The sequence below is a fragment of the Corvus moneduloides genome, chromosome 25, assembly GCF_009650955.1.
Source record: "Corvus moneduloides isolate bCorMon1 chromosome 25, bCorMon1.pri, whole genome shotgun sequence".
Classification (NCBI taxonomy): domain Eukaryota; kingdom Metazoa; phylum Chordata; class Aves; order Passeriformes; family Corvidae; genus Corvus; species Corvus moneduloides.
In genome coordinates this window covers 5,213,942-5,347,467 of record NC_045500.1, presented here as the reverse complement: position 1 = coordinate 5,347,467, position 133,526 = coordinate 5,213,942, and the positions used below count along the sequence as shown (strand labels likewise).

At 50.6% G+C, this 133,526-nt stretch overlaps 13 protein-coding genes and 2 long non-coding RNA genes across 25 annotated transcripts; 5 read left to right on the top strand and 10 right to left on the bottom strand.

Moving 5' to 3' along the window:
* Positions 1–1,149: 1,149 nt before the first annotated feature.
* On the bottom strand, positions 1,150–4,767 carry PTS (6-pyruvoyltetrahydropterin synthase). The gene is made up of 6 exons (XM_032133948.1): positions 4,666–4,767; positions 3,611–3,690; positions 2,917–2,939; positions 2,560–2,616; positions 2,183–2,253; positions 1,150–1,857 (listed from the first exon to the last, which is right to left on the bottom strand). Exons 1-6 carry the CDS (start codon positions 4,737–4,739, stop codon positions 1,719–1,721), a joined length of 444 nt encoding a protein of 147 aa, XP_031989839.1. The 5' UTR covers positions 4,740–4,767; the 3' UTR covers positions 1,150–1,718.
* A 1,720-nt stretch (positions 4,768–6,487) lies between these two features.
* On the bottom strand, positions 6,488–21,027 carry BCO2 (beta-carotene oxygenase 2). 2 transcript variants are annotated; one of them, XM_032133677.1, is made up of 13 exons: positions 20,568–21,027; positions 19,680–19,772; positions 16,154–16,358; positions 14,987–15,198; positions 13,943–14,058; positions 12,459–12,561; positions 11,270–11,398; positions 10,982–11,142; positions 10,298–10,465; positions 8,289–8,426; positions 7,954–8,136; positions 7,476–7,586; positions 6,488–7,171 (listed from the first exon to the last, which is right to left on the bottom strand). In XM_032133677.1, exons 1-13 carry the CDS (start codon positions 20,674–20,676, stop codon positions 7,058–7,060), a joined length of 1,842 nt encoding a protein of 613 aa, XP_031989568.1. In that variant the 5' UTR covers positions 20,677–21,027; the 3' UTR covers positions 6,488–7,057. The 2 variants fall into 2 exon arrangements, with proteins under 2 accessions (XP_031989568.1, XP_031989569.1); XM_032133678.1 differs by lacking the exon at positions 19,680–19,772 and having other exon boundaries at positions 20,568–20,773.
* Positions 21,028–21,556: 529 nt separating this feature from the next.
* Positions 21,557–36,025, top strand: IL18 (interleukin 18). Of its 4 annotated transcripts, XM_032133682.1 has the most exons (7): positions 21,623–21,710; positions 28,041–31,251; positions 32,145–32,218; positions 32,841–32,849; positions 33,334–33,471; positions 34,215–34,360; positions 34,485–36,025. In XM_032133682.1, the coding sequence occupies exons 3-7, from the start codon at positions 32,152–32,154 to the stop codon at positions 34,728–34,730; spliced, it is 606 nt and encodes a 201-aa protein (XP_031989573.1). In that variant the 5' UTR covers positions 21,623–21,710; positions 28,041–31,251; positions 32,145–32,151; the 3' UTR covers positions 34,731–36,025. The 4 variants fall into 4 exon arrangements, with proteins under 4 accessions (XP_031989570.1, XP_031989572.1, XP_031989574.1 ...); XM_032133679.1 differs by lacking the exon at positions 28,041–31,251 and having other exon boundaries at positions 21,557–21,710; XM_032133683.1 differs by lacking the exon at positions 32,841–32,849 and having other exon boundaries at positions 21,621–21,710.
* Positions 25,333–27,359, bottom strand: TEX12 (testis expressed 12). The gene is made up of 4 exons (XM_032133685.1): positions 27,131–27,359; positions 26,528–26,633; positions 26,375–26,426; positions 25,333–26,111 (listed from the first exon to the last, which is right to left on the bottom strand). The coding sequence occupies exons 1-4, from the start codon at positions 27,185–27,187 to the stop codon at positions 25,967–25,969; spliced, it is 360 nt and encodes a 119-aa protein (XP_031989576.1). The 5' UTR covers positions 27,188–27,359; the 3' UTR covers positions 25,333–25,966.
* Positions 35,875–39,291, bottom strand: SDHD (succinate dehydrogenase complex subunit D). The gene is made up of 4 exons (XM_032133684.1): positions 39,213–39,291; positions 38,915–39,019; positions 37,707–37,851; positions 35,875–36,514 (listed from the first exon to the last, which is right to left on the bottom strand). Exons 1-4 carry the CDS (start codon positions 39,256–39,258, stop codon positions 36,349–36,351), a joined length of 462 nt encoding a protein of 153 aa, XP_031989575.1. The 5' UTR covers positions 39,259–39,291; the 3' UTR covers positions 35,875–36,348.
* A 645-nt stretch (positions 39,292–39,936) lies between these two features.
* NKAPD1 (NKAP domain containing 1) lies at positions 39,937–43,664 on the bottom strand. The gene is made up of 5 exons (XM_032133961.1): positions 43,485–43,664; positions 42,385–42,485; positions 42,032–42,187; positions 41,608–41,661; positions 39,937–41,197 (listed from the first exon to the last, which is right to left on the bottom strand). Exons 1-5 carry the CDS (start codon positions 43,551–43,553, stop codon positions 40,672–40,674), a joined length of 906 nt encoding a protein of 301 aa, XP_031989852.1. The 5' UTR covers positions 43,554–43,664; the 3' UTR covers positions 39,937–40,671.
* A 70-nt stretch (positions 43,665–43,734) lies between these two features.
* LOC116455670 lies at positions 43,735–45,786 on the top strand. Of its 2 annotated transcripts, XR_004244444.1 has the most exons (3): positions 43,735–43,997; positions 44,215–44,448; positions 44,543–45,786. It is a non-coding gene; the product is annotated as an uncharacterized LOC116455670 (long non-coding RNA). The 2 variants fall into 2 exon arrangements; XR_004244443.1 differs by having other exon boundaries at positions 43,735–44,448.
* On the bottom strand, positions 45,465–54,698 carry DLAT (dihydrolipoamide S-acetyltransferase). The gene is made up of 14 exons (XM_032133793.1): positions 54,402–54,698; positions 53,535–53,636; positions 53,157–53,281; positions 52,884–53,040; positions 51,756–51,882; positions 50,788–50,978; positions 50,227–50,389; positions 49,940–50,007; positions 49,180–49,266; positions 48,983–49,090; positions 48,438–48,553; positions 48,008–48,170; positions 47,396–47,532; positions 45,465–46,904 (listed from the first exon to the last, which is right to left on the bottom strand). Exons 1-14 carry the CDS (start codon positions 54,618–54,620, stop codon positions 46,775–46,777), a joined length of 1,893 nt encoding a protein of 630 aa, XP_031989684.1. The 5' UTR covers positions 54,621–54,698; the 3' UTR covers positions 45,465–46,774.
* Positions 54,699–56,404: 1,706 nt separating this feature from the next.
* DIXDC1 (DIX domain containing 1) lies at positions 56,405–84,192 on the bottom strand. 3 transcript variants are annotated; one of them, XM_032133711.1, is made up of 20 exons: positions 83,933–84,192; positions 73,104–73,233; positions 72,219–72,344; positions 71,109–71,349; positions 69,972–70,079; positions 65,609–65,721; positions 65,106–65,254; positions 64,088–64,177; positions 63,937–63,990; positions 63,462–63,512; positions 62,401–62,505; positions 61,915–61,968; positions 61,312–61,404; positions 61,163–61,234; positions 60,440–60,526; positions 60,137–60,298; positions 59,966–60,032; positions 59,259–59,367; positions 58,962–59,070; positions 56,405–58,111 (listed from the first exon to the last, which is right to left on the bottom strand). In XM_032133711.1, the coding sequence occupies exons 1-20, from the start codon at positions 83,987–83,989 to the stop codon at positions 58,031–58,033; spliced, it is 2,058 nt and encodes a 685-aa protein (XP_031989602.1). In that variant the 5' UTR covers positions 83,990–84,192; the 3' UTR covers positions 56,405–58,030. The 3 variants fall into 3 exon arrangements, with proteins under 3 accessions (XP_031989602.1, XP_031989601.1, XP_031989603.1); XM_032133710.1 differs by lacking the exon at positions 83,933–84,192 and adding an exon at positions 81,483–81,732; XM_032133712.1 differs by lacking the exons at positions 69,972–70,079; positions 71,109–71,349; positions 72,219–72,344; positions 73,104–73,233; positions 83,933–84,192 and adding an exon at positions 67,769–69,964.
* A 391-nt stretch (positions 84,193–84,583) lies between these two features.
* On the bottom strand, positions 84,584–90,600 carry C25H11orf52 (chromosome 25 C11orf52 homolog). The gene is made up of 4 exons (XM_032133713.1): positions 90,301–90,600; positions 87,413–87,453; positions 86,769–86,815; positions 84,584–86,480 (listed from the first exon to the last, which is right to left on the bottom strand). Exons 1-4 carry the CDS (start codon positions 90,330–90,332, stop codon positions 86,244–86,246), a joined length of 357 nt encoding a protein of 118 aa, XP_031989604.1. The 5' UTR covers positions 90,333–90,600; the 3' UTR covers positions 84,584–86,243.
* Positions 90,601–93,878: 3,278 nt separating this feature from the next.
* On the bottom strand, positions 93,879–95,843 carry HSPB2 (heat shock protein family B (small) member 2). The gene is made up of 2 exons (XM_032134007.1): positions 95,648–95,843; positions 93,879–94,785 (listed from the first exon to the last, which is right to left on the bottom strand). Exons 1-2 carry the CDS (start codon positions 95,739–95,741, stop codon positions 94,334–94,336), a joined length of 546 nt encoding a protein of 181 aa, XP_031989898.1. The 5' UTR covers positions 95,742–95,843; the 3' UTR covers positions 93,879–94,333.
* Positions 95,844–97,457: 1,614 nt separating this feature from the next.
* Positions 97,458–100,174, top strand: CRYAB (crystallin alpha B). The gene is made up of 3 exons (XM_032134009.1): positions 97,458–97,864; positions 98,734–98,856; positions 99,834–100,174. The coding sequence occupies exons 1-3, from the start codon at positions 97,667–97,669 to the stop codon at positions 100,035–100,037; spliced, it is 525 nt and encodes a 174-aa protein (XP_031989900.1). The 5' UTR covers positions 97,458–97,666; the 3' UTR covers positions 100,038–100,174.
* On the bottom strand, positions 100,169–108,353 carry LOC116455759. 2 transcript variants are annotated; one of them, XR_004244466.1, is made up of 3 exons: positions 108,267–108,353; positions 101,640–101,831; positions 100,169–101,394 (listed from the first exon to the last, which is right to left on the bottom strand). It is a non-coding gene; the product is annotated as an uncharacterized LOC116455759 (long non-coding RNA). The 2 variants fall into 2 exon arrangements; XR_004244467.1 differs by lacking the exon at positions 108,267–108,353 and adding an exon at positions 102,721–102,867.
* FDXACB1 (ferredoxin-fold anticodon binding domain containing 1) lies at positions 103,079–106,589 on the top strand. Its single transcript, XM_032134002.1, has 5 exons — positions 103,079–103,352; positions 103,800–103,956; positions 104,096–104,299; positions 104,723–104,881; positions 105,181–106,589. The coding sequence occupies exons 1-5, from the start codon at positions 103,094–103,096 to the stop codon at positions 106,337–106,339; spliced, it is 1,938 nt and encodes a 645-aa protein (XP_031989893.1). The 5' UTR covers positions 103,079–103,093; the 3' UTR covers positions 106,340–106,589.
* Positions 108,257–128,149, top strand: ALG9 (ALG9 alpha-1,2-mannosyltransferase). Of its 3 annotated transcripts, none has more exons than XM_032134005.1 (15): positions 108,257–108,459; positions 108,763–108,901; positions 109,142–109,276; positions 109,508–109,578; positions 110,405–110,493; positions 110,918–111,053; positions 111,362–111,449; positions 111,563–111,668; positions 115,208–115,330; positions 116,827–116,981; positions 118,592–118,697; positions 119,340–119,487; positions 119,795–119,924; positions 122,401–122,531; positions 126,312–128,149. In XM_032134005.1, the coding sequence occupies exons 1-15, from the start codon at positions 108,272–108,274 to the stop codon at positions 126,430–126,432; spliced, it is 1,866 nt and encodes a 621-aa protein (XP_031989896.1). In that variant the 5' UTR covers positions 108,257–108,271; the 3' UTR covers positions 126,433–128,149. The 3 variants fall into 3 exon arrangements, with proteins under 3 accessions (XP_031989896.1, XP_031989895.1, XP_031989897.1); XM_032134004.1 differs by having other exon boundaries at positions 118,568–118,697; XM_032134006.1 differs by lacking the exons at positions 108,257–108,459; positions 108,763–108,901; positions 109,142–109,276; positions 110,405–110,493 and having other exon boundaries at positions 109,529–109,578; positions 118,568–118,697.
* Positions 128,150–133,526: the final 5,377 nt, after the last annotated feature.

Here is a 133,526-nt window from a genome sequence, read left to right as displayed (position 1 = left end):
AATGAATTCCTGCTCTGATAAAGACACCACATGATGTGTTTGAGTGGCCATGACTCACTGAAGACACCGAATGCTCTGTGAATCACCAGCACGATTTTACCTCATTTTAGCAGTGACACAGCCACAGAGCAGCAGGAGGGGCCAGAGGAGCTGCAGAACCTCCCCGGACAGAGCCCACGCTGAAAAAAAAAATGACTGGTTCCACATCTGAGGAGGGAAAAAGTGGGGGAAAAGGGCAAATGTGTCAGCATTTTTATCTGAGGCACTGAGCACTCTCTGCCTGGGTGACACTGCAAGGAACCTGCAGCCAAATATTCCCCAAAGCACCAGCCTTAGGAAGGAAAACAATCCCCAAAGCTGGAGCTGCCACGGCAGAGGTTTTGGGAAGGTTGGAATACCCCTCGCTTTCCTCACTCTTCCCTTTTTGAAGCTCTCCCAGGGAGTTTGAGCGAAGCTGAGTCAGGGCAGGGGGTGGCACAGAAGTGTCCTCAGGCAAAGCAGTCCCCGTTTTAAATTCAAAAGCAGTTTTGAAGCCATCACAGGTATTTTTTGGCAGTGTAAACCCCACTTCCCAGCAGAAGGGGTGGCTGCAGGAGGACACTTTACCCTCAGCCTGGAGCAGAGAGGCCACGGTTAACAATTACGCAAGCTTCATTAAACCTCCCTAAATGAGGCTGTTTGCTCCCATTATTCAAACACCCCATTTCCTTGTCAAGCAAGGGAATTACTGCCCTGCTTATCACTTCCTTTTTAAGTTATGTGCATTAAGTTATTCTTGATGGCCATTGCTAATTACTCCTCAGGACATTGCTCATGTGACAAAGGGAATCACACACAGCACAGCCACTTCTGCCTCTGGACAGACACCAGGACTTGATGGTCAGGAATTGTCCAATAACCATTCCCTCACTGCTTTTCCTCAGCTTTCACAGCGTGCCTCCAGCTCCAGGAATATCCAGGACAATTAGGGTAGTGCCCATTTAAACTCCTCTCACAGCCTCATCCTGCTAAAACAACCTCCACTGAATTTTGGGGTTGATTTAAGGGTTTATTCTTGCACTCCCTCCCCAGGGCTCTGTCCCCACTGGGGCTGTGACATTCCCTGTGTCATTCAGTTTCCTCAGTTTTCCATTCTCACCAACACCCTGCTCCCTTTGGCTCTCCAGTTTGGAGCAAAAGTGGGTTTTTTTATTGCCCACTGCACCAGTTCCACGCACAGAGAAAGATCTGCTGGCCACAGGAAGAGACGTGCCTGCAGCACAAGAAATAAACAGATAATAAGCAGAAAAAAAGACAGTGTAGTTCTCACTCTCAAAAAATGCTTCTCTGCTTGATCAAGAAGCAAAACAACACCAAAGCTCACATTATTAAATATCATAAATTAATTCAATGTTTAATTAGAAATCAAAACCTTTTGTGATTTTGCCAGGCCTCCTCCTCTCTCCAAATCACCTCTATTTACCAGGGCCCAATTCTAAATTTCACATCAGCTCAGTGGCTCGGCTTTGCAAAACAGGAAGGTCTTGAGGAAAAGCAGAGAAACCAACCCATTCTGAGAACCCCAATGGACACATTGCTGCAAGGGTCTTGTGAAACATCTGCACTGGTCCTGACCTGACACAGAACCCAGCGCTGGGGCAGGAAATGCCGAGCGGGGCTGGGCTAAACCACTGAGCTGATCATGGAGCCTTTCCCCTGAGCATGAACCGAGGCTGATTTCACTTCACAATTGTTTGTTCTCCCTTGTAAACGACGACGTTCTGCTCTGTCTCGTGCACTTCCACTTTGTAAAGGATTCCCTGGGGCAGGAGCTTCTGGAGGTTGTCCCAGATGAACACGGCGACGTTCTCTGTGGTGCTGGGGGGGGAACAGCAGCCGGGTCAGAGCTGGCTGAAATGGCAGAAACGACACCAGTATTTGAGGGAGCTGCACTCAGGAAGGGCTGGGGGGATGCTGAAGGGCAGCTGATGACACCTGAATTAAGCGGGGTTTGTGCCACGCCAGCAGATCTGGGTGAAATGGGGCGGAACGGACAGGTCCTGTGTGTCCAGGCTGATCAGGGGACAAGGGGCGGCAGGGCTGGACACAGGTGTGGTCAGCCCACAGGTAAAGGCTGCTCGTTCCCTGGTAGGATCAGGCCCTGAAAACCGTTCCAGTCCCTCCAGGAGCCCCCATCGCTCACCTCACCACCTCAGAGAAGTAGGGCACATCCTTGTCCAGGTTCTTGTGGTCGAGCGGCTCCATGATCGCCTCCTGCCAAGAGGGGACGGTGACAACCCTGTCCCTGCCTGGCCTGAGGTTCAGATAACCACACACAGCCAGGCAGCAGGGTGGGAAAAAAGGGAAAGAGCCCTAAATCCAGCTGTGAAATTCCCAGCTGGAGACGTGGTACTGCCTCATGTAACAGAGCTGAAGCATTTTAGTCTGCAATTATTCCTTAATTTCTTTTTTATGTCCTGCCATCATCACCTCACCACATCTCCGTGCTGCTACCAGACAAACTGCTGAGCTCTGATCAGTTCTCCCAGGGGATTAGAAGGAAAACTGGGCTATTTTTACCTGCATGTATTCCTTCAGGTCTGTCAGGTTCATCACCATCCCCGAGACCGGGTCAATCTGCAGGGGAAGCACAAGGTGGCAACACAAATCAGAGGGGAATATCTGTGCTCAGGTCATCTGAGCCACAAGGAAAATATCTTTCCACTGTCAGAGAGTTCCAGCTCCACTCCTGTGATGTTCCAAGGGCTTGATACAGCCTGGAAACCATCCCAGAGGTTCCACTCTCTCCTGAAAGCTGATACCAGGTGAGAACAACTCCCTGGAGGAGCCTTCAAGCATGATGATGAAAGCAGGGAAACAGCATTAAACTGCAAATCCACATTGAGGAACAGAAAAAAACTCGCTGGTTGCACTCACCTCTCCACGCACTGTGACTATAACTGAAAAAAAGAAAAGATCAGGTCACTGTGATGTCCAGGAACCCAAAACCAAATCTGCTGCTGCTGAGGACACACAGCCCATTCCCTGCCCACCCACGGGATGCACTCAGGAGTGGGACTGTTTTTATAAAATGAGGGGATGCTCCATAAAAACAACGACTCAGAGTCACAAAAGCCCTTGCCCAAGGTCTGATGGCCCAGGTAGGTGGAGATAAGCCTGTCTTCCCTGATAAAGCAGCTCCTTAGCAGAGTGCCAGCAGCACAGGGAGCCACTCCAGGAACTGGAGAGATCTAATTCTGCGTGCCCAGAGTGTAGAAATAGGAGAACTTGTGAAAAAAACATTCAAATAATGTTTACAGGCTGTTTAATTTGCATGCCTTTTGCTTAGAGAAATCTCCATTCAAATCACAATGATGCTGCAGAGTGTAAACAAGCAGATTTGATTCAAGAAGTGGAATTTGAAGATAAATATTTATTATCTATTCAACTGAATATGCTGTGGTCCAACCCCCTGCTGCTGAAATTTCCTTCAAATTCTTAATAAAAACACAAACCCAGCCACTGAAGCTGTATCAGGCTGCTGAGAACAAGTGGCCCAGCCCTCCTGGGGGTTATCCCCACCCTGAGAGCAGCACCACTCCACGAGCAAGGATGGAAGTCACCTCCCTACCTTTGTAGTTGTGTCCGTGGCCATTGGGGTTGTTGCACTTCCCGAACAGCTTCAGGTTCTCCTCATCGCTCAGGGATTTGCTGTGGGAGAGGCAGACACGGCATGGCAGGATCTGCTCCAGATGTTCACAGCCTCACTTCACTCTGCTTTCCAGCTCTCCATCTATTCCCTCTCCCACACTGAACCCCCCAGCTCAGGAGGCACGAACAGAGACAGAAGAGTGTTTGGTCCATGAAAAGATGCTGTTGACAACAGTGAATCTTTTTTGCCGTGGTTTTGTGTCTGTTTCAGAGCATCTGCCTGACACCACAGCTGGATAAATGTTCAACATCTGGGCCCAAAATCACTTAGGCCTGGAGCAAGCTGCACATTCGGGTTTATTATTAATTAACAAAGCTTAGGGAGCCTCTCCAAGAAGTACAAAGGAATTCCCTCTGAATCTTCCCTTTGAAGCAATCCAAGTGCCTGTTCCGAGTGTTTTAAGTCAAGGCACATTTTGGGAATATCACAGAATCCCAGGATCACGGAGGTTGGAAAAGAACTCCAGGACCTGTGACTGATCCCCACCTCGTCCCCAGCCCAGAGCACTGAGCGCCACGTCCAGGAGTTCCTTGGGCACCTCCAGGGATGGGCACTCCCTGGGCAGCCCCTTCCAAAGCCTGACCACTCCTCCATGGACAAATTCCTGCTGATGTCCAACCTGACCCTCCCCTGGCACAGCCTGAGGCCGTTTCCCCTTGTCCTATCGCTCGTAGCCTGAGAGAAGAGACCAAGCCTAAAAACCTCCTTTGAGTTTCAGGTCAAGACACTCTTTAGGAACGTATCATTTTCGGGGGCAAAAGCAGCAGATCGGGGGGGCACAGGGCGATGTTTAGAAACCGAAAGCGCCATCGGCTCTGTTGAAACACGGAACTGCAGCCGGGCACTGATGGATGGCTGCGGGAAGGGGCTGAGCCAGGGAGAACCGGGAAGGACAGGGAGGGATCGGAGCCTCCTCCCGGCAGCGAGGGGCCTCTCCCCTGTGCGGGGCCGCTCACCTGTGCGGGGCCGCTCACCTGTGCAGGCGGTGGCAGGCGCTGAAGGTGACGGAGCGCGACAGCCGCGCCAGGCGGGCGGAGCGCGGCGGCATCGCGGGGCCGGAGCGGCGGGGCCGGAGCGGGGCGGCTCCAGCCCGGCCCGGGGGAGGCTCCAGCCCGGCCCCGCACAGAGGTGGCTCCAGCCCGGCCCCGGGGGCGGCTCCAGCCCGCGGGATCCGCCCGCCGAGAACCGGGAACGCTCCGATCCTCCCGTGCCGGTGTCGGACCCGGGGATGCTCCAATTCCCCTCCTGTGCTCGGCCCCGGGATGCTTCGATCCCCCCGTGCTGGTGTCGGCCCCGGGATGCTCCAATTCCCCTCCCGTGCTCGGCCCCGGGATGCTCCAATTCCCCTCCCGTGCTCGGCCCCGGGATGCTCCAATTCCCCTGCCGTGCTCAGCCCCGGGATGCTCCAATTCCCCTGCCGTGCTCAGCCCCGGGATGCTCCAATTCCCCTGCCGTGCTCGGCCCCGGGATGCTCCAATTCCCCTCCCGTGCTCGGCCCCGGGATGCTCCAATTCCCCTGCCGTGCTCAGCCCCGGGATGCTCCAATTCCCCTCCCGTGCTCGGCCCCGGGATGCTCCAATTCCCCTCCCGTGCTCGGCCCCGGGATGCTCCGATCCTCCCGTGCCGGTGTCGGACCCGGGCATGGTTATGGACATACCTAAAGGAGTGCACCCCGGTAATAACATTCATGGAGTCCAAGCACAGGAATCCTTAAGGTGTGGTGATTTTCAGAAAGCTTTGGGAGAGGGAGGAGGACCTCGATTTCTCAGTGCTGCAAGGGTTTGAATGTATATTCCTTTAATTCCTGGGAATTCCTGGGAATTCCTGGGGATAACGGAGTGACTCTGTCAGTTTGTCAGGGTGGGAGAACTCCGAGCTGCGGGGCAGGATCTCTGTGTGAGAGGAACAGGATCAAAAGGAGCTGTGGTGGAGCACCGCCCGTGTGCCCAGCCCAGGCAGGGTTGTGTGCTGCTGAAGCACGGCTTTAAAAACTGCAGCTTTAGGGACAGCACTGCAGGACCTCCCTCCTCCCCTGCCCTTCTGCTGAGCAGCGCTGCCCTGGCTGCTGTAATTCACACAAGGCTGCCCGTGAGCCTCTGACTCCTTTTCGCTTCCCACCTCAACGAGAAAAGAAAAAAAAAAAAAAAAAGGCATTTTAAAAAGAGAACCAATGATGCCTGAACTCTGTTAAACCCTTCTTAGCATCATTCTGTGGCAGGTCCTGGGGACGAGGCCTCGCTGGGGCTGTTCCCCCGGGGGACAGGCTCCCGGAGGGCAGGAGGTGGCCGTGACCCAGAGGAGGCTGCAGGGCACTCCTGGAGCGGCAGGAACGGGAGCTGTTTGCCATCTAGTGGCTTCCACCAGCTCTGGCCTGAGCCTCCTCTGCCCCTCCCAGAGCAGCAGCCCCTGGGGTAAAATCCTCCTCCTTTTCCCAAGACTTGTATTAAGGTGAAGGAAGGTCAGCGGATGTAAAGCCCCGATGGCAAAATGGCTCGTTTATTACTTAAGGAAATTATTCAAGTAATTATTTAGGCTTCTCACAATGAACAGAACTCCTGCAAGTCTTCACTTTTCACCCACCCACCTGCACCCCCGAGCTCAGCAGCTGGAGAAGCCTGGATGACACGGGGCTGGAGTTTGTTCTGCTCTGCTTAAACCCACAGTGGAGCGCTCCGTGTTTCCTACTGGTGTTCCCTACTGGTTGAACTGGGAGGAGAGCAGGAACTGTCAGCCAGCAGAGCTGTATCCTGCTCTGGAGATGTGTCTCCCACATCTATGAGACTGTGCAAGGGCAGGGAAAGAAAGGAAAAACTTCCCAAGGCTTTATTTGAGAGCACTGCTATTGTACAGAGAACAGCACAAGCACAGCTTCTGGGAGTGTCTGCACCTACCCTCTGCAGTCCACTGAAGGCAACCTTGATGCAGTGCGGGGGGATTTACACCCCTTCACTGGGCCCACCTGTTGGGTTTTACTCCTCTCTTCTGCTTTACATATTTCAGGCAAAGTCACAGCCCCAAGCACCGATTTTCTCTTCCCCTCAAAGCACACTGCTGCCAAAGGAAGGGGTTGATCATCTCAGTTTCCATTTTCTCCCTTGCAAGCCTGAACCTGGCATTCTTTGTGAACTGCTGCTATAGCTGGTCTAGCAAGATAGTAAGAAAAATGGAGATAAAGCAATGGGCTGTGGGAGTGAAGGGGCTTCTGCCTTCCTTGGTTGTATTTTGTTAGGAAAACAGGAGGTTATGGTAGAGAAAAAGCAGTTCCTCCATCCCAGACATGATGGAAAGGTGAGAGGCGAAAGTAGAAGAGGTTTTTTCTGAGCCTGGCTCGGCCCTGAGTCCCAGGAGGTGCCCAGGTGGTCCCCATCAGTGGGCAGTGAAGATACCGTGGAATCCGTAAGGCATTGGCACCCCAACTTCTGCTCGCCCCAGCTCTTGGAAGGTCTCTGCATCCAGGACGAGCAGGAAAGCACTTTGGTTCTGCAGGAGGAAGAGAAAGGCAGAGTGAGTGTCCAGGCTGAACTACTGTGCTTGCACACAAAGGTACAAGCAGGCCATGGAGACCAAACCTGTGGGACAGGAGCACTGCGACTCACAGGTTCCACTTGGCAAACACAGACATTCCAAGGACAACCCCCACTTGCACTGCCTGTGCTTGGGCATGGCAGAGCAATACCCCTTGGGGAGCAAGGAGCTGTCTGCCAGGGAGCCTCAAAGCCAGTTCTGGGGTTTAAAAAGTGTATTAATGCTGTGTGACTTTGACAAACTACTGACAGCAAGTTACCTCAGCAGGGCAGACCACCACAGACAGGATGACTCCGCTGTCCTCCGCCGTGGCATCAGGCACTGGCACAAAGACAGGCTCTGACGGGTAGGATCCCTCCTCCTGCCAAATCTAGCAAGCACAGGAGCATATGGATGAGCTTCAGGAACACATGGATGAGCTTCATTTCATTAGTACTTGTCTACTACAGGGAACAGAGTTACAACTTAGAGTGCTCCCCACAAAGGCACCTGGAAATATTCTGTGCCCCAAGAAACTTAAAGAGTTCAACTTTTAATTAATTCTTTTCATTCCAGGAGTGTGATGGTGCCATCCTCTCCTGTTTGGTGACTGTGCCATATTCGTAAGGTGCCAGGTGAGGGATGAAATTGGGAATCTCATCCCAGACCCATCTGGACAAAGCCCTAAAGCCCCCAGTAAATGACACATCTTCAAATCCAGTTCAGTGGAAGGACTCGATAAGCTGACTTCACCTCACCTTGAAATTCTTGGTCTCCACATCAACCTTGATCAAGGAATTTCCAACCAAGTGCCCAAATCCACACCCGTAGAAGTACCGGTACCTCCTGCCGTTGTACCGAGCGTAATTGATCTGGGGGAACTCCAGGCCCCCAACTTTCTCAAAGCCCTCAGGGTGGAGATTTTCGTGTGTGCACCAGACCTGGAGAAATGTGCGTTACAGCAGGGTTGGTTCAGCTTGGACAGGGCAGGAGAGCTCAGTGGTCCCATCAACCACTGCACAACGAGGAGGTGGTTAAAGCTCTGAGGCACGGGGCAGCATCTGCTGCGTAAATGTGCATTATTTATACACACCTTGCCATCTGCATCCTTCACAGCCCTTGCCAGGGTATAAGGCAGTGGGTTCAGGTTTTTCCCCACGGGTGTGTCTGAATCCACGTGCAGAGGGAGAACAAAGCGGCGAGGGAAAGCTCTGGGGATTGAGGCATAAACCTGTTACAGAGACAGAAAGAGATGGTGATGGAGAGAGGAGAGACATTCCAGGCTAAATGCACTTTTGGGGAACAATTCTGAAATTTTAGACACCCTTGAATTCTTCTTCTTCTTTTCCTGATGTGTTTGACCAAGTTCTGGTAAGGTAAAGCACATAATGGAAAGAAGAAGTTCTCTGCACGTTCCAGTAATTTACAGTAGGAACCAAAAAGACAAGAATTTAAAAGGGTCAGCATTGTTCTCACAGTAATAAACGCTGAGTTGGGTATGCAAATGAGTCCATTATCTCCAAATCCAGCAGTAGGACAGACACTGCACTAAATTTTATTTAGTTAGAACAGGCTTATGTTGCTCTACATCCCCCTCTGAAGAAGCAGGAGAGCACTGTGCCTCAGTTCAGTGCCTGAAGGTACCCTGCAGGATTCCCTCTTCCGTGCTCAGGTACACATGGATTCCTGTTTGAAGTCCAGGGGAAGGATGGATTTACTTGGGGAGCAAAGTGCAGCCCCCAGTGTGGCAGACACCCAGCACACTGCACGAGAGGGATAATTCCACCACTGCCACTAAAGCTCAGTTCAAGCCAAGTTTAGAACTGATCATATTCCCATATATTAAACCTTCTCAATAAAATAAATGACAACAACCCTATTTTGGTGTCTTTCAGTTACTTCAGTCTGCAGCTCACCAGCTCAGTTGTGAAACTTCACTTTAACCACATGTGTTCATCCTGAAACCCTGAAAAAAGTTTTCAAAACTTTTCTGGTTCATGTAACCTGGCTGACAAAATACGGGTTAGTGAGCAAGCAAAAGCACTGAACATGATGTGGGGAAAGGAGACAAGTCATGCCCAGACATGCCTGAGGCTTTTGATGCAGTGAAGGTCGAAGATTCTGTTCTGAAATGACTCCCTCCCGTGTGTGGGTAAAGTTTGGTGGTGATGCCACTTGTCAGTTGAAGAATGTGGGTGTTGGAAACAGGCCCAGCATTGGAAACAGGCCCAGGACCCCTTCAGCCACATCAAATTCCATCAGAGAAGGATGAGAAAGATGTGGGATTAATGGGATTAACATTCTGCTGTACTTGAATATGCTCAAAAAATACTTGAAAAAAAACCCAAAATAAATGCCGAAAGAAAGCAGAACCTGTTAGGACACAGCTGTGGTCCTTTCAGGTCGGAGCTGAGTTGGTTCCAGACAGCTCAGGACACAGACAGAGGAAGTTCAGTCCTGTCTGAACATGCAGCAGCCCCCCCAGCACGCTGGGTTTCCAATAAACACATCTGCAGCGTGAGAAACTGAAAACAACCCCACTTTTTCCATGTGTGACCTATGCAAAATAATGCCCCTCACAGGGCCTGAAATGGGGCTTTTTCACAGAGCTGGACACAATAAATAATTTATTCGAACGTGCTGTGGGTGAGGTGACTGTGGGGAACAAGGCAGGGGTTTCCGTGGTATTTGTGCTTCTGTGATTTTCGTAAAAACTGCTCCTTTTCTGAAGTAATGCCTTAAAGAACAGGGTTCCTTTTTCTTTTTCCATTTTTAAGTAATGCTACAACGTATTTTGCGTAATTTCTTGGGGGAAAATTGTATTACGCAGGGAGAAGGAAAACAAATGTCATTAAAACCAAGGTTTTAAACCAGAAATAAATTCTGCCGGGCTATGGAGCTCTGTGCCACACACCAGCTTGAAAAGTTTTGAGGGAATGCTCCATGGAGAGAGATTTAAAAGGGAAGAAAGCATCGAGAGATGATCATTTCAGTTTTTGTCCCCATGGTGTTCTCCATTCCACCAACCTGAGCCTTGCTGCAGAAAAGCCACTCAACCGCGGGGCCTCAGCAGATCCTGGGAAGCAAAGGCAGGGATCTTACCTGGTCCAGCCCTTCCCCACTCCTCCTCAAGTTCTGCAGCGTGTACAGAGCCAGGCTGGTGCCGTCGTCCTGGCAGCACAGGTCCAGCACCACGCAGCCCTGCTCCTCGAAGGCGTTGATCTGGTGGAAGGTCACGAAGGGCTTGGAGCACCATTGCCCTGCCAGCACCTGCAGGGACCAGGGGACAGCTGCACCTCCTCTCCAGAGCTCCCAGCCTCACCTCAGAGAGCTTCATCCTCTCTCTCTCCCATTTCGTCCCCCACTCATTCTTTGGGATTTGCCTTCTGTCGCTGTGTTGGCACAAAAGGGCTGCTTTAAGGCAGTAAGGAGCAAAACCAGAAGAAAAACCAAAATATCAAGCAGCCCCTTGCTGTGCATCTTTCACAGATTCTGACCTTTTTATACCCTGGAGTACCTGGGACCTGCATTTCAGTCCCTGTGCTGAAGTCTCATGAACCCCAAACTGCTTCTTTCCACCTTTCTGTCCTTTTAGGGCTGGCAAAGAAATGAATGGAGAGGAAAACACATGGAGAAATCCCATTTTTAACAGATCTACACCCCTGCTTTAAAGCCTGTATTGCAGTAATTTCTGGATTGATTCATAAACTCCCCATGGCTGCAACGTAGCATTTTTGGGATCTAAGGTTCCAGACCAGCTGCTGCAGGGGCCAAAGACCCACCTACCTCCCCAGTGTGCTTGTTCACCACGTAGAAGTAGGTGTTGTGCTGAGGCTCCCAGCTTATCCCATCCAAAATGGTTTTCCCACGGAGCTTGGAGGTGATGATCTTCAACAGGTTCAGCTTGAGGGGTTGCTCGATGAAAATGATGTAGTTTTCAGTCATTCCTGAGGAGGCAAGGAAGGAGTATCACCCAAATATGAGGCCAGAAAACATCTCAAGGGCAGAGAGAACTGGACAGCCCTTTCTGCCTCCCATTTGCCCAAATTCCCAGAGTTTGGGGTGGAATCTTACCAAAGCTGTGGTAGTAGGATGGCTTTGCCCTGTCCATGGGACGGATGGAGCACAGCACTTTGGCTCCCTCCAAAGTGTCCCCATGGCCTGACTCCTGTGGGGGGATCCTGATGATGTTATAGCTGGACCCTGGAAAGCACAAAAGGTGTTCAAACCAAACTCAGGCTCTGCTCCTTCCTGTTCCCCAGGAATACTTTGAACCACCTCTCCTAAACTGAGCAGAAAACCAGCAGGCAGTAAAGCGTTCTACGGAGGATTTATCTACCAAAAGAAAAACAAAGAAAAGGAAGCTTGAAAGGAAGTAGAAGGATCTTCTCAGTCTGGGAGAATGCCAGCTCTGCCTGCAGTGCTCTCCTATAATAACAGGAGCAGGATAGAAACCAAGCTCATAGGAAATGAAAACTTTGAGCCTTGGTGATGCTCATTTAATAAACCTGAGCCTATGAGCGGGAAAGAGCAGCATGTTTGAATAATAATAGTCCAGAGTTTGGTGTGTCCAGCTGAAAAAATCATGTGGTACAAAGCTGGACATTGCTGAGGCAAAAAGGAAATGAAAGCAGCAAGAATGAAAAATGATCAAAACTGGGACAAGGTGGAGTGAGCCTGAGGGATCGCAGTAAAGGGCAGCAGCTGTTTTCAGAGGCCTCTGGAAAAGAGGGATTTCACACAGCTCACAGTGACTGATGGCTCTGAGCAGCCACATGGATGCAACAGGATCCTATCAAGATGCTCACAGTTCTGAGAAGAAGAAAAATATCCCACAAAATTCAGCTTTGCTGTAAGATATCCAGGCTACTGGAATAAATTCCATCTCTTCTCCTGCATAAACACTTCTGGTGCTCATCAAAAGCCAATTATTGTAAGTGAAAAACACGAGGCTAATTGTTCAATTTCTTCAGATGAGGTTTCAATACTGGATGGGACCTAAAAAAAAAATCATTCTCCTTTTTCCAGCAAAGCTTGGGAGAGGAAGAGGAGAATCTGCTGGATATTCACAGGCCAAAGTCAGAAGCATCTGAAACAATGCTGAGAGGAGCCAATTTTATGGGACAGACTGCCATTGACATTTTGACTCAGGAACAGCAATTTCAAGGTCTCTTTGGGTGTTTCTTCAACAGGAGAAGAAGCAGTACCAGGAGGTATCCTGTACACCCTGCCCAAAAAATCAGCCTGGCCATGCCCTTCTTACCATGCTTCCCAAAGGAATTGCCCATGTTGTAGGTTGTCCCATCCGCCTCGTAGTGGGGATGAGCTGTGGCCCCATTCACTGCAATAAATTTGCTCCAGTCCACCTGGAAAAGCCAAAGATTTTTCAGTCAGCGCAGAACTTTCCTCAGGGTCAGTTCTGTGGAAGTCTGAGGAACAGGGGCAGACTTTATTCATTATTAATAATGTGGGATCTGGACTCCAGCCTTCATTCTGCCTGCAGTCTTCCTGAAATCCTTGAAAATTAAGGATGTTTCTCTATCAGTAAAGCAGGACTGATAGCACTGACCATTCCTTGGAAGACATAAATATTCCTGATGGCACAAGTGCTGACACAGTGGGAATGTTGCCCATAATAAGCACAAGCAGATGTGTGAAGGGACAGTCACTGCCCCAAAAATCACCAAGAGTTTTGCCACTGGAAGCTCAGAAAACCGGGTCCTATTAAGACATCCCAAACTGGAGAGTTTAAATGTACAATCATGCCTTCCATTTCTTCACTTAGCCAAAAAAAGCAGCTTGAGGGGATTTTTTTTTATGACGATTTGGTTCAACAGAGCTGAACCTAAAAATCCCCACGTGTCTTTTCATCACTGCACTCTGGTTTACAAACCAGATCAGGTGGCAAACCACCCAGCTCTCCAGGAGACATCAGTAGCTGTGCTTTGTACACAGTTTATTTGTGTCACTACTGATCTTGCAGGGAGGGAGGGACTCCTGGAACAGCTCCCTCAAGGCCTGAGGACACTCTGAGCTGGCATTTTGTGGTGTCAAACAGGCCAAACAGTAAACACTGATTCAGGAAGGGCAGAATCCTCCCTCAGCCCTTCTCACGGCTGTCCAGCCCAAATCCCCTCTAAGGGCACAGGCAGGGGGACACGTGGCTTATGCTGTCCTGTCCCAGGTCACATCCTTCTGTCACATCCAGCCACGCTCCTGGGAGAGGATGCTCAGGACAGAGGGAGAAGATTCTCTGATGTTTTAGTCATTTTCTAGCAGAGGAGAAAATCGAGTGGCAGCTGAAGCACCCCTTTGCAACAGAGGGCTTGATCAAGGCTTTGAAGGGCAGCTTTGGAGAGTGCAAAGCTTGAGGTGTAACAAGCAGATAAAGGGAAGAGATATGAAAGCAAAGCACCAGGGAAAAGGCAGGTGTGAGATCAGCAATGTTGACTTTTTCTTGTACACAGGAAAAAGTTGTTTCCTGCTCTGCTCAGAGGTGCAGACAAGCCCAGGCAAGCAGGGAGAGCAGAGGAGAAATGCCAGCTGTGCCCAGCTGGGCAGTGACAGCACCTCCACCCCTGAGAGCGCTGCCTTGCTGCTGCACACATCGTTCAGGGACTCAGAAAAGAGATGCGGCTGGTCCAGACAAATTCCTTTGAAACTGGATTCCCCCTTGCTGCTCCTAGAAACAGCAAGGTGTGATTGTGCACCATCTGTAGCCCAGCTCCCTCATTCCACTGCCCACACCTTTTCCTTCGTTTCCAGCGTCTCTGGGTCCACCTTGTGCATGAAGACATTCTCATTGCTGACGTAATAATCCCCTTGGTACAGCACATAGTTCACACTGGCATTGTCACTGGGCTCTGAAACAGAAATCCTGGAGTTGTGCACAGCTCTGTGCAGCTCATGGCACATTATGGCAAGTTAGACATATTTAAACAAATAAACCCATTTGCAGTGACATTAATCCCTGTGTGATTGATTGGAAATATCTCGCTAATCTACAAAGGGAAACTGCACAGGTGAAGCCAGGTCAAAGGGACAAGGACAGGGATGGAAATCACTGCTGGAGCTGGGGAAAGGCAGATGGGGGACGTGGATAGGTCTGGAATGTCTTGAGGGAGCTGGCGTGGGGATGTGGGGAGAGTCACCATGAGTGAAGGTGTGAGCACCTTGGGAAAGGACAGAGGACATGGCAGCAGGGGAGAGAAGGAACAGAGGATGGTCACAGCATGAGCAACAAGTTGCAAACTTCGGGCCTGCTCTGGTTTTAGTGGGGAGCACTTTGCTCGCATTTAAGCCTCTTTCTTCCCTGACATACACAGAATCCTAAAGGTACTGGAACTTCCATTCCTGTGCAACGCCATCCCTCACCCTACTCAATAATCTCCTGCCCCTTAGTCCAGGAAGGGAGGGATTAGCCCACTTACCCTACAAGCTTAGCAAGGCAAGGTGTTTTAAGGGCAAAGCTGTGTCTCAGGTAGAACATCAGGGTGTAATGCTCATTATCAGCACTGCACAGGATGTTCTCTCGGGGAGAGATTTCTGTGGAAAATTTGCAACAAGATCCGGGATTGAGCGAGCTGAAGTGGCACTAAAACATTAAACTCTGCCTCCCCCAGCTAAGGCTGACACCAATTTGCATAATTTGGGGGTTTGGGTCATATTCTAAGAAAACCATGGGCTCACAGAAAGTCTGTCAGACTTCCTCACACCTCCCTTTCCACCTAACCACAAGTTCCTCCAACAAAATCTCAGAACACTTCTCATTTTTTACAGAACCACTCTTACGTGGCAGCTCGAAGCGGGACAGGAAGCGCCCAAAGACGCTCTTGCATGGGTCTGGCATGGCCAAGGTGCCGAAATCCGAGGCCACGATGCGGTTGTGCTGGCTGTTCCTCAGGTAGGAGCTGCTCTGCAGGAACCTGCTCCTGTAGGTCACCGTGCCATGGGCCAGCTGGAACTGGTGCAGCAGGGCCATGCCATCAAACCAGTGGTTAAACCTTCCAGGAGAGAGAAAAAAAGAGATTAAGAAGAGGAGTTGGGCATTATATGATGCTCTGTGGTACCCTCCTGCTTTTAGGTTTATTGTTGTTTGTAAAAGCTGATTCCCAGATCCCCTGAACAATTAACCAGGCACAGCTTTGTCTGGGAAAATGCCTGAATCAAATCAAACAAAACAAAACAAGTGTATTCACAGCTGTGGGATGTGAAGACTCAAAATGCTGTGTGTAAGGTTTTTTGGGAGGTAAAGCACCCCCTCCTGCACAGGGAATAGAGTTAGTGCTGTACTGTACAACAATAGAAATTATTACTGCAAACCCAGAGGCCTTTAGCTCTCAGATTCTTGCAGGATGTTATTCTCTCCAAACCAAGGAATCGGCGAGACTCTCAGAACACCTGAGGGTCTAACTCTGGGAATAGGATAAGGAGATCAGCTTTGGCCATTTGCTGCCATCAGCTTAATTGTCAATTATCTAGAATGGCACATGCCAAGCCACAGGCAGTAGGCGCCTGCTGGAAATATTTTAATGTATTCTTTTTAAAATGGGATGGATTTGCTTCTAAAGCAGCTCACACCACTCAGTGCAACCAACTCTCCAAGTTCCTGCCCTGAATTTCAGAGTGCTCAGGGATGGATTTTCGCTCAGGACAGAGGACCAGAGCTGGGGATGTTTTATTCCCCAGCCCAGCTGCCTCATCCCACCCCTCTGAGTGGTGAGAGCCTCTCTGTGACTCAGCTTCTCCAGCCTGGGTGACTTCACCATTCAGCTCCTCCTTGCAGGAAATGGGAGTTTCCAAATAAGGGAGCAACTGTTCTCAAAAGATCGATATTTCTTCCTTCCCTTACTTAAAAAGAAACTAAAAGATGCTCCAAATAGTGGTGAGGGGGGTCCCCTTTAGCTTTAGGCAGAGCTCAGGCCAGATCATTTAAAAAGTCAGTTAAAGGAGACTTACTTATCATTGCCAAACTCGAACTTGCCAGGGCCATTCCTCAGCAGATTTCCATTAATCCACCTGGGAATATGTCCTTTGATCTTGGCTGGGATGGGCTCGGGGGTCTCCTCCACGCTCTGCACTAGGGGGCAGATGCACTGCAGCCCCCTGGGTCTGTGGCAGGGGATTTGCTCCTTGGGTGGGCTGGGCAGGTAATTCTTGAAACCTGCAAAGAGAGCAGGGAGAACAAAGAGCAGGGAATTGAGATTTTCACTGGAATGAAGTGACAACTGTAGAGCTTGAGACTGGATGTCAGGGAGAAGAGCATTCAGCATCTGCAAGCAGCCGAGTTGTGGTGGATACCCAAGGTAAAGCCACAAAACCCAACACATCCACAGGAGCTGAAAATCCAGTGGATTTTCCTCTTCTGTAGTTAATCCACAAGAGACACCAGTTCTGCAGCCCAAAGGAGGTAATAGAATATAGGATGATAGAAGAGATGATAACTTTTCTTTTAATCAAAGAAATGTATATTTGGATTTTATTTCATAAAGGAGAGAAGAAAAAAATAGTAACTGCAATCCCCAAAAAAGGGAAGAACACAAATGAAACAGAGCCGAAACACGTTTACAGGACAAAACAGATCTACAAGTTTTATTTGGCAAGGAAATAAGCAGAGAAGGATGATTTCTGATGGAGCCTCGGGTTTGACTGCAATAACCCCTTTTTAGTTCCAGCTGGCAGGACAAAAGCCCCAGGAGAGCATGAAGTGATTGGAATGCTGCGAGCAAACAGTGATGTCAGTGATTGGCTCCCATAGCCTGGTTTGCAAAGCCTCATCAACACAGGGATTGTTTTAGCAATCCATTTAGCTGCAGAGGTGGATTTACCCAGGGGTGCTTCCCTCCCCGGGCTGGCACCGGCCCATCCTGCCCTCAGTGCGGCCGCTCCGCTGCTCTCCCCGAGACCACGGAGCACAGAACCAGCCTGGAACGCTGAACACTGAGGTGGGAGTGAAAGACTGATCCAAAAGGGCACGTGGCAGAGAGAAGTCCATCACCCAGCGCTGGTGCAGACACCACACACTAAATGGACTCCAGGCTGTCACTGAATTCACTCTGATTTTTTGTTCTTTCACCACTGCTGCTTCTGGCCTACATCCGGTAATCCACGGTAGCTGCTGCCAAATTTCCCTGTGAGCCTCTGAAACTCTTTGCTCAACATCTCCAGAGGAAATTCACTATTTCAGCCAGAATACCTGCAAAGGAGCTGAGCTGGCAGGCAGAATTTTTCTAAGCTTGTTTCTGTAGCGCAGCCACAAGCAGGTTGGGTGTTAGGCACGCAGGAAGGTAGAATGCAAGATTCCAGTGTAGTTCTCCAACGTGCCAATCCCCAAATCCTCCTTCAGATCTCTTAAGTGTTTGCAGAAATGCATATTTGGTTTGCAAAGGTGCAAAATATGTATTAAAGAATGAGAGGAACACGTCCATAAGGAGATATTTTGCATCCAAGCAGAAGCAAAGCTGGGATGACTCAAGATGGCACTACATCAAAACTTTCTGGAAAGCACTGTAAATAGAAATTTTTGGAAGATACATTCCACAAAAGAGCCTGACCAGGGCTGGGAAAGACCTCCCAAGTCTACCCCTCCCAACTGCTGTCCCAGAAATTCATATATAAGAACTCTGTCTTAAAAGTTACTACGTCTACAGGCACTTACTCCCTCTGTGGATAACTGCTCCTTGTCCAGATCAGGAAGATGCTTTGAAATTACCAAAGGACATTATTTTTGTTTTTCTGGCAGTGCTGTTACGTGGCTTTGGTAGTTTTCCCTTTCTTGCATTGTTTTTAGGGTGAAGAACCTATCACTTCCTAAGCTAAGTAAGCAAAGTTCTTTTTGTTCTCCTTGTCCTGCGATAACCATGCACGTGATCATCTCAGTAATCCCTCTTGAAATCTGATCTAGTTAGAAGTCATCTACTTAGAACTCATTCCAAAGCATCCCCTACAAAGTGGAGTTTTAATAGAATGGACTCTAAACAACAAGAACATTTAAGGGAATGTCCCAACTCCAGACCAGAGAGGGAGAAAGAAGCAGAGCAAGAGAATGAATTACTTTTTCCCTCTGGGAATCGCTCACATGAGCTGAAGATCCTGGCAGAGGTGCATGCAAAATGGGATCAAATCCTAACACCCACATGAGCCAAACCAGAAGTTTCCAGAAAGAAGACAAGTTATTGTAGAACAATTCTGAATAGGTAGGAGGAGAGCAGGGGTACAAGAAGAAAAAAAATCCTACATGTCTTCCCCCTTAAACAAAAAAAAATCTGAATAACTGTTGCATTTAACTGCACTTTCAACACACTGAGGAACATGAACAGGGAACATGAACAACTCCTCCTTGAACACTGTTCCTGAGTAACTGCAAAAAGGGTGTTCCACCCTCAGGGGAAAGCTCAGTCATAAATTCAAACTTTCTGTAACATGCAGCTCCCCAGGAAGGGACCAATGTCTCTCTGCAGAAGCCAGATGACAGATTGGTTTTTAATGTCACACAACATGCAAATAAAATTACTCCTGCTTCTGTTCTGGCCACACTGCGAGGTGGAAGAACTTGAATCCACAATAAAAGCTCTACAGTCCCAGTGGGGCTCTCTGTGTGTGCTTGAATATCTGAAAATCTGCACAAGATCACAACCTGCCCTCTCAGAACCCTCATTTCTCCACTGTAGTTTCCATCCTACATCAGACCTTTAAAAACAAGCTTAAGGTCTTTGGAATATCCGAGCAGAGGCAGTACCAAACACGGAGCTGGAACGCTCCTCCAGCCTCTTCCAAACACAGCAGGCAATCACTCCAGAGTGATCCTGGCCTAGCACTTCGTTCAGCTCCTGTTTCCCTGCACAGTGTGTGCTATGATTTCTCCGTCCAGCACAAAGTGACAGCCCAGCATTGATTATTTATTGTTTATATCCAGAAATGGTGGGATGAAGGACCAGGCTCTCCAAGAGAAAGCTGCTGCGGGTGGAGTCATCAGGAATCAGACATTAAATTGTACTTCAACACCAGTGAGCGGGACATGAAATCTGTAATGGTGGGTGGAGGAACTATGGGAGCCATTTGCTAACACTGGGATCACACGGGAGAGGCCAAATCCATTTTGATTTTAACCTACAGCTTCAAATCCAAGGCTCAGGAAGCACCTCCCACACACAGCCTAATTGCTTGACTCAGAAGGGCATCCAGGACCACCAGAATTAGAGGCAGAATTTAGCAAATAGAATGCTCATGATATTCATCAAGCAGGGACAGTGACTCAAGAATTCTGTTTTCCCTAAGGACCCTTCAAATTGGGAATAATCCTCTGGCACCGGCAATGTTTTGTTTCCTGTAAAACACAGGTTGCCACAAGACAGAAACAAACCAGTTTTTCCATCCCCCAGCCTGAAGCGGAGCTGAGGATTTGTGCCCTACAGACTCCAGCCTTCCCCAGGGCTGGGCCCCTGAGCTCCCACAGGGATTTCCAAAAGGAAGGCGCAGCACTTGCCTTGGGAGCGCTGGGAAGTGTCCAAGCTGGGCTCCTTGTTCCATGAAGCTGCTCGGTTCCCCATGGCCAGGGGCTCAGCCACCCACTTCCTCGCTAACAGCCAGAGGAGCAACGAAAAACAGAAAAGAAAAGACAAAAAGCACGGGGAAAAAATAAACTGAGAAAAGGAGCAGGGGAAGGCTCAAAGGGAGGAAAGGAGAAAGGCGACAGTGAACTCGTGCACATGAAATAGCTGTTGATCTCCCAGCAGAAATAGATTCGACACTTTGGGGTCTTCTGGTGGTACAACAAGGCAGATTTGAGAGTTTTTCAGCTCTTTGGACACCCCAGAAGCAATGGTTTGAATTATAAAGGCAGAAAACCACCACCACCATCAAAAAGCAGAAATTCCTGTGAATTAAGCCATGATCTTTGTTGGTTCCTAATTTCTGAAAACAGGCCAACAAATAAACAAAACAAAACAAAAGAATAAAAATCCCAAACAAAAAGCAGCTCAAGTTGTGCAATCATGCTACAAATTGCAGAGTCAGGTTGTGAAACAGAATCCTCTGGGGTAGTTCCCCATTTGCACGTACACATTAAAGCCTCTACAGCCATGCAGCTCCAAAGAACCCTCTCCCTGCCCACTTCCAGCTGGCTCCCTTGCACAGAGAATCTGCTCTGTGATGCTTTCCCAGCTCTGAACCATCTGTATCTGCTGTAATCCCTACCACTCCCGTTTATCTATTCAATAAATAACACACATTTTCTGCCATCTAACAAAGACTTCAGACCGCTCCGCTTAGAATTTCTCACAGTAGGAATCGCTCTCCCGACCCGCGTCAGCAGCAGCAGCAACCCTCTTTCCAAGGGGATGGGATGAAAGGGGTTGTTTTTAATGCATTTTACCTGGAATGAATTGCCTCAAAGAACAAAGGAAATGCAGCAGATGAGCGAGCAGGAGGCTGGCGGCGGACAAAAGGATTTGGGCTAACATATTCCGGCGGGCAGAAGGCATCGGCTCGGAGTGGCCGGGCAGAGCTAGCGGTGCCAGGGCAGGGAGCAGCAGGCAGGGATGGTCGGGAGGTGAGCGCTGCCTCGCATCATCCTTTCACAATAAGAGCCGTGCCCGCAGCAGCGCGGGCCGGGGCGCGTCCTGCCGCCGGCGCTGCGCTCAGCGGCCCCAAACGCGCTCTGCACCTGGGCCAGGTGAGCCGCGACAGCCAGGGCATTGCCGTGACAGCCAGGGCACTGCCGCGACAGCCAGGGCATTGCCGCGACACCCAGGGCACTGCCGCGACTGCCAGGGCATTGCCGCGCCTGCCAGGGCACTGCCGCGCCTGCCTGGGCATTGCCGCGCCTGCCTGGGCACTGCCGCGCCTGCCAGGGCATTGCCGCAACTACCTGGGCATTGCCGTGACACCCAGGGCACTGCCGCGCCTGCCTGGGCACTGCCGCGCCTGCCAGGGCACTGCCGCGCCTGCCAGGGCATTGCCGCGCCTGCCAGGGCATTGCCGCGCCTGCCTGGGCACTGCCGCGCCTGCCAGGGCATTGCCGCAACTACCTGGGCACTGCCGCGCCTGCCTGGGCATTGCCGCGCCTGCCTGGGCATTGCCGCGCCTGCCTGGGCACTGCCGCGCCTGCCAGGGCATTGCCGCAACTACCTGGGCACTGCCGCGCCTGCCTGGGCACTGCCGCAACTACCTGGGCACTGCCGCGCCTGCCTGGGCATTGCCGCGCCTGCCAGGGCACTGCCGCGCCTGCCTGGGCATTGCCGCAACTACCTGGGCATTGCCGCGCCTGCGAGGGCATTGCCGCAGCTACCTGGGCATTGCCGCGCCTGCCTGGGCATTGCCGCGCCTGCCTGGGCATTGCCGCAGCTACCTGGGCACTGCCGCGCCTGCCAGGGCATTGCCGCGCCTGCCTGGGCACTGCCGCGCCTGCCTGGGCATTGCCGCGCCTGGGAAAATCTGCTCGAGGTGTAGCCGGGGAGACGGGAAGACAGGGAAGAATGGCATGTGGATCTGTGTATCAGAGCAGCCGGGCTCCCAGGTAATTCCTTCAGAAATTCTCGTCTTGAAATTAGCTCAGTTTGCCTTCTTGTTCACCTCCCGAAAATACTTGGGATACAAAATGCTTTTGTTTCTAAACCTGAGTAGCCATTTTGCACCGTACTGAACCTCAAGGTTTCAGGAATATTGGTTGCCACGCCAGATTCCCCCACCAAATCCAGCAGAATGGGCCGTGCTCTGCTGTTCCCAGCTGAGCCGGCCCTAGGACAGGCCCTTTCCCTCGGGATGCCAGGAGGAAGCTGCCAGCGCTTTGGAAATGTGATGAAACATTTATTTCACGTCATTATGAAGCTCTTAAAAGCTGCCCTGTGCCTGGAGAGGGAGCAGGGCAGCAGGCACAGCACTCCAGGGACCCCATTCCACAGACAGATTAATTCTCATCCTAAATCTGCTGCAAATTAATCTGATTTCTTCCTGTCCTTCCTGCAAGACCCAACGAACCCTTGACTGCTGTATTTTCTATAACTCATAATGCCCTCCCTTAAATTGTGCTTTCTCTCAACAAACCCAACTGCTTCAACCTTTTCCCCCAGATCACGTTTTCTCAGCTCTTTATTACTTCTGGTTTCAGAAATCTTGATTTCCCCTCGACCCTTCATCTTCTTGAGGTTACAATCAATTTTTAATGTACATTATTGATGCATTTGTGACTTCTAGTTTGCCGCTCTTTTAAAAATAGACTGTATTCTCTAAAGTCCTGCTTCTAAATCATTTGGGATAAGCAAAGCTGGAAGCAGATCACTATGCAATACCACATAGGCTGATCCAGCAGAAAAAAAAGAGTATTAATCGACTTTTTAACTCATTTGTTTGTCCCTACTTACTGATTGCTCTTGTTTTATGTAATATCACACAGGATGGTGTCAATGAGCTTACACCAAGCTGTACCCACTGGTAATTTTTCCAAATAAAGCCAGCTCTTCTGATAAAGGATTTTTTTTTTTAATGTATTGTTATCCAAGTCATAGCTAAGAAATTTTCTCCAGACTCTCTCCAGGATGGGATTTAGGCTCACTGAGCTATGGATCTTTGCCCCCTCCTTTTTCTTCTGGCTGTTCCCCCTGATGATGCAGAACACCCACTGTGTTCTTTTCCAGTGCCACTTTCAAAGACAATTCAAAGGTCAAACAGTCTACCATTAACAAAACTGAGTTCTGCATAGAATATCCTGAGCCTAAAACACCTCTGTTACCTACTAGATTTGGTCTTTTTCTATTCTGACCCACACTTATGCTAAAAGGCAGTTTCATTTTAAGCAAACAGTCAAAATTAGCCTTTTCTCAGGGAAAAATTCTCACCACTGATTATCTAAACTCTCTGCATTATCTGCTATTTCCCATTTTTAGCTTTTAGATAATAGAAGAGCAATGAGAGGAACTGAGTTTTTCATCACTTACACTTTCCAGCCTGTGGAGGAATTCACAGCAAGCTCAGAAATGTAAAGACTCAGTGTCAAGATCCCCTTGACTCCAAGAGGGTTGAAACTTCATCTAAAGTGCTTCCAGGTTTAAAAAAAAAATCCATTTATATTCTGTTACTGATCTGTCATCTTAGACATTCTTGTTAATTTACAGGCTGGAGCTTAAACAAGGAAGGGAGAAGCTTAAAAGAAAACGTAGTTATTGGCTGAGCTTTGCTGATCAGATTTGGCAGCTTTAAAGCCAATTAATTTTCTGTCCAAACCTCCTGCAGTAAAACTGGAAAGCGGATAGGGATGGCACCGGTGCCAGATGGGTTTCAGGAGGAGCTCACTCCTCAAGGAGAGCATGACTGAGCCTGTAGTGTCAGATCAGAAGAGAAAATTTGTTTTGTTTCTCCCAATAAACACTGAAGTCCATGAGAGAGGCAATCAGCAGCATTATTTGCGGGGTGGATGAGTTGTAGACAAATGGGAAACTAGTAAAATTTTGTTCCTTAATGTTTTAGAAGGAAAACTGTATGTAATGAGTGTGTCCATATATTAAGTGGAACACAAGCTCTTAACAAGATATTAAGTGGAACGCTAAAGACCAGCCAACAGAAAAGTGCTCCATATTTCTGGCCAGCACAATAATTATGGGAAGCTCTCTTTAAACAGGGAGAGATAAATGTATGATTAATGTATTTCCATTGCTGAAATATTATTTAACTTCACAAGAGGAGAGGCTGCTTTATTTTCAATGGGTGTTTTAAACATTCTGAACTTACCCTTTAAAGCCACAACTTTATGAAAGTACGTATTTTATTCATTTTACTTAGTTTATTTATATATATATATCCTCACCTATATTTGTGCAGCAAAACCAGAAGCTTTGTTGCTCTTAGTAATTTAAAAAATTTAATAACTACACTGTTCATAAGCTCACCTGGGTTACTGTGGCCATACTCAGTGGCTTTACTTTCAATATTTCCTCAGATTTTAAACTTCCCTTATTACCCCAGAGATCCCACTCTATTAAATGTTATTAAACGGAATGACAACCAACTGTATAAGAAATCACTGTAGAAAAACATGAGTCATTATTCTGAAGATATATCTTGGATTGAACTGCACTAAGCAGTCCTTAATTGTTCTAAAGTGGAGTTTTACTAATTTTTGTTGGATTTTATGACGTTTTTAAATAGAGCAAACTGCTGCAACAGGAACACTTGATCCCCTAAGAGAAAAACTTACACAGTTATTGTATCCCAAAATCTAAGTTCTAGTGCTTAATAATAGTTGGATATATTTGCCATACAAACTAAATCTAGATGATCCAAATCCAGATGATGTAAAAAGGCTGCACGATTTCCCCAAGCACAAACAGCTAAAATGCAGGTAACAGGCAGATATTCCTCAGTAAATAAATTTGTGTAACTCTTCTTTAGAGCCTTGCATAAATAACTGTGGGCGAATGTCTGAGTTCAGACCCTTGGCAGACGTCATTTTGAAACTCTGGGTTGTGTCATCACTACAGATGAGCGTGGATTTTTGAAACACCCAGCACAATACTTTAGAAAATGTCACTTCCTAAATCTTTTCTTTTTCTTCCACATTTCTCTGTATAAACAGTATTACCAAGAGTGAGAATATCAGGGAAAAAATAGGAGACTGCTAAATATGATGCAAACCAGTGGTGAGACTTTGGAAAGCCTTTAGATGCTAAAGATGCAGATAGGCACCTTATGGGATTTTCCAAAATTCCTAAGTGTGTAAGGCGCTTACACCATGCTTAGGCGCTTTGAAAATCCTGCTAAGGACATATCTGCATCTTTAGGTATCTAAATCTCACCCTACATGTCCAGTTCCTCTCATTCTTTGGTTTAAATCATGTCGCTGTGACACGTAGCACATTTGGCTTTGAGCTGAGGCAAGGGGGAAAGGAGGGTGGATTAGGTCTGAGAGGATTTAAAGAGGAAATCACTGCATACTACTGGGGTAAAGATGTAAATATATCTTATTCCAGTACTTTTCTTTATTATGTAAGCCCCACACTTCGTACAAGTGATCCTTTGTACATTCCATGTATCATTTTTTTTTTTACAGAGTCAAATTATAAGAAAGAAAAAGGGCTCAGTGTTCTCAGACAAAGTATCAGCAAACAACTCACGTAGCCAAATAACAAAAGAACAGAACACTGTAATTCCAGATCATGTTATCTGTTTATTTATTGACATCAACAAAGCTCTGATTATGTTTTATATCAGCAGGCCTTGAAGTGTAACACATGTACCAGTATTACAATGAGTTTTAAATTAAGACTTTATGCTTTCTCAAAGTTCTTTATAGAACTCTCTTATTTCTAAGCTGATCTTTTCAACCTGTTTACATTCTGCGGCACAATGGGAATAACATTGCAAGTATATTCTACTAAGATTTTAGCACAAAAACATTTTTTAAAGTAGAAAAGAAAAAAAAAACCCAACAAATGATAACCAGGAAATGGTTTACATTCAACCATCTGAGGTCATTTTCCACTTACATCATAAAATTCTGTTTCACAGAAATGTTTTTTACTATGTTAAATGGGTTAACCAGTAAAAACCAGATGGCTTAATGTCTTAATCCCTTGAGTCACAGGATTTAAAACAGATATTCAGATTTGTTTTTACTACCACTACACTATGTACTGAAACACTAAGTAGCCGCTTAACTTGTTGGAAGTTTCCTGAACTGACAGAAATATTTATACAAGAAACAGACATCACAACACTCATCACAGTTTGTTTGAATACACAAACACAACTTTGGTTCTGCATTTCTGCCATAAACTCCATTTAGCTTTGCAGAGTACTGGCAATGACAGTGACTCTCTTTTTCAGCCTCTCCCTTTTCTGCTCTAAGTGGTTTTCTATGGCCCTGGCTTGTGTTAAGGTCTCATCAAGTTCCTGGACATAAGAAGAGTCCACTGCTGCTCTTGCACTAAAGCGAAGAGATCTGTAGTTAAAATAAATGCTAATGCCATTAACTTTCTCACTACTTTTATGTTTTTCTTAAAAATCGATTTTCTATGAATACCCGATTTCTGACCAAATTAATTCTCTGTTGTAACATAAAACAGCATTTTTCTTTCAAGATCTGTGTTTGACAGTTTTCAGTGCTAATTTCCCTAAACTGCAGCCACCCATCCATCTTATCTAGACAATTAAAAAATTCCTGTGCGAATAGAACAAAGTTTAACTTGCCTTATAATGTCAGCATATTTTGATAACAAGCTATTAATTTCTTTGCCCATCTCTGTTGAGAGAGAGAAAAAAAAAATTATTTAAGCATTTGGATGAATCTCAACATCAAATTAGGTCATTCCATACTTACTTTCAGTAAATTTAATACATCACCATGTAAAACCTTTTCCAGTGGTTCAGTGTTGGAAAGGGACTGCGAGTCCTCAGAAGGAGCCAAATCTGTTTTGTCAGAGAACTGAGGAATTTCTGAAGCTTCATTCTAACAACAGAGCACATTAGAAAAACACAGGTTCTAGGACTTAAAACAAGCTTAGCACAGAGTTTAGCTGAGTGAAAGAAGAGGCTTAAAAAGATCTTGAGGGTGTTTTTGGAGAAGATGCAAGTGGCATTTGGGTTCACAGCCTCATGAGCGTCTTGGGAAGTGGGTGGAAAGTACCAGATTGAGATCTCTGTATATACACCCACATTTTTATTTATATATACACACACATTTATATAGATATACTGATTCATGTAGTGTTTATACCAGTAAAAGCTGGTGTACTTCATAAGCTTGCCCTCAAGAAGTTCTACATAAATATGTCCCAGTGCTTACCAGTTTTGTTGGGCTTCAAGCCCTCAGAGAAACTGCGGTTTCCCCACACGAAAAAGTCATTTGTGTTCCCCCAAACCTCCCTAAAGTGCCGTGGATCTCTGTGCCTTCAGTCCAGAAGAGGACATGGGAAGGGAGGTCCTCCCTCACACAGCACCGCTCACCTCCGTCTTTTTGCGTCTATTTCTATTTTTATCCGCTTTTTGCGCGTCGCTCGCCATGGCTGCCTCACGAAAAGCACGCGGTGTTTGCTGAGCGGTCACGCTGGGGAGGATGTTTAAATAAAAACGTGTAAAACCTGTAATTTGTTCCTCCGCAAGGGCGTTCTCCTCGCGGCGCAGGCAGCACCTCAGACGGGCTGGAGACGGCGGGGGAACGGCGGGGAGTCCCGGGCCAGCCTAAAGGCTCATCCGAGGGGATTTATCCCTTTCTGATCTCCCCAGACCCTGAGAGCACCGAGGTCTGCAGGAGAGACCCCGACCCCGCGGTTTCCCCTCAGGCGGGCGGGCGGGCCCGGGGCGGGCAATGGCCGTGAGGGGCTGCGACTGTGGGGACAAGGGAAAAGGGACAAGGAAAAAAGGACGAGGGAAAAGGGACAAGGGAAAAGGGACAAGGAAAAAAGGACGAGGGAAAAGGGACAAGGGACGAGAAACAAGGGACACCCGCTCCCCTCAGGGCTGGCAGCACCCCCGGAGCCCTGCCCGAGATCGGTGGCAGCACCAGGACCGGCCCCCGGTGCCCCCTGAGGGCCGAGGGAGCGGCTCCGGTCCGGGCGGTTCTGTTAAAGCTTTAAACAGTTCCTCAAACCTTTCCCGTCAATTTCACTTTCTAAGCGAAATCCTTGGAATTTCACGCTCCACCTCAAAATACGAGCCATAAATAAGTGCAATCTGAGAGAGCAGGCGCTAAAATGAGTAACAGCCCTAAAATGAGTAACATCACCAAAATGAGTAACATCACCAAAATGAGTAACATCACCAAAATGCTCAACTACCAAGACCTTTTTTTCCTTTCTCTCTCTAAAGAATGGAGAATAAAATGGTATTTTCCTGAGGCTGTGTTTCACTTCTGTAGGTAAAAATGGTATTTGGTTTCACCAAGAAGCGACTGAGTCACCCCTCGGCTCCTTTGCAAGAGAAACGAACAGGGCACAACAATTCAGGAGAGAACTTTCAGCATCCAAAGAGATTAAACACCATTTCAAGGTACTGCTTTCCTAAATCCTGGCATTGTCCCCTACGGTGAAATAAGTAATTGCAAGATCTGAAGTTATGTTAATGTTGTGCTACGTTATGTTAAGGATTCATGTTAGGATATGTTATTTTATTGTATGTGATTTATGTTAGGGTATGTGATGTATGTTAGGGTATATAAATCTTGTCACTGGTCTGGTTTAGTTTCTTTTTTTCCCCCTTTTATCTTTTTTTTTTTGTTTTTAAGAGTAGAAGGGATCTTAATCTCATGTCTATTATCCGAATAGACTCTGAAATTTAAAACCTCAGCATGAGAAATCAAACTGCTGAAAGAACAAGAACTAAATACTTCCCCAAAATAGAAACAACTTTTAATAAGCTGCCATGGCCCACTTCATTTAGTTCTCAAATATTTATTTTATAGATATTTATGTTATTAGCAATATGATTTAAACATTAAGAAACAGATATGACAGAATATGTTAGGAAAATGTTCTTAAGGTGTTTACTTAATTGGGTCACCATTAGTAGGTTAAGATATTTTTATTAACAGACCACCTGAATTAGAACAAATTAAACATCTGAATTTTCATTTCCATTATCTTACGGAGATGCTAGTCTATGGATAAAGCTCAGACTAAAAATAACATTAAAAGAAAATTATCCAAGGGGTGAGAGTTTACTCTTACTGGAGTTCCAGTTCCTTTAAAATCGGAGCAAAGTTATCTAAGCCATTACTCTAAAAGCAGTTGCAGTTCCTTTGAGATTGAAGATACTAAATTCCAGGAGAAATGAAAATTTAACCTCTAGCACAAAAGCTATTGTATGTGTTAGAGTCTGGTTCAGAAAAATGCAAATATGTGCACAAAAGAGAAGGAAATGCCTTTTTTTCAATGTGTTCAATGAACTAATTGAATCTTAAGGCTCTCAAAAGGCTGACATGAAAGACCAAGTCCTCCTTCCTGTTAGTTTTTGTATGGAATAGGCCAAAAATATTCGTGCCAACAGCTAATACAAAATAAATAATGATCTGAATGTATATTTACACTTAAATGATAAATTATTCGTACAGCATTAATTTTTTTTAAAGAATTTTTTCTTGGCAGTGAAATGCAAAGAATCTGGGAACAAGAATCACCCAGATGGGGAACTCTCCTGAACAAAGCTCTGGTGCCCAAATTAAAAGATTTTAGAAGTCAGTTGGAGTGATGAAAAGAGATGTGAATATTATTTTGAAGCTGAAGAAATTTATTCAGAGGTAAAAACTTAAAAGGCTGAAGCTGATTATTTGAGCTGGAAAAGACCAAGGGGCATTTTGATCCTGCTTGCAGGAGGAACTATTTGTTACAAAATGGATACTGGGAAAATACATAGAAATGGATGGCCAGGAACAGAAGTCAGCTCAATTTAGAAAGCTACAAATATATTTTTTATGTCCTGCTGGAATTCAGTCAGTGAGTCTATAAATAGGGATATATATTCTTATCTGAAAACATGTTACAAAAACTGTGTTTTTCTTTGTTTGTTGGAAACAGGAGGGCTTAGTCTGCTGCTGAATTCTTCTGCTTTTTAGGTTTCTTTTGAATCGATTTTGTTAGTTCCTTTCAAAAACTTTAAAGCAAGCAGCTAAATTTCTGTAGCACACCCATAGTTTTTGTTTGCTTGAAATACACTGGTCCCAAGGCTAAACCAGCCAAAATCCAGGCTTATGAGTAAAAGAGACAGTGTTTTTATCTGTATTATTTCAAATAAGGTTGAAAGATGTGCTTTTAACCTCAAAATCATATCCTTATGTTTATCATACAGATATTAAAGCATTACCTATGAAATTTGGGTGCTTTTTTTTATCTCGAAGAGCAGTAACAAGCATGTGAACAGGTTAGGGAATGTCTCAGAGACGTGGGTTTGGGTTTGACTTGGGGGTTTGGGGTGTTTTTAGCATCCCCACAACTTGGGGCTCCTCAGTTGTCCCACGGAGCTGCAGAGCTGAACGCCGTAATTCTGATGAGCGTTAGAAACAGCAAATCAAGGCGTGGAGAGACAAATTGGTAAATGATTCATTCCCAAGCTCGCTTCCCTGGTTTTTAAGGGCCTGTCCCATCACTGAGTTCAGCGTTTGCTGCTTTAAACACTCCCCAAAGGCAGCGCGGAACGGAGGGATGGGGCGTTGTCCCAAAACAGGAGCTGAACTCCTGCCATGAAGCTGCTTCTGCACAAACGGCTGGCAGGGCAGATTTCCTACCCCATGCCCGCATTCCTTGGCACTGCTGCCTTCAAGAACCAACACGCGCAAGGGAGCGAGCAATAGAACCGGATGGGCACGGGCAGCACCTGCCTCAAAACTGCCGTGGAGGCGGCGTGGACCGGGAGGAGATGTTGGAGGAGCAACAGGACGAGCCCGCTGACATCGGCGTGACACCGAGCGCCACAAATCCACCCTCGCAACCCCAGATTTGCATAGGCGCTATCCTCTGCAGCGAGGACGGGAAGTGCCGCGCCAGAAGTGCGGACGTAGGCAGAGATCTTGGGAAAGCGTCCCGAGTTCGGCCGCCGCCAGCCGCCAAAAAGCCCCTCCCGGCAGCGCCGCGGCAGCGCTCGCTTCCCTCGGGCTGGGGCATCCCCGGCAGCGGCGGGGCAGTGACCCCGGGTGGCCTTGGGACAGCCCCGACCCTCACCCCGCCACTCCACAGCTGCGCTTCTCCCGGCTGCCAGCGCCCGGCTGCAGCTCCCGAGGAGCCACAAAGGACTCCCGTGAGCCACAAAGGACCACCGTGAGCCACAAAGGACCACCGTGAGCCAGCTCTGCTCCCACCCACCCATCCTGCGCTTCTCCCGGCTGCCAGCGCCCGGCTGCCAGCGCCCGGCTGCAGCTCCCGAGGAGCCACAAAGGACTCCCGTGAGCCACAAAGGACCACCGTGAGCCACAAAGGACCACCGTGAGCCAGCTCTGCTCCCACCCACCCATCCTGCGCTTCTCCCGGCTGCCAGCGCCGGCTGCAGCTCCCGAGGAGCCACAAAGGACTCCCGAGGAGCCACAAGGCACCACCGTGAGCCACCTCTGCTCCCGCCCCGCATCCCTGCGGCTCCCCAGGGTGAGTCATTCCACGTCCGGCAGTAAGCTAAAAACTCCTTTGAGCTTGTGCCGTTCCTTTCAGACGTCCTTGGTAAAAGGTCTAATAACCATCTTTTACTGCTCAAGGTTGGGCTTGATCATCCTGGAGGTCTTTCCCAACCTTTTCGATCCTATGATTCTATGATCAAGGGAAGAAGCACAGTCATTTTACGTTTTACCCATGAAAACAAGGGCCATTTTTTCCTTTAATCCTCTGTCAAACGTCCTGCCTGTGCTTGTCCCTGGGCTTTAAAATAACAGAGGAGTCCTTGACTTCGTGGTTAACGTGCAGCGGATGAGGCTTTCACAGTTTGGGTGTTGTGATGCCTCATTTCTAAGGCTTGGGTGTGCGTGTTTGTGAACAAAGATGTTGCTAGGAGCCTGCTGTCTCTTCTGCACAGCTACAACTAGATAAAAACCATATAAAATACAAATAGAGAAAAATCACTCTCAAATACATTCCTCGAGATGCTTTGCTAGAGGGACAAGGAAGCCACAGCAATTCCACACCCTAATTCCTCTGGATGTGTGTGTTTACTTATGTTGATATTGCTCAGTTGTTTTGTATAAATTGCTTTTGACTGGTGAAAAAGCTGTGGAAGTGAGTCAGGTATTTTGATTGAACAATAAAATCCCAGTGCAAGAGCCAGATCTTCCCATTGTTCACCTGGTTTTAAGACATACATTATCTTTAGTGCAAGGGATGACCTTTCTAGAGGCAGTCAGAATGGGTTCTAACGTGGGTATTTCGGAAGCTCATGCTGTTCTAGGGGGCACCTTGTAAGATCAGTCTGTGTAGACTTAACTTTTATCCCTTTATGGGGTAAGGAGCATCGAGGTTAACTCTGATTTCTCTCCCTGTGCTTTGGGCAGGGTGAAGATGAGTGCTGAAGAGATTCTGGTGTATGCAGTAGAACTTGGAAAAAACTCCTGCCTCTATTTTGACGGTAATTAGAGCATTTAATAACCTTTTCTGTTTGAATCCTGATTTAACACAATTCCTTTGCCTGTCTGATTTCACCTCATTTTCCCATAAGCTTCAGTTTTAAGTGTTGTTAGCCAAGTATTTGAGTCACGGGAATATTCCGGGAAAGGACACTCAGAAGAGTTGGAATACTGGAGGGTGGACTTGGAGTGAGTAATTTCTGATCTGGAATAAAGTCAGTTGGAAAACAGTTTCTTCTTTAAATGCAATTTGTAATGACTGCTTCTTGTCCTTTTGCTCACTTAAAGGCACTGATAAAACCAAAAATTTGCATCCAATTATTCCTTTGTTTTAGGCTTAGAGTGACCTTCTCACCCTTAAATAACCCTAAAAAAGCATTTTGCATACCTCTGGTTTGGTGGTGACTCCAGTTCTCAAATGACTGGGGTTTCATCTGTTTTGTTCACAAATAAACCCTGTCTGCAGTGACAGCAGCTCGGCCTTGGTGGCACTGGGCTGTGGGAACACGTAGGTGGCTGCCTGGCTTCCAGCCTTGCCTGGGTAAAAGCCCTTTCTTTTGTGGGGGCAGAGCTTAATGTTGTTTTTTCTTTCCTTTTTTTTTCCACTGCTCACTTGGAACCAAGATGATGATGGTAAGCTGAGAGCTCATCTTTTACTACTTTGTTACCCATTTCACATGAACATGGCCACACTCACTAACCCAGAGAGGACAAGTTTCAAACTGAGAGTGGCTGCAAAAAACCAGAGCTACAGCTCACCTGCTCCTTCTGATGCTGCTGTTGCTTTAATTCCTCCCAAGGTACGCGGTACTGGCTTCCCTGACAGCACCTTTCAATGCAATTTAATTGTTGGGCAAAAGAGAACTGATGCTTCTGAATTCTCACTAACAAACACAGCAGCTTCTCTTGCTTATAGAAATAAATTTCCATATTCTGGAAAATCTGCTTCAAGCAGAGGTGTAAAAGATGATTTGGCCTTCCTTTTGTTTGATGTCATTCTAAGAACTCCTTTCACGTGACATCTGCAATGACAAGATTAAGCTGGCAGCAAACTATCAAGAGCTGAGGAGACAACAGCTAAAATAGTCAGATTTATTTTTTACTCTTATTCCTGCAGAGCTGGAGTGTGATGCCCTCTGCAAGGAAAAGATTCTGCACCGAGTGCTGAGGAATGTGAACAGCCAACTGCTCGTGGTGCGCCCAGACCTGAACGTGGCAGCCTTTGAGGATGTGACAGACCAGGAGATGCAATCTGGTAATTTCCAGATATAAACCATCACCACTGCTCTGCTGCTTTATCCTAGAGGTGGTTTTGTTCTTTGTAATCATCCACTCTCAGATGGGACTGAGAGTAATGACTCAAAACTTCATTTTCAAGAATAAAACTAAGCTAACAGAGTGAAATTCTGTGTCTTGGGCATTGGTGATGGAGATTTCTGGGTTAGATCAAAGCCTGCAGGATGTCCCGTAAAGAAAAAGGGCTGTTAAGATTTTTGCTTGGCTCTGATCACAAAATTCCTAATTCACCTTTTTTTTTAATGTCAGATTACAAAAATACCCCTAAAATTTAAACAATGCATTGACACTGAAAGGTCTTACTTTCTTCTAATAGTATTAGCTATAAACTTACAGTTTTGGCTTTGACTTTTTGCTTCAGCAATTTATTTACAGCTCTATTTATTGACCATATTTATTTCCGGATCGCCTATATCCAGCCATGATCTGACTTACAGATGGCCACTTCCACATCCCAGTCTCACTTTCTGCATGCACACAGAAGGATGTGACACCCTCCCCACACTGCCTGGTGACCTCACCTGCTTTAGTATTGCCTGACTGCACAAAGTAGAACCAGAAGCCATAAAAATTCTGGCTCTTCTGCCAGGAAGAATATCCTGGAAAGACAGCCAGTTGCCAGTGGAATGGTAAAACATCACTGAGCTCAGTTGTTGCAGCTCCCTTTAAGCAGATTGTCAATAATAATCAATTTATTTCCAGGCAAAGGGATGCACTTCAGCATCCACTGCTACAAAACCACCACGCCCTTAGCAGGGATGCCCGTGGCCTTCAGTGTCCAAGTGGAAGACAAAAGTTACTACATGTGTTGTGAGAGGGAATGTGGGGAAATGATTGTTAGATTCAAGGTAAGGATCTGCTTCCCTCTCCTCATCTGTACAAAACCAACAGGCAGAATTAACAACTCAGAGCTGGAATAAAACTGGTCAGGGCTTGTGCTGGGATTAACCTGTTCCCTTTTTTCTTCCTCAGGAAGGAGACGTTCCCAAAGAAATTCCCGGTGAAAGCAACATCATCTTCTTCAAAAAGACCTTTACATCTTGCTCCTCCAAAGCTTTTAAGTTTGAATACTCAATGGAAAAAGGAATGTTCTTGGCCTTTGAGGAAGAAGGCTGCTTGAGAAAATTAACCCTAAAGAAACTGTCAAAAGATGAAGTGGATGAAACCATGAAGATAAGTTTATGTAACTTCAGTCAGAATGAAAATCACAACCTATGATGGAGCACTTCCAACAGTTTTAAAATACAGCTTGTTTTTTTATACAAGAAACTTCAGTCTTTCTTTATCTAAAACAAGTCAGTTTTAACTACTGTCAGTACTTACTAAAAAAATAAATGCAATTTCTTGGCAAAAAGAAGCAGAAGAATGTTTTCCAGTCAGATAGAAGAGAACTACACATGGAAGAAATGAGAATGTCCATATCTATACAGTCCTGTAGAATTTGATCCCTAAAATCTTTAATGCCTGTTGACCAAACAGCTTTTGAATTAGGTTTGGACTTTTACATTCCCAGAACTCTTAGGTAATTAACTTCTCACGCAAGTAGCTTAAACACCACCTACAGCTGCATCTCGTGTGAGGAAATCTCAGACACTTTCCATGAGAGACCCTTAGCCCGCCCAGAGGGACTTTCTCATGACTCACCCATCTGCACCCTCCTCCTCCCTGGGAGAAAATAACAAATGTTGGTGTTTAAACCACACCACAGCTCCATTCTGACCACAAAACTAACAAAAAATTGGCCAGCTACCTGCTTTTGCTAATAAATAAATAAAATTTCCAATCCATATTAAAAAAAAACCAAACCAGAAAGTCTTTTAGAATCCAAACAGCGACTTGGTCATTCTGGTCATTGCATAATCACTGATGGTAACACAAATTCTTTTCCTCTATTAATAGTGCCACAAAAGTACCATTAGAATGTGGAAAGAGTTAATCCACTCCTTAGCACTGTGAAAGTCAGACAGGATGAAGCAGAAAGTTAAAAACCACAATCTCAGTTCCCCTCTAAAATACCCTAAAAGAACAGAACGTTACCTCAGCCTCATGTTTGTTGTCTCTTCAGTCACACAAGACAACACACACCAGAGTATTTAGAAAATAAACCTCAAAAAAGTGTTCCAGATGAACATAAAACCCTTGAAAGTCAAATGCTCCTAAAAGTCAATCTGCAGAAGTATTTTTATTCTAGGTCAATTCTTGTTGTATTTTCTCATGGACATTAATTATTCTTGTATTAAGTCTAAGTCAGCTTTAAGGATTTGTTTTATAATAGCCAAATGAAGTAAGGCAGAGCAAACCTATCTGCAGAGAAAGCATTTTAGGCAACCCAAAAGCAGTAAAAATGGTTCAGAAGCACACACACAATTTCTGTAAATTCTTTATTGCATGGATTAAGAAAAAAAGTATTCCCTTTTCTACATCAACTCCCAGGGTCCAAAGAGTTGCAGGGTCTGCCTTACACACTGACGTCAGAAGCAGCAGTTCAGTTTTCCACAAGCCAAGCTTGTTTTACAGAAAAGGAAACCAACCAACAGAAAAAAACACTCATTAAAGCTGGTATTACAAGGAGAGTTCCCTTTAGCTATGCCAGTCTGTCACTGATGTAATTACTTCACCCCAATTTACAGTGCAGCTTGAATCCACTCACTCTCACTGGACATCTCCCAGTTAAATCTGTTTTTTCTCTCTATATATTCTAAACTAGCTCTGAGCCCGCTGCAGGCTGCTCTCACTAGGGACCCTTGGCTATTCCTTTGTTGTGCATTATGCTGGTCACAAGCTGATGAAGCAGAGGCAGCAGAGGACAATCGTGTGTGTCAGGGCTGGGGACACGTCAGAGGCTCCAGAGCATGGCCACAGCCTTGCAGATCCCCACGTCCTGGTAGTTGAAGTGGCAGAGGCCAGCGAAGGTGAGGGCGGACAGAATGTACAGCCCCGTGTTGGCCACTTTAATGGGGATGTCTCCATGCACATAATCAGTTATTACCTGGCCCAGACCCCTAAACAAGAGAGAAAAGCTCAAATCAGTAAAGATCATGCACTGAAATCCATCCACTTTGTGGCACCGTTCTACCAAGATGCCACAAACGTTGCTTTTTTTCACCTGCTGCCATCAGCCTTTCCTGAAGAATGCTCAGTTCCCACTCAGGGTGCATCCATTTCAAAAACAAAAACATTCCACACATTCTATTAAAAATACCCTGATTGGCTCCGAGTTTTCTTGAGGAAACCAAGGGCTGACCACAGCTCCCCAGACAACAGAATCCTTGGAATCTGCCTCCTTATCTGACTTCCAAGGACTGAAAGAAGAGGAAAACCCAAGGAAGTACCTGGAACCAGCCGTTGTCACAAAGACACAGAAGGCTCCTGGGTATGCATTTAGATTAGAAGAGTGGCAACCAAAAAAAATAGCGTATTTTGGGTTTTTTCTACATCTGGAAGTGAAGTCCTGTCCAGATTTGAACTATCCAGCAACACAAGACACAGGATGCTTGTCAGAGCAAGGCACAAATTTCTAAGGGCAAAACTGAGGTTTAAGAAAGCCTGGCACCCCCACAGTACCACAAAAACCTGATTTTCCCTTGTGGCAAGGAACTCCCAAACCAGGATCACCTCAAGAAGGTGGATGCTGCCAGTCTGGCCAACCATGCAGCTGGATCCACTCCTAATTAGCCCTGTCCCTGCTCTCATTAAGGATCATAGCAGAACAACACTGAGCAAAGATCCACTTCCCAGGAACCAAGGAAATAATCATCCAGGTCTCCTTAGTGAAATCTTTGCTGTGAGCTCTTTATTATGCAGAACCTCACCAGCACTGAGATGCACAAAGCCAGTGCACAGAGCTTTAGAGGAAGAGTATTTCTGTAGTATTTTTATACAGATCTGTCCTCTTCCTGTTCCCTCTGTTCGCACACCACTGGCTCTTCCACAGGTTAAAAACATCCAGGATTCTGCACATCCAGGGGCAAGGAAGTACTCCCAACGTTAAGATTCCAGAGAGTTTTTATGGATTCCTCTTCTGACTGGGAGAACAGTGTGAGAAAGGAAGACCAAAGTACGACCACTCTAAAGATCACAATTGTCACAGAACTTGGAGACCAAGGACTTTTTCCAGGTGTTTTACAGTAGATCAGGATGGGGTTCGGAGCCACCAAACCTTTTTTCCTTTGAGTTCAGCCCTGCTGTGCTTACCAGTGGCCATGCAGGGTAAGGGCTGCAGCCAGGGAATAGTCCACGGCTGGTCCGGGACACAGGTAGGCGGCAGGAAGCAGCCCCAGCAGCAGCACACTGACTGCTCTCTCCCCTGTCCAGTGCAAAGACGCAGCCTTGGAAGTGCCTGCAGGAGAAACATTCTCAGGGAAAAGCCCCTCTGCCAAGGGCTGGAGGAATGGCTTTGAGATGTGGGCAGTCTGCAAACCAAAACCCAGCAGAGGCAATACTTGGAAACACAATGTGAGCATCAGCCCAGGCTGAAAACATCAAGAACTGGCTCTGTGAAGTTATCAATGCAGCACCCCCAAAGTGCTCAGCTAACACACAGATACCACCTGAACCAAAATGCAAATGTTTTCCTTTTTTTTGGCAAGGAGAAAAGAAATTTAAGAAGTGACAGGATAAGGAAAGCAAAAGACCTGAAGTTTGGACTTGGTCAAAGTGCAAATTGAAGTGCTATTACCTGGTAACAGTGCTGCTGAAGGTGAGGGTGCACACACTCCTCACAGCCTGAGGCACCATGACAGCAGGATTATTTATCACAAGTAACATCTCTGCACAGTTACTGCCCTATCCAACAACGCTCAGCATTTCACAACTTTTCCCTTAAAAATTTGGGGGCATTTGGGATTATTTTTTCCTTGGCTGGTAACACCTGTAATGCTACATCACCCAAGAGGACACCAAGAAAAACCACTGTACCATGTGTACATCTTTTCTGCTCTTTGTTACAGCTGCTGCTTAAAATCTCCTAAGTGGCCCAAAAAAATGATAGACTCACAGCCTGGTTTGGGATAGGAGAGACCTTAAAGTTCATCTTGTTCTCAAGTCCCTCTATGGCCATTGGGTTCCACCTCCATCACCTCTGTCCTTTATCCCGGCACCGCTGTTGGTCCCTTGAAGGACCCAAGCCAAAATCTGCTCCTTTACGACTCATTCATGAAAGAATCACGGAGTATTTAGGAGTTGGAGCACACCTTAAAGATCATCTAATCCCAACCCCCTGCCAAGGGCAGGATGCCTTGCAGTAGACCCGGGTGCTCGGAACTCCATCCAGCGTGGCCTTGAGCAGTTCCAGGGATGGGAAAAGCGGTTTGCCTGGGCGGAGGAGTTCTCCCGACCCTGGGAAAACGAGACCCACGCACACAAACACACAGGCACACAGACTGACACAGACAAGGCCGTACCGTGTCCCTGGCGGGGCGGGCCGTGGCTGTCGCGGGCCGGAGCGCAGCGAGCGACGGCGGCACCGAGCGCGGCGGGGCGGCGGAGCAGGGCCGAGCCGAGGAGAGCTGCGGGGACACCGGCGGCGCGGCGTGAGCGCGGGGGGCCCGCACCCTCCGGGAGTCCCGGAGTCACCGGGACCCCGCACCCTCCGGGAGTCCCGCAGTCACCGGGACCCCGCACTCTCCGGGAGTCCCGCAGTCACCGGAGCCCCGCACCCTCCGAGGTCCCGGCCCGCCCCGCGCTCCCGGTCTCACTCACCCAGGGCGGCCCCGCGGGGCCGCGCCCGCAGCAGCGCCAGCGCCATCTCAGCTCCAAGGGCACCGCGGCGGACGCGGAAACGCCGCCCGAGCTTCCGCCTCCGGGACCGCGGCCCGGCGCGGGGACAGCGGCCGCAAAGCTTCCCGGGGCAGCTGTGACCTGCCGGAGACAGCGTTAGATGGGATTTTGGGAAGGCATCCTTCCCTGTGAGCGTGGGCAGGCCCTGGCACGCGTTGCCCAGAGAAGCTGTGGCTGCTTGGAAGTGCCCGCGGCCAGGTTGGAGCAGCCTGGTGGAAGGTGTCCTGCCCGTGGAACTGGAATATCTCTCAATTCCCTTCCAGCCCAAACATTCTGTAGTTCTATAATTCTGCCTTAAAACCCACAACACCCGCAGCAGACCCAGGTGCTCCACACCTGTGTGTTCACTAATAAAACACATTTGTACACACAATAAACACCTCCGTGAACATCCTGTTTTTCTTTCCACTTGAAGTGTAAAAAGGACCAGCACTCAGGGCTTGGAGTGAGGATTTATGGCCGCTGACATTGTTTTGTGCTTGTCCAGCACACAACAATCACCCCACACATTTCCCCAGTGCCTTGATTTCATCTCCTGCAAGTCAGGCCAGGCACAAACACAGCAGAGAACACAGGCACCACCCAGACTCCCAGTCCTGTGCTCTGTCCCCGGGCTTTGCTCCAGAACAATGACAAAAGCATCAAACACATCTGGATTTATTTATTTTATTAAAAGGCTTGGCTGTTCGCTGCAGGGAGAACGGCCTGGTACCAGTTTCTCCAGTAACACACTGGGCAGAGCAGAGACAGGACACAACACCCACCAAGGCCTCTCTGTCAGCACAAATGGTTTCAGCATCCCCAAAGAGAACGAAGGAAGGTAGACACGGTGGCCAGCCCACAGCAGGCTCCGGACAGGAGTCTAAACCAAGCAAATGCACTGGTGGCTTTTTTCACCATTAAAGAAGTCACTGCATGTTCAGCTGGAATGAGAATATTCCCTCAGCTCCCCTCCGTGTCCAGCTGACCTTGTGCCTTCCCCCACAGCTCTGCTTTTGCTGGAGGATGGGAAGACAAAGCTACCGTGAGGTTACAGTGACATTTGCTCTGTTATCAGCCTGATTTATCAGCCTGTCCTCTCTCCTACTGGCCATTGTTTTGGTGAGCCGAAAGAGCAATCTGTTCAAACATAATTTAAGAAAAAAACAACCTGATCACAGCCAAAGAATCTGAGGCTGGCAGGACGAGCCCACCTGTGGGACAGGTAGGTGCTGTCCTGCACTGCTGCCTGGTGAGTCCACGGGCAGCCAGGCTGCCCAGGCTCAGTGCTCCCCGTGGGCTGGCAGGGTGTGTGTAAACCAGTGTTGGAGCAGTGGGGCAGTGCTGAGTGACGAAGACCTGCCTCTGATCTCCCTCCTGGTCTGAGCTGCACCCAGACCCCTCAGTCCTCATCAGAGCTGTCCTCAGATTTTTCATCCCCCGCCACCTTCCAGTTCTTCCTCTTGCTCCTCTTCTCCGGCACTTCACTCTGCCTCTCCGGCACGGAGCTGGGACACTTCTTTCTCTTCCTTGGGGGCCGCTTCTCCTTCTTCCCCTCGGATTCAGTGTCCTCAGAGCTGCTGGTGCTGGAGCTGCTTGCATGGGAAAAGTCACTCTCCTGCCCAGAAGAAGAGGTAGGTTCCTTGGCAGGCACTTTCCTGGGCTTTTTCTTGCGCTTGTGTTTTCCTTTCCAGGTGCTCGGAGTCTCCTCTCCCGAGCCCTCGCTCTCCACCCGGGAGGAATCTGTGGAAGTTCTCCCCTGCTCCTTTTTCTTTTTCTTCCTCTTTTTGTGAGAGCGCTTTTTTTGCTTCTTCTTGTGGGATTTCTTGGTTTTTTTCCTTTTGTGGGACTCACGGGCTGTTTGCTTCCCCAGGTGGGATCTCTTCTTCCCATTGACAACATTTTTCTCATCTCCTTCTTGCTGATCACTGGAAAAAAAACAGGAGGAGGTGAACTGATAGCCACTGAGTGATGAAACTCATTTATATCCAATCTGTAAGCCTGAAAAATATTGATGATTCTGCTGGGTGTAGGTTAAAAATAATTAATTCTGTCTTAAAATCTTATTTTTCCACTCTCCAGGATACTGCAAGAATTTATTTACCTCCCAGATTCACAGATTTTGGCAACTGCAGCTAAACCTGAGTATCTTAATTACTACAAAAGATTCTCCTAAGACTCACACCACATTAATGGATTTGACCTTTTTTCATGTAACAGTAAGGCTTTGCATTCAAGGCTGATCTCTATTCAAAATTTGAAACTCAGTTTGTAAAATTCCCTGCAGAACTTGTCGGAAGGCAGGTTCTGGATCCATCAGCAAGTCTGTCTGCCTTACCTGTCTGTGTCAAATTCTTCAGGGTACAACTCTTTATATCCACTGTGCCCCCACCTGTAAGAAAGCAGAAGCATCCATTAAAAACAGACAATGTGTTTGAGGACAAAAATCCATCTCTGAAAAGCCAGAGCCACAGAATGAATCTGAGTTCAGACAGGGAGGAAGGAAATAGGACTGATTTGGCTGGAACTATTTAAATACACCTTATGCTCTCAGACTACAACGCAGATTTCTTTAAAACAACCCTGGACTTGTGTTTCTTGAGATTTTTTAAGCTTAGGGGGCAGAGTAATAAATATTAAGCTTAGGGCTGGGCTTTGGCTGCTTAGTGAAACTCCACTGAACAGAAATGTGTAGTTTTTTGGTACAAGGCTCCAAAAAGATGTTTTAATTACAACCACAGCACATGAATTCCCCCACAGACCTGTCTGGCATGTTGGCTTCACATTCGTACAGCTTTTTATTCCAGGATCTGGCCCTGAGGAGATCATCTTCCACCAGGTCAAGGAACTGTGGGTTCCTGGTTTTCCAGTCTGCCCTGTGTCCCTCCTCGTCGAAGCCATCGCTGCGCATCCGGCTGCTGCAGAGAGGGAACAGCTCCTTCAGATGGGAAAACACCTTCCACCCCCAGAGCCCCACTGAGCCCGACCTAATTAACGGGTACCTTGGAGATTTTACACCGAAATGAACACGTAAATGGTCAGGCTTAAGCAGAGGCCTGAGCTCTTTCCTGGGACTCACTGAGGAGAAAATAAGTATTTCTGTGATGTGTCTCACCTGGAGGTGTCTGACAGCATTCTGCTCTGCCTTTTCCAGTAAGTCTCTTCTGTCTGCTTCTCCCACTCCCTTATTTTCCACATTTCTGTCTCTTCCTGAAGCTGAAAGTCACAGAAGGGAAACAACTTTAGCATCAGGGAAAATTCACAGTCATGTGGCACATGAGCTCCAGTCTCAACACTCCTGCTAGGAAAACTCACAGCCACCTTTCCATCCCCAAATAGAGGATTATTTACACATATCTGTGTCCAAAAGGAGAACCTCCTGGCGGTGGTTAGACCTGCTGAATTATATCAGGGATTCAGGAAGTAGTTTCCAAAACTTAACGGAGTTGCTTAATCTTTCACTAAAATCCTGCCTGTGCACATAAAGTTCAAACTGTTCCATGCAATTAAAAGCATATACGCAGTGCAACAAATAAATTAAAACCTATTAAAGATTTATTACTTTTAAAGTAAATATAGACACATTCCCTCACCCTCACCGCGGTGAGAACCCAAGAAAAACGAGGTTAAGCTGAAACTCGGGGAAACCGGAACGAGGTTAAACTGAAGTCGACACAAACAGCGTTAAACCGAAAGTGACACTGAGGATGTCGATGTGGCCGATTCACCAAACTCCTTCTATTTCTGCCAAACACTCCCGCTCTCCTCTCCCGCATCAGCAGCGGGGCACGAAGCCTGTCCCGCACCCCCGGGATGTCCCCGCACACCGGGATGAACCAGGACCACCACCGGCACATCCCCGCACCCCAGGGTGTGCTGTAGCCTCGGGATGTCCCCGCACCACCGGGATGTTCCCCCATGGCTGTGTGGCACCACCGGGCTGTCCCAGCGCCCTCACGATCTCCCTGCACCCCGGCATGTCCCCGCGCCCCGGGGATGTCCCTGCACCCGAGGATGTCCCCGCGCCCCCACAACGTCCCCGCACCCGGGGATGCCCCCGCATCCCGGGGATGTCCCCACACCCGGGGATGTCCCCTACACTCGGGGATGTCCCCGCACCCAGGGATGTCCCCACACTCCCAGAATATCCCCGCACCCGGGGCCGCCCCGCTCCGCCCCGCAGGCCCCGCGAGGCGCGGGCGGCGCGGGCCTCACCTTGTTGTGCGCTCCGGTGTGGCGGATGACGTTGCGCAGCAGCACCTTCCCCACGGGCACCCGGGACATGCTGCGGGCGCTGCAGCGGGCCCGGGCCGGGCGCGGTGCTGGCGCTGCTGGCGGTGCTGGCCGTGTTTGTTTGGCGGCGGCGGGGCCGGGCCGGGCCGGGCCGGGCCGGGCGAGGGACGCGGAAACGCGCGGGGCCGCGCGCGCGCCGCTTCCGGCGCCGTCTCCCGGGCAACGGGGCCGCCATGGCCGCCAGCGCCGTGAGGGCCGCGGGGCTCCGGGAGGCCTCGACTGACCCGAACCGAGCCGGTACCGCCGGGCCCGGCACCGCATCCAGCCCCGGCCTCTGCCCGCGCTGCCCCCGCGCCGCTCCCCGTCACTGGGACCGCCGGGGCTCCGCTGCGGGACACCGCGATGGGCCGGGGACAGCAGGTGGCAGCTCTGAAGGAGTCCTGGTTTTTGGGGGAAAAAAATCCCCAAACGGGAAAAATTCCCAGAAACATTGAGGTTGGGTAATGCTGGAAACTACATAACTTGTTAATAGTTTGAATCAATTACTTAACTAACAAAATTTTAAGTAATGGTTTAAATCCAATTTTAACTGTTTCAATAGAACCTTACATAATAAGTATTAATTAAATTTTAAGTCTTATTTAAAATTTAATTAATTGTTTTAATTACCTTTTAATTAATTGTTTTCCTTAATCATGGATACTGTTCTTAGCCAGTATTTAGCAAAGTTACCATGAGCCACTTCTGCAGAAACACAGCTTGGGGAAAATGAGTGAAACTTCTTGAAGTTTTGGACCAGAGGGGCCCCTGCTAGAGGAGATTTCCAGTAGGGACAGCAGCCCTGTGCAGGGAGGGGTCACTGCGAAGGATGCAAACAAGAGACCGCTCTGAACTGAGCTCAGAACTGAACTGCCCAAGGGCAGCTCTGCTTCTGAGGATTTCAAAGGTAAGGCAGCAGAAAGAACCTTGTGTTTTGTGTCCCCAGAAATGCTCACTGCTAATTCCCCGTCAGTTAATCATGGATTTTAATTGTGGTTTAGGACATCATCATTGAGGGTCCTGAGAAATACAAATTCCAGCTAGACTTGCCAGACTGAAGAAACAGCCACAGCAGCGTTGGACAAAGCCAAAGGGGCATTGTTTATCACAGCAGCAGCTGCCAAGGCAGGTCCTCAACTCCTGCATCCTGCCCAGTACCTGGGCACAGATTGCACAACAAAAGCCCAGAGTGAGAATCTTTGGTGGTGATGGGGTTTAGGGTGTTTTTAATTCACTTTTTAATCACTGGGGTGAGTATCTCAAATGCCTTTAGAAGGTGCAAGTAGGAAATTAAGGCTGGAGGAACAGTAGCACCAGCAAACTTAGGAAAAAAAATGAGCAAATATTGTAAATATTCAAAGAATACTTGAATATTTAGTTACAGTACTTGTTATCTGCAATTAAGAGCTGTAGTAAAGAACCACCAATGCCCACATGCTTTACTACGCCATTCAAGGGACAGCAGTAACAGTGGTGATGTGTTTTTGTTAAATAAATGGACAGGATTCAGATGGTTAGAGCAGCTCTCTTTAAGTATTTAACACTGGAACAACCTGTCACACATGGCCCCACAGGTGCCCAGGTGAACAGTGCAGAGAGGAAGCTGCAGACAGCAAAAAGCAAATGTCTGGGAAGATCTGTGATGGAAGTTCAGGTTAATAGGGTGAGTTTCACTGGGAGACCGAAAGGCTGCAGAGCACTGACCCAGAGCAGTGAAGCCACACACAACTGAAGAGAAAAGCACTGGGACATGGTTTAGTAGTTGTCAATTCCAAACATTTAATGGAACATGGGTTCACTAGAGCCAGTCTAGAATCAGGGCATTTCAGGTCATTCAAGAAAATCCAAAACCTTAATGCACTTTTTTGGTTTTTTGCTTAAGCAAGGCATGAAAACCAGGTATCACAGCAACCAGACACTAAATAGTTCCCACAAAAATATTTAATTTCCACAGTATTTTCTTTCAATATCTTTAGTGAATTCTGTAGAACTTTACAGGAGACAGTACTTAATGCAATATACAGAATAACAGGATCAGCCTGAACAACTTCTTTTTTTTTTTCCCCCAACTCTGCCCCCCTGTTTAATTCTCCTGGTCACTCTGTCATTACTGCACGGTTGTCCTTTTTCACATGAACATTTCCATGTGGAAAGTGGAATTTCAGAATGTTCAGCACTGCACCCTCACAGTATACAATGCCTGGGGTAACTGAACATGAGTCCAACAGACTAGAGAAGCACCTTACATACAATATGTACATGGAGAGCACATTCTGCAGCTTTACCGAGGCTGGACAACACAGACAACCCAGGGAAGGTCTGCAGTTCCAGTGGCTTAAGTCAGAGCTTCCTATGGTAGAATGCCTGAAATGAAAAATTCCAAACATCCGAGTCCTCACATGATTAACATCCCCTGGATTATCAGCACGTGTGATTTGTCTACATTGGCTTCCAACACACATTGAACATTCTGCGAGTTACTTCCATGGCATCAGAGCCTGGGCTTAACTTAGCCAGAGGAACAGCAGCTACAGAGTTTCCATACAAAAGCAGATGTCAGTGAGAGTCCATGAGAAGACAGCACATTCCCTGTGGTACCGAGAGCTGTGACCCCACAGACAGCAGTGCTCTTTCACCTTAAAGTGCTCAAAAGGGATCACGTAGCTGAGAAGGTCCCAGCCAGTGCCAGGTTCCAAAAAGGCTTTGAACAGCAGCACTTGGCCTTTGAGACTCTATCCCCAGGCACTTCAGTCCCTCAGTGCATGTGCCATCTCCCCTGCCCCAGGGACAGGACAAATGGGAATTCCCCTCCTGCTGGTACCTTTCTGTGACCATCTCATCTGTGCTCCTGTGAAATGTTTGAAATTCCAGTCTCTCACAACACTGAGGTCATGAAACTGTTGGTATGCACCCCCTGGGCACCCGAGTTTAGAAGCAGCTGGCACAATGCCAGGATAATTTTTTTTTTTTTAAATCTGGGATGCTTAACTCTGTTTTGGAAGAGTTTGCAAGTTAACTAACTGTATAAAAATACAGTGTAGCTGTAATATTGCTCTGAAAAGCACTTTTGCAAACTTTTTTTCTGTACAGACTGGTAAATAACATTACCAGATAATATAATACATATTTTAAATAAAAAAAGGAACTCTCTCAAAGTCTGAACACTAAAGTCTAAATAGCTTGTTTAAAACACAACAGTGTGACCCAGGAAAACTCTGCTTTGCATGGTTAAATTATAGCAGCATGGTTACTGGCTTTTCAAGGAAATTCTTGAACTCAGCCAGCCACTGTGCTCCAACTGCTCCATCCACAACACGGTGGTCACAGCTCAGGGTGACAGACATCATGCTGGCCACATCAAAGCTGGGAGAAAAACAAAAGGAAAGGTTAACACACTCCCCTGCGAGGCAGTGCCACTTACACAGCAGAAAGGCTTCTCCTGGAGAGCCAGGAATAGCAGCTGGCACTTGGTGACAGATGTTTCTCCCAATTGCACCAGAGAGCAGATCATGTTCATTCCTTCTCTGAGGAAAACTAAGGAAGTAACTTCTCTGAGGCACTAAAAACACCTCTGTATGTTCCCCTTAGGGCAGGGAGCTCAGCTTTCCTTGCAGCACAAGGACAGCCTCACACAAAGAAAAAGAAGCATTTTAGTTCCAAGCAAGGGGATATTACACAGAGGACACCTGAATTATAATCCATCCTTTAGGTTTTCTTTAAATGCACATTGAAGCAAGTACTGAAAACACTGTGTAAACAATACATTTTAGGGTTTTTTAAATTGTTATCTAATGTAGGTGTTAGGAAACTAGGCATGATTTAAGAGTTTGAGTTCAGGATCAGACGAAACTCACCCTTTCTCATTATCAGCTGGCACTAGCGTTTCTTTTGAGGAACCCACTGCCAGGATGCAGGCTTGAGGTGGATTGATTATGGCAGAGAAATTCTTAATCCCATACATTCCTAAATTGGAAATTGTGAAAGTACCACCCTAGAAGAAAACAAACATTCATGGTCAAACTCACAAAAACTGGTTTATGTGGGAATATGAGGAGGAGACGACCTCATCCCAGCCTGCAGCTTCCTGATGAGGGGAGGCTCTTTGGTGACCAGGGACAGGACCCAGGAAGTGGCTGGAGCTGTGCCAAGGGAGGTTTGGGCTGGAGATCAGGGAAAGGTTCTTCCCCCAGAGGGTGCTGGGCACTGCCCAGGCTGCCCAGGGAATGGGCACGGCCCCAAGGCTGCCAGAGCTCCAGGAGCATTTGGACAGCGCTGCCAGGGATGCCCAGGGTGGGATTTGGGGGTGTCTGTGCAGGGCCAGGAGCTGGATTCAGTGATCCCTTGGGTCCCTTCCCACTCAGGATATTCTGTGATTACTGAACAAAGCTCAAACATCACAGAACAGCCTTTGCTCCTTTTAAACAAGTCAAGAGCTGCAGAGTTGAACAGCAACCCAAGTTTCTCACCTGGAATTCATGAGGCTGGAGCTTCCCTTCCCGGGCTTTGGCTGCCAGGGAAGCCACGTCCTTGCTGATGGCAGCCAGGCCCTTGATGTGAGCGTTGAAGACGATGGGGGTGATGAGCCCTGCGGGAGTGCTGACGGCCACACTCACATCCACCACGTGATTCCTGCAACACACACAGCAGATGAAATCACTCCAGCAAGAGAACAAACATGAAAAATTCCAAAAAACAGTCCAGACAACCCAAAATTGCCATTAATTTGCAACAATTGTTTCACCTTGCACACCAGCCTTAGACTCAAAGATTTTACCAGTTTAACAAAACCTCTCATCTTTGCATTATACTTTTTCCCTCCCTCAAATCCCAGAAGAAGTTCTGCCGTTTTGCCATGAACAAAGGAAGTTTCTGGCTCTGACCATGCCATAAACTTACTGCCTAATAACTGTGTCCATCCATGAAGAATTTGCCTCAGGCACCTTCAAGCATGCCAAAGCAGAAGCTTTAATTATGAAATCATTGACAGAAAGTTTAATGTTATCCGAGACCTCCTGCAAATAAAGAGATTCCAGGTGTCAGTTTGTCCCCTGCACATCACCCCAGCTAACAAGGGCAGTCACTGCAGTTCCCAGGAAATGTTAGAAAACAATCACACCACTTGCAAGCATTAATATTCAAAGACAATTTAGGAGGTGAAAGCATCTCCTTCATAATTTAAGAAAGTTTTTTTAATGTTTAGTTTTCTGGAAACTTGGCTTAGAATTATTATTCTAATTTTTTTAATGTTTCTAACTATTAAAAAGCTTTCTATCCTTTTATTTTCCATCTGAAATAAAGAATCACCACCAAGCAGACTCAGAGCAGCCCCTTAGGGAAGCCAGGAATCAGCAGACATGAGAAAAATGACAGACAGTCCAGAACTGACCCACAAAAGGCACTGAAAAGAGTGGTTTTTTCCTAGCCAAGAGGCCAGAACTCACCTGATTGAGTTCTTTCCTTAGCACCAGGACTTTTCCCATGTTGACATCAATGGACAGGTAGTAGTGAGGTATTGTTTGTTTGGACTGCATCAGCCTCTGAGCAATGACCTGGGGGTGTGCAGAGCAAGGAACACAGATCAGCCTGGAAAATTCCTGGCTGAAAATAATGATCTTGGAAAAGACTGACATCTTCTTACCCTGCGAATGTTGCTGATGGGGATGTCCGTGAAGGTCCCCTCGGGTGCTGCTGCCACTGCAGCAGGAACTGCCTCCAGAGCTGCAGCCTGCAGGGAACACCAGCATCACCCCCAGAAACACCCAAAGAGCAACTGCAACTCATGGCTGAGACCAAGCTGCCTCTTGGTCCGAGCAGCAGCTATTTCTCCTCAGCCTCTCCTCTCCAGTACCCACAAGGTTCCTTCTAACCCCAGTATTTTTATTAAATGCAGTATTGAGTGATTTAGCAATACAGCACCGACAGACGTTGCTGTGAAGCTCCCTGAGCAGCCAGTCCTGCTCTGGTTGTTTTACAGGAGGGCTCTCCCAAACTGCAGCACACACAGCAACACCTCCAGCGGCTCAGGGAAAACACAAACCACGGGATCAGAACAGTTTTGGGCTAACAGCAACAGGCTGGTGGTTCCTAGGTCTGGCTTTCCTTCTGATCTGCTCTGTTCAGCAGTGCTGGACCAGCTGGGACTGGGCTGACCTCAGCCCATGAAGATTTAGCAACCAAAGGAAGGGTTGGGAGCACACTGGTTTCTTCCTCAGTGGAATATCAAAGGGATAAATAAAGGGATAAAGCTTCATCTGTGTTTCTGACAGGTTAAATGTCACAATTTTACAGTCACCACAGCCCACAAAATCCAGCAATGCCAGTTCCATGTAGGAGCTGCCCTTCCACAGAGCCTTTCCATCCCTGTAACATCCATTCCCACAGGTTTCCAGCCTACTCACTGGAGCAGCCTTTGATGGCACAAATGACTCCACATCTTTTTTGGTGATTCTGCCATCTGGTCCAGTACCTGAAAGGGGCAAAGGAAAATGGGAGAGGATTTTGATTATTTCCAACATGGCTTTGCTTCTAAAGGTACCAGTTTTATTCAACAGAGAGAAATCATTGAACACAACTCCTGGTTGACAGCTGCACAGTCAGGGTGTTCCTGCCAGGAAGAAGAGGGAAATACAGATCTACAGGGACAGAAGATTGATAGTGAGAGCAAGGAGGTGGAAAGGAAAGGTACCTTTCACTTGGGTAAGGTCGATTCCTTTCTCTGCTGCCAATTTCTTTGCCAGGGGACTGACCACGACCCTTCCTTTGTGGGGTGGCCCCGCCGTGGGGGCTGCTGGGGCAGGAGCAGCAGCAGGCTGGGGAGGAGGAGGAGCAGCTGCAGGAGTTGCCATCACCTTAACAAAGAATCAAAGTCATCAGTGGAAGGCACAGCAAGAGAATTGGCCCATCTAATTATCAATCAACAGATAATCACTAATCTGCACAAAGGCTGCCAGTGGCAGAAACTAAATCAGAAACTCACTGGAAGGAGGTCAGCTGAGCTGCTGGGCTATACATCAAATAAAATAAAGGACTTATGCTCCCCGTTTGCAAGGAATCAGAACTGGCACAAGCAACAGGCTGGGAAAAAGACCATAATGAAGAAAACCTGCTGTAGGTTGTGGTGATCACTTCTCAACACATGGATCAGCCATGCACTCACAAATCAGAACACTCCTGTTGAAGCCAGGGCTTCACACTGCAACAACAGCTCAGCTCAAACTCCTAAGTGGTGCCCATGAGGTCTCCTTACCGGTGGAGGAGGAGGAGGAGGAGGAGCTGGGGCCTTCATGTCAGTGGCTGCAGCAGCCTGGTAGTCAGCAAAGGCTGGAATATCAGCCTCCTTCTCCACAATGATGCACAGAGCAGTTCCTAAGGGCACATCTCTTGTTCCTTCAGGCACCAAGATCTTTGCCAGGTAGCCTTCCTCCTGCACTTCAAACCCTGCAAGGGAGAGAAACAACACTGAGGAGCTGAAGAGCTGCTCTAAATGCTGCTGCTGGAGACTCTGGCAGCTGAAGCCCTGTCCTGCAGGAGAACCCTCTCCAGCAGGGAAACCTCTCCATGCACTTGCCAAGAAGGATTAATGAGGAAACAGAAGTGTTCCTAGGAGCTCCAGCGTTTAGCTCTCCAATGGAATGAGATGTTAACAAAACTTGTCCCACAGCATCATCCCCTGTGATTCTAGGACCTTTTCCCTGGTCCTAGAATCAAAAGCCAGACATGGTTAAGGGATAAAAGGGTTTTTAATAAGGATCCTTGTGGTGCAACAATCCGTCAGGGTGGAACATGCCAAAATGCACACACACATCGCGTGTACAATTTACAGACCTTGCCAATTAGCATCTCTGACAGAGACGTCCCAATGAATGGTGTGACATCTCCCTGTTCTAAAGTATTCCCCCCAGATGGGACTAATCCTAGTTTACAGGATGTGTTCTAGAGGGGCCTTGGTTTCTCAAGACAGGGTAAGGCTTTCCAGCCTCCTGTGAGGCCTTTAGGAGTCTTCTGGCCTAGAAGAATACCAGGACTATGCTAAGATATCAGGCTCAAAGAATTACAAGTATCTCTGCTAAGGGTACTGAGAATACATAAAAGGTGTATAAAAACAAAAGGCAAAAATCATCATGGCATCACCTGAGCAGCCCAGCCAGAGGAGCGGGCAGAGGCTGCTGGGGATCCTGCCAAGGGCACCTCACCCACTCTGGGCTGTGGACTCACCTATTGTGGCTTTATCTGTCTCAATTTCGGCCAGTAAGTCTCCCTCATTCAGCTTCTCCCCAACCTTCTTCTCCCACCTCTGCACTGTGCCCATCGTCATGGTTGGTGACAGAGCAGGGAGAGTGATCTGGGAAGCCAGAGAACACAACACAATCAGATCCTGCTCATCCAGAAGGCTCAGGAACACAGTCTGAACTCCTGAGAAATGATGCCAACCTAAAGAAGCAGCTTTAATGCACTCCTAGGCCTGGCTCCATGACGGCCAAGCACAGAGCTGTCCCACAGTGCTGCTCTGGCTTCTTTTAGCAAGGTCTGAGCAGGAGAGCAAGCAAGAGCAGAGGGCAAGAAATGGATAAGTCAAAATAATCATCACTGCTATCATCTTAGAGCTGCCACCTGCAAGGCTAAGGAAGGCTGGAGCAAGTCACTTTGTCACTGTGACACACACATGTGGAGCAAAACTGGGCAGGGGGGCAAGCAGAGGGAAGGAAGCAACTTTAGTAGCCAAAACACAGATTAAGAAGCTATTCACTAATTCTTTTATTACTGACTTTGAGTAACACCTCAGACAAATCAGTTCCCACATGTTTTATCTGTGGGATTTGGTTTAGTATTCCAGATTTTCTTTTCCAAAGGAATGTCAAAGCAACCCCCTGTACAAAGTGCTCAGATCCATCAGTGGAGGTACACTTCATTATCTAAACAAGGCAAAAAGATCATCCACAAACACAACTCGTTATTAGTGACCCACAGACACACCCGGTGTGTTCACCAGAGCATCACAGACGAGCTCTGCTCTGCAATATGAGCAGATCTTATTCACACTAAGCACAAGGTCTTGTTATACCACAACTGTCCAAGTAATACAGATTTAGCATGTTTTTCAAGACAACAACCCTGGAGAAACAAGTCTCTCCTCCACCAGCAGCTCAAATGCTGAAATAAATTTATTAAAAAAGCTTTCTGGGATGTTCCCCAACACCTGCTTTAAGCACACAACAACTGAAGTGGCACTGTTAATAAATTCCCATTCCAGACAGTTTTTCTGACAAAATCCCCCACAGGTAGCAATGCCAGGGGCAGAAAAAGAGTGCAGCAAGCCTTAAAGCAGGAGCAGTGCTCTCTTACCTGCATGTGAGGAGGGTAAGAGCTGCCAGGGGCCTGAGGAGAAGGCTGAGATGGTGGGGAGGGGGCTGCAGCTGGAGGGGGAGGCACTGAGGCTGCGGGGGGAGCAGCTGCTGCAGAATCCAGGGTGTAGTTTTTGAAGGCATCAATATATTCAGGCCTAAAAGAAAACACAGAGCCCCAAATCCCATCAGGTGATGGTCTCAGCCTTTCACAAAAAGCACCCCAGAAGCCCCGAAAGGGAAAATTCAAGTCAAGGGTTAGGAAAATACATACTTGTCTACTGTGATACATATTATGGCCCCAATAGGAACATCCCTTGTTCCTTCTGGCACCAGGATCTTGGCCAGGTAACATTCCTCTAGGCTCTCAAAGCCAACTGTAGCTTTGTCTGTCTCCACCTTTGAGAGAGAACAGGAAATGGTGAGCCCAGAGCCTCCCAGTCTGTGGTAGGGTCACAGTTCTGGAAAAATCACCCTGAGGCGGCAGCTCTAGAGAAGTTTGCCCTCAAACCAGCTCTGAGAGGCTGACAGCCACTTCCTCCCACCGACATCCCTTGGGATCTGTCATCCAAAATCTGTCTTCGGCCAGGGACAGCCCCCAGGCCACACGTGCAGCTCGTGAGAGACCAGCCCAGCCTCATCCCCAGGATACCTCTGCTATGAGATCCCCTTCATTGATCTTGTCCCCCTCCTTCTTCTCCCAGCGCGCGATGGTGCCCATTTGCATCGTGGGGGACAGCGCTGGCAGTGCCACCTGTGAGGGACAGGACAGTGTCACCAACCCTGACAGATCCAGCAGCAGGAGTCACACACAGGACAGAGACAAATCCTCAGCTCAGCCTGGGATGGGGGGCACAAAGCTGCTGCAAATCCACAGGACTGCCCCAAGATGCTGGTGAAGAACCCTGGGCAAACCCACACTGGGTGCTGAGGGGAGAGGCTGTGATTGCCCCATCCCTGGAATTATTCCAGGTCAGGCTGGATGGAGCTTGGAGAAATCTGGGATAGTGGAGGGTGTCCCTGCACATGGCTTTAAGGTCCATTCCAACCCCGTAACACTCTACGATTCTACCAAGAAAGGGTTACAGAGAGCCAGGTCTTGGCCTGGGTCTGCCAAGGGACCAACAGTGGGGCTGAGATAAAAGACAGAGATGATGGAAGTAGTACCCAACCGCCATCCAGGGACTTGAGGCAGGGTGGTGCCAAAGGCACAAAAACCGCCGATTTTTTCCCTGTTTGTGCGGTCAGGCGCTGGAATAGGTTTCCCCACGGAGGTGGTGGAGTCCCCATCCCCGGAGGTGTCCGAGAGCCGTGTGGGCGCTGTGGTGTGGGGGCTCCATCAGCAGTGCTGGGTTGCTGATCCTAAAGGTCTTTTCCAGCCTTGATGATCCCAAAGTTCTGTCCCTGGGGCAAACTGAGCCGCACGGGGAGGGGACGGAAAACCCGGAGGGGGAAAGCGAAGGGGCAGGAAGGGGACACGGGGGACACGCGGGATAATGGGTTCGGGGGTGTCTCTCACCTTCTGGTGCGCCGGGAGGCTGCAGCAGCGGCACGGGACGAGCCGGGGCCAGGCGGGCGGCGGCAGCAGCGGGCGGGGCGCGGGGCCGCCCCAGGCCGGGCCGCGCCGGGCCGGGACGGCCCCGGCCCCGACCCCGGCCCCGAGCGCTCGGCGGGGCCGCACCAGGCCGGGCGCCCCGGCCGCGCCCCGGGACACGCGTCGCGCCAACACCCGCCACATGCTGGGGCTGGGGCTGCGGCTGAAGCCGGGCTGGGCCGGGCGGACCGGGGCCGGCGGCGCTCGGTGACCTCCGTGCGGGCGGAGCGGCGCGACACTGGGGCGGCCGTAAAGCGCGGCGGGGCGGGAGCGGGGCGGGAGCGGGCTCGCCTCAGCACCGCCTCAACACCGCCTCGGCACCGCCTCAACACCGCCTCAGGCACCGCCTCAGGCACCGCCTCAGCATCGCCTCAGCACCGCCTCAGCATCGCCTCAGCACCGCCTCAGACCCCGCCTCAACATCGCCTCAGCACCGCCTCAGCACCGCCTCAGCACCGCCTCAGGCACCGCCTCAGGCACCGCCTCAGCATCGCCTCAGCACCGCCTCAGCATCGCCTCAGCATCGCCTCAGCACCGCCTCAGCACCGCCTCAGGCACCGCCTCAGCATCGCCTCAGCATCGCCTCAGCACCGCCTCAGACCCCGCCTCAACATCGCCTCAGCACCGCCTCAGGCACCGCCTCAGCACCGCCTCAACATCACCTCAGACCCCGCCTCAGCACCGCCTCAGCACCGCCTCAGCACCGCCTCAGACCCCGCCTCAGCACCGCCTCAGCACCGCCTCAGGCACCGCCTCAGCACCGCCTCAGCACCGCCTCAGCACCGCCTCAACATCACCTCAGACCCCGCCTCAACATCGCCTCAGCACCGCCTCAGGCACCGCCTCAGGCACCGCCTCAGCACCGCCTCAGGCACCGCCTCAGGCACCGCCTCAGGCACCGCCTCAGCACCGCCTCAGCACCGCCTCAACATCACCTCAGACCCCGCCTCAGCACCGCCTCAGCACCGCCTGAGCACCGCCTCAACATCACCTCAGACCCCGCCTCAGCACCGCCTCAGCACCGCCTCAGCACCGCCTGAGCACCGCCTCAACATCACCTCAGACCCCGCCTCAGCACCGCCTCAGCACCGCCTCAGCATCACCTCAGACCCCGCCTCAGACCCCGCCTCAGACCCCGCCTCAGACCCCGCCTCAGACCCCGCCTCAGACCCCGCCTCAGCACCGCCTCAGCACCGCCTCAGCACCGCCTCAGCACCGCCCCGCGCCCGCAGCGGCGGCCGGATCGGAGCGCGGCTGAGGGAGCGGGGAAAGGGGCTCAGCCTGCAGAAAAGGAGGCGCAGGGGGCACCTTGTGACAGGAGCGGGCAGCCGGGGGGGTCGGGCTCTGCTCCCGGGGAACAGGGACAGGAGGAGAGGGAACGGCCTCAGGCTGGGCCAGGGGAGGCTCAGGGTGGATGGGGTACAACACATATAAGTGTATCCAAGGAGCGTCAGAGGATAGCGCCAAGCTCAGTTCACCAGGCTCCTGTTCAGTGTGACAGGAGTAGCAAAGGCGATAAATTAAACACACCCAAGTTCCACCTCAACCTAAGCAAGAACTTCTTTCCGTGGAGGGTGGGTTTATTCTGAGATGTGCTCTTACTACCATATCCCAGGCTTGTCTTTTTCACTGCTTACAATTTGTTCATTTCTGACCAACTTTCCTCAGAGTTACTTTCCTGTTTCTATACTTGTTAACTCTATCTTGTAAAAAAATCTCTGGAATCAGGGTTAAAACTCATTTAAAAGTGACACCTTTTGCTTTTATGAGGGAGAAACCTCCCAAACGAAACTGCTCATCTGAGTAGCAGAGATGGACGTGAAGCTGGCAACTACAGACCTTGAAAATTGTCATAATTTGCTCCATGAAACTCCAGCCCGGGTGTGTGGCCGTTGCTGAAATAAAACTGATGAGTAAAACCCGAGGAATGAAACACTTATGAGCAGTTTGCAATTCAAATACAATTGATCTCAGTATCACAAACCCATGCCCTCTTCACCAGAGATCATGCAACAGAGAAACTATGTCCAGGGAGGAAGAAAATCTTTGTTTCTTTTCCAAAAGGGATGTATTTTCCCCATTAATTAACTTGTTCACTGATGAACTTTCCTCCTGCTGTCTGTAAGCAGAAAGTCACACAAATTGTCCAGAACAGGAGGCAGCTTGTGTTGTGCCAATGTGGCACAAAACCACACAAGAGCCTTGATATGAAACCCAGTATTAACCAGTTGGATTTCCATAGTAAAATAAAATTACAAGGCCAATGTTGTGTCAACAGAAGACGATACAAACCATCTCAGCATCCACCAGGAAAGGAGTAAAACACAGTATAATGCGTGCAGAAATATACAGAGAGCACTTGCACTAGTATAAAAATATCCACAGTCCTCAGACAGATGTGAATCGGTACAAAATAATTCCAAGAACATGTTTACAAAAGGACATGTTAATATAAAACAGTAAAACCAGGTTGCCCCTCTGCCAGCCTCATGCACAGCACACACAGACAGTCCATGGAAGGGCCGCAGGAGCTGGGAAGGAGCAGAGCCCTGATGTGCCGTTTGACCTCCCGAGCCCGCAGGCGATGCAGAGAAACAAAACCACAAAACCGAAGGGAAAAATCCACCCTCGGGGATTTTAGGGCTCGTTCTTTCCCCAGCAGTTCCTTCCTGATTCTTCAGGACTCGGCAGAGCAAGGAACTGGTGTGGGTAAGTGCTTGGTGGCTCTGCCAGTGCGGGGACAGCAGCAGAGGGATGCCTGTGCACAGGAGGTGACAGCAGGAGGACAGAGGCTCAGCACAGACAGGGGGTGTAGAGACCTCAGGAAGCAGCTGATTCCAGCTCCCCCACCCGTGAAATCCTTCAGCAAACAAACAAGCACCAGGATCCCACAGTCCCCATGGCTGCAGAGCAAACCCAGAGGGCCTCGGAAATGGGAACAGCTTTGGAGAGCAAGTGGGGAAAGCAGGGCTGGGAAATGGGAGCCTGAGTTTGGGAGAAAGGGAGCTTGGCCAGGTTGGTGAGCTTTGCTTCAGACCATGCATAAACCCTCCCCAGGACAGGTCCTGTCAGTCTGGAATGTCCACAGAGTCACTCTGCTCCTGCAGGACAAAGCTGGTCCAACCTTCTGCTCTCACAATCCAGCAGCTTCTTCTCCATGAAGGCAAAGCTTCACATTTTCGCCATCAGTGCAGATTTCTGTGACATCAGCACAGGAGACGCCGAGCTGAGCCCGCAGCACACAGTGCAGAGATGGAGGAGCAGGAGAAGGGAGCAAAGCATCCTTAAGGCCTCCAGGGTTTCGCTGACAGGGCCAAGCTGGGCGTTTCTGTCCCACAGACCCGTCCCCGCAGCCTCAGGACAGCAGCTGCCCTCAGGCACGGGCAGTCAGGTGCCAGCTGTCCATGCACGCAGCCTGCACCACCCGTGGCTTGCACAGAGGCTCTTTTTTGGCAGCTTGAATTGGCCTCCTCCCAGCACGAGGGCTCCTTGGTCACTCTCCGAGCTCCGCAGACAGTCACAGGTTTCCATAGAAACAGGACTTGAAAGCTCCATTAATTCTCCCCGTGGTCTTCTTCCACCCAGGCCACGATTTTCCCCTCCCAGCCAGGAATGATGTCATCATCATGGAATACCTACAAAATAAAATAAAGGATTTCAGTCATGTCTGGGGTCTGACACCACAGCTCTGCAGTGTGAGGGGCATCGGGGGCATTAAATCAAATCCCAGCTCAGATTTCTCTAAACAATCCAGGGAACACTGACATGGGAATGATGGCTGAGGTTTGAGTCACATTTTCAGGTTTTAGGTAAAAAACAGACCAGGCCTCTTTAACCAGTGAATATCAAGGTTATTATTGGCTTTTATTTTTGACAGAAAAGGTAAACTAAAGACAGGAAACATGCCTTTTCTGAGCCAGACCACAGCCTCCAGCTGCTGCTGCTGCCTGTTCCCAGAGAGGGTGACCCTTTGCCCTTGTCTTAATCAATTTGTGAAGCAAGAACTGTCCCAATAACCTGTAATGAATCCAATCCACACCCACACCAGCCTGAGCATGAACAGGGCTGCACTGCAGCACACAAAGGGAATGATGCCACACACACAGCTCTCTGAAAAAAACTTCAGAGGAAAGTAAGAGATTGTGTTTTTAATACATGCTCTCCCATTGCAACAAGTTTTGTAAAGCCACTGGAAGGGCCAGAAGTGCAGCCTGGATTTTTGCTGTGTCCCCTGAGCTGTGTCACAGACTGGCTTTGCCCAAGGGGCTCTGCAACTCTCAGGCAGTCACAACGACATCCACGGAATTGCTTTAGCTGAGGATGAAAACATCCCATTTTAGCACAAGAGGAGCTTAATCTACATCTGAGAAAGCAGACAGTTTTTTTTGGGGGGAACATCCAGTATTTCATTAGTTAAAAGTGAGGTGACCACGGTCCCCAGGGCTGTGTGGTGACACTGATCCCAAAGCTCAATCCCACATTTACCTCCTCCTTCACTGTGCCAAACTCTGGATCCAGGGCTTTGAAGTGGTACCGGTGGGATCCTTCCCGGTCGATGGCTGCCTTGAAGTCCTTCAGAGTCACTTCCCCTAACCTGCAAGGGAAATAAACACAAAAACAAAAGACAAAAACAAAGCTCAGCGACTCCTGCAGATCATCTTCCCCAGCCAGTGGCATGAAATCCAGTCAAGGCACAGCAAACCTGTGCTGGCTGGGAGCATTCCCAGAAAATCAGAGTGCTGGTTTTAGGGGCACAGGAGGGCCAGGAAGGCCCAGCCTCACCTCTTTGGTATGCTGACCATGAAGGGCGTGAGGGAGCGGTCGGTGAAGTACAACACTTTGGTGCAGGCACTGGTGCTCATCACGGGCGTGCTCTGAGAGTGAGGCAGCTCTGCAAAGCAGCAACTCGCTGATTATCACCCCTTATCATCATTAGCCCTCCCTATCTCCCATTCCAGCTGGCCAGGATGGATGGTGGAGTGTGGATTTTAATTTGCCCATTTGTATTTCTCTCCCTGACTCCTGCGTTGTCTCCTGCTCCCCCCAAGAGCTGAAACAGAGGAACTGAACTCCACAGTTTTAAGACTCCTTTTATGCAGAAAATACTCTGGACGCTTGGAAATGTGATATTCAAAAAGACTTCTCTGTTCTGTGGATAGGAAAGGCAGTAAACACTGAGCAGGGAACACTTCTTTGTCCCCACTAGATGGTGCAAAGCAGCAGGAAAGCTGGGATGACATCCCTTTCCCAGGGATTGCCATGGCTATTTGTGCTGCAGCACTGCCCAAGTGGCCCAGACTCCCACTGAGATGATGCTCTACAAAGAAACAGCCATAAATACGTGTCCCCTTCCCTTTGCAGGGAACTCTGATCCAGGCAGGATCCTGTGCAGGTGAAGCTGGAGGGGGCAGATTCCCAAGGGGATTCTACACCCAGGAACCTGAGCAGTGAATCTAGCAGTGGAAGGGCAGGATCTGCAAGGCACTTACTGGATTTGGGAGGCCAGGAGTCTCTGCACTCGTTGGTTGCTCTGCTTGCTGGTGACTTCCCCCGGACCTGGAGTGCAAAGCCAAAAAAACAAGGACAAAGTGTCACTTCCCAGTCAGAGCCCTCTGGGTGGTGTGTGAGGGGCAGAATGAAGAGCTCTGGGAAGCCTTTACCCTCCTCTCCTGCCTCTTCTGCGTCTCCATGCGGTGCAGGCGCTCCATGAGGCTGGAGATGCCCTGCTCCAGGCTGTCGATGGTGTGGTGCTGGGGGTCGTGGCCACTGAAGCTGTTCCTGAGGCTGCGGAGGGCGTCCCGGACCAGCTGCAAGTCGTTGGTCTGCCCAAAACACCACAAGTGAGACCAGCCCCAGGCTGCTGCCTCCTCATCTTCCTTTCCCCAGCAAGGGGAAACCTCTCTTAACAAAATGAAAGAGTTCCAGGATATCTGGCTGGGAATGCGCCCCTCAGGTGCACTTACCCCTCGGTGGGCTGTGGGGGCAGCTCCTTTTCCTGCTGGCTGGAGAAAGCCATTGCTCTGGGCACTGTGACTGCTGTAAGCCATCACCTGGCATGGGGAAAATGTGGGTGTCAGGACCTCCCCAAAAATCCCCATTTATGGACTTCAAAATGAGAGAGAATGAGAGCTTTCCACATCAGTGATAAAACTCCCATCTTCTTCCAGATAAAGGCACTCCCTAAAGTGTGCAGGGAGTTCCTGGTCACAGCACAGACCTGATTCCTCACATAAAGGTGGAAAAAAAAGAGGCAGAGCCTGGCAGGGCCTTGCTGCTACATCAGAGGGCTCTGCAAGCTCTGGTGAGTACAGTGTCAGGTGGCACTGGGCAGGGACAGGTTTTGGGGCTGGCCTTTCCCCCAAGACTCAATACCAGGGTCAGCAGGAAAAGGAGGAGGAAAACTGAGCTGTGGTCCAACCATTCCCAGGGTCAGAGCTGAAGCTGGAAGCTGAAAAACCCTCTGGCTTTCCTTACTGTTTCATCCCCGAGGATTCTGAGCTGGAGTGCTCAGTGCTGGGATTTTTGGCAAGATGGGTATTCTGTGGGGTCTGCCCACCTTGGTCAGGGCTCTGGCAGTGAGAAGGCAGAGCAAGACCTCTCTGGGATGAAGGGGAGGGTTTCTGGAGACAGGCGGCTCCAGAGTGCTGGACAAACCTCACCCCATGTGTGGCCCAAGGCTCCCGTACCTCCTCAGCTTCTCTCTTCATGCAGTGAGCCAGCAGGGCCTCCTTGTGCTCCAGCTCCCGCTCCAGATCCACCTGTGGAGGTGCAGCAGAGGAGTCACCACCAACTGGGCCACCCAGGCCAGCTCCCAGGGCAGCCCAGCTCTCCCTACCTGCTGGTAGCTGGCCTCAGAAAGCTGCCTGAGCATTTCATCCAGCTTGGTCTGGTGCTGCTGCAAGTGCCGATCCTTCTGGCACAGCTCCTTCTGCAACACAGGGATCCAGGGAATCAGCAGGGCAGGGAGGGAGGCTTGGTCATCTTCCCATGGCAGGGAAAACTGTGTTATCTGCCAGGATCAGGTGACCTGCACAGGGTGTGCTTTGCCAGATGTTAGAGCTGAGTGTCAGAGCTTTTTTCTGACAAGATCAATCAGGTTTTTATTGCCCAGAGTCCCCTTGGCCAAAGACCCGCTGCTGAGGCCACACAGCTGTCCCAGAGAACACAGATTCCCGAGGGATCAGAGGACAGCCAGATCACCCAACCTCATCTGCACAAGTGCTGGACACTCAGCAGCCACCACCAAAAACCACAGCAATAAAAGATCTGTCAGAAGCTGTGGGGGGAATGCAAAGAACATCTGGTCCCTTCACCTCATCACAAACACCCCTGGCTCCTGCAACGCATTCCCAGGGGTGTCCAAGTGCAGGGGAGAGACAACAATCCCATTCCCAGAACTGAAGAACTACCCGAACCCCCAGGGAAGAGGTTCCATTACTTTGTATTCTGCCAGCAGCCGGTTTCTCTCTTCAACCTTCCTCTGGAGGTCAACCTGCAGGAATAACACCCACGTGTGAGGCAGATATTCCCAGACAGTGAAAACCTCTGCCCTTTGTGCTGAATGGTGACCAAAAACCTGCAGAGGTCCAGGCAGCTGATGTTTAGGGTGGCAACCTTTGGACAGAGACCTGCACAAGGCAGTGCCACCTGCTGACCCAGGGAGTGAGGAGGGACAAATGCAACAGCACTGAAAACATCAGGGAAAGCCCCTCCCTGTCCCAGCTGAAGGTCCTGGAGGACAGGAAGCGGCAGGGAAGGTCAGGAATCTCCACCCTCACAGCTGGCCAGCAGACTGTGAGCAGCCTGTGCTGTGCAGAGACCTTTGACTGCTTGTTCACTATCCCACGACCCTGAAATCTCTGCTGCAACCACCCTCAGGGCCACCAACCCCCAGCCAAAACACCCCCAAGCAGCAGTGACTCACGTTCTGGTTGTGCAGCTCCTCCTTGTCCATGTTGGCTCTCAGCAGCTCCTGCTTGAGCTGCAGGACTGAAGCGTCCTGCTGGATCAGCCTCTGCTGCAGAGCGTCCTGGGGAGAGGTGATCTCTGCAGGGAGGTGCAGGGAGGGCAGAGACCCTTCCCGGGGGGTCAGTGACCCCGGACAGTGGCCAGAACACACTGTGGCCACTCGGGGCTGAGGTGCTGCCAGGGGCCCCAGAGGGCTCTCAGCCCTCCTGCCTCTCTCTTACCCAAAACTGATTTCCCTGCCAACATTTTGGCCATCAAGACAAAGGGATTTCTCTGCTTCAGCTTAAATTTCCTCTCCAGAAGTGACAGGCATTGGTTCTCATGGATAGGAACGGCTCTGGAGGGAGTTCAGGGCCCTGCAGCTCCTGATCAGCCACGCACCCAGAGGGCACGGAGAGGCCAACGTCAGCCCAGGACACCTTAAGCCCTGAGCGTGACCCAGTTGTGCAGTGAAATCCTCTCTGGAGAGGCCAAAGTCAGCACTAATTCTGCACCTTTCACTCACCCAGAGCTCCACCTTGGACAGCTACTGCTGTTTGCTCCCTTCTGACAGGCAGCTCTAAAATTACCTCTGTCAGGAGATCAGCAGTGTTCACCACTCCAGGGGCACAAACTGAGCCCTTTCTGGGCAGGACGGGGTACCCCAGGCTCTTTTTCCTGTGCTGGCAGGAATGAGTTCACTGGGCCAGTGCTACTGGGTGTGTACTCCAAGAGAGGAGGAAATAAAAGAGCCAGGAGAACCAAACAATTTATGCCTCATTTTGTTTAGGAGAAAACAGGGGAAAAAACCAAAAGAGGGGATATTTGACCACAATCCTACAGACAGAGCAGAAACCAGGAAATCCAGCTCCTTGTACCTGCCTGAAAATTCAGAAATAAACCACAGGCTCCCCCACCTCCAAGCCCCCAATACTCCTCCTTCCACCATCTGAGATTCCTCAAAGGTAGATGGTTGCTGCTGGCCCTACTCACCCAAAGCATTACTATTTATTTTTGATGAAATGCCCCTTTCCTCACCTTTATTCCCTGGAGGTTTCGAGCTTCTTGTTTGTATTTCAGCAGCTCCTTCTGCAAATGCAACACAATTACATTAAATGGCACCTTGTCACCCCTTCAAAACCAACCAGAGCCAGTGTTTTCTGCTGCAGGAGGAAGCACATCCCACCTTTTCCCACAGATCCAAGAGCCAGTCAGGCCCTGAGCAATTTTAATGAGTTACAAACGTGACAAAGAGCTGAGCAAGTCTCATTAAAGTCCTGAGGAAAAACATGATTGCCCAGTCCCCCAAATCTGTCCTTCAGGTCAACATCAAACACTTCTGCCAGCATCAGAACTGGTCCCAAACCTCCAGAGTTGGAGCCCAAACAGAATACTCCCCATTTCATCCATCATATTGTCCACCCTGCCCCATCCCCACTCCATTTCCCCCCCAAAAAAACAAGTAAAACAATCTGCAAAACCTCTCTCTCCCCTCCATCTGTCACCCTCTAACCTTCAGATCTTGATTTTCTTCCACACTCTGGTCCAGACGGCTTCGGATGATGATCTGAATGCAAAGTATCAGCGTTGTTATTGTGCAGCAGGGGCAGGGCAGTGCAAAAGGCAGCTGGAGCAGGGAAATTTGGGGACAGGGATGTGCTCACCAGCTGCTCCTCAGGGCAGGCTCCGCGCTCAGAAAGTTCAAAGGACCCTTCCTGTTCATCCTCAGGTAAAGACCCATTGAGCAACAAAGCCTGGGGAGAAAAAGGGGGAAAAAAGTCTCCTTTTCAGAGATTTCAAAGAGAAAGAGGCGAGCTGCAGCTCTGGCCAGCAGTCACTCCTATCAACCGTCCCCAACCAGCTTCATTTCCCATTTCTGCCAATTTATTCCCTCAAAAATGAGTAGGTTGTTTTCAGGAATGAACAAGAAGATTTGTCCCCTGGAAAGCTCTCCCAGGGGTCTGTCAGCCCATGCTCTTCCCCACAGGAAGAACCAAACAAGGACAGCTCAGACTTCCAGCGAGTGAAGTCTCAGCTTTAGCACCCTATAGGGGGTGTGTGCATCAGATCCCCTACATTTCAACCAAACTCTGACACACTGGAGGCTCTCAAGTACTGAGTAAGAGGAGGAAAATCGATGAATCAAATCCAGTTTCCTGGCTGGCCACATCAGCTGCCTCTCCTCGCTCCCAGGGGATGAGAGGGCAGCAGTGCCAGTCCCTCCTCTCCATGCTCCCAGTGGGCACAAAATGCAGCCAGATTTTACCAGTGAACCAAGGAATTTTTTAATTTTTTTTTGGTGACTCTTTTGTGTCCCGCCCATTGTCCCCGGGGAAAGTGCCCGCCCAGCTGCCTGTGCTCCTCACACAATCTCTGCTTTGTTTACTGCCACATAAATATTTACAATTCAAAGCCACCCTGGGTTCCCAGCACAAACAGAAAGGGATGTTCCTGAGAGAGTTCAGTGCCTTCACCATATGGATCAGGGGCTCTGCTCCCCAGGCAGAGCCAAACACACACTGGGCTGAGGGGCAGGGAAGGGAAGCGAGGGAAAGGTCCCACAAATAACTAATTGTGGGGAGAATGTGCCAAAAATGAAGGTTCAGCCGAGCTCATGGAACAGCTGATGCAGGGCTGGGTGACCCTGGAAGGGAACACTCTCTGAGAAGAAAAATCTCTCACCTGCAAACCCGAAATCATCTTTTTCGCCTCCTCCATTTCCTTTTCCAGGTGGTCCTGCTGTTCCAAAAGCTGCTCCTCCCATGAGTTCTCCAAGCAGGAGCCAGAGTTCCCTGCCTGCCACTCGGGCTGGAAGTGAGAATCAGCCTCTTCTGCAAGAGAGAACAGCTGGGTGTGCTCAGGGCAGCCCAGAAAGGACATGCACCACTCACCAGTGCCAAGGAAGCAGCTACAGGTGTGACAGCTCATCTGACCCCAAGGATTTATGCCTCATTCTTGAGCTTTCCTACACACACTTTATCCCAGGAAATTTTGCACCTGACTCAGGGAGATTTCCAAGCACAGCACTGGGGACAGTGTGTGCCACAGAGCACCTGTGGGGTTTGCAGAGCATCCCCCAGTGCCAGACAGTGCCCCAAGGACACCCTGGAGGCAGCATTAAACAATTCCAGTCCCTGGGGAGCTTTTCAGCAAGTTTATCACACAAAGAAGTCCCAATGTTTTACCTGTTTTAGTCTCTGTTTCTTCACTTTGGAGGATCACAAGCCTCTCCTTCTCCTCTGAGGGAGCTACAGTGGAGTCACTCTTTGCACTGTGGACAGGGCTGGGTGATGTCAGGCTGCAGAGCAAGGCAGGAACAGTTCTTTTAGATGAAGATGATGTTGCTCAGCACTAATTTTCAACAAGCATTTCTCCATATTCACTTTTATCTAAGAATAATCTGAATCCCAGAGAAACCTTCAACAACCCAACCTGGGCATGTAATTTTTTCAATACAAACTCTCACACAGGGGTAGGACCACACTCAGGGGTAATTTACTGCCAGCCTTATGCTGCACAAAAAGCCACCCTGGTTTCATCTCTTGCTCCAGAGCTTTCAGATGAATCATTTCAACTTTAAATCCCAGTATTTTTGAGAGTCAGATTCCACTCACTCGTGTTCTTCAATTAAAACTTCTCGGAAGTGCCCACATATTTTCACAGGAGCCATCTCAGCTGACTGGGAGGTTCAAGCAATCCTTCTCTCAGAAATTCTTCCTGAGTGCATCTCCCAGACAACATCAAAAGGTGGCTGAAGCTCACTGACCCATTCAATGTACCCCGAAAGTCGCAGGAATTAATCCTTGCAAGTGTGAGCAGGAGTTAATTTTTCATTCTCCCCCAACACAGAAACAAAGGACAGGGAACAAAAAGAAAAACAGTGTGGAAATAATATAATAGGTTTAGAAAAATAAGAGGCTTCAGCAGCTCCCTCCCTGCATCTTCCCAGCACTGCTGCTCTGTCCCCCACAGCTCCCACAGAATGGGAAAAGCCCTGCAATAGAGATGGAAATGACTTGCTGCTCCTGCCTGCCCCACTCCCACGGCCAGGGCAAGCCTCTCCTCATTTAAATCACAGACCTGAGTCCAGTTTTTGTGGTCCAGACTTCCCCCATGTTAGAGGGAAAGAAGAACCATTGTCCAATAGAAATCTCCAACAGGGACAGAACCTGTCCTTCCAGGTGTGTGCATGATTCTTAAAGGGGTCCAGGCCACCTGGCTTTGCTCCAGGATTTACCTCCAGGAATTCCAAATCCATCACAGCAGTCCCTCATTAGGCATATTTTTAATATAAAACCTGTAACCAGCCCCCTGCTCCTGCTCGTTGCTGAATGGGGGCACAGCATAAAATTATGGGATTTTTTTTTTAGTGTTGTTTATTATTTGATTTGGCAGTTCTGCTGGGATTGCATTATGCAACAAGAGCCAGAGGAAAGGCTGAAACTTTCACACAACACAGATGCCAGCAGGATGCCCAGCTGGTCTAACATGGCCAGCAGCTCCGGGAGGGATTTCACTTCCTTCTAGGAACAGACCTCAGAATTCCCTCCCTCCTGTTCTCAGCTGATTCTCTGAAAATGCCCTCACCCTGAGGCACTGCTGGCTCCCATCCATGCAAATCTGTCCCAGAAAAACACCACCAGCCACGGATGGGAGAGAAGGTGGTGAAACAGGGGAACCAAAAAGGACGAGCAGGATGAAAAACAAGGGTATGAGCCTGGAAATAACATTCTAAATCCGCTTCTCCCAGCACTGGATCCACAGCCCAAAGCCAACATAAGGGACCACAGGTGGGGATAAGTCCCCACAGCACAGACAGCTTTACATTTCCTTAGGCATTTCCACATCCCCAGACCCCTTCCAGGCAGTTTTCCTATTTCTGAAGGCCACTGGGTTCACCCAGCATCCATAAACACCTCCCAAACATTCCAAACAGTGGCAGAGCCAGAGGCAGCTGAAGCAGCAGCACAGGTCAGGCTGCTTTATGCATCATCCAATGAATGCTGGAAACACTTCCCCAGGTTCTGTATCAGTGCAACCCATCAGAGTATGAAATACCCGCTGATGCAATTCCTTTACAAGTGCATAACAATTCCCTCTTAAAGCATGCAGAAACGAGGGCTGGGAAATGAAAGCTTTCCAAGAGAGATTTATGATGCAAACTGCTCCACTTTATTCCTTTCACCACTTGGTTCCTTAACCCACATCCTGCCTCCCCCGAACCCCAGATCCGCCAGCACAGCCAAGGCTTCAGGGCAATGAACCTCAGCGCTGCCTGAACCCCCCCGATTTTAATGAACACCCCATCCCTGCTGTTCCCAAGGACAATGGCAACAATCGCTCACCATTTGACCTGCTTCCCTCCCATGATCCCACTTTAACCTCACGCCTCACAGAATCCGCAGGATCCCGGCTCCGGTCATGCCTCGTTCCCTTCACGTGCCCAGGGCTCAGTGCAGAGGTCGCCAGCTCCTGTCAAACTCCTGGAGGAAGCTCTGCGAGCCAGACTGCTGAGCGGGTTCCCAGCAGAAACAACACGCACACGGAATAACCAACTCAGGGTCTTCGCCGGCTGAGAGGCAAAGCCGCAGCCCCCACCAGCGGGTTCGATTCTGGAGTCAGGGAATTCTGCAGCCTGCCTTCGGCTCCTGCTGGTTTTCCTCGCGGGTTATTTGTCTCCTGCTGCTGCATTTTGGTCAGCTGCACAGCTGCTTGTTGCCATCACAAGGCTCCCGGCTTGCCGGGGCTGTTTCTCATCCCATCCTGCCCTCCTTGTGCTGCCGAGCATCCGAGCAGCCGCCGGGGGAAGGAGCTGCTGCCACCGCGGGTCCCTGCGCTTCCCGAGGGATGCGGGCTCTTCCCAGGCAGCTCTCCCAGCCCCAGGCACGGCTCCCTCTCCCTCCTGCTGTCACACGGGCTGTGCAGGCACAGCCTTTCTCCGAGATGCCTGGCTCAGGGGTGGGGGAGGGAGTGCTGCTGGAAGGGGAGGGGAAAGGGAGAGGGATGGGTGAGGGGCTCGGCAGCCTGGGAATCATTTCGGCAGCCTGCGCTTATTGGAGCTGCCGTCCCTGGGAATTCTGTGAGCGAGGCTGGGAGAGCTCTGAGCAGGGAAGGAGCTGCTGCAGGGCCGGGGATGCTGCCCTGGGACTCCACAGCAGCAGGATCGGATGGAGGGGGCGGCTGCACTCAATAACCACGACTCTCACTAATAAAAAAAGCATCTCGTTTCTCCCAGCTGGTTCTAACTGAGCTAAGCACATTTCTCCCTGCAAGTAAAGGGAAAGCATCTCATTTTCATCATGCAGAACTGTGTCAGCAGAGACACCCCCAGCAGCTGGAAGGGCAGAATGCCCCCAATTTTTGATCACTTATGTAAAGATTCTCGCTGTGTTCTGCCCTATCAGCAATAATATCAACACTGCACTGTGGTCAGAGAATTCATGGCATTATGGGCAAAAATAAAATAAAAATGCAGGATGCGCAGAGAAATTTTTGTTTACCACGAAAATCCTACCAAAATATGAGCAAACAGCAGCCACCTGACAATCTCCAATAGGACTGAAGAATACATAAAATATTCCAGCTCCCTTAAACTGGAGGATGAGAGCAGGGAGCAGCATGTGGCACTCCTGAGCTCACGGTTCAGGAGCCAATGCCAAGGTCCTGTGACACTATCCATGAAATCTGGCTGCCGAGAGCAGGATTTTTACATCCCCCCTGGCAGGCCAGCCTCAAAAGCACGCTGCTGACATCATGTGGAGGCACTGCTCCAGCTCTGGCTCACTGGGAGCCCCACACTCCTCCAAATGTCTATTTATAAACACGCTCTCAATGACACACAGCAGATTTGGGGGATAAACACGAACCCTTGTGTTTTTCTCCTCTGTTGGGCAAAATATCCTTAATTTTCAGGTACACAGAGAATTATTGGTGCTGTGGAGCATAAAAATCGGCCTGAGAAACACTGGGGAAACGTCCTGCCTGCTGAGAGGCTGTCAGTGGCAATCTGTCCTTGGCAAATGAGCTCATCACCCCCACACAAACTGGAGGGAGGCACTTGGGGAACAGCCCAGGCAGGGGAAGGACACGGCAAAGCAGAGCTGGGGCTCTCAGTGCGAACAGGAGACTCTGAACCCACGAGCTGCAGCTCCCCACGTGCAGCTCTGCCCTCGGATCTCCAGATGAGATTAACTGGAGCGCAGCACCATTTCCAGAGGGAGCTCCAGTGTGTTCAGTAACACAGTTCTGGCTCTTCCAAGTAGTTTCTGGTTCTCTGGGGGAAAAGGGAGCGGCTTCCCTTTACTACGAAGCTCTCCATGCTGGATCAGCTCCCTCACTAAAGTAGTTTTTCTTCAAAAGCCCTTTTTTGCTGCACTTTCTCTCCTATATCCATGAAAACAACAACAGAAAACTGCTTCACGTTGATTCCCAAGGCTTCACCCTCCAGATCAACCCTTTTCCATCAGAAATTAGCAGATTTTGGTGAGGAGAATGGGCACTTTAGGGAATGTCAGACCAAGGACACATCTTGGCCATAAAATTCCTCACCTGGAAGGGTGGGACTCCAGTGGCACGTTCTGCTGCCCCTCGTACTGCTGCACCAGGGCCCGCACGCTCCAGCAGGGATTCTCAATCTCCTCATCCATGCTGCTGTTCCTGGAGGTGACAATCACAAAATGAGGGGACCCTCACCTGACTGCAGCAGGAATTGCTCTGTCTCCAAAGAGGAGGGGAGGAAAGCTAAGGAAAGGGAGGTAAGGAGGAGGGGACAGCCAGAAAAATGCCAATTTTCCTATCAGGGATCTCCATCTTCTTGGTGCTAAGGGAAAACAGGCAAACAGGCCTTGCTGTTTTAAACTCATCCCTAATTCTGTGACTAGAAAACTCCAAAAGCTCTGGAAATGCAAGGAAACATCGCAAGGACTGGTTTTTTTACTGAAGAACTCCAAGACCTTTGCAAGGGAAACCTTTAACATTTCATTTTTCAACAAAATGTGCCATTTCAGCCTCATTTCCAGACTTTCACAGGAGCTCCCTTGAGCCAATCTCAAATGGGCAAATGACCTTAGCTGTGTAAATGAAACCCTGCACAGCCCCACCACCTGGCTCCCCGTTAAATGTCATTACTATTATTATTATTATTATTGTCACCCACACGGCACCTTTGGCAAGTGGCAAATGGGATTTTCAGAATTATTCCCGGTGTGTGTGGATCCCCAGCATCCCCAGCACTCAGCAGCTGCCTGGAGCAGTGGGATGAGCAATGGAGGAGCCAGAACGGACTTGTACAACGTCCTCAGCTCTGGAAATAAAGCTCCCAGATCTCTGCCCAGCACCTGGGGGGAAAACCTGACTTTTCTTTCACTTGGCATAAGAACATCTCCAAGGAGACAGCACCAAGGGCAGCGTGGGGAAAAGGAGGCAGCACAGTTCCCCCTGCCTTGGCCAGAACTCCCTGTTCTTTTCCAGGGAGATAAAGAGAGACCCAGCTGCTATTTTGCTGTAAAACCTGAGAATGGCTGCAGAGCCAGGTCAGGGCCCCCTCTGTGAGGGCACTTTTTAGGTGTTTTTGTACAACAGGAGCTTCCTCACGCCAGGATAAAATGGAGAAAGATGCATTTCTTTTCATTTGAATTTTCATTTGAATCCAACCCAGCCTCGCGTAACCAGGGAAAAGCCCCTCACCTCTGTCTGTGCCTGAACACGTCCCGGCCGGACTGCTGGACATCCTGCCGGACATCGGCCAGGGCAGCCACTGCCCCTTGGGCCACGGCGGCGGCCGAGCGCGGCCGGAGGTTGCCCGGGGGTGCTGCCCAGCTCCTGCCCCCCGAGCCAGGGGTGCCAGCCCTGCCCGAGCCTGGTTTGAAGTGAGCAGCCAAGGCCAGGATCAGCCTCATGGTGGATTTCAAGTTCCCATCGACAATATCTGCAAAACGCAAAGCTCTGGGTCGTTAAGGTGAAGTGCCACTGGAGCTGTGGCTGCGCAGCAAGATGGAGATAATTGAAGCCAGCAGAGCTGTTCCAGCTCAGCTCTGGTGCTGCAGGGCACAGCAAAGTGCCTGCCCTCTCCACAGCTCAGGTTCAGAGCTCTGAGCAGCCCTGAGCCTCCCCTTCATGGCCATTTCCAGCCTTAATTACTGCACACACAGTTACTGAATGCTCTGGCAGAAGCAGAGCAGTTACTGAGGACTGACCACTGACTTTATCAGCACAGAATTCCCGTTTTTAAAACACAAAAGACAGAACAGCAACGTGCCATAAACTGTTTGCAGCACCTTGCAAATGTTAATTAATCATTTTTAGTGGTATCACACAAGGCATTTTCCAGCACGCTGGTGTCATGGCAAAGATCAGCCACTCCTTCAGACCAAGATTTCCCAAAACAATTTAGTCAGAGCTACTCAAAGTCCTGACTAAACCACGCCACAGACATGTGACTGTGTGCTGTGTCTCCTCCCTATTTCCAGCCCGTGGCTTCCAGTGAACCACAAATATTTTTTCCGTGTCTCCTTTCACTCTAGCAGGTTTCTGTGTCCTTTTGGTGAAAGACTCCAAGCCTGTATTCCTCATTACACCATTCCCTGAGCTTCTGAGTGCTCAGTAGCAGGAAAAAAAGTCACTTTTTTCTCTGCATTGTCCATCTTTCAACACAAAACCTTCACTAAACCAGAGGGGGAAAAATCCCCAACTCCCCCACAAACTGACACATTAATTTACTCATAAATTACCTGTTTGATATAAAACAAAGCCAGAAACAGGATTTCAACAGCTGAAATCACCCCCAGGGCCACGTACCTTTAGCTGACGTCTGGTGCATGCGGATCTTTCTCGATGCCACGAACTGTAAGACTTTCTCCACATTCTCCCTCATCTCCTGCTGGCTCTTGGGGTTGACCTCGATGCCACTCAGCTTCTCACCAGCTGAAGGGAGGGGAGAAGCTTTAACCGAGGAGAACTGACCCGCTGGGGACTGTCAGAGGGATTGCCGGGGGTGGGGCACTGCTCTGCTCTCATGTCTGGGTGCTACATGCGGCTTCTTGTCCTGCTTGACAGGAACCCAGCACCAGGGATAACTGGGCTGGGGGCTGCATTGGGATTATATTAAGAACTGCGGGGCTGGAGCAGGATTCTGTCAGGATTTGTGACCCTGTGAGGGACCCACGCTGGAGCTGCCTGTTCCCAAAGGACTGAACTCCATGGAAAGGGCCCAGCTGGTGAAGAACCGCAGCCTGTGGGAAAGACCCACTTGGGAGAAGTTTGGAGAACTGTCTGCTGTGCCTGGGACCCCACTGGGGCAGAGGATGAGTGTGAGGAGGAAGGAGCAGCGAGGCCAATGAACTCACTGCACCCCCTGTGCCCTGCCCAGGGAGAAGGGATCACATCAGCAAACAGGTCACTCTTCCCAAAAAACACCCACTGACTCCACGCCAGCCCTGTGGGAGTTCCCACTGCCCCTGCCAGGTTTCAGCCCATCTGCCGTAACTGCCTCTGAACCATAAGTGCTTTAATAGAATTGCATTTATCATCTGCTTTGGGATTGTTTTCCTTTCCAGCTGCCCCTTCCCCATGAGCTCTGCACCCCCAGGAACATCTGCCTGGCAGATGCCAGAGCTGAGGCAGCCCCTCCACACCACAGCCGGAGCTGCAGGGGGAAAAACAGGGCCAGATGGCACCACTGACCTACAATCTCAATGAGCAGGGCAAGAGTGACCCCATCCCGCAGATCCTGCCTCAGGTCCTGCACTGGCTTCGCTGCTGGCTTCTTCTTCAGCTGGGAGTTCACCCAGGCCACGTAGGCCTGCAGCTGTTGCTGGAAACAGAAAACAAAATGTTTGCACTGCAGGGGCAGTCACAGGGCTCTCGCTTCTCTCTCTGATCTTCACAGATCTCAGTCTTCTGCCCTCGAAAACAAACACCAGAGGCCTCACCCCAAAGCCTGGCTGACATCCCTGCCTGCTGTGGGGCAGCTCAGCCCTCGCCAGCGTGGGAGGAGGGAGCAGGACAGGACTCTTGAGCTGAGCACAGCTGACCAAAGAGCTTTTCACTGCATCTCATCTGTGTTTGAGCCAAACCAAGGCTGTCATCCCCTCACTTTGGGGGCCACAATTTGCTCACTCAGTGTCCCATCCACACTGTTTTCATATCAAGAAAGCAGAAAACCCACAATGCAGAAGCAGGGAACTCTGAGTTACTGCCCATTAAACAATTCCACAACAACCAGGGGAGATTTCCTGAAAGAGCCAAGAGCCTCCCTCTGTAGAACTCCCAGCCTGGCTCATTTGGAACAGTTGTACATCCCCTCCACGTCCTGGGAGCTGCCTCAGCACTTCCAGTGGCCCAGTTTCTATTCCTGCACACAGGGAAGCTGGCTTGGGCCCTGGGAGCAAGGAACAGCACCTGTCCAGCAGCTCAGGAGGGATGCTGTGTGTGGGAAGGACCAGGGAAACTCAAACTCAGGCTCCTGCTCACCCTGAGGACCCATCTGGCACAAATGACCCAAAGGCAAAGAGCAGATCCAAACGACCTTTCCCTTTCCATCCCCCTCTCTGTAACCCTTCCAGGGCTGCTGGAAAGGCTGCAATCCCTTTGGGCAGGGCTGCTGGGGGACATGGAGGGTAAACAAACTGATCCATTTATGGGATTACCTCCCTTTTCACTAAGCTTCCCATTATTGTGCCGATGCAGCAGGTTTTAACCTCCATTCCATATGATCTCAGCAGTGTCAGGCAGAGTTTATGCTTTTACAGCCCATCAAAGTCACAATCTGGTCACAGCCTCACTCTTAATTATCCCGACATAGGAAATCCAACTTTAATCACACATGGCTCGGTCTGCTGGTTCAGAAAGGTGCCTGGACCTGTGTTCAGGCAGCTCTGCTCACTCAGCAGAGGCTGGGGAGCTGGAAGGGGACGGGAGCTGAGGGCCTGCCTGGTGGCTCTGGGAAAAAAGGGAGCAGAAATGGCAAATCTGACCCATCTTTGCTGGAGCAGACCTGGCCTGCCCTGGGGAGGGGCTCTGCAGCTTCTTCTGCTGCAGTAGCAGCAATGTCCAGCCCCAGAAGTCTTTATTTTCTACTTTTCTAATCATTTCAGGAACTGGCACTAATTCCCCAAGGACCTTCCAGCCTGCAGAAAATCTGCAGTTTCTGGAGGAGTGTCTCATTTAAAGGAAAAACCCTTTCACCAGGCAGTTTGTTTTCTGTTCCTTCTCTCAGAACATTCCTTGTGCATTCACAAAAAAGAATTTTTGGCAAGCTTTTAGTCTCTATCTCTTAAAAGCACGAGGAGGTTGACACTGTTATTATTAGTAAAAAAAAAAAAGCCATTCCTAAATCCCAGAGCAGTTACATTTTAAACAATGAGCATTAAAAGGAGGCTTCTGAGGCAATGGAATTGGGATGGCACCAGGACAAAGTCATTTCATTCCCGTGGCTGCTGTAATTCTGCAGACTTACACTTCATTAACAGACTTGGTTGGTTTTGGGTTTTTCCATTAAACATAAGATTTTCCTGCAGACGTTCAGACAGTTGGACTGAAGAGTATTTCCTAACTTTGTACCCAAAAACCCGGCAGACTGAATGAGTTCAGCAAGAGCCTTGGATTGCTCAAAGCCCAGAAATGCAGGGAGAGAGCTGTCACTGCTGGCAGCTCAGGGGAGCATGTGACTGAACCTGCCAAGGAAATATATCAGAAATAAAAGTTTAGTGACCTAAAAATGGCAAAGTGCTGTGAAACACATGAAGAGACAAAGCCCCTGAGCTGCTCAGCAGAAACCCCAAGGGCAATTTTTGAAGCTGGTGAGTCAAAAACGCTTCACTTCTCCATCAGCTGGGGAATAACAAGGACATTGTGGGCCACACCTTCAGCCCTTCACCTTCAACACAGCCACAAGGCCTCCACCCTCAGATTCACACCTCTAAATCCACAGGTTCAGATCTCTAAAAAAAGTGGAAGATTTTTTCTTTCACCCCCTCAAGGTTCCATTTGTTTCAAGCCCCAAGGCAGCCACCTCAACACAGCCCTAAATATTATCACAGCAACGTGATTTGGTGCTTGGATAGACATCATTCCTGCCATCTATCCTGGAAAATACTCCAGGGATCAACTTCCACCACAGGGAGGACAAGGATTTCCTGGGATGTGTCCTGCCCTGGGAACAGCAGCTCTTCCCACTCCACAAAAATACTCCTGAGCCTGCATTTGCCCACAAAAATGCACCAAACCCACAGCTTCCAACCCCATGGATGCATCACAACACTCAGTCTCACACAGGTCTCAGTTCCTTTTAGCCAACCAGATCCCAAAAACATGGCTGGGAACAAACATGACACATCTCAGGCCCTCCTGCTTCCCCTGCACTTCGGTGTGAGCTCCTGCTCAGCCCAGTCTTAGAATTTCCAGGGCTCACACTGCTCAGCTCCTCACCAACAATTCTTCCAAACCCAGAATTTTTCAGAGGAAAATCAGCCTGGTGTGGGGTTTACTATACAGAACACACATTATTTAGGATTATGGTGGAGCTAAGCTTAATCCTGTTTACATTAACACAGCTTTGTGTTCCAGAAAAAGCCTCTTTTACCTGTACCTCGCCATGGGGAAGAGCAGCAGCTTCACCTGAAGGGAGCTGGAGCCCAGGCTGCTCCAGGCAGATCTTTGTGGGGTGTTTTTATCTTACTCTGGAAGGCTCTGCAGGGCAGGAGAAGATTTTTAAAGCAAGGTGTGATGGACTACAGGACATCCCAACAGAGTTCCATGGGCAAATTACAGGTTGGGACATGTGAGGTTAATTTTCACCTCTCTGAGATTTAAATATTGCACATTTTGGTGTTGAACAAATGGACAAAATCATTTTTTTTTTTAGCAAGAAGGGCCTGCCCTCCTCACCCTCATCTTTCAGGAGATCCTGTGACACTCTCTGCTTCTAGAAACAGATCCCTTCTCTACACTGATGTCATGAGTTTGAATCCATCCTCATCACTGGATTTAGAGAATCATGTTTTTGAGGCTCTTTACACCGATTTCCCTTGGTGCACTGCTTTAGATGAGTTGGAATCCATCCTTATTGTTGAATTTAGGGAATCATCCTCCCAGAATGATGTTTTTCAGGCTCTTTACACCAACTTCTCTTTGTTGCACAGTTGTGGCCACTGCCCAAGCCCCAGGTCTGACAAGGTCAGCAAGAAGAGCCCTCGTGCTGCGGGGCAACTCCCAGGATGAAAGGAAGTCACTGTTCCTCCCTCCCAGAGCACTGAACCAAAGGTCTGCAGCAGCCTAATTGCATCAGGATGTGGTGGTTGAAGCCCTGTATGATTTTGAAGCTTTCTGACATTACCTTAATTAGATAGGAACTGTAATTTTCCATCCAGCCTTCCTGCAGTTTGCTGATTTATTTTTTGTTGTTGTTCAAGGAGGCCTTTGTAGGAGCAGAAAACACAAACTCCCAAGCAAAGAAAATTATTCTCTTTGCTCTCAAAGCCAGGAAAAGATTTTTTTTGCCTCTCAAAATTGATGCTTGAATGTGATTCAGGTTTTTTTCAATGTACTGAGATGCATCCAACAGTGAAAACCACCCAGATACGACAACAGTGATGCCAGAATGACCAACAGCACCCACAGGAGTTCTCCTTCATAAAACACGTAATTTAAAGCAGAAGGTGCTGATTTCCAGAGTGCCCAGCTCTCCAGCAGGACATGGAATTTTTGACGACAAAGTTTTCCATCTTTTTCTCAGTCCTTTCTTTACCCATTAAGAGGAAGAGCTGAAGTGCAAACAGCAAGGCCCAGTTCCACCCAAACTCCCTAAATTATTTCTACCACTTTGACTTTCACTTCTTGTAAAGCCAAAAAACTGCCGTGGCCCATTCCAGAGTCATCCAACCTCCAGTGCAGGATGAAGTAATTCCTACCTGTGCCTAAATACACAGGTATTGTACTCATTTTGTGCTGTGAAAGGGCTTAATAATGCAAATGCAAGATCCTGAACCAGCACCACCACTCACTTTATGCTCACCAGGTATCTGAGGCCTTTTCACACCCAGGGAGAGTTTCTGTGCCAGCTGCAGACAAAAAATAAAGGCAAAAACTGGCAAAAAGCTGAGCTCTGAGTACAAACTGCCGGGACTTCAGAGCACATGATTCACCCTGAGTTATCAAATGGTTCCACTCCACCCAAATGAAGCCTAAGGTCTGTCACAGCACGCTGCACTGAGACATCCCCTGAGGAAAGAAAAGGAGCTTTGTTCCTTCTTTAGCAGGATCCCCATCCGCAGGCAAGGAGAGGCAGCCCTTTGAGGAGCCTGAGCTCCTCAGGACTGCAAAATCTGCAGGCAGGGGCTTTGCAGAGGGGAAAGGACATCCAGGGAGGCTCCCTGGCCCAGGGTGAAGGGCTTTAAAGGCACATTTAGGACACAGAATTTTGAATTCCCTCTGCCCATGACTTGCTGGGAGTGTGGCAGCCCCTTCACCTCTGCAAGCCTCACTTGCTACCCACAAAGCAGCTGTAAAAAATCTTCATATTCCTGGTAAAATGGTTTGAAACCAGGAAATCTGCGAGTGTTCCTGTGCAAATGCTCTGTAAGGACACCCTGCCAAGGGACAGCCTGGCTTAGCCACCAAGGCAGGGATTGAGTCCTAACTGCTCCACCCTAATCCTATAGAGCAGCAAATACATCCTTCCCCTGCTGAGAAGTCCCACTGCTGGCCAGGCATGAGGGTTTGGGGAAAAATTGATATGAATTCCTTGCTAGAGCAAGGAATGATCTGCTAGAGCACATCTGGGGGTAAATGCAGGTGTGGGGAGCCCCAGCTGTGTTTTCTGGTCTCTGTGCTGGAGACTTGGGAGGCTTTCAGGGCGGCAGCTGCCCAGTCAGGCCAGACAGCCTGGAAAGGCTCAAAGGGTTCTTCAGATCCAGCCATCTCCCCCTGGCTTTAACAGGGTGGGGAAGGTGTGAAATCCTGCCCGCCTCACCCCAAAACGAAGCTGGGGTGAAGAAACAGCAGCACCTCTAGAGCTCAGTGTGTTCAGGGAAGCTCTGAGGGATTCACCGCTCCAGGGAGCACCGGGGCTGAGGAGGATGAGGGAGCCAGAAGTCAAAACAGTTCTCCATGGTGAATCCTATTAATGTATAAATAGCCCTGGCGGCGCGGAGAGGCACGGCTCCTTCAGCTGAGATCACACAGCACAGACCTTTGTGTCACAGATCAGGACCTTACCCCGAGGGCAGCAGAGCCAGGGCCAGGCCACGCTGCCAGAAAATAACCCCAAACACAGAAACAAACCAAAATCAACCGCAGGACACTGCCCAGGGTGAGGATTCACACCCCACAGGCAGGATGGCACCTCAGCACCTCAACCCCGCCAAAGGATGCGGCAAAGAGGGGCGAAGGAGAGGGGTTGTACATGTGGGAAATCCAGGAATTACCCCCTCAGCTGAGAACCGGGGGAAATACTCCATGAAGCCCTCGGTGAGGGACAGAACATAGCCCTGCAGCATTTCCTGCCTGCACAGAGCGGGGCAGGGGCAGCTCTCACCTCGAAAATGTGGGGAGATTTCCCCTCATGGGCAGATAACCCTGCATTTTACTTGGCTGGGAGACCCTGCTTTCCAATCAACCTCAGCTTGGGCCCTTAAAATCTCCCTGTCCTCTCTGGAATGAATTGTTTGTTCAACATAATCTATGGGGGGTGTGGGGGGAGGAAGTAGTTATTTTAAATTACTCACTGCACACAAGCAGACACATAATTAAGCTTGCCAGAGGAAATGATCCCTGAGCTCGAAAAAGAGAAGGTGTGCTATTGTTAAAAGGCAGGCTTGGCGCTGCCAGGCCCATTTCTGACACGTTTCTCTGGGCCCCATCTGTTTTAAAGAGCTGACAGAAGTGTCAGCACATAAATAAACTGCGTTTCCCCGAGGAGGGAGAACAGGCTGAGGCCACATGGACGGAGTCACCGCAGATGAGACCCCTCTCCGTGGTTCCCTTTCATTATAAACTCCTGCTTTTAGCAGCCACACTTCCCAGGGCACCATCCAGCTGTGGGACTGAATTATTTATCGGCCTGGGAGCAGGAGGAGTCCCCACAAACAGCAGGGAAACACCTTCAAGGCAGGGCAGGCCATTAATGGGAGAAACACGGGAGGTGCCCACGGGGGACTTCGCTGCCTCTCAGCATCAAACAAAACCATCCTGGCTTTAGATGTCTGCAGGTGACAGCGTCCACGAAGGCTTTGACTCTGAAAGGAAAGGGGGAAAAGGGAAATAAAGTGGCCTGGAGTGACAGTTTAGCAATTGAGGGGCCCCTTCAGCAGGCGGTGATTCCTTACATGAAGCACCAGTCCAGCACTGGGCTGTGGAGCAGGACAGGCAGGAGCTGCAGAAAGGACAATGATGCCCCCTTCTCCGGCACTAATTAGGGCATAATTGGGCTGCTGAGGTGGCCCTTGGTGAGAAGGATGGAGAGGGAGAGGGAAAACAAGGCAAGGGAACAAAAGAAAGTTCCCTGTAGCCTCTTGGCTGCGTTGGGTTTGGTCGCCACCCTCCACTGTCAGGGAGCTCTGCTGGGATCACACCTCGGGACTCTTAACACATTAATATTTGTGTAAATAAACACCTAAATAAGTGAAAAAATATGGAGAGGACGCACAGTTAGTGATCACAACAGCAGGGACGGAATGACAGGGCTCCTCTCTCATTTCCAGTGCCTGGGGTGTGAGGTGCGTCCTTGGCAAGTCACAGGTTCTCCTCTGCAAAACTGATTTTAGTTTTACTTTTGTTGCAAGCTGCAGGGTGTGAGGAGGCAGAGAGATCCCGTGAATCTGTTTTTACGGTGGGAGAGGAAAGTTTTTTCCACAGCTGAGCTGTCTGTGGGTAAAACCAGCCAGCGTGAGGCACTGAATGTCACTGGGGTCTGCTCCCGTTATTAATTATATTATTTATATATAAGTCACTATTCGTGCCTGAGGAGGATGTGCTGCCCTCGAGCACAGGAAGTGTGAGCTCGACCTAAACCCAGACCTTGGCTGGCTAAAAATGAGCCTGACGCTGTGCGGAGGAGGGATGGAGCGATTCCAGCTCGGCTCAGCCATCCGAGGAGACCTGGGGCCGCCGTGGAGCCGGCAGCAGGCTCAGCTTTCACCCCCAGTTTGTGTTCCCGGTGGTGAAGCCCAGCAGGGATGTCCAGTGTCCATTTTCTGTGGATAACGGGGTCGTGGGGGCACAGCAGCCAAGCTCTGCCTGGCTGAGGAATCACCAAGCACTGAACAAAATTAAGTTCTGCACTCTAAGAAAGAATAAAAACTTTCCCAAGAGAAGATCCCTGCGACCAAGTGAGAAATAAAACAGCAGCCACTCTCTGGTTCCAGCAAATCCCCCAGAGTTTTTCTTCCTTTCCAGCTTACAGATGGCACATCGTGCTCCAGCATGGGCATTACTGAGTCCATAAATATCGAACAAAACTGGTTTTTTGTGCCCCCTAAAGAGGGAAGTCCCACTGCACTCCCCACACAGCCACGGGATTCCCATCTCTGGAGTTTCTTGGTGCATCTCCTTATTTTAGGATTCATTACTCTCCTGACAGCAGAATAAGCAAATAAAGAACACTTCGAAAATTACATTTTCCAGACCAAGTTGAATTTCAGTCCCACGAGGATTCAATTTACAGAAAAAGATGAGGGGAAAAAAAACCCAAACAGCTCTTTGTCAGCCTCTCCTAAAAACTGAGTCCACAAAGCAGATTTACAACCCCCAGACACGCAGACACCGCTCATCCCTCACGAGAGGAGTCAATTTTACACAATAAACTCTGCCCCACAGCCTCCTGCCGTTTGTATTATTTACTGGGACAGCAGCAAAGCAGCGAGAAGAGCATAAAACCCCCGAGCTGAAAACACCGCCTGTAACACCAGCCACGAACTCCTCACCAAACTCCCTCCGGCTCGCAGCCCCCCTGCTGAGGAGCCACCACCAAACCTCGCTGCTTTCCCCCCCTTCTCTGCCCCACAAAGCACCGAGAACGAAACAATTCTGCACACACCCGCCTTCCCTCTGGGGCCGGGACTTTACCTCGGTGAAGCCCTCCTGAAGGATATCCAGCAAATTCCCCCTGGCCAGGCAGGCGAGCATGGTCCCGGGCGAGCCGCCGGCGGCGGGCGGGGCGCTCAGGGCGTGCGGGGCAGCGCTGCCGGCGCCTCGGGGCGCCTCTGCCTCCTCTTCCTCCCGAGCACAAAGGCCGGGAGCTCATCGGGAACGGCGCTCATCGTCCCATATGTGCAGCCCGGGCAGAGTTGAGCCGGAGTGGCGGCTCGCTTTGGGCATGCTCGGCGGGAGGAGGGAGCAGCTCGGGCGGAGATGTCACACGGTTGTCACGGCAACGCCGCGGCTTTACGAGATGCAGGCGCGGGGAAAACATCTGAAACCCATTTCCAGCCAGTCCACACGCAGAAAAAAAAACCCCCAAACTCGCTGTGTAAATGAGATTTTTCAAACCCGCCATACACAGAGAGCCCTGCTTGGTGTGGGGGTCGGGAGGAGGAGGAGGGCAGGGAGGTGATGCCTTGCACGGGGAGGGAAGCACAGAGAGAAGATCACTCTGCAGCCACAGGAAGCTGCACGCCAGGCCACGACCGCTGGAAGGTTTGCACGTTTGAACATTGCATTTTTCAATTTAAAAAAAAAAAAAACCGAGAGAAAACGTCCCAACAATTAAATCCAACCCCCAGCTCGTTTTGTACATCAATAAGTACACCCATCACAGAAATAAGTATCGAGTATCTCCAGGCAGCCTCTCGAAGTTGGTGTCACCTTACAGGAAGCGCCCAGGGGGAAAGAAAAAAAGGAAAATGAAACGAGAATGAGTGAAAACCCCTCCAGTCAGGGGCTCTGCCTGGCAGGCACAGAGCAGCACTGCCAGCACTGATCCCGGTGCCTTCAGGTTCCAAAATATCTTGCCAAGCGTTTCTAAGTGTGAGAAACATTTAAAAACAAACTTTTTTTTCCTGCCTAAGTGTTGAAGCATCCTGAGGAAAAATCAAGGCATAATTTCACTGTTTTAACCTAGCCCAGCTGAAATATAGAAAGAGAAGCAACAGGTCATTTCCCTCTGTAACCAACCCAAAAGGAGGCAGTTCCCTCACCTCCAGTTTTAAATTACTCCTGTTTGCTCTCCCTGCTTTTCATAATTCCGTGGGAGTTGAGATTTTTATGTTTTCATCGATTCTAATACCACATCTGTTAAGCAAAACAACAGATTACAGCAAGGCTTTGCACAAAGCCTTGTAAGCTGGAGATGCTGGGGGGTTGGAGCCTTGATCCCGTTTACTTTTGAGCTTCAAAATGCCATTAAAAAAATATTTAACCCCATTTTTAAGATGCAATTGAGTAGCTTATGCCTGTGCAATTCCAGTAAAATTTTGTGGAAAAGCTAAGTGGTTTCCCCATGAGACAGAAAGTGACCTAATTTTAAAGGAAAAACCAACAAAGCACAGAGCTCTCACTGTGGACTTTAAAATGCTCTTCTTGACCAATTGTTTATTACATATATTTATATCGATTACATTATATATATTTATCACCTGGTTTTTACATAGTAAACACACATTCACAGAGGATTTGTAACATAACATGGAAGGATGCTGAGATTTTTGGGTCAACCAAGAGGAGCTGGGACTGAAATCCGGCATCCAGGGGCTCCCTTTCATCCCATCTCCCTCTTGCAGAGCCCCCCACCCACCCCAACACCAGCACAGCAAAGGCAAAAAGTTCAAAATGTTCTCCTTTTCCCTGCCAGGCTCGGGTACAGGCCTGCTCAGAGATTTTCCCATCAAAGATTTCCTTCTGCAGGGGGTTTCTTATCTCTGCCTGAATGCCAGGGAATAGAGACCAGGCTGGATGTGCTGAGCCATTCTTCTGTGCATTGTGGGGACACAAATGGGTCTGGGGTGGGTGTGTGGGCTGAAAATAACTTTTCAAAATTAAATTCTACTTCTCCCTTTGTGTTTCACTCTGAAATTTCCAGCTGCTCGTGGCAGGAATTGTGGTTTTCTGTCACTTTTACACAACAGGTGCCTTTCCATGTCACTTTTGCCAGAAGCCTCTCACTAACAGGAGTGCTGCTTCAGAATTCCCCCTGAACTTTCCCAAAGGAATCATCTCCCCAGTGATTCCAAACCTATCGGGGCAATGATACCCAAAAATGCCCCCAGCAGCTGCTCCTGGGGTGAGTGGCCCGAGCCCAGCCCACAGGGTGGTGACACTTCGGCTGGTGGCATTGCCATCTCCTGGCCACTTCCAGCATGACCCAACCCTTGTCCTTGCACAGTAAAAGTGTGGCTGGGGACATAAAAACAAGCGAGGCTGGATCAGGAATTCACCTGTGGGGTTTGTGGGGCCGTAACTGCAGCAATAACCCACAGAGCTGCTTAAAGCCACTCCTGCAGTGTGTCACCGACCCCAAAGTCCTCATGAAGCACCCAAAAGAGACAGAAAGGACACAAAAAAGGCTGCTGGGAACTCACAGAGGCCGCAGGAGGCTGTGGGGGGTGACAGGGCACCGTGTCCATCAGAGTCCCCATGCTGGATGTCACAGCTCAGTGCCAAGGGAAGGTCCCAGCACTCCTGAAACCTGAGGGGAAAAGCAAATCCACCAGGGACCTGAGCCCTCAGAGGGGCTGCGTGGCCCCAGGTGCCTCTGGAAATGGGATGGGATGGGGTCTGGAGCACGGGGATGCCCAGGAGCAGGGCTGGGATGGGCTGTGGGGCTGGAACGTGGGGAACAGGCACAGGAACAGGAGGAGGGCAGTGCTGGGGGGTGAGGAGAGGCTGGGGATGGGGTGGCACGGGGAGAAATGGGGACCCCAGAGAGAGGGGAGGGGTGGGGAAGGGTGGGATGGGGTGGGATGGGAAGGGTGAAGTGGGATGCGGGGGGGACCGGGACCCGCACCCCCGGCCCTACCTGCTCCCGGTGCGCGTCTCCGGTTGCCACGGGAACGGGGGCGGGATGGGGCGGGACAGCGCTGGCTCCTCCCCGGGATCGGGATCGGGATCGGGATGGGGATCGGAGCCAGTCTGGGGAAGCCTTTGCCCAGCCCCGCATCGCCGCCCCGGGAGCGGGACCCTGTGTGACCCCCCAGCCCCGCAAAGCCTCGCCCGAAGTGCGGACTTATCACTTAAAACTAAATATTGCATCTTTAATGATACAGAAACGCTCGTTTGGCACACGTGACAACCGCGGGGAGCACAGGAGATTTTAATATTCAGTGCAAAACCGAGTCCTTAGGAAAATCCCTCTTGCAGAACACATGGCTTCCACAATTCCCCATGGAAAGCCTGGAAAACAGGCAAAAACCACCGGAATGGGAGCACGGAGTTGGCTCTAGGATGAGCTGCGCTTCCAGGAGCAGCCGCGTGGGTGATGTGGCAGCCGGAGCTCCTCAGGGAATGGGAAATAAAAACCATTCCAGGGGCTGGGGCACTCATTAAAACACATAGAAAAACTGGAAGATTGGTCCTCAAACACTTCCACCGTGGCAAACACAGCCCAGAGCAGTTTTCTTTTCCCCACGAGCAGGAACTCCTTCGTGCTTTTCACATCCCCCTGAGTTATAACGTGCAAGGTTCTCTGTGTTTATAAAAGGAACCATTTCTAAACGCTGCCAATAACCGGGGCTGCCCCACAATCTGCTCTGACGGAGGAACAGAATGTGCCAGGCCTTGGTTTAGTGCCTGAAGATGGTGCTTGGGGAGCCCTGGTCCCCTGCCAGCGCTGCCCAGTGACAGGAGCCATTTGGACCATTGCTACACTGAATTATTGACACTATCTGAAATCCAGAAACAGGTTCTCAGAGGCGGATCTGATAACCCCATGTGGTGTGTGGCTCTGATAACTCCTGTGGTGTGTGCTCTGTGTGGCTCTGATAACTCCTGTGGTGTGTGCTCTGTGTGGATCTGATAACCCCACATGGTGCGTGCTCTGTGTCACTGGGGTTTGTAACCAGGACTGACAGCACAAAATGAGCAAGAAGTGGAGGCAAAGTCCAAAGTCCTGTCCAAAGCTGCCCAGGATTCATTCCCAGTATCCCAGGCATGCAGACAGATGAGAACTGCCCTAAACATAAGCAGTGATTTGCAGCTGAATTGCCAATTTTCCCTTGTTTCAACTCCAGTCAGAGCCAGGAGCTTGCTCCTCACTTGTTTGCATGGAGGGGTGAGGATGCACCTCTGAACAGCCCATCAGTGACAGGAATTGTTCTGTCTGCCTCATAATTCTTCATTTCTGGCTGCCAGGTGCTGTGCACGGCTGCAGAACACTGATTTGGGGCAAGGGGATGCATACAGGGCCTGGCTGCACCTGCAGGGGCAGCTGTTGGAAGGAGACAGCGCAGCACATCCTGCTAAAGGTCTCCCCTCCTCACAGCACCGCCCACACATCACTCTGCACCCTCAGAACTTGAACACTGACACGAAACCCCGTGCCAAAACCTCGAGTCCTGGATTCCGTGTGCCACGTTCCCAAACCCGGCACTCGGCTGGAGCCGTGCCACAGCAGGGGCTTTTCTCCCTGCAGCCCTGAGCCTTCGCCAGCCCAGCAGCAGCTCTGCCACCTCGCAGTGCAGGCAGGAGCTGGGCTGCCAGCTCCAGGGGCAGCTCTCCCGAGGGGAGGAGGTGTTTTTTTGCCAGCAGGATCAGGTGGGAAACTCCTCAGTGAGAGTGGCTGTGGTGGGAGACACAGCCTCTCGCAACTCTCAGGCGCGTCCATGAGGTTTTCTTGGATCTACAGCTGTGAACTCCTTTTCCTGCTGAAGGAGGAGGAGGAGCCCATCGAGTCCTTTACACCAAGGTCCCATTTTTGCCGTCATATTTCAGCCTGGCCCTGGGGAAGTTGAGGGTGGCGTATTCCGTGGCGTTCTGCAACTGCAGGTTCTTCACCTCGGCCGCGGAGCGCTCCCGCACCTTGGAGAACACCTGGATGTCGGCGTAGTGGATGCTGTCATCCTGCTGCACCCCCTTGGGCTTGCTCACCATGGCGTAGACGGGGACATCTGGGACATCTTCATACGTGGGGACCTTTGTGGGGAGAAAGCTCTGGGAACTCAGCTCCCTGGGCTGCTCTGTCAGACCCCACGCTTCCCCCAGCACCAACCCCCTCTGACACTTCAGGCCTCTCCCACTGCACTTCAGGAGGCAAAAAAATGTGGAAAAAGCCATGGACACTGTGCCCACTTTAGAGGCTACACAGGAGGAGAGGATTCCTGGCTCTGAATCCTGCCCCGTGTCCTCCCAGCCCACCTAGCTTAGGGCAGCTCTGTCTTCTCAACACACACGTAGGAAAAACCCCTCTGGAAAGTTGTTTACCTTCCTGCCAGGCTGCTGCTGTTGAGTCTCATGCCTCACATTAGCTCCTGCAAAAGAAACACCAGGAGATCGGCTTCCAACAGTTCATTGCTCCACCTTGGGATGCAGCAATGCTGCGTTGGCCCATGGGCTCTCCCCACTGGGCACAAATCAGATTTCCAGCTCATCTGACTCCCTCAGCCCTAATGCTGCCCTGATGCCTCCAAGAAGAAAGCCTGGGCTTGTTTCTTTGGGAAAAATAAGGTTTCCCAGGATGCCAGCATGCTGTGGACCGCAGAGTTCTTGGCAGAACCCACAGAGACAGCACAGAGAGCTTCTTGTTAGGCCCTCGGAGGAGTCAGATCCAGTTTTAACTTTGTTATTTCCTCTGCTGCCTGGCAAACATGTTTTGCTCAGCGTGGTCCAAAGGCCACAGGACACAGTTCAAGGAATGACTTTATTCTGGGAGCGTTGTCAGACTGATGTTTGCAGCTCCTACAGTTGGATGCAGCTCCTGCTCTGCTGGAGAGCACCTGGGTGTGTTTGAGGTAGGACTTTGTTGTTTTAAATACCCCTCAGCCTCAAGGATCCCCTCCAGAGGCACTGATGTCACCCACCCAGGGACTCTGTCACTCCACCTCCAAAGCACTCTCACAGATCCTTACCTTGCTTTTCTTTCTTCCTTTTGAAAGGCGAAGGACACTTCCTGAAATCAGAGAGACACATCAGCCCTGACAATTCCCATCTCTGTTCCCCCAAAACTCCAACCCAAACCACACCTGGGTACCACGGAATGAGACAGGCCCAGGAGAGGCTCAGCAAAGAGCCACACCAGAGCCCGAGGGACTCCTGCAGGGCAAACGTCCAAAGGGAACGTGTGGGGATGTGTTTCCTCCTCCTGTGACACACCCACCACACCCCACAGCCCCCCCAGCTCTCCCTGCCTGCCCTCCCATCCCAGAAGCATCCCAAGGGATGAGAACACCTCTCACTGGAGCTTTGCAGCTCCATTTCCACAGCTCAGGCCTGAGGTGCAGGGTGCAGGGAACGGTCCCAGCTGGCACAAACCCCTTCTTTTGGGGTCAGCTGCTCTGCCATCCCCACTGCCTGTGCTTCGGCCCCCTTGCCCAGGGAGCAGCTGTCTGTCTGACTGAAGGTTTCAGACAGTTTTCCTGTTCTCACTTTTCCACTTAGAACAGAACCAAACCAAACAAGCTTTGCCCTCACTATGAGCCAAGCCAAACCCTCATCTCAGCTGTACCTGTGCGACCAGAGAGCGCCAGGCCAAGCACAGAGCTGTGCCAAGAGAGGACAGGAGCCAAATGCGTCCCAGCTGTAACAACAGAGCTTGGAGCTGAGCTCCTGCAGGCTGGCACTGGGAGGGAGGAGCTGTGTCCCATTCTGGGACAGATGCACAAAGGAAATGTCACGCTCAGGGGGTCAGGCAGCAGGTGCCAGCCCTTGTGTGGCCCCTCCTGCACAGACACGGACGAGAGGGTGCAGCTGAGAGGCTCCCAGGGGGCTGTGTCTCTGCTCAGCAGCTGAAAGTGGGCAGGCAGTGCTTCGGTCGGGGCTCCAGGCTCCCCATTTGGGCTCCAGGGAATGCTGTGTGTCCCGCAGGGTGTGCCTTTGCCAGCCAGCCCTGCCACAGCCGGGGACAGAGCAGTGCCCCAGGCAGGGCTGTGCCCGTGCCAGCTCTCCCAGGCAGCTCCAGCAGGCAGGGGACAGCACAGGGTGTGCAGCAATGCCCTGGCACTCCAATGGGAAAACAAAAATCCCCATGAACGCAGGCAGAGAGCTCCGGAATGGCCAGTAATGATTAACCAGGCCTGGGCAGCTTGGGGCAAGGCAGGGTGGCCACAGCTCCAGCGCTGCCACAGGGGCACCTCCGGCCCTTCACAGGCAAAATCTGGGGGTTCTCCCCAGGAATTCAGGGTTTAATTCACAGCAGCCCCACTCTGTCTTTGTGGGGCTCTCCCTTGGCTCTCCCAGCCTCCTCCTCCCCTGGCTGCAGCGTCTCCTCCTCGCCAAGCCTTGTGTACCAGAGCACTTCCCTTCCACCCAGCACTCAGACGTGGAGGATTTCACCAAACCAGCACCTTTTGGGGCAGAACCAGCAGGGTCCCTCCCCTCCGTGCTGGCAGCCAGGCAGCTGGGCTGGCATTCCAGGCTGCTCCCCGGCTGCCTCCCTTTGTGCAGGGAACACTGCAGGCAGTGTGTGGGCTGCAGCTATTCCGGTCAGCAGGATAATCACAGCCAGGCATCTCCCCAGGAATGGGGACACGTGTGGCACGGAAATGGGAGCAGGGAAACCTCTCCCCTCCTCTCCAAAGCGGGTGCGACGTGTTGTAACTCCCAGCCTGACAGAACTCTCCATGGCAGCACCCGTGGCCCTGCTCCTGCACTGCTGCCTTCCCTCTCCCTGTGCCAAGGCCATCCTGATTCCGGCCCCACACAATCCTGGGGCCTGGATTGGGGCAGCTTTCCCTGCCTGTGCACATTTTGGTGCCACTTTAATGGTGAGAGCCTGGGGCCTGCCTCGCACAGGGCAGAGGCGCCCAGACCCGAGGGCACAATTCCTTCATCAATAACTTCCCTCTGGGAATAAATTTGCTATGACAGCTGTTCTTTAAAGAGCTCAGACGGTGCCCCTTGTCTGCTGATGCCCTGGGTGCCTCATTTACCCCCTGCCACAGGGCAGAGGAAATAAAAAATGGGAGTTTTGGTGGGCAACCAGCTTTCCACCTCCCACCTTCAACTCCTATTCCTAAATCCCAAACTCCTCAGGGCTCAGGGCTTGGAAGAACCTCGGTGTCCTCAACTCCCGAGCCTTCCTCCACTAGGTGATGCTGTGCCTCTTGGAATTATTCAAAGTCCTGGACGAATTTCTCATACTTTCAACAAACACAGCGACTGAGAGAGAACGTCCTCGGAGCTTCAGCTGATATTCATGCCTCTTCCCCTCGCAGCACGCCCAGAGCTGAAAATATTCCCACTTGGCACCGAGCGATGCCCTTTCTCTGCGAGCAGGAGGTCCAGGGCCCAGCAGGAGCCAGGAGAGATTAAAGCGTCACCCTCCTTCCCAGGGAGAAAGAGCCACAGCATCTCAACAACGTGGCCAGGGCTTCCCGGGCATAAATAAATCCCAGACAGACGCAGGCAGGGAGAGGGGCTGGAACGGCTGAGGGCAGGATGGGGTGGCTGAACCCCAGCCCTGCCCCAGGGACCCCTCAAAGGGACACCTTCTGGTGTCTACCTGGCCGGGGAGCACCGGCATGAGGACAGGGATTTTCTCCAGATCCTTCCCAGCTGCTGGGTGGCCGCAGGACCCCAAGCTGCCACTCCCGTCTGGGCTGAGATGTGACAAAAAACCCCCCTTGTGCCGCTCCTGTCCTGTCCCGGTCACCTGCACGGCCCTGCGCCGCGCTCACCGCTCCCTCCTGCAGGGCTGGCAGCCGCCGGAGCCCCGGCAGAGCCGGCACAAGGGCAAAGCTTCCAAATTCCTCCCGAGAGCCGCGCCCGGCCCCCGCTGTCCCGCACCCGCCCAACTCACCACGGGCGGCCGCAGCTGCACAGGTTGCCCATGTCCTCCTTCCCCCATGGAGCCGGAGCGTTTTCTGGGCAGGCAGAGCTTGTATTTCCTGGTTCCTGCTCGGCTGCTCCAAGGGAGTGTCAGGCAGTGTCGGGTTTCTGCGCTGGCCCCGTGTGCCATCTACCGGGGATGTCCCGGGGCCGCCGCGCCTCCTGCTCCGGGGGGGACAGGCCAAGGTCCCGCCGTGCCCCCGGGCGTCACCCCGCGGCTAAAACTCTGTTTTGTCACTCGAAACAGCGGCCGTCCCCCCGCTGTCCCTCTGTCCCCCCGGCGCCGTCCCGCTGGTGCCAGCGGTGATGCAAAACGGGACGGAGGAGGGACTTGAAGCGAGGGGAGAACCCCCAGGGTGGGAGCTCGCAGCGCTGTCCCTGCCGCCCATCCTCGCACCTCGAGCGGGGTGCCAGGAAAACGTGTGGCACGTGTGGCATCACCTGGGAATGAGCGGATTTCTTGGAGCTCTCCTCTCAGCTCAGCTCTGCTGCTGCTGCTGCTGCTGCTGCCCCACACCCTCAGGGACAGTGGAAACCCACTTTTTTAAAGCTACCTGGATAAAAGTGTTCAGTTCTGTGCCTTTGAGAGTGGCAGAGTCGCAGGAGGGCCCTCACATCCTTAAGGAGCTGCAGGACAGCTCTCAGGCTCAGCCTCAGCGGTCAGACAGGAACAGGGACGTGCATTTCACCTCTCTGCCCCTGGTGAGAGCCCTTCAGACTGAGTGACCAGAGCCCTGGAGCTAATGATTAGGTAATTCCTGGGGCCTAATCCCAGGCAGGTCTAAGAGAACAGATACTCCTGAAAGATATCATTTTAATGTCATTCTTGAGCAGAAACTCTGCCCCACGGCGTTGCCTCGGCAGTCAGCCCCAGATCTGTGCAGGTCTGACCCCTCGAGGGGTGTCCTCACAAGGGGGTGAGTTTTAATTCACCTTTCTGTGACAGGAGCTGGCCCTGGTCCCCCACTCCAGGTGTGCCCAAGCTCTCAGCCAGGTTCACAGCACCATTTATCACCTGCCCAAGGGCAGAGCAAAGCTTGGATCTGTCCAGGAGTGGCAGGGGGAGAAGGATTCTGCTTTGGAAGGGTCACAGCTGACTCCTGGGTGGGCTGCACCGTGACCTGCAGAGCCTGAGCCTTGCTCTGACACTGCCCCTCAGCTTGGGGCTGGAGAAGCGGCACAGAATTTAGGATTAGGTTTACGCAGGCAGCTGGGATTCAGTGCTGGTCCCATGTCCTCAGGGTCCTGCAAAGCCCAGGTGTTCCCAGGAGCCTGTCCCTGCTTGGGAAGCTGCAGACTGTGTCTCTGGGCTTGCCACAGACGCTGTTGTTTTAACGAACCAGTGCCTGTTTTGATTTCTGGGATAACTTGGGCTTTGTTGCTTTGTGGGGAAGGAGAAAAAAGAAAAGGCTGAGAGCCTGTTCCCATCAGCCTCTTTCACAAATACTGGAGCTGCTGCTTCGAGCTCCACCAGAGAAACAGAAAAGCATCAAAAACATTGGCAGGGCCGGGGAGCGCTTGGCTGCCACTCCGCATTCCCTCCCCAGGCTGTGTCTGCGGGATGAGAGCAGGCACGGCTCCCGGCGATCCTGCCCTGCACAGCCTGCCAGGCTGCGGGGACAGCAGCGGGGACAGCAGAGGGACAGCCCTGCCCGCCCCCGGGCACTGCCAGCCGACAGAGCTGTGACACCGGCACAGCACCAGTGCCCAGCAGGGGAGAATGAGCTCAGGGGAGAGCAAAAACAGGGCCAGGGAGAGCTGGGGAGGGCACAGAATTGTGCAGTCACTGCTGATGCTGGGCATCTCTGTGGCAAGAGTGTCAAGGTCCCTCAGGCACCGGGACAGGTGTGGCACAGACACACACCGAGCTGCCATCAAAAATGAAGAGAGAGAGAGCTCTGAACTGTTTTGGGCACTCCTTTTGTCTCAGAACCCTCTCTCAGTGCAGCCCCAGCCCTGGCCATGTGCTGTTTGCAGCCCCCAGTGCTTCAGCGAGCTGCTGAGTGGGGACAGATGGCATCTGATGTCCCAGCCCGTGCCATGTGTGCCGTGTGTGTGCTCTCCTTGCCCAGCTCCAGGCTCACGTGTTGCAATCCCCCATCCCCAACCCAGAGAAGGAGTTTATCCCAATCACAGGAAACCTGCAGGGAGCAAGGGGACCATCAGCGTTTCTTGCCGGAGCAGGGACAAAGAGAAGCCTTTTACAGCTGCTGCCACGAAGTGTGAGTGAGCCTGAGGAAGCCTTTTATGAGGGGGGACTGAGGAAATGATGGCTGTGCCTGAGCCCACACACAGCCACGGGGCTCTGCCCTCACCACAGGGCTCAGGAACCCAAGCCTCCTGAGATCTGGGGTCTGGGCAGGTGTTGGGTGGACGGGATGCAGGTGACTGAAAGTCGCTGGCCCAGAATTATGTCTGGAATTGTTATTAATGACTTAGAGAGCGCCTGTTATAAAGCTGATTTTTATTTTGACAGTTAAACCTGGTTCTACCGCAGGAGTCAGGGCGGGAGTTCAGACTCTGAGGGTACCTGCTCTGCACTGGGGTGGAGAGGCTCAGCCACCCTCCGTCCGCCTCCTGAGCCTGGCAGGCAGGGCTGCTCCTCATCTGACTGATCCTCAGTGCAGGCAGCGCCCTGGGAAGCAGAAAATAGCTGGAAATAGCTGGGCAGTGCTGTGCTCTGGTCTGGATCCCACTTTGCCCGGCAGGGGACAAAACCCAGCCTCATATCCGTGTTCCAGATCCCAAAGGGATGTGCTGGACAGGCTCCTGCGCGGGGCATTCCTGGCCCCAGGTGTTCCTGGAGGCAGAGTGGGGTGGAGGCAGAGCCACAGGAGAGGGGGAAGTCACATCCCTGAGGATTTTGGAACAGCCTCTCCCCTCTGTGGGAGAGCTGCACACCAAACACCCCCAAATTTAGCCTCTGACACAGCATTTTGTGTGCCTGGCTTGGCCCTGGTGACACAAGGGTGGCAACTGTCACCTGCTGAGCCCTGGGGCCATCGGGGCAGCAGCTGCCGGTGCCGGCAGCACACACGATCCCTGTCCCCATCATGAGACCACGGGGACATTGCTCACGTAGCATCACAGTGTCTGCAAAAGGGGCCAAATTCAGCCCCTCCCTGACTTCACAGAGAGGGCTGGGGCACCAGCAAGGCAATTGGAGTCTGAGCAGAGCCTTTCCCCTCAGTATTTTGGGGTTCAGTCCCCTCACAAAGATCTGTGTGTGTGGGATGTCCTGTAACTGAAGGGCTGAGCAGGTACAGGCTGTGGCTTGGCACTCATTTATTTGGGCTCATTCCAGCTGCAGGTTTGGAGATGCTCAGGGACCCTCCAAGGGCTCATCACTCCACCCCTTTTTTGTCCTTGAGGCCACTTGCCTGTGGGCTCCCTAAAAACAGCAGCTGGGCTGGGGGGTGGGGCACAGAGGTGGCCACAGTCCCTCCATGACCCCACTGGTGCCACAGGTGAGCTCAGCATGGACTCCCAGCTGGGCACTGTCCTTCCTTCCTGCTGCACAGGAGCAACACAAATCCAAGGCAAACAAGAGAAGAGCAGAGGCAGATTTATTCCTCTCTCCTCCTGATTGCTGCAGGCACTTTTACAGACCAACACCCACCTTCCACCGCCACGAAACTCAGCCACCAGCTCAGAAACCAGGCACTGGGATCCCCTTTTCCCTCTCCCCAGTGCCCTTCTAGGCTAGAGCACAGTCCTCTGAGACACAGCCTCACATTCTGGGGTAGGAGTGACCCTGGGGTGAGAGCAGAACGCCCTGCATGGTGACCCAACCCAGGAGAAAATTTGCATTGCAGTCACTCACACTCACACTTCAGTCCCACTCTTCTTTCCAGTTCCAAGTCCTTTTTTTTTCCAGCCATCAGCCTTGAGAAGCACAAGTGTGGCTGCCTCAGGGCCCTGCTAAACACTGATGGTGAGAAGTAGGGGTCTGGCATTGCGGATTCCCCATCCCTGTCCCCCCCACCTTCCCACATCTGGGGCCTTTAGGATTTTTCCTTCTCTTTTGCTTCCTCAGACTGTTGTTCTTCCCCCACTGGCTGCTCCTGCTGGGTTATCTTCACCTCGTTGACTCTGGCCTTCAGCTCCTTGCCTGTCCGGGGAGCCACAATGCTCAGGATGCCGTCGTGGGACAAGGTGGCCCTCACCAGCAAGGGGTCCACGTCCAGGGGCAGGATGTAGGTCCTGGTGAACTCCCTGGAGATGAAGCCGTGGCGGTCAGCCTTCTGCGGGTGCTGCCCCACCACCTCCAGCAGGTTGTCCACGGTGCGGACGCTGAGCTCGTCGGGCAGGAACTGGCAGACGTCCAGGAACACCTGGAACTTGTGCTCGTTCAGGCAGATCTCCGAGGTGCCCCTCTCCAGCTGCTTGTTGATCCGGGGCCGGATGTAGTAGCCGTGGTACAGGGCAGGGGCTAAAATCTCGGATGGGGACACACCTGGAAAGGAGACTCAGTGAGGAGTTTCCAGGGAATGGGGTTGGAGCAGCAGACAGGGGAGGGTGACAGGAGGAGTTTGGGACCTGGAAAACACCTTGGCTTCGCCACATCACCACACCAGGGGTGGAGTCTGCTGCAGTTCCCACCTTTGTGCCCCTAAAACACACCCAGAGCCGCATCCCTGCCAGCCACTGCCTGCCACCAGGCTGCCCAGGGCTGCCAGCAAGCCCAGGGCTGGCATCCAGCTTCACATGTTGGGTGCACAGGGAGGGCCTGCCGGGTGTGCTGGGAGCTGTGCAGTGCAGAGCCCGCAGCAGGGATGGGCATGGAAATTGCTGATGGTGAAGAAACCGCCCTGAGGAACTAAAGGCCTTTTGTGTGCCATTGTCCAGGGGGCTTTCCTTGGAGCTTTTTGCCTTTTCACGCTGTTGTGCTGGTGCTGAATGGTTCTGCTGCTGCCCACATTCCTTCCCCTCCGCCAGCCACTGCCCAGCTTTGTGCTGAACGCCCCAGCTCAGCTTTTCTCCACATCCCCCCGGCTGGAAAAGCTTCCCCCCCCCTCCCCTGAGCGTTTTTTGCTCCATGTTTTCACAGCATGTGCATGAATGCCAGAGCATGGGTGGCACAAGGGAGGGACGGGATGGGCAGCAGTGGGCATGGATGGAGAAGTGGACATGAAGAGACAGACCCTGGATATTCCCTGGCTTTTCCCCCTGATTTGATCTGTGTTCCTCCACTCAAAATTCCTCGGCCCCAGCTACCTGCTCTGGAGCTCGAGCTCCCCAGAGGGAACTCCACCAGCCCACCTGCAGCAGAGGGGAGAAAGGTGCAGGGCAGGGGGGGATCCCAGCTCCTTCCTTACCTTCCCCAAAGTTCTGGTCGTAGATCTTGCTGGGGTTGGCGAACTCGTACTCGCAGCTCATGGGGTAGGCGTGGGGCACGGTGCGGGTGGCCATGGCGGGGACGGGCACCTTCCTCCCAGCCCTCGCTGCCTCTCAGACTGAAGGCTGCAGGCTGCGAGGCTTCAGCTGGGTGAATTCCAAAGGGAGGAGTGTGTGATAATAAAGATGGACCAAAATAGCCCCGCACAGGCCCCAGGGTGCCGGGCCAGGGCAGCCAGGGAAGCTTCTCGCTGCATTCCAGCAGGGAGGGCAGGCTCTGCCTGCGCCCAGGGACACCTCGGGGACACCCTGCACATCCCCCCAGCCTCTGAGGGTCCCTTCTGGAGCAGGGGCTGCAGGAAGTGCTTGGGCAGCCGAGCACAGCCGGGACTTGGGAGCTGAGGGAGGCAGGACAGGCCCCAGGCTCTGCTGCTCCAAAGCAAGGGCCAGCGAGAGGCTCATGGTAGCAGGCTCAGGGAGCCCCTGACACTGGTATTGGTGGCCTTAAGCCCCCGTGGGTGGCTGGTGATGTTCAGGTCATGTAATTCCCACCATGAGCTTGGGGCTCAAGCCCCTCCTGTTCCCTACGTGAGGAGCCTGATTTTCCCAAAAAACTGAGCTCAAGTCTTTTGTTGCTATGAGTGGTGAAGGGCTGCAGGGAGTTAGACAGGACCCAGATCCCACTGCTGTCACCTCCCCATCCTGAGCCGTGCTGGCTGCCCAGGCTCTGCCCTTGGCCAGGGCTTTGGCACAGTGTCACGGAGAAATGTTGCTGCCAGACATCACCAGTTAGCCCAGGCTCTGAATGTGGCCTAAATCCAGTTTTACTGAGCAGGGCTGGTGGGCTGCTGGTGCTGCAGCAGGGGAGGAGTGCCCAGCTGAGCTCTGCATGCCCTGAAACCAGAGCTTTCCTTGAGCCCAGCAGTGCGAGGGAGCAGGTGCAGTGCTGTTGATGTAATGGGGACTTGGAGAGGGTATTTATGGTCTGGGCTGCTGCACAGAGCAAATCCTGCTCCCTATTCTCCCAGGCAAGCCGAGAGGAAGAGGCTCAGAGCCTTTTGCAAAGGGCTGGCAGAGCTGGCAGTGCCTCTGAGCCAGAAACTGTGTTTAACTTGCGAGCTCTCACAGGCAGAGAAGCTCTTGCCCTTCAACAGTTGCTAGGCTGAGCCCATTCCTGTGATTTGGGTTCATGGGCGAGGCAGGAATTAAAATAAATGTGTGAATTATTAGGAGAAGAGCTGCAGGAAGGCAGGTTAGTGCAGGGGCAGAGGCAGACAGAGGTGCTCTGCTCTGTGGAGGCCGTGAGCATGCCCCGGTTCTCTCTGGGGTCACAGCGTGGGGGTCTTCTCTCCAGAAAAATGGGTTCTGCAGTGGGCAAAAGATGAGGAGTGTTGGTGGAGAAATCCATGCTCTATTTACACACACCATGAGGGCAGCAGGACTCGCTGGGCTCCAGAGCTGCAGTGCCAGGGGCATCCCAGCAAAGCCCTCCTGGCACCTTCCCTGCCCCTGCCTCTGGGCTCCCTGTGCTGCCGGGAGAGGCACAGCCCCGGTGGGCGATGCGGGAGCCGAGGTCTCGGTGCTGGGAACAACGGCCCCTTGTCCTGGTCCCCTGAGCCAAAGATAGGAGCTGCATTGATCCCGCTGGCATCCAGAGCAGCTGGGAACATCCGCCAAGCCCTCCCGGCCTGTGCGGATAAACAGCACGTGGGCAGCGGGGCGGGCGCCTGGGCACTCCGGCTTCTTGCTGCCCCATTGGGTTCCTTTTCTTCCTCTCCCCTGCCCCCTCCTCCTCAGCAGCGCGCTCAAATCCCTCAGACAGCTACTGGGCACCGCCGAAGGGCCCAGCCCAGGAGCGGGACAATAAAATCCCTGACACCACTGTTCAAGAGGCCTCGGGGGGGTGGAAGGCCAGGCCAGCTGCACGGGTATAAAGCTGTCCCCGCTCCCGGCACGGCACTGCAGCACAGTTGTTTGCCAGGCTCCTCCAGCGCTCTCCAATGGATATCACCATCCACAACCCCCTGATCCGCAGGCCCTTCTTCTCTTGGTTGGCACCGAGTCGTATCTTTGACCAGATTTTCGGGGAGCACCTGCCGGAGTCAGAGCTGCTCCCTGTTTCCCCCAGCTTCAGCCCCTTCCTGATGAGATCCCCCATCCTTCGGATGCCCAGTTGGCTAGAGACAGGACTCTCCGAGGTAATCTTTGCTTCTTTGTGACTGCTGGGGGCACAGCCTGGTGGCTCTGGAGGCCCAGGAGAGCTGAGAGCTTGGAAGATGCTCGTAGGTGGTTATTTAGGAAAAAGGCTGGGGAAAAGGGTGCTGTGTTTGTGCCTCTGCATTGTTTGGGATGGAGCAAGTCTTGCCATAGTGCTGGGAACAGAGGCAAACTGAGTTCAGGGTGCATGCAGGTGACCCTGGGAGCTGCCAGAGGAAAGGAGGAAGATTAATTTCCCTCATTTCCCTAATTTATCTCATTTCCCTCATTTCCCAGTCTGCTGTGCCAAACGTTCAATCCCACTCCCACCTGAGAAGTGAAGAGCACAGGGGCCGTGGGATCCTCATGTCAGGCAGTGCAGGAGCCCACGGCTGCTGAGGGAAAAGGGGCCTATTTTAAACAATCACTGCCCCGAAAAACAGCATTTTAATAAGATCCAGGACCAAGAGGATCATGGAGCAGGCGCCTCCTTGCTCCTGCCTGTCCTGCAAGTCAACTGTCTTATTTACAAGGAGCCTGTGGAGCTATTGCAAGCAGAAGGAGTGGAAGTATTATTTTTTTATCCTTGCATAATGTTCTCCTTGATTTAGTGACCTGGGTCTGGCTGCCCAGTGAAGCAGCCACAATAAAGAGTCAGTTTTAAATAAAGAGTCAGTTTTAACTAATTCAGGTTGAGAATCTTAGGTCCTTGATGGGCATTAATGCAAGGCCAGCAAGGGACAGAGGCACTCAGGTCAGATCCCAAAATAAAGGTCAGTGTGTGTGTAGAGACCAGCTCGAGTCTTGACCTGCTGCATTCCTTTTTAACCCTCACCTGCTCTTTTCTGAAGTCACCTCCTGGTTTTTGCAGATGCGACTGGATAAGGACAAATTTTATGTGAACCTGGATGTGAAGCATTTCTCCCCCGAGGAGCTGAAGGTGAAGGTGCTCGGTGACATGATCGAGATCCACGGGAAGCACGAGGAGCGCCAGGTACCTCTGCTTTAACTTTGTCACTGGGAACTCCCTCACCTCTGGTGACTGCAAAACAATCCTGTGCTCATCTCAAATATGTGTAATTTTTTTTTATCAAGATGCTCCGTGCAACCCACCCCCAGCTGATCCCAGACAGGGCAGCAAGAGGGTGGAGGTTTATTGCTGATGTTGCATGAACTGTGAGCTGAACTGGAAAATCATCTGTGAAATGGGCATTTTTGGGCTTCCTTTCTCTCTGGGAAGGGGCCAGGAATGCAGGGAGGCGTCCAATGAGCTAAAAATGAACTGTAATACTTAAGCCACATAATGAATCAGTGCATTGCCCTGTGTGTAACCTTTCCTAGGCCCAGCTATCAGTTTCTAATCCTTTAAAAGTTGTGTTCTGCTGTCATCCATCCCTCTCCTTGCTGGCTCTGGAGACCTGTGTGGACACTGGGCAGGCAGAAATGCAAAGCCATGCCCAGAGCTGGATGTAACAGCATTTCCAGTCCCCATCCCCTGTCCCCAAAGTAGCTGTGTCCCTGGAACTGCCATTCCCAGGCGCTCCCAGGAGCACAGATGTGTCAGTCAGGAAACCCAGCGCTCCCCGTCGCTGGTGGGAGCCTGTAATCCTGGTGTAGCTTCTGGAACTCTTTTTGGCCAAGAACATAATCGAGCACTGAGATCAAGCACTGAGGGTCTCCAGGGCAGGTGTGGTTGGGAATGGCACCTCGGGAACGCCGGCACAAGGGTGGCACAAAGCCTCCTCCTGTAAATCCCCTGTGTGGACCTGCAGGCACCTGCAGCCCAGGCCGTGTCTCACTGTGGCTCTTTAAAGAGGGCAGCTCATCTTCAGAACCCTTTTAACTCCCTGGAAAGCTTTCCTTTGAGAGCCACAACTCCCCTTTAGCAGCCTTTAAGCAAAAGCCCCGTGGTTAAGGCGGAACCGGGCAAATATTTCTAATTAGAAGCCGCTTCTCCTCTCCTTTCTGCAGGACGAGCACGGCTTCATCGCCAGGGAGTTCAACAGGAAATACCGGATCCCAGACGACGTGGACCCGCTGACCATCACATCATCGCTCTCCCTGGACGGGGTGCTGACCGTGAGCGCTCCCCGCAAACAGAGCGACGTCCCCGAGCGCACCATCCCCATCACCCGCGAGGACAAACCGGCCATCGCCGGCGCCCAGAGGAAGTAGGGGCTGCTCTGCTGCCCTAAACCGCCCTGGGGAGCCATTCCAGAGCTCTTTCCTCCATCAGATGCCAGCTGTACTGAATGGCTGCTCGTATTATTTATGCTGAGTAAGTTTACTAACGAATAAACCATGGATAAGCAGTTTGGATTGATTTGTTTGAGGTTTGGGGTTGAGAAAGGTGGATAAAAGGTGCAGGGGAACATCATTCTTGGGTGGCAGGTGTGTCCAGGACAGCTTATCTGGGTGTTCAGCAGCACGTTGCACATCACACGCTGTGTTCTCTCTCACTTCAACGCTGCCAGAGGATTTCAGGGTGTTTCACAAGCAACAGGAAAGTTTCTCCTGTGGAGATTAAACTGGTAAAACAGCTCCATGACAATTGAAACCCATTTGAAGTGTGGGTATTTGATAACAGCTGGCTGGAATACAACTGTATCTTAAATCTCTAGAATGATTCATGGGATGGAGAAACATCCAGGGGCTGCAGCCAGTTCAGAGCAGCTGCAGGTGAAAACTGCAGGGCTGCAGTAAACACAGATCTACCCCAAGAGAAGGAAAACATCTTGCCCTGATGATGCAAATCACATCCCTTTGAAACTCTGGTGTTAGTGCCCTTCAAACAGTGAGCAGCATCTGATGTCTATAGCAGCAATCTGATTTATTGCACATTGCTGAGTGATACAAACCACTCCTAAAGTCCTTTTCAGGCATCTTCATCTGCTTAGCACCTCTCTTCAAAGGGGTAGAAAGGGAAGTCTGGATTACTGGAACTGAGTTTCAAAAATTCATCTTCAAAAAGGACAGAATGCCACAGATCTGTCACACAGATCACCAGACTCAGTCATGAGCTGACCTATTTTCTATGTTCCTTATCCCTGCTAAGACAAAAGTTCTGTTAGCAGGGATCACAGTACACCTCAGGTGAGCAGAGGAAATCCTTCTTCTGTGGCTGTAGGTGAGAAAAATAAAATGAGCACTCTGTGATGTGGGGTCACTGTCAAATACCCCAAATCCCCCCTCACTTCCAAGGTCTGGTGTTTCCTATTAGCTGGTTCTAATTAGCTCTCCCAGCTGAGGTGTTAATTGGGCTTGTCTGGCCAAGCACAGCCACCTCTGCACACCAGAACAAACCCCAGACACACACAGAGGTTACAGATTAAAAAGCAGGAAGAACATTTTCCACACGGCTTTCACGTGTGACAGGTCTTGGTGCTGGAAGGAAATCCCTGCACCACTGGTTCCTGAGGGTTTCTGTTGCTTTTCCTGCATCCCTCTTGTTCCTTCTGCACTTGGAGGCCTGGAGTGCAGCAGGACTGAGCAGCTGGGCTGCTCAAAGGACGTTCCAGCTCAGGGTGGTGGCCTGGAAATCAATGAGGTTTTTGTTCAAATCCTGAAAGAATCAACATTGAAAGCAAAAATAGTAAGAATTTATCCTGAAAGTGCAGCTCAGGGAAATCTTTTCTACAGCCCAGGGATTTTGTCAGGCTCAAATCAGCAGCAAGAAATGGGCATTTTGAGTGAAAGCTCTCTGGGGATAAACTGGATGAGGTCAGCCAGACAAGAATACTTGAAATACAAAACCACTCCCTGAGTGACCTGAAATACCTGTTCTGGGGTGGCACAGGAGCACAGCCCAGCACGGAGAGAATGACAGAAAACACCTCTCTCATCTCCAGGCACAAACATCACCGAGAAGCTCCTCACATCCAACAGATTGTCCCAGTTCCACACACGTAAAATTCACTGTCTGATGTCCCCCTGTAATCTGCAGCAGGTTGTTTCCAAGCAGTGAGTGTGCTGGAAAGGAAAACTCACATTTAGCATGGCTGAGTATGAGTTTGGAGGGTTTTTTTTAATGATTGGAATAGGAAGGTTGTGTGGTAATTATTTTCTCCAGGCCACTTCCCCACCCTTTAAAATAGACAAAATGATTCACCCAAGGCCACAGGGACCCAGTGCCTGGCCCAGAGCTCACAAACTGTGTGCTGGGTCCGTGTTGGAGCTCAGCTTTGCCCATTGCAAACCTTCCTCTGTCATCATCCGTGTGCAACTCTGTCCTGACACACTGTCCCTGCCCTGTGGGGCAGCTGTGGGCACACAAATAGAGCAGGTGACACCCAAAGCTGGCTGTTGTGTATATCACAGACCATAATTCCCTTCCTTCTCAGAGGCATCATACACATATGTGAGGCAGGATAATTAATTTACCTTGTAGCACCCTGTTGAGGAATTAGGGACCTTCTTATTACACCTTGATTATGCCTGCAATTATCTGACACCAAATTATGCTTCCAGCACCTTTCCACTGCTTCTCTTCTCCTTTTCTTCTCTTTCTGTCTGCCTCCCCTTCTCCCCTTTGGGAATTAAAGCTGCACAAATATTGTCAGAGTGAAAGAATTGCAGGTGCAGGTAGAGGCAGGTACAGGTGAAGATGAGTTCAGAGGACGCCACCAAGTTGATTATAGGGCTGGAACTCCTCTGCTATGAGGAAAGGCTGAGAGAATTGGGATTGCTGGGAAAAGGGAAGATTTCAGGCTGAACTAATTGTGGCCTTGCAGTACCTGATGGGAGCCCCCAGGAAAGATGGAGAGGGACTATTTACAAAGGCCTGGGTGACAGGCCAAGGGGGAATGGCTCAAAACTGACAGAGAGCAGGGTTAGATTGGATATTAATAGGAAACTTTACCCTGTGAGGGCGGTGAGGCTCAGGCACAGGCTGCCCAGAGAAGCTGCGAAGTGGCTGGAAGTGTTTGAAGATGGGGCTTGGAGCAACCTGCGGTAGTGAAAGGTGTCCCTGCACAAGGAGATGACCTTTAAGATCCCTTCTAACCCAAACCATTCCGCGATTCTGTGATCCTACGATCCCTCAGCTTTTTAACAACTGCCTTTTTTTTTTTTTTTTTTTTTTTTTTTTCCCCTTCTTGTTTTCCTCCCGCAACACCCATTTCCTGCCGCACGCCGGCCGGCAGAGCTCCCGAACCGCTCCCACTCCCGGGGATGCCGCAGCTCCTCCTTCTCCGGGACACCGCCACCGCCCGGCTGCCGAGGAGCCCCCGGGGATGCCCGCGGGGGCCCGACGCCACCAGCAGTGGCCACTGACCGCGCCGCACGTCATGAGCGAGCGCCGGGGGCTGCGAGCCGCGGCCATGGGGCCGCCGCTCCGCCGCGTCCTGCTGCTCGGAGAGGGCAACTTCTCCTTCGCCGCGGCCCTGTGCGGGGCTCGGGGCACGCACGTCGTGGCCACTTGCTACGAGAGCGAGGAGGAGGCGGCCGGGCGCGGCGGAGCGGCGCGGAGCATCCGCCGGCTGCGGGACAGCGGTGCGATTGCGGGGACAGCCGGGGACGGGCTGGGCGTGGGCTTGGAGCGGGGGCTGCTGCTGAGCCATTCGCTGGCACCCTCCTGGCACCCAGAGTGGCATCTTTGCCCCGCGGGTCCCCGCTGCCGTGTGCCTTGGGAGGCCCCCGTCACTCCAGGGAGGGACTGGAATGGCCCAGCTGGCTAAAGGAAATACCTCAAAATGTGATCGGGATGAAATAGTACGGAAGTAGTACTGAAAGGACTGTTTTCAACTGTCTTCAGGGGTTTCTGCTGCCTTGAAGGAGGGCAAAGGGCAAAGGGAACGCCGCAGGGCTTCCTGGTGTTCCCAGTGCTCGAGGCAGCCCTCACCTACTTAAAAATGCCCTGGAGGACTCGCATTCCCACCTTTCTTTAAAATTTGCCTCCCTGATAATCGTCAGAGCCTTGTTTTGTGTTTGCTGTTGCAGGAGCCGAGGTTGTGTTCTCTGTGGACTGCACCAAGCTGAAGGAGTACTTTTTACCAGGAAAACGGGAATTTGATCGTATTTATTTCAACTTCCCTCACTGTGGGAGGAAGGCTGGGGTGGTGAAGAACAGGGAGCTCCTTGCCTGCTTTTTCCATAGGTGAGTAAACCAGAAATAATTCTGTGTTAATTAACTGCCGTGGCACAGCTGTCCAGCTGCATTCCAGGTGTTTTTCCGGCACTGGGGGATCTGTGGGTGTGCTAACAGGACTTTTCTTGTTGCCTGGCTTCCCTTCCAGCTGCGCAGAAGTGCTGGCAGAGCAGGGAGAGGTCCACGTGGCCCTCTGCAATGGCCAGGGTGGCACTCCTGCGGACCAGCCCAGGAGGGAGTGGCACAACAGCTGGCAAATCGTGGCTGTGGCAGCGGGAGCTGGGTTTATCTTGAGCGACGTTCACCCTTTTAGAGCAGAGACTATCCACGGATACAAATGCACAGGTTACAGGTAACCATCACGTGGCAAAACTGAAATTCTGATGTTTGTGCTCTTAAAGCCAGCACTAGAATATTCTTTCAGGGTCTTGTTGGCTGGAGAGGAACTCCTTTTCATTTTCCTTGAAATTTTCCTTGAAATTTTCCTTAAAATTTTCCTTAAAATAGCTGCAGTTCTTGTTCATCTCTAAGCAGAATAGGCAAGATTAAAATGCAAGCTTCCTGCCAAAGCACTCTCTAAAAATAAGACTATCTGAGGATTTTAAAGGTCAAAAGCATCCGTTTCAGAACAAGTATCAATCTCAGCCTAAAGACAGGAGGACTGTGGGGGTTGCTGCTGGCAGGGACCTCTGGCCATCATCTGGTCCTGCCTACTTGTGGCACATTAAATGTCAGAAATTATCAGTGACTTTGCTCTGGTTTTGTGTATTTTCAGGAGTCAGGATAAATCCTTCTGTGTAGAGGGTGCTTTGAACCACATTTTCACACGGAGCACACCACCCCTGTGTTTAACACCCATGAGCTGCAAGACACAACTGGGAAGCCAAAAAGTTTCTTTTCAAGTGCCACAAGTCCTCGCTGATAAAATTAATAGGTGAGTTTCATAATTAGTTTCTGACTGAGCTCTCCTGCTCTCAGTGGGAATGACCAGCAGAGGGGTCACATAAAGGCACATGGTGACTGCTGAGTCCTTTTTTGCAGTTAATTCTTGATTGTAACCTGCAGACAAACACCACTGCCCTGAAAATGTGCATCACCTTTGGTGAAAGACTTGGCTTGGTCAGGTAGTTCCTGGCTTAAGAATGTTTCGGGTGAATTGCTGGGCTCTAATTATGGCCACAGGAAGGAAATCTGTGTACTGGTGTCTGTAATTTGCACTTTTATTTTTCGCAGGGGTTTCCTCAAAGTGAATTCAAGTCATCCAGTAAGGACAATAAAGGAGAAGCTCAGTGCAGGGCTCAGCCAGGCTTTTCCACTGCAGAACATCAGCTCCTGCCTTCCTCTGCTCCACCAGGGTCACCTCCAGGGTGTTTGCCACTCCAACATCTTCTGGATCGCCCTGAGCCCAGGGGAGGCCCCAAGCACTGAGGAAACATCTCAGGGACTGGAAAATGCAGTTTGGTTTTCCCATTTTGGCCAGGACACAGATAGGAGTGTACAAGAAGGATGCCCCATTCCAAAGCAGTTTTATCTTAGGCCTTCCCTCCTGCCTCATGCTCAGGCAATAATACAAAAAGGAGCCTTTTCCCTAGGGACACTTCATGTTCTTTCCGGGCCAGTTTTCAGGCAGTGTCGGATCACTCCTTGCTCCATGCCTGTTTTCCATGAGATGCTCGTTGTGCTCGCAGTTAGGAGGGGCACAGAGAACAGCTGTATCCAGATGTTGGTGGATAACATTAAAACCACCACGAGTTCTCTTCACCAGGCCGTTTCTGGCATTAAACCCAGCATCAGCCTGCAGGAAGCAACAAGTTTTGGAACTGAGCTAAATGACTTTGCTGCTTTTGAATGTCAGCTGGGTGAAATTCAGCACTTCATCTGCATGGGGACAGACCCAGACCCCTCGGGCTCCTGTGTGGGGGTTATCAGGACAGCTCCTGATGAATTAAAAAGCAGTGATCTGGTTGTTGTCTCGGTCTCACTGAACCTGGACCTCCTGGCCATGCTGCTCTGTGGAATATCCGACTGGAGAATGCTCTGGACATCGGACAGGCGCTTTCTGCAGCAGTTTCCTGAGGGAGAGTTGAGGCTTTTCAAGAGTTTTTCCCTCTATCCACTTTCCCACGTGCACGATGTCAGCTTCTGGGTTCCTGACGGGGAGGAGTTTGATGAAGTGGCTTTTCACACCCTTGCCAGGAGGGTGTCAGGTGAAATGGTCATTTCCATCCAGTTAAGGGACAGTTTCCAGCAGCCAGGGACAGGACGGAGGAGCCTCTGCTACAGGGTGACTTTCCAGTCCTGTGACAGGGCCCTGGGCTGCCGGGAGGCAGCGGAGATGCAGCTGCGTTTTCGGGAGGAAATGCAGCAACGCCTGGGTGTGACCCTGAGGTAGAACATCTCCCATGGTTTGCAGGGGCTCTGGCAGCTCCTGTGCCGGTTTCTGACCTGGAGAACGTCACCTGCATCTCGTTGGAACTAACACTGTGTTATTATTGCAGTGCCTCCCACAAAGGCGGGGTGGACTTTGAACACCTGCAGCATTTAAATGTGGGATTCCTGTTAATGAGGACCAAGCGCTTTCCTGTTCTGTGTGTGTGTGTAATGAAACCTCGTTTTATAAAGTGGAGCCTTTCTTTTCTGGAGTCCTGTTAGAGTGGGTTTGATCTCTTTACTAATGCAAATTCCTGCTGCTGTCCACCCTGAGCCTCCCCTGGCCCAGCCTGAGGCCGTTCCCTCTCCTCCTGTCCCTGTTCCCTGCGAGCAGAGCCCGACCCCCCCGGCTGCCCCCTCCTGTCAGGGACTTGTGCAGAGCCACAAGGTCCCCCCGGAGCCTCCTTTGCTCCAGGCTCAGCCCCTTTCCAGCTCCCTCAGCCGCTCCTGGGGCTCCAGCCCCTTCCCAGCTCCGTTCCCTTCCCTGGACACGCTCCAGCCCCTCAATGTCTGTCCTGTGCTGCCCTTTCCCCGTCTCCTGAGTGCAGAGGTACCAAATAAAGAACATTCTCCACCGGTGCGTTCCCCATTTCCTCACTTTTCTGCCAAACGCTGCCAGGGTAGGGGCAGGGCAGGGATGGAGCCTGGCTCGGACATGGGCGAGCAGGACAGGGACCGGGTGGGTGATGGACCCGGCTGTGCGGGGCAGCGCTCTCCCTGTGGCTGTCCTTGTGTCGGTCCCTGTCCCTGTCCCTGTGTCGGTCCCGGGCCCTGTGTCGGTCCCGGTCCCTGTGTCGGTCCCTGTCCCTCTGTCGGTCCCTGGCCCTGTGTCGGTCCCGGTCCCTGTGTCAGTCCCTGTCCCTCTGTCGGTCCCTGTGTCTGTCCCTGTCCCCGTGTCTGTCCCTGTCCCTGTGTCTGTCCCTGTCCCCGTGTCTGTCCCTGTCCCCGTGTCGGTCCCTGTCCCTGTGTCTGTCCCTGTCCCCGTGTCTGTCCCTGTCCCTGTGTCTGTCCCTGTCCCCGTGTCGGTCCCTGTCCCCGTGTCTGTCCCTGTGTCGGTCCCTGTGTCAGTCCCTGTCCCTGTGTCGGTCCCTGTCCCTGTGTCAGTCCCTGTCCCCGTGTCAGTCCCTGTGTCATTCCCTGTCCCTGTGTCGGTCCCTGTCCCTGTGTCAGTCCCTGTCCCCGTGTCAGTCCCTCTGTCTGTCCCCGTGTCAGTCCCTGTCCCTGTGTCGGTCCCTCTGTCTGTCCCTGTCCCTGTGTCAGTCCCTGTCCCCGTGTCAGTCCCTGTCCCTCTGTCTGTCTCTGTCCCTGTGTCAGTCCCTGTCCCTGTGTCGGTCCCTGTCCCCGTGTCTGTCCCTGTCCCTGTGTCAGTCCCTGTCCCTGTGTCGGTCCCTGTGTCTGTCCCTGTCCCTGTGTCAGTCCCTGTCCCTGTGTCAGTCCCTGTCCCCGTGTCTATCCCTGTCCCCGTGTCGGTCCCTGTCCCCGTGTCAGTCCCTGTCCCCGTGTCTGTCCCTGGCCCTGTGTCAGTCCCTGTCCCTGTGTCAGTCCCTGTTCCCGTGTCTGTCCCTGTGTCGGTCCCTGTCCCTGTGTCGGTCCCTGTCCCCGTGTCTGTCCCTGTGTCGGTCCCTGTGTCAGTCCCTGTCCCTGTGTCGGTCCCTGTCCCTGTGTCTGTCCCTGTCCCTGTGTCAGTCCCTGTCCCCGTGTCTGTCCCTGTGTCGGTCCCTGTGTCAGTCCCTGTCCCTGTGTCGGTCCCTTTCCCTGTGTCAGTCCCTGTCCCCGTGTCTGTCCCTGTGTCGGTCCCTGTGTCTGTCCCTGTCCCCGTGTCTGTCCCAGTCCCAGTCCCAGTCCCAGCCGCGCTCCCGCCGCCGCCGCCCGGCGCGCGCTGCCCTCACCCGTGATGGCGGCGGCGGCTTCGGCCGCGCTCCCGCAGCTGCTCCGTCCCTCCCGGCCGCGGCTGCCGGCGGGCCCCGCGCTGCCCGTACCCGGCATGGCCGCCAAGGGAGCCCGGCAGCGGCCGCGGGCGGGCGGTGGGGACGCGGCGGGGCGGCGGCCCGAGCTCGCGGGCAGCGAGGAGGCGCGGAACGAGTGGGTGCCGCGGGGCACGGAGCGGGGCACGGAGCGGGGCCGCGGCTGAGGGGCTGAGGGGCCGCGGGGCCGGTGTTTACACGGGTGGTCCGTGCGGTGGGGATGGTGCTGGAGCTCGGCGCGGGGGGCCAGCCCTGACGGGGGCTGATGGTGCTTCCATGTGAGGGGGCTGGCGTCCCCCCACTGCCCAAATGCCACACTCAGAGCCCTGTGCTCGCTGTCACCTTGGTAGCCTTGATCTCGTTGCTGACGCTTCCTGCTGCGTTTTTGTAATTTTTTTTTTTTTTTTCCCTTTTGGATTAGATCATCTGGGAGCAAAGCCGGGCAGGTTTGGGCCCCTGAAGGATCAACAGCTTTCAAGTGTCTCATCTCGGCCAGGTTCTGTGCAGCTCTGCTGAGCAACATCTCGGACTGTGATGAGACCTTTAACTACTGGGAGCCGGTGAGTCCCTTCTTGCCCTTGGGATTGGGAATTCATACTTGGCCTGTGCAAATAATCATTTATTTAGCACCTTGTGCTCTCTGTTTCAGTCTGTAGTTGGCTCGTGCAAATGCAGATTTATTTAGAACCTTGTGCTGATCCCTCTGTTTCAATGAGATTTTTTTTGCTCTGGAATTCAGGGTGGAAAACTGTCTGCTCTGTGTGCTGCATGTTAATTTATTTATTTGCTCTCTGTTGTAGACACACTACCTCATTTATGGGAAGGGGTTTCAGACATGGGAATACTCTCCAGCCTACGCCATCCGCTCCTATGCTTACCTGTGGCTCCATGCCTTGCCAGCCTGGTTCCATGCCAGGGTTCTGCAAACCAACAAGGTAAATCAGATGTGTGGAAGCTGCTTTTGTGAGGAAAAAATGTGCTTTGAGTGCGTGTGAAGCAGCTCTTCTGTTTGTTGTTGGAATTGACTTCATGTTTATAAAATGCTGGCTTGTTGACAAACATTGACCTCCCTGTAAGGATTTCCAAGGGTTTGTGGGTTTCCCCTGATGCTTTACAAGCCCATTTTGTGTCCTGTGCCTCATTCCGACTCTGGCTGTGTCTCCTAGGTTCTCATCTTCTATTTCCTGCGATGCTTCCTGGCCTTCCTGAGCTGCGTTTGTGAACTCTACTTCTACAAGTGAGTGCCAGTCTGTCTGCAGGGGGTGTTTGGGAGCGGTGTGAGTGACGTACGCAGTTACTGCCACAGGAAATAGGCTCTGAAGCGCGTGTGTAGATGAGAAAATAATGTGTTCTCGTGATAACTTAATGAGATGTTGGTCAGAATGCCACAACTAGGACAAAATTGTACTCCCAGATCTGCCACCCACACCTCTACTCCAGCATTTTGTTGACTCCACTCGTTTTCTCACTGCTGGCAGCAAGCAGGGTGGGAGTGTTGTAGATTGAGGAGAGTCTGGTGCTGTGTTTGCTTATCGCAGTGAATTTGACTGGAACACATTGATTGTTGCTGTCTATAATCTCTCTGCCAATGCTGTTTACAGCCACTAAAAGCAGTAGCCCTAACATGCAATTATCTTGTCTAAACTGGATTTTTATTTTTACCTGCTGCCTCTTGATTCCTGATTTTCAAACCACTACCTTGCATGACTTTTCTGTTGCCAGTAGTCTGGGTTTGAGGAGGTGAGCAGTGGCTTTTTTGCATGATGGGGTTTTGTGAGGGGTGAGACTCATAAATAGATTGATGTGTGCAGCAGTGCAGCCACCAGTTCCTGAGGCTGGCACAAGCACAAGTGGGAGAAGCCAAGTCCCATCCAGAGTTTTGCACTGGTGTAACTCAGGGTCTGAAATCCCAGGCCAGAGGCAGCAGCTGAGTGTTGGGAATCCCTCACCTTAGAGCTCTCAGGCTGCTCCATGGATTATTTGTGGTCCTGCATGCTTTGGGTGCTGCTCTGTTTTTGCCCTGAGGCTATTTTGTGGCACCTGTTTCTCTGCTGCTTCCCCAGGGCTGTGTGCAAGAAGTTTGGGCTGCACGTGAGCAGGCTGATGTTGGCCTTCCTAGTGCTCAGCACGGGGATGTTCTGTGCTTCTGCAGGTGAGTTGGCTTGGCAGTGGCACTAACAGTGACCAAAGATGGCTCCAGAGAGAAGAAAATCCACAGCTCTAACACATCTCTGGAGTGCTCTTTGTTGTGTTCAGCTGGGGGTGTCTTTCATGACAGAATAAGCGTTGATTCAGATGTTGTTCTCTATGTTGCAGTTTCCAGGCCTGTTCCTGCCTCTTGTTTTTTTCTACTGCTGTGCCTTTCAAACAGGCTCTTGGCCTGCCTTCCTTGGACATCTTGGGTTCTAAGGAAGGAGGCTGATATTTTGGCAATGCCATTTGCCTTTGTGTCCTGTCCCCTCTGGCTGGTTGTACCTGTTTTCCCAGCCACTGTAAGACTTCTGTAAAACACTTGCTGCTGGTGTTGGGTAGAGTGTGGGGAAGCTGTGCTAACCCTCTCTCCACTTGCCCTACAGCTTTCCTCCCCAGCAGTTTCTGCATGTACACCACGGTGGTTGCCATGACAGGCTGGTACATGGACAAGACCTCCGTGGCAGTGCTGGGGGTGGCTGCTGGAGCCCTGCTGGGCTGGCCCTTCAGTGCAGCTCTGGGGTAAGGAGGGGTTTCTTGCCCTTTGTAACATGGGTTTCACCTGGCTGGGGAGAATGGAGGGGTGGAGGAGAAAACCAGCAGGGACTGAGCTGCCAGCCTAGCCCAGGATCGTTGCTACAGGGTTCTTGGCTCTTGAAGAACTCAGGTTGGGAAGATTTCCTGGCACTAATATGAGTAAAACCTGAGCTGGATGACTGGACTGTGGAGTAGAAGCAGAGGCCAGTGACGTGGTGGTTCTTTCTCTTGCTTTGAAGGGGCGGCAGCGGGGTTCTCAAAGCCTCCAGCTGACAGCTGGGTCTCTCTTTCAGGCTTCCTATTGCCTTTGACTTGTTGATCCTGAAGAAGAGGTGGAAAAGTTTCCTGAACTGGTGTGTGGTGTCCTTGATCCTGTTTTTGGTGAGTGCCTGCAGCAACACGAGGAGGGAATGGACTGCAGTAGAAGGGATGAGTTCCTTTAGGAAAATCAGCTGGAGCTGCTGGCACTTCAACCAACAGCTGCTTTCTTCCAGGTGCCCTTGGTGGTGGTGGACAGCTATTACTATGGGAAGCTGGTGGTGGCACCTCTCAACATCGTTCTGTACAACGTCTTCACCCCCCACGGCCCTGATCTCTACGGTGAGTTTGGGATAACAGGGCGGGGAGGGAGCCCGAGGGTGTCTGGCTGCCGTGGCCCGTGATTGGCAGTGCTTTTTCTGACGTGCCCTGAAGCCAAAGCAGCCTGCCAGCTCCAAAGGCTGCAGCTGCTGCTTCTGGACACGGGATGTCTCTGTCGAGCTGGGAATGCACTGCCCAGGTTCTCCACGCTGGGAGTTGTGCTGCTTTTGTTCACATTCCGCTTCTGTAAGACTGCCAGGAGATGTCTCAGTGTCTGTGCACAAGCGGCCCGTGTGTGTTTGTCAGCTTGAATCTTGTTCCTGGCTGTTGTTCCTCACAGTCAGGCTGCAGAACCTTGGGAAAGAGGATTGGTGCAGAATCCATACTTCTCTCTGTCCATATCCTGCACTTCTAGAGCCGAACAGCAGGAGAATATTACATTTCTAGCAGGGCTTCAGAAGGGCTGGCAGAGACCACAGGATCCCTGCAGCATCTCTGTGCTCTGTTTGAGCCCAGAGGAGCTGTTCCAGGAGGGACTCAGCAGTGCTGAGCAGCAGCAAGGCTTTCTCTGGCTGCTGGCGTTGTTGCTTCAGTTGAGGGGCTGTTTTGGGTGGTGCTGAGTGGTGATTTGTCACTTGTGCTGTGGCACAGCAGGACAGCAGCTGCTCTGCCATGGCTCGTGGCCTCTGCAGGAAGGCTCTAAAGTGTGGAGCTGTGAGTTTTCTATAAGTAAACTCCAGGCTCTGTCTCTGATAGGTTTTGGCAGGGGCTTGTGCCTGACCTTTTCCACACTGGTGCATGAGTTGTTTCCAGAAGCCTCCAGGGACCAATCTGTCCTGAAGAGTTTTATTCACAGTGACACTCATACAACATCCTTGGGCTAGTAAAACAGCCTGCCTGGAACTGCTCTTTAATGCAGCGTGGCCAGGACAGCGCTGTGTGTTTAGAGAGCTTCAAAACACTGGGGAGAAATAACACTACCAGAGGAGATGAAAGGCTGGCCAATCCCTCTTGGCTCTGGAAGCTGGGATTTCCCAATGTTCACATGATGGGAGCAGAGTCACCAACCCAGATCATCTCCAATGTAAGCACCACAGTATTTTGGAGACAAGGTCCAATTTATTTTTTTTTCTTCTGGCTTCAGCAATACACTCCTTCTACATAAATATTGTCTGTGCAATTAATATTTTCCTGGAGTGATTAGGTTTCTACAGCCAAGGGAGAAGAGCTGCTAAGTGTATATATCCCTGATTTTGAGGCTTTGGGATTCTAAGAAGTCATAATTTGTGACCAAGGTTTTGTCCCACTTTGGGAAGCTTTGTGCAGCTTGGGTGGAACGTGCTGGAGCTGTTCATGTGGCACTTTGCTCTGTGGAGTCCTGGTTCTGGAGCAGAGTGAGAATAAATGAAATGCAGCAAGCAGACTGTTCATTGTAGCAGCTCTGAAGCAGACTTGCTCAGAAAGAGGGCTGTCACTCATGACCAAGTGATTGCAGCTCAGTTACTGCTTGCCAGCTGCAGTTCCTGTGCTCAGGCTTCAGCCCAGGGTGGGGCTCCTTATCTTAAACCTCTTTTACAACTCCCCTGCTCTGGCCTGAGCTGCCCTCACCATTCCTGTGGACAGGGTGCAGCGTGGGTAAATTTGAGTTCTAGAATTGCTCCCAGGGCCATTCACAGACTCAGAGCTCAAAGCGTTTTCTCGCTCTGTGTCTGACAGTGCTTCCAGCTGGTTTTCCCCATGGAACCACCGTGCCAGGAGCTGCCTGGGTGTTCTTTTCCCACTGTTTTCACCAGTCTGTCTCATATATCCCACACCTGCCAGCTCTAGGATTTGGGTCCTTGCAGGAAGCTCCATCTCCTCTCCTGGTCTGTGTGGAAGCATATTCCCATTAATCCTGAGCATGGAGAGTTCTCCAGTGTTCCTCCCTGCTTCAAAGACAACATTCTGGGCCAGGACTTCTTGCATGCAGTGGGGTCATTCCTTTTTGATGCTGCAGTTCTGTCTCGGTTCACCTTGAGCCGTGTGGATAACAGGAATAAAAAGCTTCTTGCCCTGGGAGGCTTTGAGCCTGAGTGCCTCTGAATGGGTGACCCAGCCTGGTGCTTTTTGCCTGCTGTGCACTGTTCTCTTCTCTTTTTTCCCCACTTTTTATTTTTTTTATCCTCTCACAGAGAAGAAAATCCCTCATTGGAGAAGGAGGGGAGGCTCCAGTGCTTATTTTTTATGGGCAATTCAGTCACACTGCAAAAAAATGTAAGCGAGCAGCCTTTTTTTGGTTAAAGCTGTGCTTCAGAGCAGCTGATCTGTCTATTGGCAGTATTAGCTGGGCTGTATTTGGATTGTGGAGGAGTTGTTTCATAAATCGTCCTTCACTCCTGACCCCCAGCTGCCAAATCAGAGACAAGAGCAGAGAGTGGTGAATTCAGGGTGAATTTCCTTTGCTTTCCATAGCAGCCAGAACGGTGACAGGATGGTCCCTGGAATTATCCCTTAAAGATTTAGGACTTCTTTTGATAATTGCTGTTTGCTTGCAGTGCGAATAACTCAGGGTTTCCTCTGTGAACCCGAGTTGCTTGGCCAAGCAGTGACTCCAGTGCCATGTTTGTGACATTCCCAGGGCAACTTCTCCCCTTGTTGAGCTGCAGAGGTTTCAGGTTTTCCTTGCTGCTTTTCAGTTGTCTGATTAATTTCAACACGGACCCAATTTAAGTGGCTCTGATTGCAGGAAATTGCTGTGGCATGTGACACATGTCACAACAGTGCCGTGATTAAAGCCCCCGCGTGTCATTTACTGGCTGATTGAGCTAATCACACGGAGAGAGTGGGAAATGTGTGGAGAGGAACTGGCATTCCTTATTGTTAAGGGCTTTAAGCATCCTGAATTAAGAGTCTAAATAAATGACAGTTGGACTGGAGTTTCTTTCAGTTTACATTCTCCAGAGCTTGCAGCCAGTTCCCAAGTGTGGAGGCAGAGCTGCCTGGCTCCCGTTTGTGTCAGAACAGGCGGAATTTGGGACATTTAAATAGTGCTGAGCCTAAGGAGGGACCAAAACCAGCATTTAGTAGCAGAGTCTTTGTTAGGGTGAAGTGGGAATGCAAACTCCTTTCCTTCTTAATCCTTTTTGGTACATCTTCTGTTCCTGCCAACCCAGAGTGAACATCCTCACTCCAGAATTACTTGACATTGTGTGGTTTTGTGTTACTCCTCTGCAGTTAGAAAGGAAGAATGAATTTGGGTTCAAGTTTCTCAGTTTTACAAGTTTCCACCTCTGCTTTCTTGCTGTGCTTTCTGAATGCAGGGGTGAGCTCTGTGTCACAGAATTCTGCTGACTGTGGGAGTGGCCTGGGATTGAACAGCAAATGTGATACTATTTTTCACTCCCAGTGGAAAAGTAAGGAGAAAAATAATGTCTGAGAAGGAAGACAATGAAGTTTCTTGGGCAGGAGTGAGTGTGAGGTACTCTGGTGGACTGTGTCAGGCATAGAAGGTCCAAAGCTGCTGTGCCATCCGTTCATGCTTGTGTTTCAAACCTCTTTTTGCCTTTTTTCTCACCCTTTAGGTACAGAACCCTGGTCCTTCTATTTCATCAATGGCTTTCTGAATTTCAACGTGGTGTTTGTCCTGGCCCTGCTCGTGCTGCCTCTGACCTGTCTGATGGAGTGTCTGCTGCAGAAATTCCGTGGTGAGTGCAGGGCAGCTGGCAGAGCCAGACTCAGGAGAGTTTGCCTGCCAAAGAGCAGCTTTTCTTTATTGGAAGTGAAACTGGGAGCAGTGAAAACTTTTGGAACACCAGGAAAGTTGCTAGAATTCATTAGAGTTCAGGATTGTTCCTTGCCTCCACCTCAGGAAGAAAAATGTGTTATCAAAAGCAGGCCTGACAAGGTGTGTGGTTCCAAACCTTCATTCTGACATTTCGTGCATCAGCAATGGGCCAGGCAATGATCCTAAAGGGGAAAGAAGCTGTCCCTGGTGTTGTTCCCATCTTGTCTGCAGCTGAACACGGGTAGGAACCTTTCGGGATTGAAGCTGGACTGTCCCGTCCACTGTGGGTTTTTCAGCTGCCAGGCTCCCCATGCCCTGGGAAATGTCCCTTTGGGGGTGGATATAGTGGGAGTTAAAAAAAAGGAGGAACCAGAATATTCCCTACTCCACACTGGGCTTTTTCTTGAATAAAATGACATCAGTTTAAACACGTGACACTTGGTAAGTGACTCCAGAGGGGAAGTGTAAATTCTTCTCTGCTGTTTTCCTACGGAAAATTCATCAACTGTCAGCAGCAGCCTCCAGATTCATCAGCCCCGTCAGTGCTTTGCTCTCTCTCTGTTTTTTTTTTTACTGAATACAACAAACAGTAACACAATCGTCGATGAAAATGTATGTTAAGGGGTGTTTGCTTATATCTGTTCCTCGGCTGTGAGTGCCAACCTCTCAGAAAGCAGTAAAAGCTCAGTAGGAGCTCCTGTAAATGCAAGATTTCCTGCTGTTCGCCTGGTGTTCTTGTGCTTAACAGCAGGAGCAATTCTGCCAAGTGCTTTGTTCTTATTGTCTGTGAAATGCCGTTGGCTTAATTGCTTAACTCTGCTGTTGGGAGTAGTAAGGGGGTAGGAAAGGGACTGAAAATCGTCAGGCAGTGCAGAACCCTCCTCAGTGTGACTGAAATTCAGGGTAATTGTTGTTATTTTTGAATCTGTTATTTCCTCTGTTAAGCTGAAGGCGCCTGGGAGACCTCTCCTGCCGTTATTTTTGTAATGAGGCAATGAAGGCTGGGGACACTTCAGGCACTAAACAACCCTTTGGAAGGGGAAGGGGAGATCCTGAGGAGGCCCTTTCTGATCTTTGTGTGTACAATGCCCAGCAGGAAGCGCAGTACCTCTGTCTGCCTGTTCAGACCTGGCAGTTCTCGATGAATTTTGTGTCTTGCTTGGATCCAGTAACACTTACTTTCTGGTTTTGGTCTTCCCAAGGCTGTGGGAATTGTCAGGATTGTAGGAATCTGCAAAAATCCTCTGAGGAAGATGCCCTGCTGGCTGTTTGGGTGTGTTACCTGCATTTTAGCAACAGGGGTGCTCAGAACAGGGTGTGGGGGGGGTCTCAAGAGTGGGCTTTGGGTGTGAGATAGGATTGTGCAAGAGAAGCAATTCTTGCATTACTCCTTTGCTGAGTTTTTGTTTCTTCCAGTTCAGAATCTGGGCCGTCCCTACTGGCTGACCCTGGCTCCCATGTACCTCTGGATCCTGATTTTCTTCAGCCAGCCCCACAAAGAAGAGAGGTTTCTCTTCCCCATCTATCCCCTCATCTGTCTCTCTGGTGCTGTGGCTCTCTCTGCTCTTCAGGTAAATGTTAGTGGTTTTTAATAGATAGCTGAGAATATTTCCCAGCCATTATTTCATGATGACTTTGAGTCGTTCTCCAATCCCAAGTGGGAACTCCTGGAGCTGTGATGTTGTAGTGCCAACACCACACAAAATCCAAGAGGGTTCAGTAACCTGCTGATGGAATTGTGCCTCCTTGGCTGTTCAGCTCTAGGGGCAGGAGTGTAGGAAATGCATTTTGTGTTGTGTTTTAGTAGGAATCCCTCACTGGGTTGAAGAAAGGAAAAGGGATCTCGTTTAAATGTTGGGAAATTGCATTGAACATTTGGAAGAGCCAGAAACTGGATGTTTAGTAAACATCACTTGAAACACTTCACAGAGCAAAGCACTAATACAGATTGATATAAACCTTCCCAAAGCTCAGAGTTATTCATCTCCTGCTGTTAAAAAGGCTCAGGAATGCAGCCAGGAGTCCCTGCTGGAGCCTGTTCCAGCTGTTTGGCCTCATCCTGCTGGTCCTCCTCTGTCCTGCTGTGCAGCACTGCTGGAATTCCTGCCCACCCCTCAAATCACTCACCCTTGCCTTGCTCAGATGCTGTTCTCACTCTGGATCTCCACTCATTCCCCAGATGAGTTCCAGTCCTTGCATCCCCACAGCATCCAGCTCTGTGATGTCACCAGTTTTATAGCTCTGACAGAGAATTCCTCTGTGCTCTCAGAGCATCACAGGGCAATGTTTATTTACTTTTATTTGTGCCAAATACGGCTTTAGGAAAATTTCATGAACATTTCCTGCATATTTTACCACTGTTCGATGACGTTTTGCCCAGTATGGAGCATCCAGCTGAGAGTCTGGAACTGATTGCCCACCAGCAGGACAAGCTTGTCAGTCTTCCCCTCCAAACCACGTGGATTTGGCTGTTATGAGAAAAATGCAAACAGGACAAGAGAAACAGAAACCAGCTGAGGGTGGGAAGTGAATAAGCACTCCTGCAGAACAGGAGGGAGGGACCAAGCCAAGGACTGGATGTATTTCCTCCTGGGTATTCCCAGAAAGGCTTTTAAAGTAAAAAAACCTAAAGAGCTTTTCTTTTATTAATTTTTCTTTTATCAATTTTCCTTTTATCAGTTTCAGAGTGACTTAAAGCTGGATGCAGAATGTGCTCTGTGTTCTTTTACCCACTTCAAAGCTGTGGTTTGAGCAGGGTAAACAACCATAGGTCACTCTGGAAATCTGGGTCATGGAGCTTAGACAGGAATTCAGTCCAGCATGGAAACTCAGGTGTGTCTGTGCAGGGAACTTCTGCAGAAGTGTCCCTGGTTCACCTGGGAACAGCCAAACTGGAGCCCTTGAGAGAGCACTTTAGGTCCAGAGGCCTTCCTAGGGAAAAGAGCTGAAAACTTCTTGAAATACCCCAAATTATCACTTAAATATGACTGAACCTTATGAGTTTCTGTGCATTTTTATGGCTCTGAATTAAAAAAGCCCAGAGATCTGGTGGGAGATGCACTGTTGTAAAGTCTTGATGAAAAATAAGAATTTTGCTGAGCAGATCAGAGTTGGAGTAACTTTATATTGTCTCTTTTTTTTCTTACTCTTCCCTGAGAAATGTTACCACTTCATCTTCCAGCGCTACCGCCTGGAACACTACACAGTGTCCTCCAACTGGCTGGCCCTGGGGACTGTCTTCCTCTTTGGCCTTTTGTCACTGTCACGCTCCGTTGCCTTATTCAGAGGTTGGTATTTCAGATTTGCTCTCTGCTCTCCTGGCCTTTGGGCTCAAGGGTTGCGAAAGTTGTGCTGTTTTGCCTGTAGAAATCAGGAGCCTTGAGAAGTTTGGATGTCGCTGCTGCAGGGGAAGGAATTAGTTCTGATGGTCACCATTAATTAATTATTGATGATGCATTCATCCATATATGTATGAGTGGATCACCGGAATTACATCACTTAAAAATCCTCTGCCCTTCACCTTCCACCAGCACAGCTCCACTGATCTAAAACCTGACTGGTATTAAAGCAGGTATTTCAACTTGCAGATAGATAATCCCACTTGGAAAAGCATTTTCCTGTGTAAAACTTGAATTAGGTGCACGAGTCCTTAATGGAGATGGATTGGACATTTCTGGAATCAGAGCCTTCCCACCTCACCAGTATTTTTTGGGGTTTTGGTGGCCATTGCCAGCCAGGACAGGGGAATGAGAATAAAATTGGTAGGGCACAAGCACCGCTAGAGGAGAGGGAGTTTTGGAATCCATAGACCAGTTCATTTATTCAGTTGATTTATCAGTTAAAAATGTATGTACGAAACAATCTTTTGAAAGCTTTCATTAAATGCCCCTCTTACTTTAACCTTATTCATGACTTTCTGCCTTCCACAGGCTACCACGGGCCCCTGGACCTGTACCCGGAGTTCCACAGGATTGCCACTGACCCCAGCATTCACACGGTGCCCGAGGGGAGACCAGTCAATGTCTGTGTGGGCAAGGAGTGGCACAGGTTCCCCAGCAGCTTCCTGCTGCCAGACAAGTGAGTGCTGCAATGGAAAAGGTGCAGGTTGGTGAGATGGATAACGAGGGGCATCATAATGAGGGGGGTGATCATGCATGTGGGTAACCCTCAGGACCTTGGATCTCTGTTGTCGCCAGCAGCAGTGTCACAAACAGTGGTAAAGTACCCAAACCGAAGGATTCTGAAGGGTTTTTGTCAGCACATTGGCCACAAGCTCCAGGGAATCTGTGGTGTGCCTGCTTCTTTAGCTGCCCACCCTTGGAATGATGTCCTTGGTTCTGCTTTTGGTGCTCTCCACACAAAATGCTTTCCCTGTTCTCCACAGTTGGCAGCTCCAGTTCATCCTGTCGGAGTTCCGGGGCCAGCTGCCCAAACCCTTTGCCAAGGGACCCATGGCCACACGGATCATTCCCACGGACATGAATGACCAGAACAAGGAGGAGCCATCTCGATATGTGAGGATTTATTGCCGGTTCCTTTCCATTCCCTCACTGTATAATTTGAATTAATGTAATGCCTCTGAGTGGATCTCCCCATTTCTGTTTCCTGGGGAGTTCCAAACCAAAAATGGTCCCTCTGTAGCACTTGGAAATCTCCCCATTCTTGTGAGTGGTTTCTGTTTGCCTTCCATCTGCCAATTTTAAAACATAATGATAATAAAAGAAGCAGCAGAAGTAATAACTCCTAATTACTGCAGTTTTGGGTTTAGTGTGGTGTGTTAATGTGATCACAGGAATGAGTAGTTCGAAGTCCCCCACAGAAAATATTTGTCACTGAGCAGGAATTGAAATTTCCCTCTTCTATTTGTTTTTAAATATAAAACTATTCATCATATTTGCAACTGAGGAGGAGGAACTTAATTTGGAACTTAATTGCATTAGTGATTTCAGTGGGAATCTGCTAAGATAACATATATTGGTATTATTGATTTATTTTCTGGTTGGACTAAACTAAACCAGTGCACAAATAGGAATATTTTAGAATGATTGCTAGCTAGCATGTTTAAAATTACTAACAGGTTAAGTCTTGGCAACCTTCTGGGTTAAAACTCTTTATTTTGAGGCTCATTATGTGGTTACTGGAAAGGGGATGGAGGCGTGTTCCCACCTGAGAGGAGCTGTCTGCTGCAGTGCATTTAATTTATGAAATCCTTAACTGGGGCTTATTTTTAGCACAGACAGCTGGCTGCTGCACAGCCTGTGACTAATGGAGCAAAACACACTTTTGTTTCATGCTTGTTCCTTAATGTCACCCTACAACTTTGTTATTTCTCGTGCAAGCTTAAGGGCCTAGGACTTCAGAAATCAGAAATTAAACGGTGTTAAAACTCTTACTTATGACCTGCTAATTACACCAAGAGATCAAGATCTTTCCCCAAATTTAGTGACTACAGGCACACTCAGATTTAAAAAAAAGATAGAAGAATAATTAGCAAGAACTGGACAGGACTGTGAGGGTGAATAAATCCAAATAGCACGAGGCTCTTGGTCATTTAAAGGGGAGAAAACAAAGGGTTCAGGAGGATTATCTGAGCCAGGGATAAAACCAATTAATGGCTGCAGATCTCACTGTTTCAGGTGTGAGTATCTATTACTGCTCTGCTTGGAAATGGAAGAGTGAACCTCAGTGTTTCTGTTGCTATGAGACACTGGGGAAAGAGTGATTTGATCTTGTTTTGCAATCTCTCCTTCCTTAATCACATTGAGCAGCACTTACCTTGCACTTGCCCGGCTGGGGAGGTGCATTTGTCTCTGAAACTGCTAAGAAAGAGATAAGGAGTGTTATTTCTTACCGAGATACATCCAAGCAGGACCAGCAGATTAGGCCTAAAAGCTGTTAACAACAGCTGACTTCAGACAAAGGGGTTTTCAAGCACTTTCTTTTCACTTCTTACACCATCCACACCCCATGGCAGCAGCAGATGTGCCCTTAGCTCCAGCTCTGTGCCGTTCCCACTCCTGTCAGTCAGGATGGGATCCAATTTAGCTCTCCTCCACTTGGCAGAGCAGTTGCATCAAATAAAGAAAGAGTGGGAGGAGGAAAAGGAAAGGGGAACAGAAGAGGAGAGGATGTAATTTAGAAATCTCTCGCAGCTTTGTTCACTAAGACTCATTCCTTTCTTTCGTTTTGAGGTCTGTGCATCCCCCAAGTCTTGTGTAAATCCCCAGCTCAGTGCAGAGGTGCTGTGTTGGCCCTCTGAGCAGGAGGAATATCATGCTTGGCTTCACTGTAACTTGTGAAAATACAAGGGAAACCTGTCTTGCACCTGGAATTTGAAGTCCCAGCTCTTTTAGGGCAGCATTTAGGATGAGACAAGTGAGATCCTTGAGGCAGCAACTTGTCTTTCTCTGAATGATTCTACATCACTTCCAGAAAAACTTGGTTAGTGGTTTGGGAGTCCTCCTGCTAATGAGCCAGAACCTCTCCCAGGGCCTGGAATGTTCCTCTCACACAGAGGAAGAAGTGGATTCAGCATCCTCAGCTGTGTTTCCTGTGGTGTAATTTCATTTGCCACTCAGTTGTGATGCCACGGAGCCATCTGCTATCCACCTAATTAAATTGTTTTCAGCCTAAATTGTTACATGAAGCCCCAAAGATGCTTCAGAAAAGGGATCTCAAGCATGGCCAAGGAAGTTGGCAGTAAAATGTTGTGGGAGAGAGAACTGAACCTCCCTGAAGGAAGAGTTTGAGGGGGTAAGGCAGGGTAAGACAAAGGATTCCCAGCACGAAGGGGGAGGTTTCATAACGTGAGTCTCCTGTTGGATTGCCCCACAAAGGCTTTGCTTGAAAACATTCAAATTCTGTTACCTGTGTCCTGCAGGAAGCATTTCACCTGTTGCGAGAAATGTAACCCTCTTTTCATGGCTGTCAATGAACACAGACAACCAAAGCTGCAGGAAATGAACCACAGGAATGTCTGTCTTCCTGCAGATTGACGTTTCCAAGTGCCACTACCTGGTGGACTTGGACACAGCAACGGAGAGCCCGCGGGAGCCCAGGTACTCCTCCAACAAAGAAGAGTGGGTGACCATTGCCTACAAGCCATTCCTTGATGCTTCCAGGTAGGATTTGCACTTTGGAGAGGGAGGGATGAGGGCTGGCAGTCTGTGATTTCTGTTTGCCAAAGTGGACAGGGAGGAGAGATCCGTTGGCAAATCCAATTTCCAGCAGAGTGGAACCTTTGTCAAACTCCTGCTTGTAAAATTTATGAGCTGAGTTGCTTTAGAGGGTGAAACCCTGTGAGGAGGGTGGTGAGAAGGAGTATTTTTATAAAGAAATAAACAATTTCTTTATAAAGCCTCCTGCTGAAGCAATGTTTTTTGGGTTTGAGGTGGATGTCGCCTCCTCCCAGGAGACTTTTCACTCTGTCTTGTCCCAGCCAAATTCAAGACAGGTATAAATCAGTCTCAGAGGGGATGAGCTCTTCAAAATTTTATGAAAGCTGGCAGGCAGAGAGAGGAGGCAGTCAGCAGGGCCACACCTTTACTGGGCACCAGAAAATCCATGGAAGAGATCACTGCTGGAATCTGTTCTGCAGTAGTTGTGCTGCTCACTGAACAACTTGCTGGTGTGTCTGTGAGAAGCAGAGGTGGGATTTGTTCTCCTCCAGGCTGACAGGGGATGGGATCAGGGTTATCAGGCTGGGAGTGTTGTTCATACATGCCTGCAGATACAGGAACACTCAGCTGCATGAGGATCTTATTTAGTCCTTTAGAGCTCTGGCCGTGAAGGTGTCACACCAGGACAGAGGGGCTGGCTGGAAAAATCTCTGTAAAATCTAACCCAGAGTTCAGTGCCCTCCTGTTTTCCGTGAGAGACCTTGTGACTTCCTGGTACTTGGGCCCTCCAGGGAGTGGGGCTGGGACGAGCAGTGGGAAGGAGTGAAAATGTTCAAGAGCTCCCAGGAGAGCTCTGGTGTTCCCAGCTTGCTGACACAAACAACTTCTCCTGGCAAGGTCTCCCCATGAACTGTATTTTCCAAGAGAACCTGCTGCTACATTTGGGCAGGACTTTGGGAAGTTTGGCCAATGAGTTTTATTAATGAGGCAGTTGAAGCATCAAAGGCACTCCTTGTGCAGAGGATTTGCCCTTAAATGTGCATTTTTGCTTTAAAGCCACATTTGTGTGTTCCTGGCTGGCATCTCACACCCAGCACCTGCTTCCAGTGCCTTGCAAACAGCCCTTGCTCCCTCCGAAGTGTAAAACCACTATGAAAATGCAGCTTTTTGGGGTTTTATCATAGCTAGTGAGGAACAGAGGTGTCACTTGGGAGCTGAGTGAAGAGTTCAGGTTTGCAGCTCAGTGGTTGCAGAGCAAGGGGTAAAAAAACCCAAACCCCATCAAGCACCTCCCCAGCTCAGCCCAAAGTGCAGCTCTTGTGTGGAAATAAATGAAATAAATGACCCCAGCAGCCCAGCTCAGTCCTGCTCCACTGGAGGCTTCTGGGGCTCACTGCGAGTCTCCCATTGACGTCAGCAAGTGCAAATGTAAATCTCAGCTGGCTCTGATAAATGCTGCTGCTAATTGAATTAGAGAGCACTCCGAGCCACCAGCTAATTATGCTCCTCAGGAAGCTGCTTTGCCAAGGTCCATTTAATTCTATATTGGCTGAGCGCTCCGAATCTGGCACACAAAAGGGGAAATATATCACAGCTCCCCTCTGAGGAGCACATATTTTCCAGCTCTTTAGGCTGAGCCTTCTGCTTGCTCCACACACTTGGGTTTTCCATCAAAAAAAAAAAAAAATTCTTAGTGCAAAATTAATGATTGGGTCACCTTGTTTGAGCATAGCATTACCCTGGTTTGATGAGAGCCTGTCTCATTCCCTTTAATGGTGTTTTCCTCTAGCTGTTTTCCCTGGTTTTATTTTAAAAGTAGCTGAATTACTTCTGAAATGTGTGTGTTGGTACAGAATTTAACCCCTAGAGGAAGTGCAAATGTTAAAGGGTTTTCAGAGAGCTTTGATCCTGAGCTTCTTGTGGCTGGGAGGCGCTGGGACCTGCCCCTGTGGCACTGGGACCTGCCCCTGTGGCAGAGGTTCAGCTCCCTCCTGCCATTCCCTGCTCTTCTCCCTCCTTCTGCCTCTCTCTGAACGATGCTGGCACCAAATTCAGGTTACCCAATGCAGTTTGGGAGGAATCTCTCACACTGCAGGTATCCACGTGCTGCTGTTCCATGGAAGTCTGTGAATTTGGGAAGGGGGACTGGAACATCTTCACTTGGGATTTCCTTCCATCCCACAGCAGCCTCCTCTGGCACTGCTGGAACAGAATTGAGTTGCTTTTCCTGAAATTCAGGCAGAAGAGGCTCAGCTCCAAGGGTCGCTGTGGTTCCAGCTCTGGTCACGGAGCATCTCTGTGGAGATGCATCTCTGGCTCCTGTCACATCTCTGCCTTAGCTGGGAGCTGCTCTGTCCTGCAGCAGTGCCTCCTTCAGAACCCAGAAGACCTGGAAGAACAGACCCTGCTCACCCAGCTTGGAGTGATCATGGCCCTGCTCCTGCAGCCTGGGAGCTGAGTGCTGATTAAGGCTCCACACACTCGAGTCTCTGGGGGACAAATTTAGCAGCAAATGCAAATAGAACATTAAATATATTCCTGTCATCTGTCACCCAGCCCCTTCCCTGTGCCATCTGCTGTCTGAGGTGGCTGAGCCCAACACAGAGAGGTGACAGGAGGTGAAGGTTCCCCGTCCCTGAGCAAGGAGGGGACCATGAGCATGCAGGAGCTGCCTGATCCCAGCTGAGCCCAGCCAGGCTGTGCAGGAGCCCCAGGAGCCCCTGGGGAGATGCAGCTCCAGTGGCAGTTCCTGCCATTGTTTTCCAGCTATATTTGAAAGATCTCCAGTGCTGCCTTACAACAAGCAAACGAAACACAACTCATCTTTCTGCTGAAAAAATTACTCAAATGGGATGTCCAGAACAGCAGAGCTGGGGGTTGAAGTGACCAGCAAGTGTGAGCCATCCCTGACCACTCAACAGTCCAAACTGGAGTGCTGCTGCTGCTTTTCCGAGCTCTGTGTGCCTGGGGTTACACTTGTGGCTGGCAAGCGTTGGTATTTCCCATCCAGTTGACCTTAAAGACATAAAGGGAGAAGCTGCAGTGCTGAGGAAGCAAAACTCTGCCTCAGCCCCAATTTCAGTGAGTTGCTCGAATTTTTGAAGCTTCACAAAGCTCAGAGCTGCTGCTGAAGGACGTTTTATTTGTCCACTTCACACTGAAACCTGGACTTTATCATTAGTGAGAGAATACATCCATTCAGAATGCTCTCAGCCAGCACAGCTCCAGCAATTAGCAACCCAATCAGAGGTGCTAATTTCACCCAGCCATCATTAAGCCCTCCGTGCTCCACTGGTCCAGTTTTTGAAAGGCTGTGAAATGCCAGCTCCCAGCACTGGCAGGACATGGAGTGAGTGTGGGCTGCAGAGCTGCCCAGCCCTCTGTAATTCAGTATTTCCACAGAAGATCAGCTCAAGAGCCGAACTTCAAAACGCCAGTGCCCATTAAAGCTGCTTTTTGCTCCTCAGAGAGGTGTGGGGAAAAGGCAGCCAGAAAGATGGGATGGAAAGGAGATTCCAGGAGGGAAATGCAGCCTTTCACCTTCCCAGTGCCCTGAGGGACAGGGCTGTGGCATCCAAGGTCCCCTGGATGCTGATATTTGGGATTTTAAATTTCTTCCAATAATTACAGCACCTTCCTGCCCTCTGTCCCCCTCAATCCTGCAGGGAATGGATGGTGGGCATGAGGATGCTGCTCTTAGTGACAGAAACCAGCTCTGGTCGTGCCAACAAGGAGAGAATTGGGCACTTAAAAGCGTTTTGCTTTTCCTTTCTGGTTTTTCAGGTCCTCGCGGCTGCTGCGGGCGTTCTACATCCCCCTGCTGTCGGAGCAGTACACGTGGTACGCCAACTACACCATCCTGAAACCCCGCAGGAAGCAAGCCAGGAAAAAAATGGGAGGCTAGGAACACACCTGGGCCAGCAGAAAAAAAACCCCAAAGCATCTGCTGGCACTCTTGGACAGCTCCCTGTGTGAAGGATGGTGCTGGGAGGATTCCCCGATGAGCTCTGGCAGCCTCTGCTCCTCTGTCAGGGCTCTGCTCTGCCTCAAGCCATTGGAAAATCCAGCAGTCACCTATGGATGTGTTATCCCTGCTGCTCCCTGTGGTGTTCTCTCTTACGCCGGAGAAGAGAAAAATGGAAAATAAAAAGGGGGTGGCACCTCCAGGTTCTGCTCCAGGCTGCAAATCTGGGAAAATCCAGCTCAAATTCTCTCTGTCTCTCCCCCACCCACCCCCCCCACTGTCCTCACCTGCTCAAGCAGTGCTTTTTTTCACCCAGGGAGTTTTTTTTCCAGGTAACAAAGCTTAGGAATTTTCCTTTTCCAAGGGGAAAAGAGGAAAAACACCTGACTGACAATGAACTGGAATGCACTGAATCTCAAGGAATGAAGCATCATGCACCACAGAGGAACAGCCTAAAGCTGCTCTGTCCAGGAGAAATTTCCAAGGATAAACCTGTGCTTTTGGGAACAAAAAACCCAAACTGAGACAATTATGTGTTTAATGGGATCAGAGTGTTCGTGTTATCTGTGAAGCCAAGTGTTTGTTTGCTATTTATAATGATTTTTTCAAGATCCTTTGAACTCTAGTTGTCAGCATCTTAAAAATTCTGGAATCATCCAGAGAGGAGAAGGATAAATCCTTTTTTTTTTTTTTTTTGCAGTTCTGTTTCCCAGAATAGCCAGGATGTGTTACGTGGGTCCAACATGCCTCAGAGCAGTGCTGTGCTTATTCCATCTCCATTTTCAAACGTGCAGCATCACCAGCTGGATGGAAGGAGCTGTTCTCGCTCACACCCCTGGGATTCTGTGGGGATGGGATGGGGTGGAGCAGAGGAGGAGTTCTGCCCCATGGTGTGACTGTGGTTGAGTTGGTGTGAGCAGGGGGATCAGGGAGCAGATTGGGGATCCATGTGTTGGTCCAGGTGCTGGATGCAGGGCTCAGCAGGGTGGGAAGGCTGTGATCCCACCTGATCCTGCTGGGACAGAGCAGGAGGAGCTGCATGAGCAGCAAGGCTGGGCTGTGTCATAGGATCAACTTTACAAACACAGGGAGAGGTTCTGAATCCCTGCATGGCACCAAGGAGGAGGTTTTTAATGTTTGTGCTACAAACAGTGCCCAGCCTGGAGTCTGGATGGTCACACCATGGAGAATCCCACTGCACCCCACTTCCAGCTGAAAGCTGAGGCACTAAATTCAGGTTTAGGGTGGTGTCTAAGTTGTGCCACCCTTAGGGAAGTGGATTTCATCCCATGCAAGTCTCCCCCTCCCTGAGTGTCAGCTGTGGAGCTCTGAGGTGTCCCAGGAATGTGGCTGGGATGAGCTGTTCTGGGAGGGCAGAGCTGCCACCAGAGTTTTGTGTCTGTGTCCATCATCTCCCCTCTCCCTCCAGCCAGCTCTGCCCTCGCTGAAGTTTACCCAGGGCTCTCCAGTGCCAGTGAATCCAGACCAGAACTCCTGCCCTGCTTGTTGCCTCTTCCCTTGCTGCCCCCGACCTGAACTCAAATAAAGCGACCGATGCAGCTCAAGCAGTGATGGCAGCAGCTCTGTGGTCCCATGTCCCAGCCCATCACCACGTGTTTGGTGTGAACACAGTGCAGTAAACACCCATTGGAAACCACTGTGGCTGCTCCACCTTTCTTTCCAGCTGGATTCCTGTTCTGGAGTGATGCTTGGGAACTGATAAGTTCACAATAATGGGGAGTTAGCAATGTTTTCCAGAGCAAACACAGGTGCAGTGTTGTCCCTCACTGTCCTGCAGTCCGTGAATTCTGCTGGGGAGGTGGATTACTGGGTGAGTGTTAAACATGACAGATAAAACAGGCTTCAGCCTCCTTTTCACAGAAAGGGTGAAGCTTCCCTGATGTCTGATAGTCCTTGTGGCATTGGTGTAACCTTTGTCCAGCCCAGAGTGAGCAAAGAGGAATTCTGTGTTGAAATGAGCTGGTTGGAAAGGCTCTGAGGGTGGGGAGCTGATCCCTGAAATTACCCAGCCTCAGAACACCCTGTGCAGGTGCTGCCCAGCCCAGCCCTGTTCTCTCTCTCTTGCACAAAGACGAGGCTGTTTTGACCTTTCCTGTTTTTCGTCCTCCCCTCGGAGCTGCCTGGGGAAGCTCCAACACTTTGAGTCAGCAAGAAACAGCTCCAGGGCCTCTGGATGTGGGGTTGGTGATGGATTCACAGTGCCAGGTCTGGTTTGGGACCTGCCCAGTGGTCCAGGCACGGCAGAGTTGTGGTTTCACCTTGATTTTGGGGACAGGTGGCTTTTCCACATCCCTGGCATCCTCTCCAGCAGGTGCAGCCCTTCCCTGCCTCTCCCAGAGCGTTGTCCCAGGGGCTCCTGGTGCTCCACGTGCTGCAGCTGTGAGAATCCAAAGGGTCAAAGCAAGGAGTGCAATTCCCAGGCTCTTTGGCTCTTCACCTTCCCAGCTTCCCGGGAATCTGCTCCCGGGACAGGAGCTTTCCAGCAGCTCTGTGCAGTTCTGGCTGGATCACGCCATAAACAAGCCCAAACCCTATTATTAGACCCTGGAAACTGCTGCCTTAGAGACAGGTTTGCTTATAAATATCCATCATTTTCTCGCTGGCTCTTCAAAGCTGGCAAGGAGAAGGGATCTCTGCTTGCCCAGAACCTGCCTGCCCCTGCTCTTGGAGCTTCTCCCCACCTGAGCTCATCCTTCCAGCCCCCCAAGTTCCAGCTGTGGGGATGAGACACCCACCCCAAGTGTCAGCAGGGTGGCGAATCCCAGCCGTTTCTGTGATCCTTCAGCTCTCCTTGCTCCCTGCTCAGCCTCCTCTGCAGCTGCTGGTCGGTGGTAGCAGGGTTTTAATCCTCTGTCCCTCCTTTTCAGCCTCAAGGGTCCCTGGTGGGGACCTTGCCGGGTTTAACCCCGCTCCTGGCCGGGAAGCGCTGCTCCAGCTCTTCCTCGGGCTCCCGGGAGAGGGCATCGTGCTCCAGGAGAACCGGGAAGAGCCGGGTGCTGAGGGCTGAAATCCTGGGCATGGGGTGGGGAATTGGGGCTTTTGCTACAGGTAAAACTTGGGATTTCAGGGTGGAAGCTGCAGCCTCTGTGCTGCCCTGAAGGAGCTGGTGCTGAATTTTTCTGCTCCCCACTGCCACAGTGACCTATCCCTGTTGCTGTGACAGCACTGGGGGTTCAGTTTTAGGTGTTTTGGGGTGTTTTGTGGCAGCCACACCCGAGGGAGGAGGCGGCAGCAGCTCCCCTATGGCTGGAGAGGGGGAACATCCCTCCCTTTGTGTCCCTGGGGAGTCTCCACCGCTGCCATGGACCAACACTTCCCTGCCTAATTGGGATAATTCCTGGATCTCATTTTCCGCAGAGAGCTGACACTTATTGACAGATAATCCATGTCTGTATGGAAAACTCGTGATTAATTGCTTCCTCTCAGTTGGGCTCCCTGGCCTCTGTCTCTCTTTGTTTGCTGACAAACATTTCATCTCCCTGGCAGTCCAAAAGAAAAAGTTGTGGGAGCTGCTGGGGAATCCAGGGCTGTGCTTGTCCTTCCCAGCAATGGCAGGCCTGGAGAGGGGAATCATTGAGAAGGATTAGGTGCGATCCTTATTCACCTTTTTGAGCCCAAATAGGTGAGAGGGAACAGTAATTTATGAGAGAAATGGGTGGTCTGACTTCTCCATGTTGTGAAAATCAGGAGAACGAGGCAGAACAAACCATAGGAGCTTTTCATTTTCCTTTTTTACTTCATAAAAACTCGCTGGGATTTTGGCTGCAGCGTGTATCCCATGGTTTTCAGGCAGGGAGGTATTTTAAATGTTAAATACAGGGAAAGAAAAGATTTCCGGGAGCTCACCAACAGTGTCAGGGTTAACGGGGCTGCCTCTGAAATGTCACCTGGGCTCTGACGTGCCTCTGGTGCATGAATGATTTACAGGAACAGCAGCACCGAGCTGGGCCTGTCAGATGATCCAGAGCTGTGTTCCCACCCCCAAAATCTGCTTTTCCCCTCAGCTGTCTGGCAGTCCCCATGCAGGGCCCTGCAGTTATACCAGGAAAGGGCTGTGCATGGGAAGGGGGGTGAATTTGGGCATTTTTTGCACCTCTGTGTGACCAGGGACAGGCTGGAGCTGTGCCAGGGGAGGTTTAGGCTGGATATCAGGACAACCAGAGGGTGCTGGGCACAGAGAATGGTCCCGGCCCCGAGGCTGCCAGAGCTCCAGGAGCATTTGGACACCGCTCCCAGGGATGCCCAGGGTGGAATTTTGGGGTGTCTGGGCAGGGCCAGGAGCTGGATTTGATGATCCTTGTGTGTCCCTTCCGTTCAGGATATTCTATGGATCTATTATTTTTGCTGGTGAGTTCACAGATGCGTTCCTGTGGACTCTGCCCCTCCCAGAGGGCTGATGAAAACTGTTGATGTGTTTTTGTGCTGGGTTCTTCACGCCCTAAATAGCTCTGGCCAGTTCTGCCTCAGCTGACTGAAGTGCTGATGGTGCTTGGACAGCAAATTCTGCTGAGGGAAACTGGTGCAGGCAAAAGCTGATTCGTGCAACCTCTTGAGAGGACTCCTTGGTAAAAGAGGGCAGGGAGGGTCCAGCATCTCCCCAGGAGGAGCTGGGCTTGGTTTCCTGCTCTGCTGGAGCACTCTGTGTTCCTGGTGCTCCGTTCTGACTCCAGGGGTGTGGAGAACCCATTCCCTGCCATGGGAATTCCCTGGATGTTTGCAGCTCCCCTCTGGGATCCCTTTGCCCGTGAACAGAGCCATTGTGCAGATCAATCACCCAGTGCCACCTTCCAGAAATATTTGCTGAGAGACTTCCTTGTGTTTTGTGTTCCTGCTGGCTTGGGAGGGCTCCTCCTCTGCGCCAGAGCTGCCCTCACCAAAAAGGAGGATGAGCTGGCTTTTCCCCTTAACCAGTCAATATTTACTCTCCCAGGCAAGCTGTTAAAATGCTGCTGCTCTCTTGTTTTTGGTGTTTGTTTCTCCTGCCTTGCTGGAATCTTGCCCCAGAGTCTCCCACACTGGCAGCTTTTGTTTGTGCAGCAGGGACACGTGGGTGTTCCTAAAGACGGGGTTGGGGGAGCCTTCCAGGGACTGCCAGGTCATGTTTGCATCTTCTCCTCTGTGTATGGGGTGTGTTCCAGCCCATCTGCCCCAAGGAAGGCTGGGGCTGGGGAGGGGAAAGCCATGGCATCATTTGTCCAATCCCAAGGTGAAATCTCGAGAGGAAGCCACATTTGTTCAAACCCAAAATGGAATCCTGCTTCCACGAAAATCCAGGAGGAAAGGTGACAAGGTTGGTCTCCAGCAGCAGGTTTTTTAGGAGTCCTGATAAACAAACTTTGCAGAGCCCCATCCAAAAGGATTTTTGGTGTGTTCACCCCTCGTGTGTAACATTAGCTGGAGCTTTGTCACTGCAAGTCCTTGGTGTCTTCATTTTTAATTATTGAAACACTTAATTTCCCTATTTCTGCAATTCCACTGATCCCCAAGAATTTTTTTTCCCAGCGAGGAATGACATTTGCTGCCCTGCCTTTCAGTGCAGCGTTGCCTTTCTGCTTCACTAACGAGAGGCTTGAAGATCCTCCCTGGCAAAGATCCTCCCTGGCAAACTGTTGGATTTGTTAAAGTTGTTTGGCTCCAGCAGGAAACTTTTCTCCTGCACTGGTAGGGGAAGGCAGCCTGGTCCTTAATTGCTTTCTGCAGCTTGGCCAAGTGAAATCCATCTCTGTGCCCTCGGAGCTGAAGCCAAAAAAAATATCCCCAATGGCCCCTTGTGCTGTGTAACTCCTCTCTGGGTGAGCCTGGTTCCAAGGGCCTGTGTCTCCCAGGATTTATAACCTCTGGAGGAGGAAGATTTAAAGCTCTTGTGTGCAGGAGGGCTCCATGTTGGTTTTGAAGGGTGCTTTGCACCAGTTTATCCTCGTTTAGTTCTGCCTCAGAAAGGAGAAATCATTGGGAAAAAAGGTGTTTGTTTTACCTTTTGGCACCAGCTGGATTCATCTCTCCTGTTGGGAATTATTTGCCCAATTCATCAGTTTTAGTTTGGTTTCTGCTCTGCCCTTTGCACTTTTAACTATTTTGAGGGGTTTATTTAAAATCCCAGTTCTGTAATTTCTTACCCCTCACTGGTGGAGTCAGAAGTACGAGGCACACAGGGTGGGGAGTGGGGAGAATAAATCCGGGAAGCCTTGACAAGAATCGTGGAATCTGTGTGGAAAACCATGGAACCTTTTCAGTTGCTGTTTATACCCCTGCAGGGGAGGGAGGGGAGTACAGCCCCAAATCCAGGTGGTTGTGGTTCTGCCTCTTCAGTGGGAATGGTTCCCTGAACCTCTCAGGTCAAAGCCCAGGCTGGACTGAGTTTGAATAACGTGACGAGGACCTTTCAAACTCAAAGAGGGAAAATTCCGATTGGATATTGGAAATAAATTCCTCCGTGTGAGGGTGGGGAGGCCCTGGAATTGATTTCCCAGAGAAGCTGTGGCTGCTCCATTCCTGGAAGTGTCCAAGGCCAGGCTGGAGCCACTGGAAGGTGTCCCTGCCCAAGGTGGGGGGTGGAATGGGATGGGATTTAAGGTCCCTTCCCCGCCCCAAACCATTCCAGGATGCCAGGAGCACTGGGGCAGAGTGAAAACGGGGCACTGCTGGTGCAGCTGTGCAGCACACAGGTCTCCTCTTGCACAACTCCCGGGGCTCTGTCCCAGAGAATTTGTGTGCCCCAGCCCCTCTGGGAGCTGTTTGGCAAGGAGGGAAATCAGTTTCCAGTCCCTGCTTCCCTCCAGCTCCCCTGGGAGATGGGGCACAGGAGTTGGGATGGAGGGAAAAGGATCTTCCAGCCCATACAAATGTTGGATAATCCCTCCAGAAATGCTGTGGCCCAGCTTTCCTGAAGGCAAACTTTGGGCTCTTCCCATCCCTTTGACCCATGGTCATTTTCAAAGCTTAAGCGGAATTTTTCAGGTGGTTCCAGCTTGACTTGGTGTGTGATTGATGAGCAATTATGAGCAGATATAAAT

Coding starts and splice junctions, on each gene's coding strand:
- PTS (XM_032133948.1), bottom strand. CDS start 4,739: ATGCCGCCGCGCTCCGCCCGCCTGGCGCGGCTGTCGCGCTCCGTCACC. Junction 2,617..2,916: donor TAGTCACAGTGCGTGGAGAG/GTGAGTGCAACC, acceptor CTTCCCCTGCAG/ATTGACCCGGTCTCGGGGAT. Junction 2,254..2,559: donor ACCTGAAGGAATACATGCAG/GTAAAAATAGCC, acceptor CCCTCTTGGCAG/GAGGCGATCATGGAGCCGCT.
- BCO2 (XM_032133677.1), bottom strand. CDS start 20,676: ATGCCTTCTGCCCGCCGGAATATGTTAGCCCAAATCCTTTTGTCCGCC. Junction 16,359..19,679: donor CACTTCCCAGCGCTCCCAAG/GCAAGTGCTGCG, acceptor CTCTCTTTGCAG/GTTTCAAGAATTACCTGCCC. Junction 14,059..14,986: donor GTCCCGCTTCGAGCTGCCAC/GTAAGAGTGGTT, acceptor TTTCTGTTTCAG/AGCCCAGTGACAATGCCAGT.
- IL18 (XM_032133679.1), top strand. CDS start 21,670: ATGGCATGTGGATCTGTGTATCAGAGCAGCCGGGCTCCCAG. Junction 21,711..32,144: donor CAGAGCAGCCGGGCTCCCAG/GTAATTCCTTCA, acceptor TGCTTTGGGCAG/GGTGAAGATGAGTGCTGAAG. Junction 34,361..34,484: donor AAATGATTGTTAGATTCAAG/GTAAGGATCTGC, acceptor TTTCTTCCTCAG/GAAGGAGACGTTCCCAAAGA.
- TEX12 (XM_032133685.1), bottom strand. CDS start 27,187: ATGGCGAGCGACGCGCAAAAAGCGGATAAAAATAGAAATAGACGCAAA. Junction 26,634..27,130: donor ATAGACGCAAAAAGACGGAG/GTGAGCGGTGCT, acceptor CTCTGTTGTTAG/AATGAAGCTTCAGAAATTCC. Junction 26,112..26,374: donor AAATATGCTGACATTATAAG/GCAAGTTAAACT, acceptor TCTTCGCTTTAG/TGCAAGAGCAGCAGTGGACT.
- SDHD (XM_032133684.1), bottom strand. CDS start 39,258: ATGGCGCTGGCGCTGCTGCGGGCGCGGCCCCGCGGGGCCGCCCTGG. Junction 39,020..39,212: donor GCCCCGCGGGGCCGCCCTGG/GTGAGTGAGACC, acceptor GTGTCCCCGCAG/CTCTCCTCGGCTCGGCCCTG. Junction 36,515..37,706: donor CTTACCCTGCATGGCCACTG/GTAAGCACAGCA, acceptor TCTCTTGTTTAG/GGGTCTGGGCCAGGTAATAA.
- NKAPD1 (XM_032133961.1), bottom strand. CDS start 43,553: ATGTCCCGGGTGCCCGTGGGGAAGGTGCTGCTGCGCAACGTCATCCGC. Junction 42,188..42,384: donor ATGCTGTCAGACACCTCCAG/GTGAGACACATC, acceptor CCCTCTCTGCAG/CAGCCGGATGCGCAGCGATG. Junction 41,198..41,607: donor GAAGAATTTGACACAGACAG/GTAAGGCAGACA, acceptor TTTTTTTTCCAG/TGATCAGCAAGAAGGAGATG.
- DLAT (XM_032133793.1), bottom strand. CDS start 54,620: ATGTGGCGGGTGTTGGCGCGACGCGTGTCCCGGGGCGCGGCCGGGGCG. Junction 50,979..51,755: donor GACAGATAAAGCCACAATAG/GTGAGTCCACAG, acceptor TCTCCCTTGCAG/GGTTTGAAGTGCAGGAGGAA. Junction 46,905..47,395: donor CCAGCTGATAATGAGAAAGG/GTGAGTTTCGTC, acceptor TTTTTCTCCCAG/CTTTGATGTGGCCAGCATGA.
- DIXDC1 (XM_032133710.1), bottom strand. CDS start 81,542: ATGCTCGCCTGCCTGGCCAGGGGGAATTTGCTGGATATCCTTCAGGAG. Junction 63,513..63,936: donor AAGAAAATCAAGATCTGAAG/GTTAGAGGGTGA, acceptor TTGCATTTGCAG/AAGGAGCTGCTGAAATACAA. Junction 61,235..61,311: donor CTGAGGCCAGCTACCAGCAG/GTAGGGAGAGCT, acceptor GCACCTCCACAG/GTGGATCTGGAGCGGGAGCT.
- C25H11orf52 (XM_032133713.1), bottom strand. CDS start 90,332: ATGGGCAACCTGTGCAGCTGCGGCCGCCCGTG. Junction 87,454..90,300: donor TGCAGCTGCGGCCGCCCGTG/GTGAGTTGGGCG, acceptor CTCTGATTTCAG/GAAGTGTCCTTCGCCTTTCA. Junction 86,816..87,412: donor AAGGAAGAAAGAAAAGCAAG/GTAAGGATCTGT, acceptor TTTCTTTTGCAG/GAGCTAATGTGAGGCATGAG.
- HSPB2 (XM_032134007.1), bottom strand. CDS start 95,741: ATGGCCACCCGCACCGTGCCCCACGCCTACCCCATGAGCTGCGAGTAC. Junction 94,786..95,647: donor CGACCAGAACTTTGGGGAAG/GTAAGGAAGGAG, acceptor TCTCCTTTCCAG/GTGTGTCCCCATCCGAGATT.
- CRYAB (XM_032134009.1), top strand. CDS start 97,667: ATGGATATCACCATCCACAACCCCCTGATCCGCAGGCCCTTCTTCTCT. Junction 97,865..98,733: donor TAGAGACAGGACTCTCCGAG/GTAATCTTTGCT, acceptor TGGTTTTTGCAG/ATGCGACTGGATAAGGACAA. Junction 98,857..99,833: donor GGAAGCACGAGGAGCGCCAG/GTACCTCTGCTT, acceptor TCCTTTCTGCAG/GACGAGCACGGCTTCATCGC.
- FDXACB1 (XM_032134002.1), top strand. CDS start 103,094: ATGCCCGCGGGGGCCCGACGCCACCAGCAGTGGCCACTGACCGCGCCG. Junction 103,353..103,799: donor CCGCCGGCTGCGGGACAGCG/GTGCGATTGCGG, acceptor TTGCTGTTGCAG/GAGCCGAGGTTGTGTTCTCT. Junction 103,957..104,095: donor CTTGCCTGCTTTTTCCATAG/GTGAGTAAACCA, acceptor CTTCCCTTCCAG/CTGCGCAGAAGTGCTGGCAG.
- ALG9 (XM_032134004.1), top strand. CDS start 108,272: ATGGCGGCGGCGGCTTCGGCCGCGCTCCCGCAGCTGCTCCGTCCCTCC. Junction 109,277..109,507: donor GGGTTCTGCAAACCAACAAG/GTAAATCAGATG, acceptor TGTGTCTCCTAG/GTTCTCATCTTCTATTTCCT. Junction 111,054..111,361: donor CCCTTCAGTGCAGCTCTGGG/GTAAGGAGGGGT, acceptor TCTCTCTTTCAG/GCTTCCTATTGCCTTTGACT.